General features: G+C 42.2%; 6 protein-coding genes across 13 annotated transcripts; 3 read left to right on the top strand and 3 right to left on the bottom strand.

The window, feature by feature from the left end:
• Nucleotides 1-1977: 1977 nt before the first annotated feature.
• On the top strand, nucleotides 1978-7956 carry LOC125012213 (creatine kinase U-type, mitochondrial-like). Its single transcript, XM_047592014.1, has 10 exons — nucleotides 1978-2133; nucleotides 3893-4062; nucleotides 4274-4472; nucleotides 4569-4664; nucleotides 4746-4967; nucleotides 5089-5174; nucleotides 6018-6141; nucleotides 6243-6377; nucleotides 6475-6600; nucleotides 7662-7956. The coding sequence occupies exons 2-10, from the start codon at nucleotides 3923-3925 to the stop codon at nucleotides 7776-7778; spliced, it is 1245 nt and encodes a 414-aa protein (XP_047447970.1). The 5' UTR covers nucleotides 1978-2133; nucleotides 3893-3922; the 3' UTR covers nucleotides 7779-7956.
• A 2903-nt stretch (nucleotides 7957-10859) lies between these two features.
• LOC125012513 (CD59 glycoprotein-like) lies at nucleotides 10860-11891 on the top strand. Its single transcript, XM_047592498.1, has 3 exons — nucleotides 10860-10975; nucleotides 11081-11182; nucleotides 11355-11891. The coding sequence occupies exons 1-3, from the start codon at nucleotides 10927-10929 to the stop codon at nucleotides 11522-11524; spliced, it is 321 nt and encodes a 106-aa protein (XP_047448454.1). The 5' UTR covers nucleotides 10860-10926; the 3' UTR covers nucleotides 11525-11891.
• A 3342-nt stretch (nucleotides 11892-15233) lies between these two features.
• On the bottom strand, nucleotides 15234-22036 carry LOC125012288 (corticotropin-releasing factor-binding protein-like). The gene is made up of 7 exons (XM_047592152.1): nucleotides 21766-22036; nucleotides 21546-21633; nucleotides 20895-21052; nucleotides 19787-19997; nucleotides 18516-18670; nucleotides 16488-16608; nucleotides 15234-15866 (listed from the first exon to the last, which is right to left on the bottom strand). The coding sequence occupies exons 1-7, from the start codon at nucleotides 21844-21846 to the stop codon at nucleotides 15712-15714; spliced, it is 969 nt and encodes a 322-aa protein (XP_047448108.1). The 5' UTR covers nucleotides 21847-22036; the 3' UTR covers nucleotides 15234-15711.
• A 12414-nt stretch (nucleotides 22037-34450) lies between these two features.
• LOC125011800 (homeobox protein orthopedia B-like) lies at nucleotides 34451-87006 on the bottom strand. 4 transcript variants are annotated; one of them, XM_047591146.1, is made up of 4 exons: nucleotides 86878-87006; nucleotides 67170-67307; nucleotides 38297-38694; nucleotides 34451-35839 (listed from the first exon to the last, which is right to left on the bottom strand). In XM_047591146.1, exons 3-4 carry the CDS (start codon nucleotides 38690-38692, stop codon nucleotides 35339-35341), a joined length of 897 nt encoding a protein of 298 aa, XP_047447102.1. In that variant the 5' UTR covers nucleotides 38693-38694; nucleotides 67170-67307; nucleotides 86878-87006; the 3' UTR covers nucleotides 34451-35338. The 4 variants fall into 4 exon arrangements, with proteins under 4 accessions (XP_047447102.1, XP_047447103.1, XP_047447100.1 ...); XM_047591147.1 differs by lacking the exon at nucleotides 67170-67307 and having other exon boundaries at nucleotides 86878-87002; XM_047591144.1 differs by lacking the exons at nucleotides 67170-67307; nucleotides 86878-87006 and adding an exon at nucleotides 38998-39317.
• Nucleotides 86946-97314, top strand: LOC125011799 (secretory carrier-associated membrane protein 1-like). Of its 4 annotated transcripts, XM_047591140.1 has the most exons (10): nucleotides 86951-87164; nucleotides 88276-88356; nucleotides 88567-88677; nucleotides 89843-89854; nucleotides 90985-91096; nucleotides 92325-92453; nucleotides 92642-92801; nucleotides 94026-94127; nucleotides 94223-94340; nucleotides 94701-97314. In XM_047591140.1, the coding sequence occupies exons 1-10, from the start codon at nucleotides 87108-87110 to the stop codon at nucleotides 94860-94862; spliced, it is 1044 nt and encodes a 347-aa protein (XP_047447096.1). In that variant the 5' UTR covers nucleotides 86951-87107; the 3' UTR covers nucleotides 94863-97314. The 4 variants fall into 4 exon arrangements, with proteins under 4 accessions (XP_047447098.1, XP_047447099.1, XP_047447096.1 ...); XM_047591142.1 differs by lacking the exon at nucleotides 88276-88356 and having other exon boundaries at nucleotides 86946-87164; XM_047591141.1 differs by lacking the exon at nucleotides 89843-89854 and having other exon boundaries at nucleotides 86954-87164.
• A 631-nt stretch (nucleotides 97315-97945) lies between these two features.
• On the bottom strand, nucleotides 97946-110020 carry LOC125011801 (LHFPL tetraspan subfamily member 2a protein-like). 2 transcript variants are annotated; one of them, XM_047591149.1, is made up of 3 exons: nucleotides 109878-110020; nucleotides 100998-101746; nucleotides 97946-99495 (listed from the first exon to the last, which is right to left on the bottom strand). In XM_047591149.1, exons 2-3 carry the CDS (start codon nucleotides 101407-101409, stop codon nucleotides 99239-99241), a joined length of 669 nt encoding a protein of 222 aa, XP_047447105.1. In that variant the 5' UTR covers nucleotides 101410-101746; nucleotides 109878-110020; the 3' UTR covers nucleotides 97946-99238. The 2 variants fall into 2 exon arrangements, with proteins under 2 accessions (XP_047447105.1, XP_047447106.1); XM_047591150.1 differs by lacking the exon at nucleotides 109878-110020 and adding an exon at nucleotides 109041-109829.
• Nucleotides 110021-111010: the final 990 nt, after the last annotated feature.

A 111010-nucleotide genomic window follows, 5' to 3' on the forward strand; every position in this document is an offset into this window, starting at 1 on the left:
ATCTGGAGACACTCACACAGAGAGCGTCTTGCATCGTTTGGACTTTTCTGAAGTAGGCTCTCATTAGAAACCTTTTAAAGTCCTAGGCGGACAACATGTGTTTACAAAGTGTAAAAAGACAGGAGAGTTTCTACTTTTTACATAATAAACACATTCATTCCAAAGCTATTTTAGATAGCAGTAAGCTGTAATAATGTACCGTGGGCCTTTAGAATATTTATCTTATGCTTTAGTTTGTCACTGCTGCGCCACTCAGCAGTGACAAGCTAAAGCATGGGATAAATATTCTTGTTTCTTCAAAATTCACGTGCACTTGAATGTGACTTCATCTCTCTCCAGCTAAGATAAACAGATACAGTCAGTACCGTATTTACAGTAGAAAACAGTGAAGTGGTGAAGTAGTGTATGAACTGTTCATGCCCTTTTATAAAACCAGCCCTAAGATCAAATATACTTCAGCAGCAGCAGCTATTCAGTCTGAACAATAGAACTATATCAGTCATTTTTATTTTACACCTGACAATGAAGTAACACATAATGTGCATGGAATATGATAAAGTCAGAGCGATATAAAGTTTTCCACACACTCACCATCTTTCATAATGGCCAGTCTGCCACCATGTGGCCATGAATGGCGCTGCGTCTCTTTCCAGCAGTGTCTGTCCCTTGTCTGATAAACTGTCTAATTCTTACAAGTAAGATGAAGGGTGAATCACTGATGACATTCTCTTCTTTAATCTCAGATGGTTCAACAATGAAATGAGCATCATAATAAATGCTGTAGTTTCAGGGATAGGTATTCAGGTGTGATAGCTTCTATACACGGCGCTTAAAGAATAATGCATAATATTAGTTTAAATCCAAGATTTCAACGCATAAAGAGAGAAAGACTGATTCAACAAATAATGCACTTCGTTTCAGATATGTAGCCCACCAATATAAATATAAAAAGTGAGATTTTAGTAAGGATTGGGGACATTGTTGAACATTGTATCTGTAACTACAGTGAGTCTTTTCCCTGTCTGATCTGACATGTGTTGGAAAGCGGAATTTGAGTGAGACAGGCCAGAGTGGGTGAAAAAAAAAGATGGCATGGTGTGAATCTCAAGACAAGTTGAGCGAGTTTTTGGAAGATGATGAAGTCATCATTCGAAGTGCTGTCAAAGACGTGTGCCGAGTAGCTACTGTAGGATTTGCAGTCAGCTTTAGTGCCGTTGCACTGACTGGAGGGTGGCAGTAGTGGGGCTGCGAGCATTTGCCTCTCAGTGGGGATTTTATAGCAGCTCAACCGACACAACTCCTGTTTCTGGGCGACAGATGGATGACAGCTAAAGTTTATGATAACACTGGGAATGTTGACTTTGCGGATAAACACGGACACACTGCGGCTAAGGGAATATTAGGAAAGTGTATCTCTAATGTAGAGACAGAGTGCATGACTATGATTAACAACATAGGTGTAGCCTGGGCTCTCCATAAGTTTTATTGAACCTCCTTGGGAAACATTTGCTTTTTTTGCTGCACTCATTATGTCTGTAATAAAACTGGACTTTGTATTGAGTGATATATAGCTATAATCAAACCTTCAGAGACGTTGACTCTATCTGAGATAAGATAACCGTGACCCACATTTGGATCACTGTAAATGGACCCTACAACACGTACAGCATGACTATTTTACAATTAAGTAACAGGAGGATAGTGTCACATGTCTTACAGTAGGTGGCTTTTTTTTTTTTTTTTTTTTTGAGTTAAAATACATAACAGGGAATTTGTCTAAATAATCCCTTATGGTTAAAAACTCCACTGACACTATTTAATTTAAATTGTCAAAGCAAGTAGTTGAAATAAAAAATAAATAATAAACAGGATGGAAGCTTACAGTGAGTCTGAATACGGCATGAAAAGCATCCATGTGTGTGAAGGTGTAGGCAGACACGATGACTGACAGAAGGAAGAGGATTTTCTGTGTGTTGCCCAGTGAGCGGCTAATCCTGAGCCCGTGGCCCCGTCTCTCCCTGATCCAATCCCCGTTCTTCAGTCTGCTCTCAATTTGCAGATCGAGCATCTCTGTGCTGAGCTGCAGGAAACGCTCCGGCCCTTCCGTCACATCCAGTCTTCAGCTATTCTGAGGTGAGTGATGACTTCTAACTTCTGCAACACCCCAACTCATATGTGCTTCTTCCTTGCTCCTGTGTGAACACTTGTCCCGTGGAGAAGTGAATTAAAGGTCTGGTTAAAGGAAAACTTGTTTGCAATTCGATTTATTTATTTATTTTTTGTCAGAGTTACAGAGGCGATAAGTATTGAAACATTTTAAATACACTGTCACAGAAATAATGCTTTTTCTTTATATTCTGCACATAGACATGTATGACACTGTATTGTATTGTATAGCCTACACAGCAGTCACTTGCATTAGGTCCTCTTAAGCAGGGACCAGTAATCTGTCAATAAGTATTCATCTTAAATTTATTCTTTACCAAACCTCCGGCAACGTCAAAAATCTACCACCATCAAATCTCTCCCCACACACACACATCACTCTACAATCTCCCCACATTTCATGAAGGGTCAGAAGATACAGATTCCTTCCATCTCTACTTTCCTTTCTTCATTTAGTCATTAAATCTCTGATGAGAATCCCTCTAATCCTACCTTTTCCACACTATTTAAAGTATTCTCCTTCCTCTGACCTGACCTCACTTCATCTCTCCTCTTACTCCTTCCTCTGTTTACACATCTTTCTGATGGTTTTCAGTGAGAAAACAACAACAACAGCAACGCTTCTTTCCCTCTCTCATCCTTCCTACTATTATCATTTCCTCACCACACGCCCACACATTATATCAGATTTCTTCGGGCTTGTCTTGCGTAAGCTCAGCTGAAAACCTCAGGTCGTCAGAAAGGATCATGTGTTTGTCCAGAGCTGATGCCAATTCCAAGCAGGAACTTAAACTTCACGTCACAAGCTGCTACTATCTGGTCTTTGTGTGTGGGTGAAAGAGAAAGTGGGAGGTGGCTCTGGTTATTTATGTAAGACAGAAACAGAATTTGTAATAATTTTGATCTAAATTATACATATATATATATGTGATTGTTTCTATTTACCTCGGCTGTGCTATTAGTTTTAGATATAATTTGTCCTTATCTTTTGTGTTCATTGATTGGCAGGGTTTTGACAGAGCACCCGTCTCAGCATCCAACCACATATCATGTGATCACCTGAGCTGATGACTCTCTCAGGGTGGCCAATCAGAAAGCTTAGGTCTGCTTCGTCAATAATCTCATCCCTCAGACAGCCAGCGTATCTGTTACTTAAGTCCTTGATAGTTTAATGCAATTAGACGTTTTGTCTGAGTGTGTGAATGTGTGTGTCGGTGCATTTTAATTCATATGTAAACTTGCTGAACTGCAAGACTGCAAGAGGGGAGAATATCCAGTTTTAGAGTGGACCTGGGCAAAATGTGATTTAGTTGCTGTGTGTTCTCCTCTGAGTATGCTGGTCAGAGAGCGCTGCATAAATAAATACAAAACAGAAATTATATTTCATATGCAACAGCGTTATTTAAATACTTAAGTTACAACCTAAACCTAAATAATCAACGTAAAGGCCTGATTAATCCTGAAAACGCGTTTTGCTGTACCACAAACACTCTTCTCCGCTACAGATTGTTTTCTGCCTGCTCTCATCTGCGCTCTGCACTGTCCGGTTCAATAATCTTATTCCCAATTATCAGCTTCCTCCGAATGCCATCTGTGACCTTTAGACAGGACGCTGGTGAAGTTCAAACACGGTTAAACCAGTAGATCAGTATGCTCCGATGTGAGTGTGAACCACACGTTACAAATTCTTGGAAAGTAATTTTTTTTCTCTCTGACCTTTTACCAGATAAAAAAAGGAAAAAGAGCACGCATTACCATGGCAAACTCTTTCACCCGCATGATTTCTGGCCGTAACACGGCAGCGATTTTGGCCATTGGCGCTGGGAGTCTGGCATCTGGATTCCTCCTCAGTGACAGCACTGCCGCTGCTGAGAGGAGGAGGCTCTATCCACCCAGGTACATGTCTACGAATCTGTATGTGTGCACTTGTGGGAAATCTAAAGAAGAAAGACGTGTATTTGTGGATTTTCTTTCACTGGAAATGTCACCAGGAGATAGTACAATATGTATCTATATACTGTAGATGTTTAGTAAAATTCATTTTATATGTATATGTACTTTGACTTAATTGCCAAACATTAAGTTACCTATTGATAACTTTCTACAGCGCAGACTTCCCCGACCTGAGGAAGCACAACAACTGCATGGCAGCGGCCCTGACCCCAACCATTTATGCACGCCTGAGAGACAAGACAACACCCAGCAACTGGACCCTGGACCAGTGCATCCAGACCGGGGTGGACAACCCTGGACACCCCTTCATCAAGACTGTGGGCATGGTAGCTGGAGATGAGGAGAGCTACGAGGTTGGAGTTACCGTCTTAAGCATTGGTAGTTATATTGTTCGTGTTTTCACGTCTAAAAAATGTGGCAAATGAGAGCTTGATTTTTTCCCCCATCAGGTGTTTGCTGAGATCTTCGACCCTGTTATAAAGGATAGACACAACGGCTATGACCCTCGCACAATGAAGCACCCCACTGACCTGGATGCTTCCAAGGTTACAAACACAAATCTGTTCACCCCTTTGTTCTCGTTTCACCACACTGTTTTGGTAACCTGACGCTTCCCACTACCTCAGGTGACCTCAGGATTTTTTGATGAACGCTACGTGTTGTCATCTCGCGTCCGCACCGGTCGCAGCATCCGTGGGCTGAGCCTCCCTCCCGCGTGCTCTCGCTCTGAGCGCCGGGAAGTGGAGCGCGTGGTTGTGACGGCTCTGTCCGGCCTGAAGGGAGACCTGGCTGGTCGCTACTACAGCCTGGGGGAGATGACTGAGAGAGAGCAGCAGCAGCTCATTGACGTTAGTGGCTACACAACACATGCATGCACTCGAGGACAACGCTGGCTTTTTCTTCTCCAACTCACTTTTCGCATCTAACGCCCCCTCCCTCAATTCCTCTGTCCCTTTGCTGGCTAATCAGGAGCACTTCCTGTTTGATAAACCTGTGTCACCTCTGCTCACATCATCTGGGATGGCCAGAGACTGGCCTGATGCTCGCGGGATCTGGTAAGACAGGGTACTTAGTGTAGAAGAAAACCTGCTTTTTTGTAGTTTTAGAAAGCTTGTAAAGCATGTAGTTAGTGTATAAATAGCTTAGAATCCAAGTTTCGTAAGATATATATAACTTTGAGATTTGAATAGAAACAGTATTTATTTTTTCACTGGAACAGGGGTCTTTAACGTTTTTCAGGCTAAGGAAACCCAAACTGATGGAGAGTGGTCTTCTATTATACTGGGCCTAGTGCAAATTATAACTATATATTATAATTAGCATTCTGCATTTAATATTAAGTTATTTAAATAATAAACAGGTTCTATTTTTTATTTTTTGTGACAAAACAATCCATTTTAGCCTCAGTAGTTGGCTGACAGGAGCGAGCTGCACTGTTAGCTTCTCTTCTGCTAATATCTCAGCATGCTTCTGGGATTTTACCTGGGGACTGAATAGGCTCTCGGGAACCTGACAGAGTCAGTGTGTAGTATGTGGCCTGATTGGCTCAGCAGTGCTTAGATTGACAGGTGTAGTGCGGCACTGTGTGTGAAATGGTGCGCTGTTGAGGCAGTGTGTTGACTTGAAAGATAATGTCTTCTGCCTCCTTTTATCACTTTACTAAAATGTGTTGGATTTGTGTTAATGTGTATGTGCAGAAATTTAAATTTGTGGGTGAAAATTAAAAAAAATATATATAAAAATGTGTAATCAACCAAAGATTTTGCAGTCTTTGCTCATGCCTCTATTCATCCATTACCTCTACAACTCCAACTTCAGGTTCATTTCTAAAAGTAAAAGTAGAGTTTTTTCCTATATTATTCTTAAAACCCTGTACCCATCCATTTGATCTGACTCAGGCACAACAACCAGAAGAACTTCTTGATCTGGATCAATGAGGAGGACCACACAAGGATCATATCCATGGAGAAAGGAGGAAACATGAAGAGGGTGTTCGAAAGGTTCTGCCGAGGTCTTAAACAGGTATGCCTGTGGAAAATGAAGCGACAAGGCCTCACCTTCTAAAATTAAAGTTTATATCTCAAAAAGCTCCAAACATTTAAAATATAAACTTGAACTTCTAGGTGGAGCAGCTCATTCTGGAGAGAGGATGGGAGTTCATGTGGAACGAGCGTCTGGGCTACATCCTCACCTGCCCCTCTAATCTCGGCACCGGGCTCAGGGCTGGTGTGCATGTTCGTCTGCCCCTACTCAGCAGGGTAACGCAGGAATCATACTGGCAGTTCAGTTCAATTCAATTTCACACACTTGCAGCAAAAATGATTTGAGATTTGCGTGGTGGTGTTTATGATCTAGGACCCTCGCTTCAAAAAGATCCTGGACAACCTGAGGCTACAGAAGAGAGGCACAGGAGGAGTTGACACGGCTGCTACTGGAGACACCTTTGACATCTCTAACCTTGACCGTCTGGGCAAGTCAGAGGTAAGTACCTAGGGAATTAAGACAGCAGCTAAACCAAGCAAAAGTCAGAAATGAACCACAGGCCAGGAGAGTCACAGAGTCAGACGAGGGAAGCAAACATCCACAACACAACAGGTGTGGGCTCTGAATAATCACCCCCCTGCTGTTCTTTAATCTGTAATCCAGACAGGCAGGGATGTGCCAGTCGAGGTCAGAAGACTGCCTTTCAAGCAGAACTTCTTTACAGGATGTGTACCAACAGGTGTCAATCACATAGATGTGTAAGGTCCAGACCTTATCAGGGGGATACTTCCAAACTCACTAGTTCAGAACAGATTTGTCCAACGGTTTAAGTTCATCTGCCTTTTACTAGAAGAAACCCTTAAATGCATTTACATTTACATATCTATCAAAGCCAGCCAAGTGCTTGCAGTTGTTGGAGGGTTTCATAACATACGCACCAGTTTGTTCTAGTAGATGACCGACAACACAGAGCATCAAAGTGACAGTCATTTAAAAGTACGAGCCCAGGAGGACATCTATAAATAAATAATAATTTTACTGGTGTTCCACTTGTCAAACATACTTATCTTTACATTTAGAGTAAGAAAAACACTGTGATTGACTCTTAAATGTAAGTTAATAATTAAGAAAAGGTTCACGAAAAAAGATTCAAGATTCAAAGAGTTTATTGTCACATGCACAGTATGCACAGTATAAACCTTTAAAGTAGAATATAAAAAGATACAAATAATACAAGACATAGAATGACTAGCACAAATACCCATGTCCAAATGAGAGTGTAACAAAACAGTGAAGTGAGACGTAAAAAGAAAGGGAAAACAGTGCAGGAACATGACATGAAGTAGTCCATGATTACAGACTCCAGAGGAAGTGAACATGCTGAATTTTTGTTCATTTCACTTATTTCAACTCATTCAGCACGTGAGAACAAGTAATCACTGGAATCAGCTGGAGTACGACCTGTATAATCCTCAGTCAGGTCATAGAACCGAATCAGAACCCCCGCGACAACATTGCATGTGCCGATACCTCGACTAATGTTATGTGGTGCTCCACAGGTTGAGCTGGTACAACTAGTGATCGACGGCGTGAACTACCTAATTGAATGCGAGAAGAGGCTGGAGAAGGGGCAGGACATCAAGATCCCTTCCCCGATTGCTCAGTTCAGGAAGTGAATCTCACCTCTGCTCCAGCCCTAACCCTGGAATAGAGCAGGTGCTCCAACCGCTGGTCGCTAACTGTTGGTCTTATCAGATATAAGTGGCACGTGTAGCTGCGTGCTAAGTGATGTGCACAATACATTTATGACATGTACATGAATTCTTAACACAATAAACTCTCCTGATAAACAGAGTTGTATTGTTTGCAGGCGTTGTGGTGGTTTTTACAGCCTCTTAGAACAGGGGTTTTCAGCGTTTATCAGGCCAAGGACCTCCAGGCTGTTGGAGAGATTAAGTGGGGCCCCCTACCTACTATATGTGTTCTATATTAAAGCCTAGACCTAGTGCTATTTATAAATATACATTATTATCATCAGTTTGCATGCAATATTAAGCAATTCAAATAATACACAGATTCAAACATTCTTTTTTTTTTTCATTTGTATCTGCAACAGTAGGGTGGTTATGCAACTGCCGTAAACATAAATAAACCTAACTGGAAGACACAGTTGACAGATAAAGAAAATAATTGACAGATTCAAGTTTTGATTTTACCCGGGGACTGAATAGGCTCTCGGCCAATTGCGGGAATCTGACCGAGTCAGCATGTCATATTCCGCCTCGTGATTGGCTCGGCAGCGCCAGGGGCGTGTCCTACTATGTACAGGAGGCTTTTAGATTGACAGGTCTCGACTAGTGTGGCGCTCTGTGTGCGCTGTCGAGACAGCCCAAGTATTGCATGCGATTGAGCGAAGTGCTGACTGAAACATAACATCTTCTTTCTCCATTTATCCCTTTACTAAAATATGCTGGATTCACGTTAATGTGTATTTAAAGAAACTTAAATTTGTGGGGGAAATTCAAATATATATATATATATATATATATATATATATATATATAGTGGGTGGTAAAATCTTTGATTGATTAGACAACAGGGGGTACTGCAGTACCCCCTGTTGAAGACCTATGTTGTAGACTAGGGATGTCCGATATTGACTTTTTGCCGATATCCGATAATGTCCAAATTCTTAATTTCTGATTCCGATATCAACCAATATGGTATACCGATATATGCAGGTGTTTTTTTTTTTTTTTCAGACTAATTTTACGTAGCAAGCAACCTGTTAGCCACACTAGCTACACTCTGCTGTTGTTTTGGCTCCGGGTGCGGTTTGATAAGGTCATCAATCGCGGCAGCAGCAGCACAACCCGGGCATTATGTTATCTGTTTCCATTATTGGTGTTAAACTCGATAAGGATATGAACAGACATTACAAAAATAGGCTAATATTGGCCGATATATCGGACATCCCTATCTTAGACCATTTCAACTTGTGGGCTGGAAAAAAAAATAGTGTGTTTGAGACTTGTAAGACACATACCTTTTCAGATTGTTTCATTTAAACAGCAAGAAGTATAATAGAAATCAAATCATCCTAGTAAGGAAAGCCCTAAAAGTGAGTCTCCTGTCAGCTCCAGATAAACATTGTTCCTTCGGAGGGTTACCTGGAGGATATGAACCATTAAACTAAAAGTATAAGCTGCCATAACTAGCTCCATCTTACTGCTTACAGTGCCAGCAATCCTGTATTTGAGTATTTTATTTATTTTATTCTTATTAAATTATTAGGTTTTGATGCACCAATTACCCATGTAATTGAGTGTTTTAACTTTCTTATATCTGTTTCACTTTTACTGAAGTTGGACTCTACCTGTTGATCATATGATATTTACTTTGCCCACTTAAAGATAAAGGCAAAACATTAAGCTCAAAATGCTTAGCTCATGAAGCCATAATGCCACAACGCAAAAAAAACGAGCTATAAGTAGGTCACACAGAAAAGAAGCCACTCAAGTTGACTGCTCTACCCCTCCCACTGGCCCACTAGTTCCTCTTCTACCTTGAATGACAGTGTTACTGGGTCATGGCATTCTGCCACCTTTACACGGAGCTATGTTAGACAATAATGCCACGACCTTTGCTTCTTTATAATTAACTGCTGAACCTCTGCCAGCACAAAGAAGTCCGATCTGACTGCAGCATCAGGCTCCACATCCTTCTGATGATCAGGTTTTCTTCTTAGTTTAATAAATATAAATAAGACACGACAATATAATCAGGAAGTAAAAGAATATAAATGAGTCTAAATGATGGATTACCTGTGGTGGTTAACCTGACATTCAGATCTCACCTGCTTCCCACACAAGGCCTTTAATCCGGAGGTAAAAGGCCAAGCTCATTACTGACAGACATAGCGACCAGACAGGACAAACACAGGTAGAAACATTCCCTCTTATTTACATGCCTAGAGGAATGAGGGAGTCTACTTCGTAAGTAAAGGCATAGTGCCATGAGAAATTAGTGTTTTAATTATTTGGGTGAGTGGTTCTTTCAAATCCTGCTGCTCGGAGAGTATTTCTGAGTCACTCTTCCTTTTCTGGCAGCAGATTAATGACGTAGATCTATTAATGCTATTAGAGATCCACACTAAAGAGCTGCTCAGAAGCTGTGTGTGTGTCTATGACTGAATGCCGGCAAACAATTACTGCTGCAATTATAACGATTTGAACGAGGCTAGGATTTAATTGATAGATGCCAAAATTGGATTTTCTCAGCAGGAATAGACAGATGAGTGGCGTTCAACAGGGTTTTCAGCCTACCCAAGTGTACCGTGAGCATCCATGTGATGTTTCTAGGTGGCCCATGAGAAGCACATGCTAGATAGGCTGTTGGACAGCAATGAGCACTAATATTTAACACCGAGCGGTTAAATATTAACATTTCCCGGTGACGATTCATTCCCAGCACCGCTTACTAAGGAGTCAAGTGTTTTGAGTAAGTTTCTTTCACGAAGGTGGGACAAATATGTATATACAGATATGTTTCAAATGTGCAAACACTTACTAATGCTGAAAATTCCTTTGCAACAAGAGATTAATGATGAATCGAAATCAATGCAATCAAAGATGCAATGCAATGCAATAAAAGATGACTGACAGACACTCCCCAAACACAATAAAATGCTGGAACGAAGCCAGTGTGGTGATTATTCCTGAGGTTATAAAAACTCACAAAGCCCTGAGTGAGTTTTAATTTGTTATCACAAGTCTTACGAGTTGTTGATCTTCCACTCTCTCCTATTTGATCAAAAGGCTCAAAATGAGGCTGCTTGTATCTCTGGCTGTCATCTGTATAACGCTGTCAACAGGTAAGATCTGCAATGATGGGCAATCAGCACAGAAATGAAGGATAGAATTGATTTAATTAGTATTGTGTGACTTTCTGATTGTCATGCATCTTTCTTTGCCTGTAGCGAGCGGGTTAAAGTGTTACACCTGCTGGGGAGCAAACCCCGGCACCTGTAACGAAGTATGGCAATGTCATCACCATTTTGACCGCTGTTCCACGACCATAGGTAGGCTTCATACCTCCACTGCCAGTGGCTTATACATCATGTATTATGTATTGCATCAGTGCCTTTCAAAGTCTTTAATCTGAGCAGTAGTTCTGTGAATTATTAATTAATTATTAATTATTCCATATTTTAATATATTCAGTTAAACTTTTGCTGTATTTCTTTGGTGCAGTTTCTGACAATCAGATCAACAAACAATGCATGAGAAGCGATATGTGCCATATAGTTCGTTCGACGGGCATCAAATGCTGCGACACAGACCTGTGTAATGGAACAACACGCAACGGAGTCAGCGTTCTTCTTCTCCTAGCACCGTTGGCCATCATCATGCGCTTCATCTGAAGCTTCAGGTCCTAATTTGTAGATTTCACGAAATAATATCAGATGTGGTTCTTTACATTTCCAAACATACACCCAAAGTGAAGGAAGCGTAGTGGTAATCTACGAGCTGGAAAGAAAAAAATGTGGTCGTCTTTCGGTGAGAATTTGCTCTTTGTACTGAATCTGTCTCTGAATTTCCAATAACTTTTATGTTTTGTACGTGTCCATATTCAAAAGTGACTGTATAGTTTGAAATATTTGTGCTGTATAAATGTCATGTACCAGATATGAAATGTATATTTTTTAAAAAATAACATATTACACTTTGTGAAACTATGGATGATGATTAGTCATTGTTTGCTCACGTATAAACAAGACCTTTGTCACACCTGTTGTCATTCAGACTGGATTTTTTTTTTTTGTTTCATATAAAGATAAAAAAAATGTCAACATACCGAGAGAGTATAACTACTTTGATCATACTAAAACTACAGACAATTAATTAATATCTGGTGTTATATTTTAGAAGAAATTAACTTGGAAAAAAATACAGCACAGCCATTGGCAGAATGTGTGTACTTATAGAAACCAAGCAGAAGAGGGCAGTATAGGAGAAACCACAAAATTGGTGAGATTATAGGTCAGAAAAATAATATGTATATGAGTGCATCACATATCACAAGTGTATTATTACATCACCTAGCTTCTTTTAACCGCATTTAACTTAATTGTGCACATAAACATGTCACTAAGAAGAATCTGTTTCAGCAGTGTTTCGATATGTCTGCGTCAGGGAAATAGAGGGTGTGATTATAACATAATTCTATATTAAACTTAAATAAATAAATAAAAATAAATAAATAAGAAATTGGGACATTTTTGGGACTGTGCAGGTCAGAAAGAGTCCAGACAAGACGATCATCTGTTCTGATCTCTAGTCAGAGTGAGCTATTACTGTGATTGTGTATAAAAATGCCTTTGTCCAGTCGCCCTTGCGGTAATGTGTTTTGCAAATTAAAAGGCGAAACACAACAACTGGAACTTGACCCAGCAGTCGCTCCAGTTACTCCTCCCATAGCCGTGTGTAAAGAGGAAGGGCAACATGAAAACATATTCTCCTGACCTATTTTCCTAACTAAAATTTTAATCACCACAAATGTTACGACACATCACCATATATTTTATGTGTCTGCGTGCCAATGCAATAAAGAGTCGCAGTAGATTGTGAGTTAATCATTTTACTACTAGAGATTTTGCTTTATAAGTTCTCAACTAATTACGCAATATCAAACGTATGGCTTTTTATTACTGGCAGCTACATAATATTCTTTGTGGACTCTGGTCAGATGCTCAGCACAACGAGAAAGACTCACAACTGACTCACAAGTCAAGTAAATCCTATTAGGCAGTGGATGAACAATGCACTTTGTGTAATGCTGTTGACATGTTTTCTCCAGGGTCAGGTGGTGGTGTGAACTTGGTTTAAAGTTCTTTAAAGAGGCGCAGAGAGCTACAAGGCTGTCAGCGTTGATTAATCTGTGTGAATGTCCAGCTACCGATGTCGGTACGTTATTGTGAGGTCAGCTCATCTCATGCTCTCTCCACCACATAAAACATATACATTTTCACATCAGCGACAGTTAATCTGACACCGGTCAAGCTGAATGATTCTGCTTTCTCTATGTCACCTCAATGTTTCTTTATGTCTAAGTAGTTGCGCAACATGGTGTTCTGTGAATAACAGCTTTCCCGGAAGAGAACGGGAGGGGAGGAGGACGTTGAATAGCAGTAACAGATCTTCTTCATGTAATCACTAACCAGTCCAATGTGAGTAAAATCTTAGATAAACAGAATTTCCTAATCCTGTTACTTCATGTTATTAATAACGCATGCATGTGTCACCCTGTGCAGGGTCGCGCATCATCCATAAGGACTTGTGAGCCCTTTTGGCTCGGTGTGTGACAAAGTCATTTCCAGTTCCACCATCACAGGCCACTATAAATACAAAAAATCACACTCCGTTCCTTTCAGTAGCATCCAGAGTGTGTTACATTCTCTAATGAAGACTGAAAGTTGCAACACATCGAGCGAAAAAAAAAAAAAAGAAAAGAAAAAAAGACATCCGCTGGTTAATTGAATCATCATGGCTGAGCAGGTTTGAGATTAATTCCACGTAAGGAGAAGATCAAAAGCGAGCCAGTCAGAAGGATGTCAAGGGGAATAAGAGCACTGAGGCTTGTGGGATAATCCCTTTAAGAGCTGCACAGTAATTCAGACTGAGGATCCTCGGCTGTACTGTATGGGGAGAGATCAGGGTTAAACTGTCAGTGATGGCGAGGGGTCACACACAAATGTGTAATCCACATTGGCTCTATTATTCTGTGCACTCCGCGTTAAGCTGTTTACATTATGATTCTGATAAACCACTATGAAGTGTCTCAGAGTTCGTCTCTGGAACAGATTGGATTACCAGTAGATAAGAGAAACATAAACGTCATTGCTTAATACTGATTGCCAAGAACATCTTTTCATACAGTGGAATACATGTTCACATTGTATGTATACGTACACACACACACATACGTGTCACTGCAGAGTATATCAATGGAATCCTGCAAGGATCTGATCTAAAATTAGACTTTTTGCTTGTGGATTCTTGATGCAAGGCGTGTACGTGCCTGCGCAAAGAACATTCTGTGTTAACAGGGTCGAAGCAATTCATTTTAGCGTCTCCTACAGAGGCAATTTATGCAGTTGGAAGGTTGTCTGCTCAATGTCCTCTGATCATGGTGACCACAGTCTACAGATGAAGGGCAATAAAAAAAAGGCCCATGACTGAGTGTGAGTGCACATTAACATGTAATTTTTAAAGTTTGTGTTTGTGACTTGCGTTGGCATCCTAGCATTTACCAGCTAGCATGAATCACCGTTTAGTATTAAGGTTGCTGCTGATTTGGATTAAAGCTTCAAATGAAAAAAACAAACAAACAAATTATCTGAGGAGGGCAGGAACGTCTGGACCAATTTTCATGGCAACATAATATTTCCGCTGACCCAAGATATTAAGAGAAAACTGGATAATTAATCTGGGACCACTGATTGCATTTGAGTCCTGTCTGGACAAATGTGGGATGGAATTAGTGACATGAAGGCAGAGAAAACTAATGAAGTTGCTACTGTCCTGCTCATTTTCCAGAACAAATTAATCATGTCCTGAATGTTACATAAACCTTTGAGCTTAGCTTAGTACATAATATAGTCAATTGTTTGCAGCCATCAGGAGAAGAAGAAGCGATTGCCTTTACTGAATTATTACTGATTATTATCTCACATCAGACAATGCTGCCTTACACTATGTAAAGAGATACGTGCATTTGTCTAACTCTTTAAAAATCCGTTAAGTCTGCTGTTGCAGGCTTGACTTTCTAAATCCTGACAACAGAACCGAGGGGAGGCTCAGGAGAGTAGTTCAGATCACCCGACATGCTGAAAGGTTAATGTCTCGGCAAAAGATTACCGCATTCCACAGCTGTCAAACTGCAGCGCCACATCAGGACACAACGCTTGTTAAGCGTTCGACTAGACTCAAGAACACCGCGTATTCAGCGCTAGAGAAAAAAACGCAACAATGGGTAAGACAATAGCAAAACAAAACAAACACCAGGTGCAGTCCTCTTAACAAAGTCCAAGAAGGTTAATGAGGTGACTCACAAAAGACAAACATTGAAAATGTGCTTCATCATGCAATTCATATTTATTCTTAAACTGTCAAGGCGATATAAACAGAAGAGGCTGCAGGGCTGCGAAGCTGTAACTAATACAAAGCAAGAACAGAGGAAGAGTTTAAAATGAACGAATCTGCCAACAAATGCGATTTATCACAGACTGCCATGGCATGGCTGAAAAGAAGACAGTATCAGGTCGACCATCACCCAGAAATCTGCATTAGTAGAACAATTATTTAAATAAATATGCTCAAAGAAAGATTAACGTAACGAGGTCTCAAAATAAAATATTTGGCAAATAATACAAAATACTTACTGACAGTATTAGTTAAATGAGACATTTTCATTTTAAAGTGGTATTTTTACAGAGAGATGGATGACTGTGTGATTGTGTGTGTGTGTGTGTGTGTGTGTGTGTGTGTGTGTGTGTGTGTCACAGTAGAGTGTGCATATGTATGTACGGATGGATGGATGCGAGAGGTCTCATTCCACAGTGCAGAAGTTGTCCAGACTGTTCTCTCGGGTCTTGGGAAGCTCATTTTGTTCCAGTAATCGGTACTGGAAGGAAACACGGTTGACGTAGTTCCCGCTGGACACCAGCCTCACTACCGAGTTATCACAACCAATCTTCATCTGGGCTGAAAGACCACAAGGAGGCCAAAGAGAAAAACAGACACATTACACTGGAGCATTCTTGTTCTCCAGCCAACACCTTTTAGCCTGGTTATGTATATGCCGGACTAATAGTTGTTATTCATCTAATTTAATGCTTTTTGTTCTGTACATTTGTTCGCACAACACTAATTCCTTACATAATATAGAGTACTAAAGTACATAATAGTAATAGTACATAAAAATTCAAAATAAGAGACCTGCTTAGTCAATACAGTTTTATGGGGTTAGAAAAAAGGTGTTGAATCAGTATTTGCTGTGATCTGTAATGTCAAAATACAAATATTTGATTTGAATTGCAAATATTTAGCGATTCAACATGTGTGGTGGTAGTATTTTGAAGGATTCACCTACAGGATAATTATCTATCATAATACTAATGCAGTCTGAGGTGTTTCTCCTCATGAGAAGACCCTCCTGCCCCAACACTGTGGTGGTGACATCAATGATTTAGAGTTTGGGGTCCTAACAAGATGCTGACTTATAATTCTGAGCACAATAACATAGTAAATCAGAGGGTTTAAGCTCAGTGTAAAGTAGTGGATTTCAGATTTCCACAGATTCACACTGGATCGGTGCAGACTCACCGAGCCCACTGAGGGAGAAACAGAGGTCGGCCACGGGAAACATCTTAGAGGTGTCCACCCCATTCCCTCCCAGCAGCTCCACGTAGTCTCCTGAACCTGAACAGCCGGACCAAACCTGTCTCTGTAAAAAAAAAAAAAGAGGCAGATGTAAACCAATGGTCCAACAGGTCCCAGTTTGAGTTTGCCGTAACATGCACGATGATGTCAGTCAGACAGAGTTAATATATGCCGTCCAACTGTCATTACATTACGTGCTTGCAATGCTGGCTACGTATGCAACATCCGAGACATAGTGAGTTGCTTACACCGAGGCTGACAGTTTAGCAATCTCACGGTCGGGTTTATAATGTAGGAAATTATATAAATAATAAAAGGAGAAAGCCATCGGGAAATCAACCATTTCAAGGTAGTAGAAAGAAGTGTAAAACTTTCAAACATGCAAATTGCTTCACTTGACTTTGGAACACTCAATATTTTCTTTATAATTTGAGTAGAAATAAGAGGTTGTTTTATTTGGCTTACTCTGTAATCACAATCTATCATGTTGTCAGCAGTCTGGCGGCCGATGTCTGATGAGCTGCCAGCATTACTCTGGACCCATCAAGTTTTCTCTTTCATGAACATTAGTTGCACTTCTGCCCTTTTAATAGTTTTATTTATTCTTTCTTTAAACACTTGCTGTATTTTCCTAGCCCCTCGTTTATATGATTTAGAAAGCTCTATTTTCTTTGTAGTTATTCATACGTGAGTCCAACACATTAAGCAACATAATCACTCTTTTGGGGGTGGTTTAAGTTGAATTTTCACCTCATTTCAGTTCGTTTTTGGGTCCACGAAGGCCCTCGAGGGAAATGTTGCACTCTTCAGCTGCTAAATGCTCCACCGTGCTCAAAGGCTTATTGATCCCTGTCTGCTGTAGACATTAGAAACTCAAATCCACGAGCACTCAATCTTTGTTTTTTTTCCTATAGAAGCTGACTGAAGCCCTTACATAGTACGTTATTAAAGTTATTATCCACCCACACAAATCTTTTCATTTCCCTTAAGTTGCCCTTCAGCCACAAAGGTCTGGTTAGATTTTGTTGCACCTGAGCAGAAGTGATGGCAGCTGAATCCCTCAGAGCAGCAGTGCAGTTGGGCAGCCCATTTGCCAAACACAACAGTGATTTTGGACGACCCCTCTGAAACCCTGTATTATTTTCAATGACAACATTTTCAGAAAATTCACTGCCAGTTTTCTCCAGCCAACAGTACGATGTTACTGGAATATGGTGAATATATAAGGTTAATCCAGGGCAAATAAAACTAACTTGTTGAAGGAATATACTGACATTTGGCAAAATACGAGAGTCCAGTGGAGCAGGAGATGAAGCAGAGCAGCTGGGTCGGGTTGAAAAAATATAGATTCTAATCTTTGCACTAAAGCATTCTAACAAACACGACAATATAACATCATAGTTAGAGTTGCTCCGTATTGGCTCCTGGTGGGTGAACTTTGGTCCATTTGTGCAGATCTAGCCTCTTTCCTCGTTTTCAAGTTTTTGCACTGAAACAACGGCATTTCCTGGCTGTAGCTTCATATTTATCACACAGACAGGAGAACGGTATGGATTTTTCTGGGGTAAACCGTATGAACAAAGGTTCTTTTGATTATGGAAAGGTGGAGAAATCTAACAGGAAAATGCATAAAGCCACGTTTTCATGGAAACATATAAATTTGAACATCTAATACTCATAACTTTGTCTGAGTTCTAATTTAAATTTAAGGGCCCCTAATAAACCAGACATGATCCAGGTGATTCTGTGTTTTCATTTATTTTAGATTTATTTTTTTTTGACATTAACAATTAGACCAAGTTTCATATGATTTGCATTGCGTGGACAAACATTAGGAAATCTCCTTACTGGCTTACGAGAACATCACTGTCTCTCAACTACATTTAAAGACGGATTCAAAACATAATTTTATCTCTGTCTATTTCTAGAAGAGCTTCTGCGTGTCTGTCTGTCTGCGTTCATGTGTCTTACCTGTGGACTGAGCTCATTGGTCTTGGCCTGCCCCAGGCTGAGTTCCGTCAGTTGGATCTCCACGGGGTAGATGACGGAGAAGCTGCAGTTCTTGTGCTGATGTGGCATCACCATGGTGAAGCTGCCCTCTGGACTCTGAGACATGATGTTGCAGGCTGCGCGCAGAATCACACAAGACACGCGCACACGCGTGCGGAGAAGGTTTCGAATTAGCAGCTCGCCATCACCTGAGAAACTCATTATTGACACCTCGCGTCGCAAATTGGACATAATCAAGGGTGACGGCAGGGGAAGGGACAGAATCAGGGCTAAGCATGGAAATCCAATTCCAGTTCTGATGACAAAGATCAGAAAAATAATGAAATTTGAATTGATATCAGTGCGGGAGGCAAGATAGGCGCCAAGAGGAGTCGGAATACTTTACTCCTGCGGGCGTGTTGTTCACTTAGAAACATTTATGTGGTAAAGAAAAGTCATGCTGGTCAAAGATTTTATCCATTATGTAGTATTTGAAAGAAAGATTAATTACTTTTAACATTATTGTATTGATTAAAAGGTGCTCTTTAACTTTTAGCAATGCTGTATTGTAAGCTTTTTGCAAAATAAGGTGAAATATTTGGTTGAGAAAGGTTTGCACATGTTAAAACACGTTAAATGTTCATGATTATTAGATCTTTACATGCAAAGATATATGGAGATGTTTTTTTTTTTACCCATTTGACACAGCAGAAGCTTTGATAAGAATAAAAGTCAGTGGTTGCAGACAACTGTTGTTAATGGTCAATATATCCATAAAACTTCTCACTCTCACATCTGGGATTCACGCCGCTTACCTATAGATAATCCATCCAAACTCTCCTTCCTTGTGTCAGGGGGGGCTTCCTTTGTCTGTCTTTGTGCTAGTGCCAGACAGTGATTGTTATGTTGCTTGACACAGTGTTAACACTGTGTTTGTCAAGCAGCTGGAAAACAGGTGCATCCCTCTCATTCAATCTCTTCACGTCGCCCTCGGCCTTGATTAATGCTCGACCGAGCACAAACATCCAGGAAGAACACACATGCATGCACACAAGCGAGGACCACAGCCCCCATTCTAAAGCACATATAAGAGTAAACAAGACAAATCTGATTTAGATGTCAGGCCTTGGTCCTTATTTACTTTGTTGTTTACAATTTACAGTTACTTTTTTATTTTTATTTTTTATGGATGTTTTTCTATTTCGCTTTCAGACTTTCATAAATTGACTTTAAGGACGTGGAGCAGGACTCACGGAAAGGATTGTGCAGTTTTTTTACGACGAGTGTGAAGCCGCTGTCAGGGTTGTGAATGCGAAAGAAGATCATGGCGACATTCTGAGAGGAGCGGCTGGAGGATCCCGGGGCTGCGGAGGAGCAGTAGTCCGTGTAGCGCTGGTGCGGCGGGAGAGGATGGTCCTGACTGCTGGGGAACTTCTCTCCCTTCAAAACCCAGCCGTCAAATATCTAACACGTGATGTGGAGAGAATATGAAACATCAGTCGTTACAAACTCCAACTAAAAATGCAGCTTCTTCATTTCTTTCAAACTGACAAAAAAAAGGGCAATTGCTAAAAATAAGCATCACTTTAAAGTTGTGACTTTTCCTCTTTACGTAAAGTTGGATGTGAAGAGATGATGATAAATAAACTGGAGGAATATATGGTTGTTGGCTTGAAATAAATAGAAAGAGAACATCTGGTGTATTGTTTAAAGAAGGACTTGATCGATGCGCCGCTCTTGCATAAATCCTGATTTAGTTGAAGCAACATGTTTCACTTCAGCTGTTTAATCTATGGCTATTAGCCGAATGTGTGTTACATCACCATGTTCACTGTTGCGTTGTGACTCATATTTAATTACCAGCATAATCCAACATGAATTTTCTTCTATAAATAGGATGTAAATCTCCTTTAAACAGACATTGACAGTGGGTGCTGTTGTGTTGATCGTATTTGTCCTGTTTAAAGGGATGCGTGCAAGTCAAACACAGCTGCCTTTCGGTTCTAGTCCACACCTCGACTCATCCTTCACATCCAGTCAGTGTCACAAGATCCGTCCCTGCTCTTTCCCTCTTTCTGCTCTTTCTGTCATGCCTTTTTATCACTTTGGCCCACATGAACTGAAACTGCCATGTAACTGGCAGGCTTGGCTTCAGAACTTAAGCCGTCTCTTCCCACACTTGCTCTGGGAGATGTGACCAATGCAAAGAGAGGATCCAGTGTGGCCTAAACCGTCTTTGGCATCATTTTAATCAAGCCGGAGTAAAAGAATTCAGAGTTTAAAACAGCCCCGAACGTCCTGTCCTCAGTTTGCTGAGGGGCTGAGGATGCGTGGGGGTTGTTTTTTGGTGACTGGGCCAACCTTTATGAAGTCTCCAGCGCTGCAGTCGATACTGACGTCAGACAGCTCCAGACTGATGACTTCACTGGGCTCAGCGATGATGAAAGCAGCGCAGGCCAGCTGTGGCCGAGACGCCGTGAAGGTGAAGTAGCCGTCAGTGGCCAGCATGTCCAAGCACCCTGCAAACCACACGCACTGTGTCATGTTTCCATCACTTCAGACGTCATTACATTGTCTTACATCTATTTCCTCTAGACACAGGTAGCATAACATTTCCTGTCAAATTCTAACCATATAACCTTCAAGCCTTGTATTTCATTATGAAGCAGTTTTTATCAATAAAAGTGAGGGAAGCACACAAATGCACTCATTATTTGTTTGACTTTGAAAGGATTCAGAAAATAAAACTGATTTTAGTTTAATCTCAAAGATGCTAATGAACTTAAGTGTGATGTAATAAGATTTATTCAAATGTAAAAAGCAAGAGGTGTGTGCAGATAAAGCTGTTTGCATGGATTCACTATCTGTTCTACTTACAATTCATGGCCACTTTTTTATTGCAATGAACAAGCCTCAACTGTGGTTAATTACAGTAGCATCATTAATAATAACGTGAACGATATTCCGTAGACAGTGTTAATGAATTAAGTCATTGCTGAAATCAGTTCTTACTGAGAGGTCGACGGAAAATAAAATCTTCTGATTCTCTTTTCTGGGCCAAAGTGAGCAGAGAATACAATCCATCTGACGCCTCGTTGTCCTGGATGAAACGTGACAGAAACATACGTCAAATTTTAGCTGAGCTCGCCAAAAAAAAAAAAAAAACTTTACAGACTGAGCTAATCAATAATTCCACTTTGTCTCAGTTTAACTAGAGTAAGTTAATCCGTACCTCAATGTAGCGACTGAGCCCCATCCTTGACGAGAGGGAGATCAGAAAGAGGAACAGCTGTGTGCGCAGAGCCACCGACATGCTGAAGTGCGTCTCTGGAGAAGTGTTTCCTGAAGCGAAGGGGGGAATAACGGCGCAGTCTGCGAGGTGGCAGCTTTTATAGCAGCACAGACAGACAGGCCCACATAGAGAGTCACTGAAAAAACACTGATCCGACTCCTAATGACTTTCATCATGTGTGAATATCATATTACGCCTGACAGGGTAGAATAACTCCGCAAGACTTCGAATAGATTCAATTAAAAGTGTCCTACTGTGAACATGACACATGCTAAGTGGTGATTACTTATAATGGACAATGATCATGACATTGGACAGTGACCAAAAACAAACATTTAAACCTCTCAGCTGTGTCAGACAGACAGACAGACAGACAGACAGACAGACAGATAGATAGATAGATAGATAGATAGATAGATAGATAGATAGATAGATAGATAGATAGATAGATAGATAGATAGATAGATAGATAGATAGATAGATAGATATTAGAGTTGAAATTAAACAACTAAGATGCACGTGAAGAGCAGACTTCACATTCTTCCTTCATAGGCAATGACTGCCTGAAGTCTGGGACCCATGGACATCACCAAACACTGGGTTTCCTCCTTTGTGATGGTTTGCCAGACCGTTACTGCAGCTGTCTCCAGTTGTTGCTAGTTTGTGGGTATTTCTGCCCTAAGTTCTGTCTTAAGCAAGTACAATGCATGCTCGAATCGGGTTGAGATCTTGTGGACTGACTCAGATATTGCAGAATATTCCACTTCTTAGTCTTAATAAACTCCTGGGTTGCTTTTACTGTACGTTTTGGGTCATTGCCCATTGGCACTGTGAAGCACTGTCTTATAAACTTTGCTGCATTTGGCTGAATCTCAGCAGAAAATATATCCTATACACTTGAGAATTCATCCACTGTCTTCTGTCACATCATCAGTAAAACACTAGTGACCCAGTGCCATTGGAAGCCGTGCATGCCCATGCCATTACACTGCGTCCTCCAAGTTTTACAGGTGATGTGTAGTGCTTCGGATCATCAATAGTTTCAAGCCTTCTGCATACTTCTCTCTTCTCATCATTCTGTGTCTTTGCCCAAATAATGCCGTCGTAGAACTGGGTTGGTGTCTTTTGGTGTTTTCTGACAAAGTCTAACTTTCTAAATTCTATTTTTGAGGCTGATTGATGGTTTGCTCCTTGTGGTGAACCCTCCGTTTGTAGACAGATACCGATGCACCTAATTCCTAGATAGTGTTCTTCACTTGGGTGGATGCTGTGAAAGGGTCTTTCTTCACCATGCAAAGGATCTTTCCATAATCCACCACTGTTGTCTTCCTTGAATGTCCAGGCCTTTTCGAGTTCCCGAGTTCACCATTGCGCTCTTTTTTTTTTTCTCAGAATGTACCAAACTGATGATTTGGGCACTCCTAGCATTTCTGCTGATGGTCTTTTATACTGAGAAGCATTATCACTGAGATCTCATTTGACCAGATGTTGTGGGTTCACAGCATCAGCTTCTAAATGCAAATGCCACATCGACAATCAACTCCAGACCTTTTACCTCCTTAAATGATGAAGAATTAATGAGGGAATAGTCCATGCAGCCCATGTCATAGCTTTTGGGTCCAATTACTTTTGGTCCTTTGAAAAAGAGGCAGCTACATATTAAAGAGCTTTAATTCCCAAACCGTTTCTCCAAATTGGATATAAATACCCTCAAATTATAGCTGGGATTCTGCACTTTAAAGCCATATTGTATATCTGTTTCTTTTATGAGGGATTAAATGCTAAAACAAAGTCAACGCTTCAGGCTCCACCAGGCATCCAAATCAAAAACTTGTTTGGAGCTGGAGGCCAGTGGGAGGTCAGGAATTGGGGAGAGGCTGGTTGCTGCAAGTTTGCATCTTAAATCAGAGAAAATACTGACTTGGAAAAAACTCTCTGGTATCATACCTCTTCTGAGAAAGACAAAATGGAGTTGCCAAAATGCATCTGATTTCACTCTAGGGTCAGTGACTTGCAGTCTTTACATACAGCAGATCTGATTCACTGTGCTGGTCACTGACATGGGCAGGACAGAGTATACTAAATCTAAATTATGAATAAAAGATGTGATTTTATGACGCATTTTGCAACACAAGTCTGAAATAAACGAATCGGTGTCTGAAATCTGTATGTTCTGTAAAACCCCCAGATAATCATGACTGTGACTGTTTTCAGTCATCCAGGTCATTGTATACTCTGGATGAATCATGGCTGGCACTGAACCAAAACCTATTCATCACAATGACATCTTTTATTGTCGATGCTCAAATACTAACGTTGGGTTAAATGCTGTCTTTCTTATTCTGTTCCACCGCACTACAGTTTAGTTTTAATGTGGCTGTAGAGTACAGCAAACTTTGCCTTTGTGCAACAGGGTCGGTTAACACCCAGCTATACTCAACATTTTTCTGCTTGTTTCTGCTGACCAACCACGTAGCCAGAGAACAACAATAACAGTATTCAAAGTAATGATCTTCCAGCAAAACGAGAACAAAATGTGGAGTGACTCATGCAACATATTGTGCAACATGAGAGACCAGTGTAGGTGCAGGAAAAGGGGAAGCAAGAGTCAGTCAGAGCGGGAGAGAGGCTCTGCAGTGTAATTTGGTTTGCGGTGACGTAGCAAAGTCATTTAGATGAGACTAATCCTGGGTGTCCGTGCTGCCATTGCAAAAGGTCAAACCCAGTTGTAGCTGAGTGTAAGAGATGATGATCATCCTGTCAGCGCTCATACACACATCTGATGGAACGGCCCCGTCTTTCTCTCATTCATCCGAAATGAAGACGAGAGGCCGCGTTCGCAATTATGTTGAGTTAATGGTAGCCGACACTTCCTTGTGGTGACGAAGGTCCGTGAGGCCACACGCGGGACTACAAACAAAACGACAGAAAACAAAACAGTAATGAAAGTAATGAATAACATTTAGTCCAACAGCAGCTCGGCCCCTTGTCTTACAATGCTGATGACCTATTCAAGGTGTATTACTTTCATTTAAAAGCCAGTAGTCAGTGACAATAATTAGTTGCCTTTTTGCTGCGAAGATGTCTGTACCTATTAGCAAGGGCCTTCCTGCTAAAGAGTGTTTTTCTAATGTGAATGACAGCAGAGGAAAAGGAAAATGTTAGCGAAATGCTACACGATGTGTGTGTATGTGTGTGTTTCATGCTGCTAAGTGCCTGTCCCTTGGCGATTTCACGCAAACGCTGCGATGAGGTGCTGTGATACATACTGTAATTGTTTGAATCCAATTTATTTAATGAATCGATAGATTTTAATGAACCCCGCAGTCTCGTTCATACTGCTCCAAATGATGAACGCATATATGAGTTCGCTCAGTGCCGGTCTATTTGCAGAGTTCATCCTCTAATCTAATCTAATATAATCATATCTAACCTCTCTTCCTCTATTAACATCCCCCTTTAACTTGAAAATCCTGAATGAATGTATGAACATCCTCCGCCGCCCAGAGATGAACTTTCCATGCAAATACGTCACATTGCACAAATCAAAACGAAATAAAAAGGCAACAGTGGCCAGAGACAATCAACAGTCACATGAAAAAAACATGAAACCAAGACACAAATATTAAATTAGGTGTTAAAATCTGTAGATTCAGTTTGATGGGCAAAGTTAGAAAATGTCCCTGGTGCAACGTGAAATTAAAAATTGAAATTGATTTCAGAAAGCATGAATATTCTAATAACACTAATTCGAATGGAAGTGCCAGTTGCCTCCGCCTCGACTAGACAAAAGACTATAACACCATCTAGTGGCACATGTCGGTACATGTTTGCTAATTTTGTGTTTCAGGTCTGGAGTTCATTGCGGTGCATAATATGGACACAAATTAGAGTTTTCTATGCAGCTGCAAGTGAGAATCACAAAACATACCTACAGTGTTTGCAACAGATTCTGCTAATCGTGATTTAGTTAAAGTTCAAAGCAGTTAAGTAAGTTTTAAGGAGTGTGATTTGGGTTTGGATGATTGCCTCAGCTGGCTAGATGTGACAGTCGTCCCTGCATGTGGTCAAAGTTAAATGGCAATGATTGTTGACTCCAGACATTAGTGCCTTAACCCTGCCTTATAGCCCAGCATGCTACCTCCCTCTGCACACCTGCTCCCTGGCGAAGATAGCACATATAGCTAAGTATTTTGCTTAGCAGTTCTCGGTGCGCCGGCTCACTTGGACACACAAGCACACACACACTCTTCGGTTTGCGGATCTGTCTGTCAACGCAGCGGCCCAGCCCCAGCTCTCCTTGCTGCCTGACTGACCCATTCATCTCCTGTGGGGGCTGTAATGAGTTGACCCTCCCCGTTTGGACCGACCTGACAGAGAGAGATTACTTTAAAGTCTGCATGGATTTTCTTGCTTGTCCCCTCCTCCCCATTCCTCTCCTCTGAAAATGGTTAATTCAAAGCGCATTAATGAGGAGCGATGGATAACACACTCTTCTTTTAATTACCTTCCAGTGGAGTTCTTCGGGGGAGGTCTGTTGACTCCCACATGGTGCTGGCCTGTTTGTTTGGGTCGCTTTTCCCAGTTTTTGCAGTTGGTATAAATTATAGCAAAGTCCTTGTGGGTCAGGGATACTGTACAGTAGGAGAAAAATGACAGGATTCAAAGTAAACCTTTAAAAAAATTTCTCTTGGTTTCAAGTATCTCATTGTACAGTACTGACCTATTATTATTCACAGACAGATTCTGTTAATTATTAATCATACAATAATATAGGTCGAAAGTTCTGTAACCATGCCAATGCATCCTGTACAAACCAGAAAGAGACAAAGGAACATGCCGAGAAAAATAAATAAATAAATAAATAAAATCTGCTGGGTTTTGCCTGGCGACGCAACAAACACATGATTGATGGTGCATGCAGATGATGAGAATAATTCCACATAATAGTATAATTACACAGCGCAATGTGGAATAATTGTTCCAGAGCAGATAGGGACCTCTTTTCCCAAGGCAGACTGGCACAACCAGAGGACAACGCTTGATTAGATGACGAGGGAATAAGATCATTGTCTATAAAAAATAACTTCCTGTCTTGGTTTGGTTGACGAGGAAACAGCTGGTGTGAAGTCAAGAAACTGTTACATTGCATTTATATTGTATTTGCCTATGCCTACTTTTGTGACTTTATCATGATTCCTGTCCTCGAAGTTCACCCCTTCCTGATTCACAACTGTTTGCACAGTCACATTCCAGAGCGAAATGGTTTGTATGTGAGAAGAAACCTGTCGGTTTATCATTTTGACTGCTCCATGTCTTTACTGAACATGCTTTTTTTGGCCTGCAGGCCATGCTGTTCTTGGTTCAAAGCCTCAGGAGGCCTCTATGTGTCAGACAGTGACTTTTCAGCTCATATCTTGTAAATTGTTTGACCACCTCCGACTAGTATAAAAAAGAGCACCGCACAAAGTGCCCTTTCCCCATTTTGTATGATGCCTTTTATAAATGTGTGTCAGTGTCTGCCCCAAGCTACTATTGGCTATCATGGACTACCATTGCGTCCAGGTTTTCATGATATCATAGACTTTTGATTTTTGTGCAGCAGAACCCAGGAAGCCAGAAGAGCCGTTGGTATAAGGAAGCATGGGGATACACCCAAACCTAAAAAAAAAAAAAAAATGTTATTGCCATTTAATAGGCAGAGGCAAAGACAAACAAATAAAGAGAATATCTAAAGTTAAAGTTCCCCTGGTTGAAGTTGCTGTGTGAAATGTGTCTGCTCAGGGAAGGTGGGTGGGCCTTTGACACTCTGTAAATGTGTTCCTTCATCATTCAGCCTCCACTGTGGTCTAGCCGGTCTTATCCAGCTTAATAAACATTGATTAGTCCACATAATCAATGCACTCAATGACAATGATTCAGTGCGCTGCATAAATGTATTGACTGCAATCAGGTATAAACAGCAGCCCTCTTTTTCATGCATTTTCTGCTTTTTTATTAGCTGTGTTTTGATGGGACAATAATTGCGTGAGTCTCCGTGGACTTAACAGACATATTTCATTAAGTGATGCCGAGATGAGATCAAAACTATTGACCATCTGTCCAGGTTTTATAAATAAAATAAATAAATAATTTTATGAATTAATAAAAAAAAAAAAAAAAATCATATCATGTTGAAGTACCCATATTTCACCACAAGGTGGCAATGTTTATCTGATGCTGGCGTCAAACCACTGACAACTCCGTGCAGCTGAAGTCTCACATCAAATTATATTTTCTTTGTCTTATGAGGTGTGAACTAAACAAACAAACATTTTTTTTTTTTTTTGACATTTCTATGATTTCAATTTAATTACGATGAGGAGGAAATTAAGAAGAATAACAGTTGGGTATTTTAACCACAGAACTGTCCTGTAATACAAAACAGGTTGAGTCAGCTGCACTGGGGCTTCACATGTGAAAACAAATCTAGCTTAAAGGAGAGTTTTTGGGGAATACCATAAAACTCATGTCTGCTCCTATAATTTCAAAGAACACTGCCTAAATTTGAACATGGTCATGTGAGATATTGTATCGCCTTTCATTAAACAGTTTAATACAAGTAAAAAGTGCAGTAGGAAAACCCCAGCGTGAGGTATGTAACTTTGCTACCCCAGGCCTCCGTGGCCATGCATGACCAGGTCATGTAATGAATGTTGATAAAGTAGAAAAGCCGGTTTAATCAGGACGGATCACTGTGCAGAGGTGGAGAATGTCAGAGAGAGCAGGCACAGCTGCTTAGTGAGAAATCCAATATTGACTGTCGGGATAAATGTCCTGCATATTCTCTCATCTGTCCCAGGGGCCGTGGTATTATGCCTCTCACGTTAGCACCCCTAATTGGATTAAAAATGGCTTGTTATTGGGAGAAAAATGACTGAGAAAACTATCATGATTATTGCCTCTCAACAATGCTGGCCCCCAGAGCTGAAGACGTGAAGTAATTGTCATGGCTCAGTAAAATGTCAAAATCAGGCAATGCAGTCTGTTCCCAAACAAAAAGTCGGTTTGATTGATCGCGTTTCAAAACCAAACAAATTTTGACAATGCAGCCACATTCGGCGTCTCATTCATTGCCCTGCTCTGGCACCATAAAGCCAGAAATGTCAAATCAAAACCCAGCACACAGTTATGCCCACATATAATTGGAACAGTGACACATTTTTCATGATTTGGACTCTCCGTGCGACCGTATTAGAGTTGAAATTAAACAACTGAGATGCAGTTGAAGAGCAAAATGTTTAGGGATTACAGCTATTTTATACAAAGTCATCTCATTTCAGGGGCTCAAACGTAATGGGACAAATTAACGTTATCATAAACAATATGCTAATTTTTAATATGCTGTTGAGAATCCTTAATGAACCCGTGGACATTACCAAACACTGGGCATAAGAGCTTTCAGCATGTTTCTCTCTTCCCATCATTCTGGTTCAGGTTGATCTTAGTTTCGTTTGTCCAAAGAATATTTTTCCAGAACTGGGGCGGTGTCTTTTTGATGTTTTTTTTGACAAAGTCTAATCTGTCCTTTCTATTTTTTATTTTTATTTTTATTTTTATTTAAGGCTGATTAATGATTTGCACCTTGTACCATTGAACCCTCTGTATTTACTCTCATGAAATCTTCTCTATTTGCCAGACTTAGATGCTGATACACCTACGTCCTGGAGAGTGTTCTTCACCTGGGTGGATGTTGTGAAGGGATCCTACGATCACCAAACACTGTCGTCTGTTGTCCAGACCTTTTTGAGTTTCCAAGGTCGCCAGTGAGATTTTTACCTAACTGTTGATTTGGCCACTGGACTTTAAGCCCGTATTGAGTATACAACTGTATCTTGAACATTTTGGTAAACAGTTAAAATAACTTGCCCCGATGAAGGCCAATATAACCTCAACATTTATGCCCATGTGCTTTAACCATTTGTTTTTTTTTTGCCATGCCTAAATAAAGGCTTTTTATCCTTTTTTCAACCACAGAGTGCTTTTCTTTTTTTGATCCCTCACTTCACCCGTCGTAAATAAAACACCTGTGTGAAGAACTATTCTGAAGTCTCCTGAGTGCCCTGACCCCTTCATTTGTGTCTTATCATTCACACTTATTTATTTGTTGCGGTATAATATGCTAAAGTGCATGTGCGTGTGTGTGCACTTGAAGGTAGAAGTGTAGTGTACGCATGCACACATAGCCGTGAATGCATGCATGAACAGAAATGAAACAGACAAATCCATCAGACGTCCGCTGGGTTTTGGTTTGTGTACCACCAGGAGCGCCCATTAACAGAAAATAAATGCTTGACGTCATAAAGCTGACAGAGTCTCATTCATACTGACACTCCGGCTAAATTACACATAAAAGCACTGATAACATCATCATTAAATATTGATTTTTAAGGCCGGTTGCAACAAACACATCCACACTTATCATGTAGCATGAGGGAATTTGGATGTAGCAGATTGAGGTGAGCGGGCTAAAAAAAAAAGAAAAAGCGGTGGCTTCTTGTGAGAAAAAAAAAGATGGACAGACCAGAATCGGAAGAAGAAAAGGAGAGAGGAAGAAAGGGGGAGAGAGGTAAAAGGGGGTGAGGGAGTGGAAAGAGATTTAAGGCTGAGGCTCAGAGCAGATGTTAGTGTTGATGATGATGGATGTAGGTTGTTGAGATGCAGAGTTGTTATCATGAGAGGCACTCGCAGCCTCCTCACAGCACACTTTCCCCCAGATGTCACAGTGTGTGTGTGTGTGTGTTTGTGTGTAACACAGCAATAGAGAGAGAGAGACGCTGAAATGAGTAATTCACAAATTAGACACTAAATCTACTTTATCTGCGCTGGCTTTTATGAAACTGTAGATTTGGTCGACGTTTAATGAAGTAAATTTCCTCCGTGGTCAAACTTCCATCGACTGCACGTTATCACAACAATGAAGAGAAGCAATGAGATACAACAAAAGAGAGTTTAGAGACTGATTGGCACAGATGAGGCTAATGAACAACTATCTTTTATGCTCTTAGGTGCAGACGCGGTGAGAAGCGACTTCTTCGAAAGGCCTAAATTGGGTTAATTTGAAGGTTTTTCACCTTTATCTCAAATGGGAGAGAGGCGACATTCTCCCCTGTGGAACCATGCGTCACCGGGCTACCACATACATCCCAGCTATAATCAAAATTCACCAAAAAAAACACACACACACACACACGTTTATATATACATATACATATATAGGTGGCAGGTGGTCTGAATGTGTGTGTGAATGGGACATGTTGAGTGGTGGTAACCCGCTCTACACTCTCACTAACCAGATAAAAGGTGCAGGACAGAAACATGCCGGTAATTGATTGCTAATTAGTTCTTTTGTTGTCGTCCATTGTGTCCTGACAGAGCTTCGCCGGGGGCTGTCTATTCACACACATGCTCGGCGGCCTCGCCGCAAGGAAATAAGCATAGTCAGCCCATAATGAGACAGACTGATGTCACCCCACCACATGATAGCAGCTGCTTTTACACACCCTTTGTGATTAAACTCTTGGGTGCAAATACAGTAGCGTTGAGGGTGTAGATGGTGGAGTTTTGTCATCCAGATTGTGTGTAACACATGTTTTCAGGCGTCAAGAAAAGCATTCATGCAAGTGTTGCAGGTGATATTTCCTCCCAAAATTGTCCGGCTGCAGCGTCCCCCCCCAACTCAGCTGCATTCTGGTGCTTTACAGTATGTGTTGCAGCCGACTATGTGCCATTTCTACTAAGTTGCTGTACCCACATCTCTCTCCCTCTCTCATCAGTGCATGAGAAATTACCTAATGAGGAATGGGTCGCACATTTCCACAAACTCATTAACCCGCGAGCGAGTGAGACTAATTGCAGCGTTTGGGTAATGTGATTTCACATCTGTTACTGCAGCCCAGGACACAGTAGTCAGCACAGGGCCGGATCTGGTGGGCTGAACCCCTCGCATAGAGCTAGATCCGCCAGAACAGCATGCTCTCGGGCGGACACCACCGCAGCTCCAGCCTGGATGGGTGGAGCAGCAGTCAGCTTGGCTGTGGTTTTAGTGTTTGATCAACTGTCATGCAGTATCTTGTAATTGCATGCCTCTGCAGGGTGGGTGGGCCCCCTGCATTCACTCTAAATAATGATTGACTCCTGCATGGATGAGTAATGTGGAGGTAAATGCACAAGGAAAATAATGGAAACAGTCAATAAATTAGAGAAATCATTCCGTTTCGCAGATGATATCATTTTTAAATGTAATGTCAGATTGAAAGGGCTGGTCAAGTCTTCCACAAATAAACAACGTGTAACATCTATTTATATTCTGATTTGCTGATTTGTACAGTGTATGTAAACAGTTGATTTACAACAATTCCCCCCCCCCTAGATATTCACCATAAATTAATTCACCCAAGAAAAAATTATAGTCACAGTTTTCTTCCACTCTGTAAAATTATACAATGGCCTGATCATTATATCAGCCTGTAAAGCCTGTGTTATGTGGCATATATCTAAACAGAAATAATGTCAAATTTGCTGTATATTGGATTTTGGAAAACTTCAGGCTATCTCGTGCAAATTAATTGTTAGTAACAGTAAACTATAACACAAACACATGGGTTGACTCTCTCTTACTCTTGCACACACTTACACAGAAAGAAAGAAATTAATTTTTCTGGGTCTTGACTTGGGTTGGTATTTTCAATAATTCAGTAAATTACTGCAAACAAATGTATGTTAATAGAAAAGGTGGGAACCAACTGTTTAATATGGGGAAAGTAATATACTTTTGTTAATTATGATTAATCTTTTGTTTAACCTCCCAGCATTGTTACAGAAACTCCAATTATAAGTTTACAGGCAGTGGGACTGCTTATGGTAATGCCATATCTCATCAATTACCATCCCGTGACCATAAATTGGCCTCAGCGCTGCCAACGAGATGAGGTTAACACGCTGATTAATTTGAGCTGCTGTGATTTCAGGCTCAAGTTGACACTTATACTCTTTGACACAGGCGGCGGGGTCCGCTCACTTTCATAACGGCAAAATCCGGGGGCTGCTTTCCGAGCGTGCGCCTCAAACCCCGCGCGAGGATAATTTGAAATTAAAGCAACGCAAACAAGGTGAGAGGTTTTCTTATTACAGAGAGGACTGGCAAGTAATGATGAATTTTAAATAAATGTCAAATGATGTAAAAGCTCAACTACTTAATGGTGTTTATCTGTATTTTGTTTTTGTTATGACATGCATGTGATGTCGTAAACACTATGCAGGTTGGGCCTGATAATAAATCAAATGTAGTGAAAACATGTCAGTTTACGCGATTTGCGATGATAATTGGTTTATATTTATAATCGTCTCAGAGGAAGGTGACTCTTCAAGGCTTTAAAAAATGTATCACTGATATTTATAATAATGCTGCTGCGGCTTAAGTCACCAGCAGAGATGCTGTGCAGCTAAAGTTAAACACCTATTTTCAGCTGTGTGTAAACCTTTTTATGCATTCTGTCCCAAATCAACATTTTATCAATTAATATTATTGCTTGTTTGTTTTTTTTTTGTTTGTTTTTTTGCTCATGACCCTGCATGTGAGGAATCTCTCCATAAAGACACTACTGCACCGTGGCTCTGTCTGTGCTGCACAGTGGGAACCTCTTGCAAACAGCCCCAGATTTTATTGTCATATTTGAATTTTCTTAAGACGCGCGAAGCCTTCACGACATACTGCTTTACCTTACGGAGGCAGTCCTATTTATTAGGTAAAAGATGCCATAGATGTACAAAACTGTAACTGAGAATCATCCACAAGTTGGGAAACTAGGTTCAAAATATTAGATTTTTAAATTAGAAAATGAGTGAAAGCAACGTTGTCCAATTTATGCAGTTAATTAAGCCCGAGTTAAGCTATTTGAAGAATACAGTATGTCCACACATTGTTGTTTGGCAACAACAAAATACAAACTGACTAGTTGGGTTCCTAATACCTGCACATGAGACTTTGAACTGAAAACAGACTGATAGTTGATTACAACCCCATTTTGACTATTCGAGTACTGAACCGTCACAGACTTATTTTTTGTGAAGCAGTGTCAGCCAGCCATCACCCACATATATATATATAAAAATAAACCGGATGAGGCTATCCACGCCATACAGTCCATCCAGTCTGCTCAGTGGGATGACCGTCATGGTTAAAGGCAATGACCGTCACATCACAGCACTGACATCTTTACCGCTGCTGTCTGCCACCGTGAGCCCAGCCGCCCTTCACAAAGCCTTTGACCCTGTCACCTCACAAACACTGTCAAAACAGTTCTGTAGGTCACCGAGAAAACACTACAAACAACACAAGTTTTCTTGCTTTGAATATATGCACGGAAGAGCGGGAGAGAGGAAATGTATTGGCCAAATCCCACAGTTATTTTCGGATAATCCAAATATCTCAAGCGAAATTTCTCCACAACAGAGAGAGAGAGAGAGTGAGAAAAAAAAAAGCCACGACGACGCTAAAAACGGTGGTAATCCTCCATCGCGTTTACAATTTGCGCAAAAAATAATAATTACATATATGCTTTAATGGAGACATAAATCATTCTTGTTTTGACATTCTTGAAAATTACTTTTATTTGTTGGTTTCATTTTAAATTGGTACAAACCCGTCAATGTGGTGCATTTCAATCAAACATTTAAGAAATGTGTCAAGTAATAGCACATACAATAAGTTAAAACATGTCACAAAAAAGACCAGCGGGTACATAGCAAGAATGTTTCATCTACACAAAACATCCTAAAACAGAATAGGCCTACTGAAAGATAAGATCTTTTTTTTTTTCTTTTCCTATTTAGATTTATACTCCCGTCTCATGCAGACGGGATCACCTAACGAAAAGCACCGGTTCAGTCTGAGTGGGAACAATTCTCTCCTGTAGTTATTAAATCCACATGCACAGTGCATGCCCGAGATCCAGTCCAATGTGCTCACCGTCAGTTTGGTGCGTGTGTCGTAGGCTGTTACCAACATGTATACCCAGTCTTATACAAATAACCGTTTGACATAACACAACGTCACCTGAACACAATAATGTGTGCCTAGAGACACACTCAATGAAAACGTAAATACGACGATTGTTTGGCTCTCAGTAATTAGGTCCTATAGTCTAGAGATCATTACAATATTATTTCTCATCAATAGTTGATAAAATCCTTTTGAATTAATAAGATAAATAACCCCAAACCCAAGTTTTCCTCTTCCATGTGTCCATCTTTGTTGTCCTTTTATTTATTTGTTTGTTTTTTTGTCATATGAAGTCACATTCATCTCTCACATTTCAGGCCTGATTAGCTCACTCGTTCTCTGGTTTTGATCTAAATAGCGGTAATAAAAACAGAAAAAGCGCCGCAGGGCGGTGCTGGGAGAGGGGGTTTGGAGCAGAGGGTTGTGGAGGGGTGTTTTTTTTTGTTGTTGTTTTTTTTTTTTGAAGAGTCACTAGGTGAAACTCATGGACACTGTGTGCTCCAGCGCTTTGCGCCTCAGTGACGCGATGCTTGTCCCTCTCCACATGTCACTGTCCGGGGAGCTACACAGCTGCGGGGAGCCCGATACGTTCGTGGGGCCGGAGAGAGAGGCCGACATTCCGGGGAAAGGCGACTGGTAGAGGTGGGACTGCAGACCGGAGCCGTTGGAGGACAGGCCGTTGGACAGACCCATGGAGTTTGGCGGGCCTGGACCCAGGCTGCACTGTGACAGGGACTGCGGCATACCCGGTTGCCGTCCCAGGGCCGGCGGCAGCTGCAGCTGGGACACCCCCGGCATCCCCGTGGCCCAGCGAGAGTCGTTGGCGTGGAAGGAGCACAGGCTGTTCTCCATGGCGGCCGCGGCAGAGAACTGCGGAAGGCCCGGTGTCGGGAGCAGCGTCCCCGGGGAGCGGAAAACATTGGTGGTCTTCTTCCTTTTCTTCCACTTAGCGCGTCTGTTCTGGAACCAAACCTGGAAACACAGAGCCAGGAGCAGGAACCATGAGAAGGACTGAGGAACAAACTGTATGGCTGTAATATACAATAATGAGGCCAGCAAGGTGCATGTTACCTACAGTGAAAACGCATCTGACCATACCACAAACAGACTGTTATTATGCACAATAATATTTCTAGAATCCAACACTCCAACAGAATGCAACACTAATGCAAAAAAGATATAGACCCTAGTGTATGTGTATGCATTGATTGTATGTTTTAGAAGCAGTAGAAGAAACAGTGACCTTGAGCAAAATATTTCTTTTTTTTTTTTTTTTTTTTACCACCAGGGTGGTCTGGACTGGGCCTATAGTCTACCATGTGCTTACTGTTAGGTAGGGCCGAACTAAATTAACAGCAAGTAATTGTAGACCTTCCTCAAATGGTCAGTGTGAATACCTTCACATCACTAACCAGACAGACCAAACTTAAAATGGCTGCTCTCCGACAAATGTGTAATTTATAAATACGAACACCTCTGAGTGATATACAGTCTTTGTAACGTTAAAAGAAGCTGTTATGAGAAGCTGCTAAGAAATGTGTTTGGAAATGTGGACCACTCGGCTGCTATTAGCAAATGGTCCCAAATTTATATGGATGCAGGTATTTTTTTTTCTCATTTTAAGAAATGCCACTGTAAATAAAACCCAACATATCGAAAGAGTGTGAAAACCAATGCGTCACAGAGTTGGGATTTTATCGGCGTTCCGCAGCAGTGGGTCGAACAATTTATCTTTCTAACGTCTTATTTGCAAGCAGATAAACAGAAATTGCCCTAAACATCGCGTGGCCTCGGATACAAAATAAAACATACCATGCAAGGGCTCGCGAGAGAACCGCAAACACACCCACACACACACACAGCGAGCCGTCTAAAAACGCGCGCGCCACACCGTTGGGCTTTTCTAAAGATGCCATCATCTTCGGCTGTGATTAATGCGCGCGCGGAGCCGTGAGTCCATGCCTCCGTATTAAAAGTGAAATCTCGCTCTCATTCCGCTCAGCCAGCCGTGAAACGTCGCCCAAACCCATTACACTCGGGGGGAAAGAAAATGCAATTTCTCATTCCATTAAAAAAAGTACAATATATTCTTGAGTCCTATTAAGACGTCGCTGATGGAGCATTTTAGAGGAGAGGCTGTGAAGGCACGCGCGCGGGCCAACACGCACGCCGAGAGGGCTGCACCTGTCCGGCCCTGCACCTGCCCTAATGTTTACCAACAGCGAGCCATGCACCGAGCGGGTAGAACCCTGCTCTGGGAATGGAGTACAGAATTGATTATTAAGGTGACTAATGATTACACTGCTTTTATTGCTTTCAGTGGGATAATTTGCATGAATTTCACATCACTGGTTAATAACCCGTTCACTGTTATAAATAAGACTGAAATTGGTTGATAATGCGCTTGGTTTATTGTCGCCTGACTGCTTGATCAAATATAAGAACAATATGTGTTATTGTGTCTAGTGTTCAGTATAGCCTAAAAGAGATTGTAGCTACCCTAATCTATTACATTATAATATTCCTCCCTAAATAATTTTGTACGAAAGTGGAGAAGACGTAATATTTCGACTAAATTATTATTATTATGGTAAAGATATATGTATAACAAAAAACTGTGATCTCATAATTTAATTATTCCCAGCAAAAGTCTAAACAACACTTTTGTGTGTTTAAAATTGTTAAATTAGTATTTTAGATTTTACGAGTTGCTTGTTATCCCTGGAGCACAAATGTTCAGCACCTTGGACAGAGCCCTTCGTGCACTAAATGGGCTCTGGTTTCAGACAGCAAATATCAGTCAGGTTAAGCTAGAATAAATTATGGTATATTTGAATCATGTAATTTAGACGAATAGCTCTGAGTCTGTATATTTTCTAATACTTTTATTTTAATATTAGATCACAACGGATATAACCGTCTTTTTACGCACAGTAGTTTTCATATTATAGGCACTCTTGAGCATATCGAGGTAAGGTACTGCACGGTTTATTAACAAGAAAAAAAAAAAGGAAAATGTGATCTTGTCACTTAGATAAAATTACAATGAATACAATAGTTAACTTTAATTAAGAGTCAAACCACTCTTTAGCCTATCAGTCCAACAACTAACACCCCAAACTTTCCACATAATCGCAATACAATTTCACGGACGCGAGAAGACCAATAACAAATTATCAAAAAAGGATCACGGACAAATGTGACCAGATGAAGTGACAAACATATCTCCTACCGACACAGACCGTGGGCACTGGTTTTGATCATTTCTGTCCTGATGTGATGTGCTCACTGCCCTCATGGCAGATTTAAAAAACGATTTCTGGACGTTTACAAACACTACACGATCAAATCTGGATCAAACGCCACACCCTGTCGTATCATGCCAAATTCTGCACCCTGTAAAATCGTCCACATAAGGCAAGTGTTTACCTGAACTCTGGACTCGGTGAGGCCGATCCTCAACGCCAGTTCCTCCCTCATGAAGATATCAGGATAGTGGGTTTTGGCGAAGCTGCGCTCCAGCTCGTTGAGCTGTGCCGGCGTAAAGCGCGTCCTGTGCCGCTTCTGTTTCTGCTGGCTGGTGGTCTGACTCGAGTTCTGTTGCGGCTGCTGCTGCTGCTGCTTCTCCTGCTCTTTCCCGTTCACCGGCATGACGGCAGAGTTGGATCCCACAGTAGCGATGTCTTCGCCCGGCAGGAGAGTGGTTCCCTCCACAGAGTCTGAACCAGGGGCCATGTCTCCCGGATGCCCCTGGTCTGGCACTCCTCCACCCAGCCGGCACTTGAGAGCTTCTCGATGTCCGAGTAACTCTGCAGCATCCTTCATCCCTGAGAGGATGAGGAGGAGAGGCGATTTGAGTAAAAACAAGGCTTGTAACGCTGCATCCGTGAATGAAAGTTACACGAAATAGCTTTCCATCCTTATAATAAAAGAGGCAGATTAATAATAACACACTACAAACAAACTCAACACACACGGATATTTTATGGAGGTAATTTTGCTGTCACACTAGCTGGTAAATTATTGTAAAGAATAGCTTCGAACAACGATAAACCACTTAACTGTTAACACAATTAACAACACAGTCTATCTATCACTTCACAAGGTTGAACAAGAAGTTGAAATCTTACACTGGAGTTTAGGGCCGGAGTTTAGTGAGGATAACTCACCGAGCCGAGCATCCAGGAGGTCGGCGTGAGAGAGCATGGCGTACCGCTCCAGGGCGAAAACGGTTCCAAAAAAACCCTACAACTTTGGGTCAATTTAAAAAGTATATATCGTCTAAATGAACGAAAATTCGGTTTGTGGTTAAAAAAGGAGGTCCCTTGCATTATAATGTCCTTTAGAGCGACGGGGAGGCGCTTATTAGTTGAAGGAACCCGTGAGCTTCCTCAAATAAGAGCCAATCAGAGTGGGAGCTTGGAAATGTCAGCGACGTGACTCCCCCCTCTTTTTTTTCCCTCCACATACACACGCACGCACGCCAAGTGTACGCGCGCACCGACCCAAACGCGCATGAAACACTACAATTCAATCCTCTGCCTTTCCGTCCTCTGATTTATTAGCTTTTCATGCTCAAATTATTCCACGTTAAACATCTTAATGCGTTTGTTTAATCTCATATAGCCCGTGCCATGACAGGACTCCTGTTTGTAGATGGATATACATGCAAAACGCTGGAGGTGAGCACATGCAAAGGTTTGTTTTATTTTCCTCAATGAGCTCACAGCTATTTGAACCAGAACACATTTTGCCGTTTAATAATCACACAAATAAAACTCACAATTTTAAATTCTCTGAAGGCTGTTATTTTGATTGTTTACACTCGATAAATTAGAATTCATTTTATAATTTTTTTTTTTTTTTTTAAAAAACGAGCTTATTACTTCTTATTTATTTGTGGAGAAGAAGAAATGTGGTTTTACTATTGAAATGAATAGCAGATTGAGTTTCTGTGCGCAGATCAGTGTTGGACTTTGGTCATAAAATAAATAAATAAATAAATAAATAAAGAAGAAGATGAGAAGGAGAAACCTTATTTTTGCCCCTCGGAGCCCCACTTTCCCCCGTCCTTGAATCACAAATATAACGGATATAGCTCCCATTCCCCCATGGCAGGTGATTTGTGGAGACAAATCGAGGAAATAAATAAATAAACGAGTACAGATGGATTTAAACTCCGTTAGTGATCGGCCGCTTTAACTCCCATCGACTTTTCATCAACGCGGGTGCAATTAAATGTATTTAGGCCTGTTTGGCTCAAACAAAATCAGACATGGTGGACCCTAAACGATTGTGCCCCTTTAGCAGTTGTCCATAAGTAGGTCTATTATACAATTAACAGGACAGCCATTGATCTGCGCTCCACTCTTACTTCTCCAGACAGTGCTGGTTAGAGAGGGCTTTTGGCAGATGTCAGGGTGAGTCTGGTGAATAGACCACCGCCTGGGACTAAATAGGTTTCTTTGCAGCCGCACAAAGGAGGCGTCCGAGCGAGGACTCCTCTCTCTCTCCCTCCTGCACCACATGGAGGCAAGCTCATCTTTTATGCTCCTCAACAGCAATCTGCCGGGACGCAGGGAAGTAGCCTATATGTGGCACAGCGTGAAAACTTAAGGAAATGAACTGGTGCGTGGTCCATTGAGACGAGGAAAGCTGTGGCCAGCTCCCGAAGGTTCAGGAGAAGCAATCAGCAGCAGCAGAGGCTCGATTCGTTTGATTCAGACGTGTAGACTTGGAGAGAAGAGAGGGACTCTGTGTGCTGGGAGTTGGAAGGCCAGCCCCGCGTTGGTGAAGGGCCTGAGCCAGGAGAGATGGTCTGTATGCTTTGGAAGATGTCCGATTTCCAATTAAAGTTCAAGACAACTGATGCGGAGAAATTACCTCCGATTCCTTTTTGTGGCAGCTTTAGGACGAAGTGGGCATTTATATTAGTAAGGAATAATATAACAATTCAATTTTAATTTGGAATTATTTTTATACTTAATAAATCGCTGTAAAAAAATCAATTAATTTCATTGTCTAAAAATAATGCAACAATAACTATATATAGTTTATTATTATGTTTATTGAGCTTTTCTTATGTAATGAAGAATAAATATACAAGATATGTAATTATTATATAGATATTGCCTAAACAATAATAATTATTATTATATATTGGATTGTTATTTTAAGTATGCTTCTAAATGTCAAAGGCTAATACAGTTCTTAGTAGGCTATGAACAACAACAAAAAAAATTGTGTATTAACAAAAAAAAAAAAAAAAAAAAAAAATGTGCTAGCTTCTTATCTGCAGCCCCGTGTGATAAATATGGACATTGTGGTTTGTTGTAGTGAAAAGAGTCCGGGTGACAGATATCCCCTCAGCTGTCCGACCCTCAGACTGTAACTTATTGCCGTAATAAGAGGAACCCACTTGAAATGGGTCTATGTCTCACTCAGCCTCCCTAACTGGACCACATCAATCTTCCCCAGTAAAAACACACTCACATACAATCCTCCCGGGTTAATGCGGCGCATCTGAGTGCGGAACGGCTGTTTACACGCGAGGAGACACTTTTAATGGAAGCGCACCAAAAACAAATGCAATTTTGTAGAGCAATTTCAAAGATCAAGAATTCCGTGTCCACCCTCTCCGCGGTTTTTTAGCAATCAAACTGCGTTAAATCCATTGCTCATATTGGGCCTCTGCAGAACGGGTTAGAATAATAGGAGTAACAAAAAGATACGGGGAGAAGAGCCTTTACAGCCAAATTGCAACATGGGCTGGTAGGTGAACTGGTTGTTTCTTATGTTCAGGCCTATTGCATCGCCTCGGAGGCATCTGCATTCACCCGGTTATAGAAATCTAAAAGGAAAATCGATTTTCCATCTGCAGAAGCAGTTCTGTAACGAATCACATTGTAGTTTTGTGCAGGTGATTTGACAGTCAAAGTAATAAGAAACAGACCAATAAGTGCCTTGCATCCGAGCCCGAGAGAGGCGAGAGCGGAGAGCCACAGACAGGCAAACCCATTAGAGGCTTTCCTCTTCGACCACCCAGCCTGGCTGCACCACACCGTGCATCTCATGCCCCAATTAGGCCCGCTGGCCTCCGCTTGGTGTCCGTTACTGCTTGATGCGGTGCACAGAGTGGTAATCACGGCATCAAATAAAATAATCAGCAAAGAAGAGCGATTTCCTTAATGAGGAAGGAGAGGTGTGTGTCACGGAGAAGGTGGTGTGCTGGCACCAAGTGCGTGTGTGCGTGTGTGTGTGTGTGTGTGTGTGTGTGTGTGTGTGTGTGGAAGGTTATTAAAATAGCAATGAAACCCACAATAAGGTGTTATTAACATACTGGTGTTCAAAGTCTCAGCAGCTTTAAAAATGACTCATTACTTCTGCTGTCGATAGCTGACCCCATGCTCAGGTGTTTTAGGATGCTCTGATCAGTTGTAGCTAAGAGAAACAACCTGAATGAACAAGTTAAAAATATGTGGTTCACCAGCATGGAGGCGGTCAAAATTAAACACAAATGTGGAATATTTCAATATGTTTATCAGTTCAATAAACACGGAGAAAAGAACATTCATGAATAAATAGTTCCCATACGTGTCATACTGGGAGGACTTTGAGGTAAGAAACTGAATCCAATATAAAAGGGTTTGCTTGCACATGAGCATCAGGACCATTAGGTTCATCACCATTAACCGATCAAAACCCATTGGTAAAAAGTATAAGTAAATTAGTTAAGTATTTTTTTCACATACATACATACATACATACATACAGATTATTGATAATGACTATTCTGTTCAAATTGTGCAAGAGATGTGACTTAAAGCAGCATCACTCACCTTTAAGGAAAGTCAACGACCACATGTTTCTTAGAATCATGGTACAAAATACAAATGTGCAATCAGAAAACCTAATGCAGATGAATATAGTGCCATACATAATCCACTCAAAGGAGCTTGAGCTGTGCCAATATATAAATGCCAACCCCCCAGTTTTTGGCAAGTTCCCAAGTTTAATTTGATTTCAAGATTAACATTTCTGGAAAACACTGAATTTAAAAAAACTAATCCCAGAATGAATTGTGATAAATTTGAAACCAAAGCCATTTTCCTCCCTCTCTGAGAACTGGACAATTTTGGGACTACAGGGTTTAAGGCCAACAGCAAAACAAATCTTCCTTTAAATCTGTTTTGACAGCTCACTACCTGAAGTGTATCTGCTGAGGTTTTGCAGCACCTTTCTGATAAAAAGCCGGATTCCTCTTTATCATGAGCCCTGTATGTTTTCATCATATCTTGCTGATGGGGTAAGACACCACCGCTTGAATGTGCTCCTGGTGCTGCTTAATTTAATTTCTACGCTTAAATAATGTAAATAATTAATTAATCTCACCTTAATCACTCTTAAAACAGAAACAAAACTAACACGATTAGAGTATTTAGCAAAGCCTGTAGCATTTACAGTCTGACCCCAGCCGTTTAGGCTTCTTCTGTCGTCTACAGATCTAATCCTTCCTCCTCCCTGACACCTTGACTTTCCCTCCCAGTTCTGCTCCAGCTATTAGAATATGTTCATTCTTAAGTCCGGTCATTAGTTAGGTCTATTACTGTGGCTCCATCATTAGGAAGCTGTAATGCATCATTGAAGGTAATGAGTGCCTCGCATTACAGGTGCCAGCGAGCCTTAGACACACAAAATGAGAACCTTTTTATACACTGCAGCCTGCAAACAAGTTTGATCCATTTAAAGCACAAAGCTGTCAGTGTAAAGTGATGTTTTATGAAAGATTTTTTTATTTACATGTCACCACTGAGAATGACGGGAATTAAGTGAAATCTCACATTAATAATTGTAGGATCACTCGTGATGCATGTGAGCTTGCACACACATACCTCCTACACACGCTCCTAAAATACAGAATAAAGGGGAGGACTTGGGTCAGTAGTGTCTCTGACTAGCTTGAAATTAGAAACATGTGCTGGTAATTATGAAACTGCAGCAAAGCCACATCACGCAATTTAATGCCTCGGCAAATTAAAGAATAAATGGGATCAGTCTCTTTGACCTTGCTCAGTCTGACTTGCCGAACTTGATCTACCTGATACTTCAAGTGTGTGGTTCACTCACTCATTTACTGGCACACACACACACACACACACACACACACACACACATTCACAGGAAAGCCATGTATGATGTAGAGCTAAATAAAGGGTGTTGAACACATGGGCTCTATTCAATGTGAAAACAATGCAGTAAAACCTAGGGGATAAAAACACCAAAGCGCACACACACATAATGTTGTATTTCTCTGTTGTTTCCATCCATGACACCTCCAGCTTCCTTGTGTTTTTAGTGCGTTACTCACCCGGCTCGTCTCTCACTTCACAAATCTTTCCCATCCATCCATTCTCTTTATCGTCCTATCCTCCCTCTCTCTCTCTCCCTCTCTCTTCTCCCTCCTCTCCATCCACTCCGGCACATTTCTGCCGCTTCCCTGCTAAACACGGCGCTCTACCCCTCCCAAGATTAATTGATCATCAATTTAGCTCTAATTTGGACCAAGTCAGCTGGTAAATGGGGCAGTTTTCCCTGATTGTTAGTGAAATGTGTGCAAGTACATTGATAAATTTTGATTATTTATCAATTACAACCAAATGAACTAAATCTATTGAATAAATTCTAGCCTGATTGCTATAATAGAGTTTGAAAATATGGCTATTGATAATGATTCCGGCTAATAGTCTTTTCCGGCCGCGGTTGCCGGCTTGTCGGAATGACAACACAAAACTCATTTTTCACAGAATCAGCTGAGTGAGTGCGAGGCCGATCTTTCATTAATCAGTCACATTACGGAGCTGATACGCCGTAATACGCGACGCTTTCCTCAGAAAGACTCAAACACTTTGTCATATTTTATGTCAATTACCAGTCATTTCGTTGTGTTCCATCAAGACATCTTGTAATGGTTAACATATGCTAAGGTAAAGCTCCCCCGTCCCGCCCTACCGGGAGCTCTGCCGGAGGATGCCGCGTCTGTGTTTGGCGCAGACAGCAGCTGATGATGAAATGGGCCCTGCTCTTAATTTCTTATTTTCCGGAGCCGAGACGCTTATGGGAAGGGTGGAGCACGGGCTTTTTAAATGGACCTGCCACCGTGTTTTCCCAAAGTTAATGGAAAAGCAGCTTGCTGGAAAATAGGAGAGGGGAAAAATGGAATTAGGTTCAGAGGCTTTCACACACAATAACAAGGGATAACTATGAGCTACGGGCCTATTTTCACACAGACATACAAATTAGTGTTGTCATTTCCTCACAGCCTGACACGATTAACCAAAAATCCTGTATTAGTTTTATATATTTAAATCCATCTCATAAGATGAGTGATGCCTCTGCATGGTCAGAAATCGTGTTAAAAAACAAACCAAAAATGGCAAAAATGTCATTAAATGCAACCCGTGTAGAAACAGCGGCATGAAATGTTGCTGCGTGGTGCTCAGTGAACAGAACTGATTTGATCTTAAACGTGTCTTACATTTGCCCTCTCCGGCCTGGTCGTTGCGAGGGAGGAAGGAGCTGGAATAACTGCGATATCAGCCTTCCTTTTTAATCAATGATATGAGCCCCCTCTGCACCAATCATGGCTGCTGGAAGCAACTTAATGATCAGCATTTAGACTGGGCAGGTAAACCGCCGCGCTATGGAGCCAACACAGGGGCCAACTGCAGGTGAATTAACCCGGTCCAGATCTAATATGCTGGTGTCAGCTCTGGTTAGTGCATGGCTATCTGCAGCCTGTATTGGCAGTGGCATAGCATCCAACATTGTCTCCCTCATATGCCAGCAGGTAGCTATCTATAATCGATGGCCACTTTTAATTGGACTGGCTGTCTGTTAGTGGTTGTGCAGAGGGGAGCACTACTGTATTTACCACATGCTTATGGTGGATAAATAGGTTGGGGATGTCCGAGGTGTTCTCTATAAAAAGCCAATCAATGTTCCTGCTTCTGAATGACAAACATATGAGTACTTTACACAGTGACGCGCAATAGTTTATAATTCCGGTCATTATAACTGCAAACGAAAGAGACTGAAATACTAATTATGCATCAATCAAAAAGTAACGTGAAAGTTTTAATGCGCCAATACTCTGACCGTGATTTGTCTTTAGCCACACACAACACATTTAGTCAATGATGGATTACTACACACCCTGTGCCCTTATATCAACCCTAAAAACGACGGAGACAATTAAATAGTTTACGGTTTTACTCGTTTTCACCCTGTGCTGCAAAAATAAGGAGGCAACCATTATGCAAATGCCATTAAAGCCTAATTGAAGTGAGTGGGTCCGTTAGATCCAAACGCATCTTATTTTACTCCTCTTAAAAATATAGGTAGATTGGTGTTTAGACAGAAATATCTCGTCTAATGTGGTGAATAAATGAAATCAGCGACTATTAGCCTCATTTCTAGCGAGGCAAGGAGGTCAGAGGAGAAATGTGAATTAATTCCCTGTAAGCCGGAACGACTTACTGATGCTGGGTTGAAAGGCTTTTCATTGCGTATCCGCACACTGTTCATTATTCCCACGATGAACTCCGCAGAGGTGCGCTACACTGCCTTGACTAATAGGCCTAAGTGACTTTTCCCTATTTTGCCTCTTGATTTGAACCTGTGAGGTGCATGGGAATAAGTGGGACCCAGATCTGTGGCTACATTTGGCCAACATGTTGCAGTCGAAGCACCATCTCCATCTGATATACATTTCCTAAACGGTCCTTTCTCATTTCTCCCCAAAGATTGCCGTTTTCTGTCTCCAATCCCAAACATCTACTGTGCTCCATTTTCTTTCTTTTTCTCATTATGTTACTATTTTTAAAGCAGCGGGTTGCCAGCGCTGTGAAGAGGCTGGGAGCAGGAGACGGAGGGCCACCGGTGAACATGCTGCTTTTGGCGCAGCCTCTAATTGATATTGAGCGAGCTGCTGGTGAGGAGTGCGCAGGGCCACTGCTGGCTAATCTATGCTTTAATCAGCGTGTGTAATGAGAGTGGCGGCACGCTCGGAGAGAAAGAGACTTACAAGCGACGTCTGTCAGGGTCTGGGGGAAAATATTGGGTCTAATTGTCGTGATTAAAGAAAACTAGAAGACGTAGAGCTCTCGTTTTTTAAAAAACGAGGAGAAGGTGGGATGGACTTTGCTTTTGGGCCGAGACAACAGCTGCTGTCCAAGGTGCTGAACTTGGATACGTCTAACAGAAACGCACCCCCTTAGAACTGCACATGTGGACCCCAAATCTTCAAATCTTCTCCATTTGTTCCTGACACTTTTTACACCAGAACCCGATCACAATGCTGGTGAGGTAAGGCAATTAGTGAACGAGGCTGTTATTGTAACGGAACAATCCGTTCCAAGGGGAGAGGGAAGAGGAGAAGCAGGAGGAAGGCAGGCAGGCAGGCAAGCCGTAGACTGAATAGCAAGCGGAACATTAGTAGAGGTGTGTGTAGGAACACTGTCAGGCAATTAACAGGGCATTAGAGATGACGCACAGACACGCACGCATGCAGCACACACCCTCTTACATACACACCCTCTTACATACACACACACACACGTAACTGTGCACGCAGGTCTCCTCTTCACCTGACACAGCCTTGATCATCTCTTCTATACCTACATGTGCACACGGGGAGCTCCAGTTGTTGCATGCAGGGAATGAAAAATACAAACCCGGATGGTTTTTATCCTTCACATGCAAAATTATCACAGATTTAAGAACATGCAAAATAACCCTTAAAAATACACCAGCTGTGCAAACATGTGTAAATGGCTCAAAAAAATACACCTAACACCCAACGCTAATATGATGGTTTCGGTAATAAGTGAAAATTTGTAATGAGTGCATCCTTATTGGCAGGTTCACAGCATGCCATCGCGCAGGTGTTTCTGGTCACTGTGTGGCTCGCGTAGGCGAAGGGGAGGGGAACAAAAACCGCGCGAGGCAGCGTGCGCCATTTTACACCGAGAGCCTCAGCAAAGCTGTCTGACAGTCTGCCTGTGGCTGAGATTAGCCTCATCTATCCGGTGTCAGTGACGGTCGTGTCCAGAAAATCACAGCGTAAACGGGTCTGACTGAGGTGTGAGTGAGTGAGAGAGTAAGAGAAGGAGGGAGGGGAAGAGAGAGAGAGAGAGAGCGAGCGAAAGAAGGAGAGGTCAACTGATTACTCATATAAACAGACTGAAATAGACTGTGGTGCTGTGGGAATGTGCAGGGAGGAGAGAGATGGAGGGATGAATTGGGTTTCCAGTGTGACACAGGCACCTCACCTCAGTCTTCCCCTTGCAGGGTCCACTTCCTGTCCCTGGTGCTAACGCTTTGTCCTTTCATCAATCACACCTGCATGGCTTATAGCTTATAGCTATGGCCTGCACAGTATATATGAACAATGCACACACACACACACACACACACACACACACACACACACACACACACACGTATGCACAATCTGGCTTTCTGACTGCATAAATAAAGCAGCTGATGTTCGATAAAAACCCTTTTAATTCAAACATTTTTATCATACCCAGCTGAAGAAGGATTTCCTCCAACAAAATGAGATATCCACCAGCCCACAAAAAAAAAATGACAACTTCTCCAACAAAATGATTGATGGCACAAAGTGGGAAATAAATAATGGCACCTTTTAAAGGTTAGGAGGCACCTGGTATCATTGACTGACAAAAAGATTACATTTACACAGAGTGGCTCCTGTAAATGTAGGAAATGAGAGACTGATGAACATTAGTGGTATTATAAAAAATCCTTTTTTTTTTTTTTTTTTTTAAATTGAAGTGATTTCCAAAATAAGTGACTACTTGGAAATTTAAAATTAAAAATGTGAACAATGTACAAACAGATCTGGGCTAGGCTATATCACAAAAATAAATAAATGACTAAAATAAATAAAAACTAAAATAAAAAAATATATATACACGGTTCCAAATGATACTAATCACACTGTGATTCACAGTGACCAATAAATATGTTTAATTGGACATAAAAGCTTTATAACAGTCATAACCTATTTTTATTTATATTTTAATAATTTGACAAAATAATATGAATATATCGAATTCCTTATTAAAAAAAATACAAAGACAAATACAAAACGCACACACATACAGGAGCGTTTCCTTTCTGTACCTGTGCTTCCCGTTTATAAAATGTCCGGCGGGACGGAGAAATGGAGATATCAGGCGCGATCGCATTTATGAGGCTTTCTGACAAATAGGCGCAGTTACGCTCCGCCGGCGCACTGCCTGTTTACATAGACCAGCTCCATTTGAGCTCCGGGCGTTTATGGACCGTGTACGTGCGCGTGTATTGACGTGCGCGCGCACGCGCGTGTGTTTGCCCCGTCCACAGCAGCTGGCCTGTTGACCTTGGAGAGGGTCACCTGTGAGGATTTGACACCACCACGAGAGAAAGAAGATAAACCAGATCTTTGCGGATGTCGAAAATTCCAGCGAAACCCCCAACCAGTGAAACTGCTCAAGTTTCTGAAGGTGACTGCTTGATTTTTCATCCCCTCATGTATTTGGAAATGCCAACGTCCTGTGTGAACTCTGCCACTCCACGCTCCCCATGCGCTCTAACTGCCTATTACAGCTCACACTGGAACGACCCGGAGTTATTTCCTATACAAATAAAGTGCCTTTGAAAGAGATTAGAGAAATATGTATGAATTTAAATTTAATTTATTTGATCATTCCACATTACAAAGCGGCGTAGTGCTCAAATGTGATAACAAGTTTTCAGTTCCTTTCATTATGTAAGAGAAATTAGACCTCAATAGGGTTTCACTGGGGCGCGGTGTTTCCTCGGATGAAATGTAATTTGTGGGGAGAATTTGTTGTATCTGTCACAAATATTCCCAATTAGCTGCGTAATTATTTGAGGGTTTCTGCAATTATGGCTTAAACCGGTAAATTTGAAGCAGTGGCTGTCCCTAATTGGTCTAGATTTGATATTTTGCATATTTGCATAATGAGGAAATTGGGAGGAAATTGTGTTCATCCATTTGTGAAAAATTCTATGAATTTTATGAATCTGAAAGCCATCCCCTTGCGGTCGGTGACTTTGCCTCGGCTCCCGGAGGAAGCACGGCGGGGAGGAGGGGAGGGCACGCGCGGCATGGTCACGTCTCATCCGTGTGCGCTCCGAACGCACTCGGGGTGAACGTGGGAGCTTTACAGCCCCGTGTGCAGGAAATGCTGCGGCAATCCATGCATTGTAAATAAAATAGTAGAAAAAACATTATAAAAATTATTTTGATTGATAGTCAGCCCAAACCCATAAAAGCACAATATCCCCGCAGTGAGATGTGTAAGAATATACATTAATGATGAAACCATATAATGGAATTTGCTTTATGCTTTTGCTCCCTGATTTATTACGCATTGACAGAGAGGCCACAGTTATCTTTTTCATTTTCCATCAGTTAACAAACAATATGGCTGTATGGGTTTTATTAAGAAGCCTTTGATTTTGTCATTAGGTTTATATTAGATAATTCATCCAGATTGGTCTGTGAGACTTAATTATGCATTATCACAGCGTGCTGATTGATATTGAGAAAGCTAAGTGTTCTATGTAATTGGTAATAAAGAAGGCAATTTTAGAAATTTGTTCAATCAGTAATGATTATGAGCCTGTGAGCAGGTAATGATGTTAACCCTAGTTGCCTCTTACACAGTCCACCTCTAGCATATCAAATATTAAATATAATAAGGACTACAAAGAGAGGAAATACCCTTTTCACACCCATTAACATTATTACAAACATGACTAGCGTCCCAAGTTAATCCAAAATGTAGAAAACAAAGAGTTAAAAAGACCGAACTTGGGTTCAGTAGGACACTTCACCTCTTGTGGTTCGTCTTACATACGATATTACATGAAGGATCCACCTAGCTGGTAATAGTGCTGGTGGAGTGTGAGTGTGTGTGTGTGTGTCCTCGTGTTAGAGCTTCAGTCCACTGAGAGCCGTATATCAGAAAGCAGTAAAGAGGGACGCTAAGAGCACTGATGAATGTGCGAGAGATAGATGTGTTAAGTGACCTTGGTACATTACACTCTCCTTCAGAGCCGCAGCAAAGAAGATTGTGCCTTATATGTGCGCGTGTGTGTGCCCGTTTCTAAGAGCCATCTACATGCACTTTTCTAGATATTACAGCACTTTAATGGGAATTTTCCAACAGGATTTGCGCTTGTCGTCCTCTTTTGCTGTACCTTTTGTTTGTATTTAATTCTTTTGATGAAGCGTCTACAAATTATACTAATTAACAATTAAACTATCTTTTTTTTAAAATTATTTATTATTTGGGCTGTAAAATGTCAAATCTTTAAAAAGAAAGGAGATAAATGTTTTTTAAGAACCCAAAGTATTTGTAGTAGTTTTACTGAGACGAAGCAAGTGTTCAAAAGCCAATTAACCTGAGCAGGAAACATTAACTTACTGTGGAGAATGTTTGCTTTATAAATTACAGAAACATATCAGCAAAATCATTATGTTCAAAAGAAGTCATACTTATTTTTGGTGATTTTAAAAGTTATTTTTATTCCATTTTCATTGCTGTAAAAAAAAAAAAAAAATCCTTGTAAAAAATTCCACTTCCTAAAGTGGCGACATGTTGACATTGCTAGCCAACAGTTTCTATCTAAACTATCATCAGAATAATAATCACAAAAAAAAAAATATTTACAGATTAAGACCCTGAATTGCAACAACTGCTTTACAAGCAAGCCTAAAACAAACATGATCACAATGATTTATAGAAGGGATGTCACTGAAAATATCCTCCTTTAATATTCACAGGCAGCTCATAAAAGTGGCTGCATAATAATTTCACCATTTCATGGGATATTAGACCATAATGACCACAGTCCACCCCTCTACAGGCTATACACACATACAGATATACACCTCAACCCCTGGGCAGACCGGTGTTGCGGCTAATTTATAGGTGAAAATGAAAGGCAAGTTTAATGTAATGGCTTCTTAGAGCTGCGGTATTAATCGCCCCATCAGTCCATGGGTTCAAAAAGAGGAAGATTTTGAAACAAGGAAGAATGTGGATTAAAAGAGGGAGACGGTCAAGTGAGACAGGGAGGGAGACTAAATACATCAACTCAGGGATTGGAGGGCTCACAGCACACATTCTGTGTTTTTTTTTTTTTTTCCCCTTCTCCCAGGGAAAAAACAACAGCAGCCATGAATGTGTTCCCAATGAATCTACAACTACAAGCCTGAACAAATAGAATCACACACACACACACAAACACAGAGGCAACAACAGCAGCAGCAGCTGAAACTGGCGTATTCTACTCTTTGAGTTAATGGGAATAAAATACCTCAGTGGATGAGTGCAGATGTGTTTGATACAAATAGTCATTTTCCTATTTGCTGCCTCATTGGGCATGATGAATGATGGAAGTCAGGGAGGCGGTGTGATAAATGGCAGCACCTTGGCTCTACTGCATGGCCTATTGATTCTCCTTCTTTATTACCCCTCCAACCCAGCTGGCTGCTCTGCCCCATACACACACACACACACACACACACACACACACACACACACACACACACACAAAAGAACATGAGCACGCAAGACACACACGCACACACACCACGCAAACGTGCACGCATGGTTCCAGAGAAACAAATAAACATGTGCATGCAGCCATGTGCTCAGAGGCTACACACCCACGCACACAAAGCATATACATCACACGCACGTTTGTAGATACAGAGTTAAAGGAGGTGATGAGAGGCAGCAAGTCACAGGAGTTTGGAGGGATTCTGAAGAAGAGCCGCGTTTTCATAGTAGAAGCCATGAGATGCTTAGATGGAAATTCACATCCACACACACAAAAAAATAAATAAATAAATAAAAAATCCCAAAAAGAGGAAGTCGCAACGCACAGATGACTCAATTAAAAGTGTTTTGTGAAGGTGATTCAATCTTCCTGACAATGTTTGGTTCGTTTAGAAATTCAGAGCTGTCAGAGACTGAGGAGCTTGATGAGGGATAGGCCCGTGCACGCAACACCATCAGTCACAGAGAAAACGGGCAGGATAAATCAGTGATATGACCATCTACTGAGCTCTTTATCAAACGGTAATGAGGGCGATATCCTCCTCTGCACAATAACATCCAGGCGAATTAGAAATAGACAAACAGACAAGTCGAGGCTGGAAACACCACGAGCACACCGAGCGGTGTCTGAGCAGCAGTGACAGGTGAGGGGACTACTTCCTGTCGCACCGGAGGAGGAGACACGGGTCAGAGGGAGTGAGGTTAGAAGTAGTTGAGGAGATATAAGACTCGTCAAAGACAAATCAAGGAAACGTCTCTATAATACTGACATGAAAAAAAAAAAAAGTGGCTCTTTTTCTGCCTTCATTTCTCCAAGCGAGCACGAAGGAACAGAGAGATCAAACCCCGCTGACCTCCCAGACTTCAATTTACCTGCTGCATCTCCTTGACCTTGAAGCACACAAATAATAAGTCAGGGTCCTGAGAGGGTGATGAATGGTTTGTGTGCATGTGTGCACGTGCACGTGTATGTGTCTGTGTGTGTGTGTGTGTGTGCGCGCACGCACTTTATGCTAAAAAAAAATAATAACCAAACAGATGGAGTCGTACTGAGCTAGACAAACAGTGGCAAAGCACACACTAGCACTAAGTACACTCCTGCTGCTCGTCTCTGCTGTGCAGCGTTTAAGATTTTTAAAAAAGGCGGATTGTTTCACTGGTGAACCAGTTTTTATTCCTCGGGGCAACATTTACATTAGGTTGCATTTTTTTTTTTTTGCATGGGTTATACTGACTATCTTTCTCCACAATTTTCTTATAAAGGCCCATAAAAGAACCAAATAATAGTTTTTGGATGTTTCATAGAGTCAAAAGATATTAATAAAAGCAAATCAATGAGGGTTTTTATTCTACACTTCTGACAATGACTCAGGTAAAAACATTCCCAGAAAATTAATAAAGGGTGTTTTGCATGTAGCAGAAACCCACAAGTCATTAAAATGGATAATTCACATAGATGCACAAAACAAAACTATTCCATTAGAAGAAAACGTGCATTACCTACATTACAGAAGTCAGAAGTACTACAGAAGTCTGCCTCAGCGCTTGCTCGGAGGGGCTTCAGAGTATGTGAAGTTACTTGAGACAATCTAAATTGTTATTGATGCCACATAAACAAAATTGAACTTAATTTATTAGAAAAGTATACTGTATTGATTAAATCTATTATAGTGCATAGTTATTTAACTATTTTTTGTGTGCAATTTTAAAAAAGTGAAATATATTCATTTCATATCACGTTTTTTTAACATCACATTCATGTTCATAGGATTGTATGGAAGTTTGAATACACCTTCTGGTGTAAAGAAGCAAAGGTCATAGGGTGATTTTAGTCTTTAATCTTCATAAACCCTTGTCTGGTATTCATACATGAATACTATTTTACTTATTTTAAAGAGCTAAAATAGTACGCCGTCAAAGAAGCTGCAAAATATTTTACGCTTAAATGGCTTATAATAAATCTACAAACTAGAAAAACCTTTGTTACAGTGCACCTTTGCTGCAACTTATAAAATATCTATAAAGAGAGTCTTATTAGAAACACCTCATACCAGCAAAACTAAAATTCATACTGGTAAAGAAGCATGTGACACGTCGATAAATACTTTATAACGATCTAAATCATAACTGTATTCATTAATGCAATCATAAGCCCTCCTGTGGTGCCATATAAGTAGATGCTGGTACATAAACAATCTGTATTAACCTCAATAAAATCATTAAAATGTCTTTTTATCTGCTACAACAGTTTGTTATAAACAAATAAGCCCCTATGAAATGTTCAAATAAAATATTTATTCTATTTCAACGTATCTCAAATGGTTTTAAAGGCCATCACAGTTTCATATCGGTGCGTGTTAACGGCCACGAGCACGTGCGCGCGTGTGCATGTGCTGGCGCGAGGGCTTCCACCTCACGCTCTCTGCTTTAAAAGTCCATTTGGACTCTTGCCTACAATCACCTTCTTTTCGTCGCTGTGGTAACGGCGCCAGGCCTAATTAGTATGCATTATCAATTAACAAACTTAATAGCCGGCAGATTGATTAGATCCTCAGTTATAGGGGCAGAACTCAGGCGAAACATGGAATGAAAAATAATCATACACACCGGCTTGTGCACTCACTCTCTCTTAGTTTCACACACACATACACACACGCGCACTGAGCAGCGGCAGCAGCAGCTCGCTAACCTTCTCCTCCTCCTCACTTGTGTAATTACTGTATGCATATGGCGGTGAGTGGATTGGGAATGAGGCAGTGTGAGATTTTAAATAAACCTTCAGCTTATAATGAGTCAGGCCGCCATGGCTAGTTTAGCTCTGATTGTGCTCCACTCTAATGAATGACAAACCTTCTCCACTGCAAACACACACACACACAAACACAAACACCGGGGCTGTTTAACTGCGTATCAATACAATAAAGACATGTGCAGCGCGTAGAGAGACGCGGGCTGCACCTTCCACACATTTACCATGAGCGCAGTGTATACCAACATGCAGACACACATACGTATACCACCACACACACACGCTAAAAATGTAACCATGCGTTTAGGTTTACCCTCCTATCGGCGTAATGGAGGTTAATGAACGATTAGGTCTAATAATTTTAGAGTGGAGCTCTAGCTTATCCACATGATGCATCAAATACTTAACGGCGTGTCAGCGGGGAGAAACAAACACAGTGTCAGTGCTGTGTGAAAATGTCTACAACTACCACAAAATGTGAGCTGCTTGGCCGGCTGTGTGGAAGGCCTGGTGTGCAAGTAAGATATTCTGACCAGGAAATAGAAAAACAGGAACTAGATAAGGAAATTTTACAAGTCCAAGCCACTCCGTCTGTTTTCTGTTCAATGAAAATAAATGCATGATGTTAATATTCTTGGAAATGCTCCCAATAACACATTTTTGCTTTTGAATTTACACTTTAAAAGTCATTTCCAGAAAATGAGCAGCAACAGTGACATAGGTTACCTTCCTATGTCTTGGCTACTAAGTGCAGGGTGAGAGCACATGGACCCAGCATAGAACCAGTGACCTAGCACATCAGCGAAAGGCCAATCCAGGGACATTAAAATGCAAACGTGTGCATATTTCATAGTGTTAAATTTTATGAAGCATTTAAAGCACCATCCCTCCAGTAGTAAATCCTAATGGTCTTATTTCCGATTCATAATATTCACACTCGCCACCTCTAAGCAGTGACATTAAAAATATTTGCATCTCCAACTTAAAAGTAGAAATTAAAGTGAGCCTGGGAGTGAAGACACATGTTTATACCTAATCACACACACACGCACACACACGCAGTGTGACTTTAGTGCAGATGTGAGCGTGGTCTCCTCTGCTGCATTGTGGCCCAGTTTGCAGCCATCTCCCTCTGATGTATAACTCGTTGTCCAAGCCTTAATGTTGATTTATTATCCGTCCATAAATTAGAAAAATATGTTTGAGAATTCCGTGGTGCAGCCAGGCTCTGCGGACCGTCTGGGGATTGGCTGACGTGTCAGAGGCGCATATTGGCTCGCCGGGCAGCCTTTTGTTTCCCTGCACCAGCAGGCATTTAATGAGCGCTGATGGCTTAAGGTAAATGTGTTAGGACAGACAGCAACAACAGCCACAAAAACAGTCTGCTACATGGGAGAAATGTAGACCTACTCAGCAGCAGAAACCTGCTCCTTTTCTTCCGCGCGTGTTAAACAACGAGATGATTACAAACCAATTCTCCAATTCTCTCTTTGGAAAGTGTTAAATGCGCGTTCTTAACCACTTGATGATAATAAACTTTGCGAACAGCACCTTGGAGAAAGCTGGGAGTTTTGCAAAGCTTCTGCCTTCCATTCAGCAGTTCAATGAAATGCCTCTCCAGAGCCAACTCATCATATTAGCTCCAGTTTCAGCAGAATGCAAGCTCTATTTTTCTCTTATCCTGCTATTATCGAATAAGGCTGATTATTACTGGTGATGATTCTCCAGCCGGTCCTGGCTGACTTGTGTACCGACATACATACTAATTTCTAATAAAGCCGCAGACATCTCTGGGGGCAACATGTTGCAGAACAAAGCAGCCCGCGCCACGCTCCCATCAGAAATGTTTTTGTGCAGTTCCTATTAATCACAGAAGTAATCACGGGTCAAGGTTTAATTTTGTGACACAAAAAGCTGCCATGATGTGCGCTGGAGCTTCATTCCCCATTTATCCAGAACAGCTTCTAGCTCCAGGAGACACAGCGACCAGTGCATAATCAACACACTGAGACAGAAACATCATTGTCATCTTGTCTCGAGCTGACACTGTCACTTCACTGTCATGGCTGTTAGGTCTGCTCTGCTGATGTCCTGCTCCACTGTTTATGTTACAGATGTTGCGGTAATCAGAGCAGCAGCGTGTGAAGGACTCAGCCTGCAACCCCCGACCATCATCGTGCCGGCAAAGGTCATTGTGGAAATGTGGGATGATGGTGATGGCTGGGATAGAATGAGACATGGTTCCACTGAGATAACCCATTTTTCTCACATCGATACCGTCGCCAGCGGTGGCTTTCTTAACTCTTTAGCTTCTCACATTTTTTCCAGCCTTAAAACACACAGGCAAAACAAAAAGCTTTATGATAACTACATAAAGTGACTCGTTTCCATTTCGAAAACTTTTATTAGTCAAGTATCTCGCCTTGGTGGCTCGGTGCATCGTCAGCAATTAAGTAAATTCAGCTGAACAATAATAAGGACAGTAAAGCAGCCAAGTGTGCTCGCTGTTTGTTCATAATCATTATCATATTCTAATCATCTTGTTAAAAATTTTGAGCCAATTACAGCGCTTGTCACAACATTAGCTGGCCAGTTTACCCCCGGAATGGCTTCACGCCTTTTGAGCGCCTTCTCTCATCTAGAAAACAATGAATCTCTTTCGCGGAAATCCATATCCGTCAAGGCACAATTGCCGTTTTGATGCCAGCATTGGGCCGAGGAAACAACTGGTGTAGATTTGAGGGGGAAAATGATGCCTGTGAGGCGCACTTACTGTCGGACAGCAGGGTTAGCGATGTCTCAGTCTGAGCATTCATCCTGGGCCATAATGGGGTGCTGAGTTGCTGGTGGCGGCCATTGTTTAATGATCTCCTTGGGCTCTGGGAGTAAACTACTGCAGTAATCAGAAGGGTAAACTCAGCTATATTTCAATTTGGAGAGCCGCTCTTCCGTTCAGAGAGGCCGCTCTGAGACAATAAATAACAGGGACTATTTAGCCTATCCCACAGGCTGCCTCTCTGACACCTACCCAAACACACACACACGCACACCCGTATATATACAAGTCAGCCTATAACAATTCATGTCCCTTCCATAAATCAGCCCCACTAAAAGCTGGTGATTAGCGACATCATTTAGCCCCTAAAACCCAAACAGCGACAACTGTTTCCTTCCCTGTTTTAGGGAGAAGATGGAGAGATGCACAGATGGTAAATTGGTTGGAGGGGAATGAACTGGAGCTGGATGAGTGGACTTGGGGATGTAGAATAAATCCAATGCTGGTTTCGGTTCTTATTGTGGCCACTGACAGTTTTGACCTTGCAGATTATGACACTGTCACGGGGGAGACGATCGCGTCCTTTACACAGCTTTTTTTCTTCATTATAAAGTCAAAACCTTTTCACTTTTTTCTTTTTATTAAAGGTGCGTGTGTGTGTAAATACACGGCCTCATAAAAGGTCAGCTCATTCAGTTTCAACCTAATTCACAACAGTTTGTAGTTTAATTTGTGTCCAGCAAAATACATTTGTGTGCATGTTTTAAAGTTCTAAATAAAATAGCTTTCACTTCCTCGTTTTCAGACAACAGATGACCAGTAAATTGTTATATATAATAGAAATAATGCAAAGTGTGCTGTTGTGATGACACCTCTGAACATATTTCATTACCTATTTCCTCCTTTCGTCGAGGCACTAATTGACAATAAGTTACACCCAGTGCATCCACTAAAAACAGCTGACCTGAACGGTATCACTGTGCCTTTAAATCTATGTTTTAACATGATAACAGGACAATTGCATTGCAGCGTTCCTTTACTTATTTCCTTATCAACAGCACAGTAGGACCATGTAATGATTTTTTTTTAAAAGAATCTCCACTTCAATTTTTCCTAAATTATGAAGGCCAACGCTGCAGCGCGAAACGCTCCTGGTGTTTGTTTGCTCTGGACAAACGTCACATTGAGAAGTCGAAGACTAAAGTCCATAGTGGCGGCATAGATTCAAAACACAATTTAAAAATGAATAAAATAATTGATTGGAGCCACACTGTGTTTTAGGAATACGGTACATCATGTTTATGAGTGAAGATTACAACGCAAGATGTAGTTTTTAATGTAGAGGCGCTCTGACCTGGTTGCACCGAATAAAAACGTATTCCATCGTTAACAATTCTCCTTCCTGCCAACATTGAATGGCCTTACGATAAACTTTATTTGCTTTGTCGTCATCGTTTAATTAACTGAACTTCCATGAAGAAAAGTAGAAATCGCAAAAAACATGAGAAAACAAATGAAAGTTGTTCTCAAACTGCAGCTGGCATTAATCGTCACCTTTTATTTATTACAGAAATTAAATTCTCATTGATCCTCGTTCACAAACAATTGGACAGAAGAAGAGCCAATAATGTCCTCCATCTTTTTTTTTCTTCTTTTTTTTTTTTTTAAACCAAATTATTTACAAGCGCCAATAAAATCAAACACATTAAGCCACCTAACCTAACAATTTTCTCATCTACCATCCTGCACCACCGTTGTACTGGTCTCAGCGGAGAAGGATCAGACGTGTGTCTGATGATGGCTTCCTAAAGAGCTTCAATTAATGGCCTGTCACTTATCATTAGAACTGCTGAAAGGCGGGACGCCGGGGAGCACGATGCAAACAAAGGCACGTTTTAGAACGTCAATTTCTAAAAGCACCCATCGACTCTCTATTCTAGCAGCCAGCCTCTGAGGCCCTCGTCCCCGCTGGCCCCCCGAGCCCTGCTGTCTCTCCTGGGGGATTAGAGGGATCTGCAGAAATTAGCCGTTTGGATGACAAGCAGAGGCCAAAGGACGAGCGGGTGTTAATGTCCCCTTTTACGGGAACAAAAGCAGTGGGGATTTTAAATAACACGTCTCCATTGCCGCCTGCGGCCACTCCAGTCACAGTGTGTGTGGTGGGTTACACAGTGGAGTTAATTGATTGAAGTCATGTTAGCAAAGTAAACCGATGTGTCTGATAGCCTACAGTGTCCGGCATCTGTGGCTCAGAAATCTATTGCATTTGTAAAGGGAAGACGTGGGAGCTTGAGAGCAAAATGTGGAATTAAGCTGCGGTCTAACCAAACAGCGTTAAACTGAATTTAAATAAAGTGCGTCAGTTTATAAAGAAACACCGTGCACTGCCTGTATTGTTTCAGTAAATAACATTTCCTGAACCCTCTCTCAAAAACAGTGAATTAGATTTAAAAAAAAAAAAAAAATGTTTCTATTAGGAGCTAAAGGTAAAACATGTCAACATTCAACTCAAAGTCATACGAGTCTTAATGGCGCCCACCTATCCTTGGTCTGGGACCAGGAAGGTTGTTTACTCTTCATTACAGTTTCAGACAGAGGCAGGGAGATCCTCAAAGAGAACATCCACAACAACATCCTCTTGACTGGGGCTCTGCAGTGCTGCTTTTGTCCATTACGCTTGGCCTCCTCATTGACAGCCAATAAATCATTCATTTAGAGGCAAAGCAGGGAGAGAATCAAACAGCCATTTCAGAGCCTGAGGCCTTTCACTGTAGTGGCTGCTGCAGGCCACAGATCTAATGTAGAGTGGCTAGGCTGCAGGCGGGTGGAAGGGCTCTTAAGAGACAGGGGCGCATTGTTTGGAGAGACGGGAAACGCTGCTCTCATTAGACCTGGAGCTGAAAACCAACCTGAAAGGCCTGCTTCAATTTACCTGCCCTGTGCTTGGAATAAATCACTGTGTATGTGTTTGTGTGTGTGGCATGTGCACATTAAAAAAAAAACAAAAAAAAAAAAAAACAGCTAACACACACACTGATAAGAAGACGCGTACAAAGGCCTTTATACATGTGATTCAGAGCGCACCTCTTCAGCTTCAGAGTTGTTTTAGTGCAGCTCTTGTTAAAGGTAAAGCCTTTTACCGCTCTGCTTCCAATGGCCCTTTTATTGAAAGGTGCCTTGTTATTCAAATATGAATCACAATTAAGCTAGCCCTGACTCTTCTTTCCCCCCTCTCTCTTTTCTCCTATAGACTTGAGTTTTTCTTTGCACAAAGCGACTCACCACTGAAAAAAGACGTTTGCACACGAGGTGGGTGCCACGGCGAGAGCGGTTCAAACATGTCTATGGGATATTGCCAGAATAAATTCAGGATAATTGTGAATTCATATTCCGGCTTTGGCACAGTGACATGCTGAATTTCACAAGAGCCAAATCTCCCTCAGCGCAGCCAAGGTAAAGAAAATCAAATGCTTTCCACCAGGTAGTCGGCCACAGCGGGTTACACTGTGTGACCAATCCCCAAAACACACGCCGAGACAAAAACAAAGAAGAAAAAGTGAATAAATAGTCTTTGATATAAAGACAAAAGAAACAATAAGACACATGTAAAAGGAAGAAGAATGGTGGCTGGTAGGTGAGAGAAAGGATGGAGGAATTAAAGGGCGGAGAGGAGATAAGCTGGAAAGACGGGAGCGGAGGGCAGCAAGCCCCCGTAGAAATGCAGTGGCGGGGACGTCAGGCTATTTAAATACTGATGAGGGCCTGTGTCTCTCCTCGTCTCTGCTAATGACATGCTCGTCAAAGGCAGACAAAAGAACCTGCAGCCTGCTCCGCCGTGCCTGTCACAACACACATGCGGTCAACACATCAGGGTACATCTGTGTTTACGTGTGTGTCGGGTTGGGGTGTGATGTGGTGCGGTGGGGTTCTCACATTCCCCGTTTTGTCAGTGTAAGGCACCTCTGAGAAGTGATGAATCTGCTCTTCCTCGTCAGCGGCTGCCGGCACCGCATCCTCACACGCTCGCAACTCGCACAAACAAGGCGGAGACGTCGCTGCTCGGGTCTCTTTAGCGCTCCTTTCGTTACTCTTTCCTCATTTCTCCCTTTCCTTCTACCTCATTCCCTCTTCCATCCGTTCGCGGGGCCTGCGGCGTCGCCACCAGCATTGAAAATTATGTTGTCACACCAGAGCAGATGGATTACGCACACATACACAGAGTCACACACACAACTCATAAATGAGGTGAAATGGAATCAGACTCTTATTGAATGCCTGCTTGAAACACCGTGTGGTGTCCATAAGCACTACACTCGGTTTCAGCCCGTATCGATCTCTGCTTGTTATTTGTTTTGAAGCGAATGCTACGTACATGTTTGGATTAACAAGAAAAGTCTTTGTCTCTCCGACTGCTGACAGGAAACAGCAGTTGATAGACCAACATCATGAAGGGAACGGCCCGCTATAAAACAGGCAATAACCCGGGCGCCTCGCAAAACACGCAAGTCTGCTTGATGCACGAACGCAGGCGCACGTCGGACAATAAAGCGTTCATGCAACAGACGCTCAAATCGACAGGGGGAAATATATTTGTTTGGAATTCGGCGTGACCACATTTTCAATTGTTATTGCAGCTCGAAACAAAACTTTTACTCTAAATTGGCTTTAAAAAGACATCATAAACCTGTCGCGCCATCTTTCATCGCCTCTCCTCATCTTCCTCTTTCGTCTCCTCTTTGTGACTTTAGCTCTAAAGCAGAGGAGAGTGTCAGCGAGTGCTCTGTTTGATTCAGTGCTATCTAACCTTGCTTTATGAAAGCATTAAATTGATGGTTCCAGGCCGGCCCAGAGAAAATGCACATAAAACTGAAACTAACTGAGAGATAATAGTCCTCGTAAACTGGTCTAAGAGCTCCATAACTCACAACGTCCTCAACTTGTTCCGTCTTACACAGCACGAGCTGTCACACGCAAAATACCGACGGCTCAGCGGCGCGAGCTGCGATGCAAATGCAAACAACCCCTCAGACAGAAATGAAAAAAAAAAAAAAAAACACGGGATTAAAACGCGCTACCTCTCTGAAGTTTATTGATTGGTCCTTAAGTACTCAATTGAAAAACCTGGCAAATAAATCTTGTGAGGTGTTAGTAATTGTCCGTTTGCGGCAGCGGTAAAACAAAAAAACAAGCCACAACATTACAACCACCGACAGTAAACGCGAATAACATCAACCATCTTGTCGACAATTTAATGTTCTGCTGGGAAACATTTTGGACCTGGCACTCATGTGGATGTTAGCCCACCTCATAGCAATGACACTGTCAGCGGCTGCAGGATGCAGCCTGACACAAGCTCACGCACAAAAATGGTTTAGAAACAACTCAAAAAAACATGAAGAACAGCACAAGGTGTTGACCTGGCCTCCGAATTCACAAGATCCTAAACTGATCAAGTATCAGAGGCCCCTCCCCTCATCCCATAACACTCAAAGCTCCCAACGCACAACCTTCTGTTCCCAGACACCACAGGACACCCTTAGAAGGCCCATGTTCATTCTCTGAGGAGTCACAACTGTTTTGGAGGCTCAAGGGAGACCTACACAACATTAAGAACGTATACACCACTGTCAGTTTGAGAAAAGTCTAAACATATTTGTGTTTCTCTCAAATCTTTAAATCCTTGCTCAGTTTCCTTCCTCAACTTCAAAAATAGATGCTGCAGCCACCAACAGGTTAGCAAAGGGTAAAGAGAGAGAACACTTGGCCTGATTCTGTCTAAAGTTAACTACATCCACCTATCGACGCCCCTAATCACAAGATCCAGCACATGGGACATTTTGATACTATGTGAACTAACAGAAAAGATGCAGTGTGCCAGTTCGTGATCTTTGGAATTGTTTTTTATTATTTTGAACAGAAACCAGAATGTACATTTTCCCAAAATATATATCTTTTTAACTTTATCCAGATCATTAACATGCACCAAATTAGTGTGGTCCAAAAAAACGTACAGATTGGGCCTTTAATTGAATAACATTTATATAACATTATGTTTGAACAGCTCTCATTTATGGGCTATAGATCGTTTATGTTATATTTTACCCATAATATATTATATAAATAGGTTAATCACCATAATGTGGAATGAGCGAAGTCATAAAACACGTTTTTCCACATTATTCATTAATAAATATTAATAACCTGACGATTTGTGCAAATGTGTGTATAGCAGTGGTAGCAGCTGCTGGCAGCTAGATGAGTGATGAGCCATGTAAGAGACATAAGGGCGGCCTTAACTGTGTGCGTGAGAGAGAGAAAATAGAAACATCACCAACACTTAATGTTTTCAGAGTCTACTCAGCACCTTTAAACAAACTTTGTTTCAAGATCTCAAGTCTGCGTCTTATCCATTTCCTCCAGGATTCATTCTATCTTTGGTAGATGACACAATCGACAAAGTGTGAGAGGAGGGAGGATTTTAAAAGTTAACTCAAAATTCCTACAAAATGCGATATTATAGTATGCGCTATTGCATATGTAGATGCACGTACGGTGCATGGAATCTACGTGCCCGTTGGACTGTGTTTGCAGGTTGCACCGGGTGGTAATGGATGGCCAGTGGGTGCCCGCTGACGTGTTATTCTTTTATAAAACATTGCCTCCGCGTACCAGAGCGCAAGGGAGAGTGTGTCACGCTCGTGATGAATGACCAGAGGGTAACATCTTCACTCCTGACCCCTAACACAGGCGTGCATGCTCACACATGGTCACACTCGCACAAATACACACAGACCTGCACAAAAATCAAGCATGCACTCATGCACGCTGAAGTTAGTAAACAGATTTTTATTTTTTTATTTTTTTTGTCCCCCCCACACACACACACACACACACACATTGTGAAAGCGCCATAAACACGTGATGCAGTGAATTCACTGAGCAGATGGTGATCCAGATGCAGGATAGTGACCTCCTGTTTGTGCTTTCCTATTGAGTGCGTGGTGAATGCAGAAAAAGACGCCTCATTTCTGTATTCTTTTCACTGCTTTTACCTGCATATTTTTTTTTTTTATTTGACGACAGATCAATCACTACTCGCTCTACTTTATTACACAGCTCGACTAACAAGACAGCAGTCATCAAAGGTATCCTCAGCTATGTCCCCGAACAAAGCATGAAAAGGCCGACATCAAAAACAGCTCCTATTAACACGGGCTGAGTCAAAACCGCTGCACAACGCAGAGGAGCTGGAGAGGTGAGTAATAAGCGCTGCTGACCTTCTCCTTTTAAGTGTACACCGGCGACACTTGAACGCAGCACATGTGAAATATAACAAGCAGCTGGAAATGCTTATACATTGGAGGACTATGCCCAACGTGGCGAGAGCTGAAGAGCGAGAGGAAGAGAAAAGAAAAAGAGGGACAGAGGAAGAGATGGGAAGAGAAGGAGACATGATAGGGAGGAAAACGAGACAGAGGGGATGAGGGGGGGGAGACGATGAGACAAGGAGACAGAGACAGAGTGGGTGAAGGTGGCGGATGAAGCAGCAGAGGTTTGGTGGGGCGGGTGGGGAAGGGGGACAGGCAGCCAGTCTATTATCAGGGGTCTATAGAGAAGCATTTAGGGACAAATAGGACACCACCCTCTTGTCACCCCAAACCATTCAGCCCCTGTCAGCCCAGCCCATTCAGCCAAACCCCAGGGGAAAGTGGCAGAGGGAGGACAGAGGGGGGGGGGGAAGCAGGGACGGGGCGGCGGTGGGGCTGAAGATGGAATACCCCAGTACCACCCCTCCATGATGCTTCAAATGCTGTATCTTAGCAACGGCACTCAGGGTGTGACCTGTAGTCATATGGCTCCATTCAGTTTCACACTTCTTGAACACACACACACACACACACATCCGCACATACATACAGGGGCCCCCGCGGCGCTTATCAGGAGCCGAACCGGGCTCCCATGTACAACAATTAGCGCAGATCATGCCTCCCACCCGCTCCCTCCAACCTGGCCACACCGGCAACCCCGCCGGGAACGAACTTAATTACCATCAACAGACAGAGGGGAGTTCATCGCTACACAATCAAGATGATCCACAGTGAACTCGTGACATACACACAGAGGGTGTGTCATCCTTTAAAAAAAAAAAAAAAAACAAAACAAAAAAAAAAACTTTCTATTTCAGCACTCTGTCAATCACGCGCTGATTAAAGCAGCACATTGATGGCATTCTTCTCTCCCCAATTTTCATATGGAATTAGTATTTAATGAATTGTGTGCAGATTAATTACACCGTAATGATATTTAATTGTTACCAACTAATTGTTGTGGCACTCTTTGCTTTGCAGTTGCTGAGAACTTTGTTTCTTTTCTTTTTTTTTTTCCAGTTCAGAAAGGAACAGTTGGCCCGAGAACACTTCATTAGGCACCATTTAAACTTGAAACATTTCAGTAAAACAGCCTTTTAATCAAAATCCCATTTTCTTCGTTTCTTTGAGGGAAAAAAAAAATAATGTGCTATGTTTCAGTCAAGATAAGTGGTACTAAAGCTGGAAGGCATGTTGTTTGCGGGGCGAAATTCTTTAAATCCTAGGACACGTGGCCGTCAACTTTATAACGAAAGACAAACGGACACACAAGTGGGGTATCCGTTTAGTAGCCCCCCCCCTCCCCTTTTTATCCTTTTTAGAGATAAACATCTTTATCAGCCTTGTTCTGGTTAACACATTTATATTCGCCATCTATTATTTATCCAAGCATTATCACTATTGCCTAAAGGTAGTGCTGCACAATGTTTACCACGACCTTGGGGCGCGCGCGCGCACACACACACACGCACACGCACGCACGCACGCGCACACACACACACACACACACAGTTACAGCACATTCAATTTGCCGTGGAATTGGTGACTGATAATAAACACACGTGCAATAACTGTCCCAAAGTCACTTTGTTCCATCCCCACCCCGAGGAACCTTGCAAGCCAAGAGGCCTATTGAATAAGACCGGCTCCTGCGTCTTTATGACTACTCATTAAAACGCACTTTTATCATTTGTTATAATATAGCACACTCCTCTCCAAATGACATCATTAAACATAATTCAATCTTTACCTCTTCTTCGTGTGTGCTGGTTTTGCTGATTTATCCCCACTTTTATTTCATTTTCTCTCTCGGCCCGCGGCAGCAGCAAACTGCTGCACTGCCCCTCTGTGGCCGGTCGGGGAGCTGCAGGTTCACCCGCACAGATAACTGCAACACAAGGCAAACATCACTAACCCTCAGCTCAAATTGATTGACAATATTACAGGAATACAAATAGACTGCATCAGGTTTGCACAAAGGTTGCCAAGGACAAACATTAGGCACACACACACAGTAACACAACAAGAAAGTGCTCTCTCTATGGATATACAAATATACACACATAAAAAACATTCACACACACACAAACAGCAATTTAGTAAATGTCATCAGGTCTGCAGAAAGAGAGGGAAATAGGCCTGCCTCCCATCTTTGTATTGAGAACACAGGTGAGATTGATGAGTAGCGTCTGTTTATGATATCGGTTATTCAAGATGAAAGATGAGGGTTTGTGGAGGGGTTCCTCCCATTCACTGTCATTGATTTACACACACAAACACACACGCGAGAACATGCCCACGGTGGGTGTCCTTGCTTTGTCGATAGTCAAGGTTATATCATATGCAGCAAAATATTTGACTAATACGCTGAGATGAAACGCAGCAAATAATAATAATAATAATAATAAAAAAAAGAAAATTACTTTTGGTCATGATGACAGAACAAAGACTGATTTCTTCAGGGACACATTCTCACTTCACAAGCAAGTAAGTTGCGAGTGAACATCCATCAGTTAAAAAAAAAAGAAAGAAAGAAAGAAATGAAAAAAGAATATAAAACCGTGGTTTAAAAGCAATAAAAGACGGCAGGGAATTTTGTGAAGAACAGTCAGGGCAGAAAGCGAAGCACTCAAGCTGGAGCCAATTCTGTTCTGGTGAATTAAAACCTAAACCTCCTTCACATTAACATCCACAGAGAGCCAAGTGCTGCGGTAAGTGAATGTGTTGCCTGTGTTTGTGTCAAAAGCCTGTTTTTCTTCCTCGGCCAATTAGAGCGACCACGGCACAAAGGCAGCTAATTTTGTCAAGCTCCTGTAAATGGAATGATGGATGCTGACGTGGGGGGCGGAGGGGTGGGCAATGTGAGTGAATGTACGCTCCGTGGTTACCCAACAAGCCCCTCTTATTAAAGCCCCTTTCAGGAGAACACATGCAGGCAGACGCCGCGCGGGGAGATGCACAAACATTCCCTATTCATGATGAATTAAAAACCCACAACACACTACTTTTCACAAGAGAGCATTCATTATGTAGCCCTAATGTAATGGCATAAAGCACGGGAGCAACAGCCTATCAAGTGCAGCGATTTGGCTTTTTTCACTCGCGCTGTTTCGTTGCTATAGGGTAATTTGTAGCACTCAGCAGGGCAGGGTAAAGTGAATCAAGATTAATTTACATGCAGGCGAACACTTAGGCAAGGCAGAGCGGTAAGCAAACGCGCCGTCTCTGCGGCTGAGCGCAAAGAAGGTAGCAAGGCAGGAGGTGGGGAAGAGTTGGAAGATAATTAAGGAGCATCAAATGTGATTGCTGAAGGCAGTTAAAAGGCCACAACGTGCCGACTCGGGCTGCTCTCAGAATGCAGCCTTCGCGTTTTAGTCGGGCCGCATTGATGGAAGCATGGATTCTAATGGGAACAACAGCGTTACAGCCAACCAGCCACTTCAGATTCAGTCTGCGTTAATTGTAGTTTAGAGTCTCTCCTCTAAGCGTATTATTCCAATACATTAGTTTGTCTTCATTTAGCAGGAAGAGTGTCACTGCACCAAGCAAGACGGTGTGCTGCTATGCTCCTTTTGAAGAGCCGAGGAAGCCCCGCACGAACCACAACGCGACGTTATTCAATTTAAATAACGGACTGCAACGTGTTACGGTGACAAAGACAAAGCAAAGAGTCCCTGAAGACCCGAGGCCGAAGTGACAGGACTAACTTGGACAAACTGCCGCAAACATTCAGAAACAAATGCAACTACAAGTGCACCAAGGAGCGGGGGAATGAAAATGCTAAATGAGCTGTTTGAGGTGGACACACATCTCAGAGAAGCAATGGACGCCTCGAATCCTTGCCCCGCTGAACAGACTTCACATATCAGAGAGAGAGATCACTGGGATGGGATAAAAAGAGAAGAGCTGGTAGACTTTCTCCCCTCTGTCGCTCAGTGGTAATGGACTCTGGTCCAAGCCTGTGGCAGGGGGAATCTGATCAAGCATGCCATTCTGGAAACACGGGCGCCCACTTCAGATACACACACAGAATCATTCTGTCAAATCTGAATAAACACAAACACACATCGGTTGGATTGTGGGGTGCAGCTCAGGGATTTGGGGAGAGCGTCTGGCATATTTGGCCATCTCAGATCTCCTGTCAGGGCCTGAATGCGGGGTGACAGCAAGAGAGAGCCCGCAGCGTCTGGAGACCTGTCTCCATCTATGCATCTCTCACATAAACAAATTCTCCCATCGCTGTATTCAGACTAGCCTCTCTGCTCTATTACACACAACACACAGCTGCCACAAGCACTCAGACACCCAATCAACAACCACGGTGAGAAGGAGAGAGAGGAAGAGAAAGGGAAGAGGAGAAGAAAGAGAAAACGCACAGGGGGAGAAGGGCAGAGGAGGGAGATGGAGGAGAGGGGGAAAAAAGCGAGAAGGGGCAGCGTCGGGGGACATGCCGAGATGTGAATGTTGAGAGGAGGCCAGCGCTCCGGAACTGTGCTCAGCGTTCTGTCTGGCCGAGCAGGAACCTCCTAAAAACAGGACGACGGCCAGCGGGGATGAAAGAGGAATGGGCTCTAGTGGGAATAAACACACGAAATATCAGGACCACCTGCTCTTTCCATGAAGTAGGCTGAGCGGGAGAACGCAGAGGCTGAGGGAGAAGGTTAAGAGAGTTATGTGGATGCTTGGCGTAATCATGTAGTATCAACTAGCATCACAGCTAGTTACGTGTTTAATATACATATTTCATACTAGGGTTCTTTCAAGGACTTAGAATCTGAACTGTTAGGTATCAAATCTTGCTCCATTGACACCAGGTTGCACAGATTATACAGAATATTGTGTCAAAATGACTTTATCTTTATTTTAATTTTAAATAAATGAATCTTATCTAATTTAATCTTTCTAATTCGTCTAATTTTGATCATTTTCTTGTTTAGCAGTTTGTTTATATGATGACGCTCATTCATTATTACACAGGATAAGACGTTACAATCTCTGGTGCCAAGATTTGAGGTAAAACACACATTTAGAAGCCCAGACCAAATGAAAAATGACCAGCAGGCTAGCAGTCCGCTACCAGCTAGCAACCAACAAGCACACACCAGCTACCTAGCCTAGCCAATGGCAGTAGGCAGTGTGCAGCACATCATTGGGGTTTTCAAGTGGGCACCTGCCTTCACTGATGTTTTGATAAGTTAGGCCCAAGAAGACTTCACCACCGAAATAGTTAAAATCTACCAATCTGAATGTCACGTCTTTCAAAATGGCAATTAATCTGTTGTTTCAAGCATTCTCTTCTTTCTCTCTTCCCTATGGTCTTTTAAATAACCCAGGAGCAGTTACAGGTGATAGGAAACAATAGCTAACAAACACCAGGTGTAAAGAGATCAGTCAGCTTTATTCTACTTCTACTTCTTTGCACTCATGTTTTAAATGCCGGTGGATCTTGTTTGCTTAAGCAGATTTTAGTTTTTTAATAGAAAACAGATTATTTTTTGGTACTTGTTGAAAAAAATGGGGACAAACAAGAAATGTGATGTAACCGTGCAGCAGAATTACAATAGAGCAATAAATATCCAGAAACGCTGGGATTCAAATTGGGGAAACACTGCTAAAGTCAGTGCTGTGCGGCCTTATCACCTGGCACCAGGTTCATTTACTGTATACCAATATATGAGACTAAAGAGGACGGAAAAGCATAAGGATCTGTAATGGTCACGAGTGCACAGGAGCACAGAACCTGAAAAATGCAGCTCAGTAGCAAAGTTAAAATGGGCAAAGCAGTGAATGTGATAGGTGGACCAGAACACACCCAGAAACCGTTCTCTTCAGTCAGATTGATCTGCCACATTACAAAACATCCCACCTCCTCCCTCTGCATCCTTGCTTCCTGCTACCCACCCTCCTCTGATCAGAGAATTGATCCGTGGACCAGTCGATTGGCTGCTACTCTGTGATCTGGGCCGGGCCAATTACTTCAGTGAGTAATAGTGATTAGTTTGTGTCCAGATCAATCCACGCTGATACAGGCAGAGAGGCAGTGGACGGTCCGGGGGGGAACCACTGAGTCTCTGCATCAACTGCACATTTGTGAAACAACAATAACAACGGAGTAGATGCAAGGTCCTGTGCCTGGTATCTTGGATGTAATGGTCTCATTATATCAATTCTTCAGAGCTCATACTGTATCTTTGAATGCACAGGTAAATTTAAGACCAATGGAACATTGGACAATTAACAAAAAGTTTATATAAATATTTTTTAAGATTATAGACCAAGTACACATGCCCCCACATCCATTACACATAGTTAGTGCCTAAATCTCAGCCTACGGCATTGGTTTGACATTGTACAGGCCATTAAAGGAAAACCGGTCCTAATGTCAAAGGCAAATCTATTTATGTTGATAGTATTCATGGGCAATCTTTCCATAACATTGATCAACACAGTTTGTCTAATAGGAAAATAATAAACAATTACTCCTGCAGACGAGAAGGGTAATTGATTTTCTTCTGTAAATTACTACCACCATCAGCCCTGCATACACAGAAAGGTGATCATCTGCATAAAATCAATGGGATATGATCCTAACGGTGTGATAATCATGGACTGTGGTCAAGGAGCCTCCCGTGGCCTCAGACACCGGAGGAAACGTTGAGGGTGAAACGAAGAAGAAGCAACTTCAAAAAAGATGCAACGACAGCTGTTGCCTACATGAATCTAGTTTATGCTTTTGCAGAAACCTTAAAGATTTTGACATAGTAAGAAGATAAACAAAGACTTGAGCTCTACAATCTGTGCTGCATACATTTATGACTCTTCTTCACTGCTTTGGATCAGTCTGGATTATTTGACATGTTTCTCTGCAGCCACATTCCAGCCAAATAAAGAGTGTAAAAAAGTATGCATTTACTTAAGAACTGCATGAACCCCTGAATTACTTGAGAGGGAAAATAAAAAGACAGCATTAAATCTCTCTCATTAATTTCTGGCAGGTGCTCACACCACCCCTGGTGTTCCCAGGCAGACACTGACTGATGGTGATTGGTAAGCCCACCACCGGAAAGCTATATGTATGATTGCTGTATGCAGGCCTCTAAATCAATATTGCTGGTGTATTCGTATGTCAACAGGCTGGTGTCTGGCTGAACTATGAATGAACAGGGTGGATATGATATGAACTGGGGCATTCTCCAGTCTCGTAACCCAGCCTTGTGAAACAGCTTGCATGTCTGAAACCATAGACATAGACCACGGACAGGAAGTGTGCGGGTCGGACACTGGAGCTCAACCTGTGACAAGTCACAGAGCTTTTAGTGTGCTTACTTCACTGTACCTGCATATCTCTATGAATCAGCTCCAGTCTTTCTTGTTCATTTAGTAGCAGGACACAGTCATACTGTATAATGAATCTATTTCAGTCACTGACGGCACTAAAACCCATTTCATTTGGAGTTCACAGAAGACACAATTTTGTTAGACCTTAAAACCAAATACAGACCTTTTCCATAATGAAGACGTTGGGCTTTTAAAGCTGAGAGAGAATGAGGAGCTGGAGATGAACAGCAAGGAAGAGGCTTTCAGTATATTAGCTTCTCAAATCAAATCACCACGAAGGGAAGGCAGAGCCAGCATTTAACACCGTAAGGAGCTCTGGACATAGAAGAACAAAGTGAATGCTCTGTTTGAATCCGTCCTCCCTGCATAGATTTTAATGGCCTATGGTAACGAGAAGTGTGTTAGCACTTGATAACTACATTAGCCTGAGAGTATGTTTTAAAGTACAGACCGGGGTATAGCCCATTCACCATTTCCTCTTTTAACACTGATGTAAATTACACAAAATGAAACCAAAACCTGTGGCACCACTCGGCCTATAGCCTGTTATCAAATTATACTGATTTATTAAAACTGGTTAATTTGAAAGACTAAGCGGACTTAAAGAGACAGACAGTGGCCACTAATGCAGTCACCACACAATGAAGTCGTGTCTGTGAGTTTGGGTTTAGTAGTAGTAGCGGACGTACAGCAGAATTATGGTCGCTGAAGAAGTAGCTTCGTCCAAATTGATGTCCTGCTTCCGTCATGACCGGCTGGAAGGCTGAGATCACTCAATACTAATCAACAGGCTGGACACGAGCTGGTCTTTATCACTTTGTCCCCTTTATATGACTCCCAACCTTGGCTGTGCGACCAGTTGCCTGATTTCTCATTTTGTTGCACTGCGACTGACAGTGAGCGGCTCTGATTGAGGGGATCCATTAGGGATCAGCCTGAGGAAAGCCTGTTTGATGGATGAGACCAGCAGTCACCTTCAGAGCTTGCTAACAACACCTGTATCCTCGCTGTCACACACACACACACACACATACACATACACACACACACACACACACACACACACACACACACACCATGCACACATCTGCTGACATATAACAATTCACGCATATCGTACTGTGCGGAGTGTGAGCGACAGAGAGACATTTAAAAAGATGAAAATCTTTCCTGGCTTATCAGTAGTGACTGCTCAAATCAACCTTTAGCCAAAGCCAATAGCTGATGAAATCTCTTTCATTTTAGAGATTCCCAGAGAAAATGAAGTATTTTGTTACTTACATCAAAAAGAAAAAAAATAATATTCAAGGATGATTGTTATTTGAAAGAATCTAATCACCGCAAAAAGATGACGATTTTATAGAAAATACCATATAACAAATAAATATATCTTCATAAGTTATAGTATGAATAAATTCCTTAAATCAAATTACTTGCGGAATAGACAGATGCGCTAAACTGTTATTTTAATTTTTCTGAAATAAATGTTTAATTTAACCAGCAGTGACTGACCTAACGTGGTGTATGTAGCTCATTCAGGCTCTAGATCATGAGAACAATTTCTTTATTTTCCATTTTAAGACTATTTTTTTATTTTTTATTATAGTTAAACAGTATGATTAACAAGAACGGGATGTTCTGATTGCTTTTGCATTGGAGGGAGAAATCACTACAGCCTGTGACGACAGCAGGTAATGGGTGTGACTAAGTGTTCTTAATTTTTAACATTTTAGCTAACAGGCCACTAGAGCGGAGAACAAGACTAAAGAGGACAAGTAGAGACAACATAACTGTAACAAAACAGCCCTTCAAATGAATGAAGTTATGATTTTAAAGCAATCTTTTAGTCCACTTTAAATGTTTGTTTTTTTCCCCCCCTACAATCAGCAACAAACTGTTTATATATATGTGCACTCAAGCGTCCGTGCACACGCGCTGTTTGTGTGCGAGTCTACGTACACGTGTTGATGTGAACGGCCTTCTACATCTAACAGGCTAATTGCTCTCAGCAGTATTATCTCATTAGGGCCCATCAGCATTTGACATTTAAATACAGAACTGCTAAAAGCCTCTCTGCTTATTTAACATTAGCATTACCAACGACGCAGGCCTTGGTCTTGTTAGCCCCCTTTTTCTTTTGACTCGCATTTTTTTTTCGAAAGCCTCGGGGTAATTTTTTTTTTTTTTCCTTTCTTAAATCACCAACTGATGCATTTAATAAGAATAATGCTGCTAATAGCTACAGTGAGAGCATGGAAAAAGGTGGGAGCGCAGATGAGGAGCGAACGCTGTGACGAGTGAGGGTGAGGTGAAACGGAGGACTGAAGAGAGAGGAGGCTGAGACGGAGGGAGGGAGGGAGGTCAGCAGAGCAGCGTTAGGGAGGGAAGGTAGAGCCTGATGGGCACCAAATGAACAAATTATGACGGGCTCCATTTTGCAGAATGGGGGTCACCCCCTCCTCCCCTCTCCCCTCCATCCCACCCCTCTTCTCTCCTCCGCTCCTCCTCTCTTCTCTTCTCTCTCCTGACAGTTCAATTTCCCCCTCTCGCCTCCCTGCTCCTGCCTGCTAATTGTGAGTGAAGCCTTATCATTGGGCCCCCCATCCACCAGCGGTCCGAGGTATCGCAGTGTCTGAGAGAGGAGACTGGAATGTCAAAATGTTATCAGAGACAGCAAACAGCCAGAGAGACGGAGGTCACACACAATAAGACCGGACGTTCATCTGAATGCGCAGGCGTGCCACCTCGCGTGGGACACGCGGACAAAAAAAGACGGGAAAAAATGCTGCGGTGGAACAATAAGCCGAAGAAAATACATCACTCCGAGTTAAAATTGTATATTTCACGCGAGAAAGAAACGATCGCCACGTGCGTTTTGCAGTGCTTAGCTTGTTGTCAGCGATCTGAAAGATTTGTTGCAGCGAAAGATAAACCGAGTTCCAGGTGTCAATCAAAGCCCATCATTACAAAACTCCCGTTACACCAGGGGAAATACATCTTTGATCCAATTGATTCTTCTCTAAAAGCATATTGGATTTCGAGACGAAGAACTCAAACTCAGCCGTTCACAGACGGAGCGAATTCTCTGAGCTGGATTGATTTGTGTGCTTTATAAAAAAAAGAAATACCTGCATGGCGGGCCCACTGATCTGTCATTGGGTAAAACACAATCACATACGCACAGTCCTCTACTCAAATCTTGGCTGAGAACACTTGACGCTTGTGTGCAAAGTGGAGCCGAGGCATGTTATTTACAGACTGGAGGAGGCTGGGTTTAAATGACACCTGAGCATAAAGCTCATCTCACACCAGTGCTCAGCTCTCCGTCTCTGCTTTGTCATTTCAAATTGAAGCATTGCCAAGAGCATTTGCTCATGGTCTTCTTCTTTTAGTCGCACCGTTCCGTTTGCTCATATGAGACAGACACAGACAGACAAACAAGCTGAGAGACACATGAGGCAATCTTTGCTCTGAGGGGAGCAGCTGGCTTTTTGGACAGGCTCGGGTTTAAAGTGCTTTAACGGTCAGCCGATAGGGCTGATCTGAGGTCAGAATAATCTGAATGCAGGAGGAACTATCAGGGGCCGACACGGGACAAAATCGCTGACCCCAGACGTCCCCCATCACAGAGAGCTAGATGGAGGGTAAGAACGGGATAGAGTGGAGAAGATTCAGATCAAGAGGGGGAAAGAGAGAGAGAGAGAGTGTTCATCTGTATCCCAACGCTAGTAATGAGGGTTAATTCGTTGGTTAAGGATCAACAAGGTGCAAGAATATGATAGGCAAGCCGTTGGCTTCTCAAATATAGGTTTAAAACAACCCCATTATGTGTGATGTAATTTCAGCTCCAGAGCCCCGCCTAGTGGGAAAGTAATTATGCCGTGACTTCAACCACTCCTCTTAAAGTGAAACATTAAACCTGCGGCTAATCTCGAGTTAATCTCCCTCTTCATGTGACCACACAACATCTCACACAGTACAGACAGGTCGGCACTAGAGCCATTTAACTCTGAGCGTCCATTAATCAATGATAAAATGATCATTTTACTATACCGCAATCTCCTTTATAATTGCACTGTTGCTTGTACTCTGCACCAATCAGGCATAACATTATGACCACCTTCCTCATATTGTGTAGGTCTCCCTTGTGCCTCCAAACAATTCTGACTCATCAGAGAATGGACGTGGTTCTGAGGGCATCCTGTGGTGTCTGGTAACAGGATGTTGTTTGTGGGGGGGGCCTTTGGGTGCTGTGGGTAGAGGGGAGTGGCCTCTGTGGACCAAGCTTGTTCCAGTGCATCCCACGGGTATTCAGCACCTCGTGCTGTTCTTCACGTTTATTTGAATCGTTCCTAAATCATTTTTGTGTGTTTGTTTCGGGCCGCATCCTGCCGGGGACGGCTACTGTCATCAAGGAGGGTCATTGCTATGGGGTGGGGGTGCCTGGTCTGATCTAGGTGGGTGGTACGTGTCTAAGTAACATCCACACGAATGCCAGGTCTAAAGGTTTCCCAGCAGAATATGGAATTATCGCAAGATGGTCGATGTTATTCACCTCTCCTGACGTCACCAAATCACTAAAAAGAATCTGGTGAAGCTTAATACAAGGGCACAAGCTAAACTGAAGAAATATCTATTAAAAACAAACAAATGTAGGTCATGATGGGGCGCTGGGGACCTGACACTAATCATATTATCCACAAAGTCCACACTGTCAGATGAATCAGACCTATGCAAAGAGGTAAAACTAGAGAAAAATGTAAAGCATTTATATCTTAGTAGTCTTGCTCCTTACAAAGTGACAGAATTAGGAAATTAATCCCTGCATTCAGTTAATAACTAGGTTTGATATCTGTGTGTGAGGAAATGAGATGAACCTGACCTCCAAGACAAGTCCAGACTAATGACGACCTGAGCTAAGCTAATATTTCATCATCACCTACCCAGTGTGTGAATGATCTTGATGCTATTAGCGGACTAATGGCTAAATACTACGGCGGCGCTAAAGAGGAGCCAGCCACAGACACACTTGGCATCCGCTGGCTCATTTAACGTGCACATAAACGAGTGTGCGAAATGAAGACATGAGAAGGATGTGCACACCGTTGACCCCTGCATATATGCCTGCACATATGTGCAGACACACACAAGCACACGGAAGCGCGGACATGGTGACCCCTACACAGTTGATGAGACAGGAGCTGATGTGCGAGTCAGACGGCGCCACATTTGTAAAAAGCGATAGTCAATTACAGCAGCGCGGGCTGGAGGATAATAGCCTGCCTGTCAGGCTCTGTGTGCAGTGTATGCGAGTGCATGTTATGTGAGCGCCTGTGCCTGAGCACGTAGTACCCAAGAGTGAATATTGGGTTCCTATTCTCATCTATTTGGCCTATATCTCCATTCCTTAGATATTAATTTCAGAGCAGTGCTGCAGCACAGGGCCCAGGTCGTTAGCATGATTCATCTGGGGTTCATCCAAAGACGGCAGGAAAAAGACAGAAGAGCAAGCCTCGTCTACAAAACTGGGAGGCATATTTCTGTAAGATTTCACAATTCACATTGCGCCGTGGAATAACGGGGAGGGTTTTTATCCATAACACTCACACAGCTACAATACTGGATGAAGAGCAACATAAAGATGTATGTGTAAGGGGCTTGTTCCAGAGCACCAGAAAGAAGAGCGAGAACGTCTGATCGTTTTCAACGACCACCTACACCGCGCGAAATACTTCAGAGCACCCCGCCAACGCAAAATCACGAACGGCCGCATGTGCCATGGACTTGTACCACTGAGGCACTGGGAATGAAAGCCCAGCTGGGACGGAGGGAAACGCGCAACAACGGGGACACTGGTTTGAAAACTCAAACATCAGTGCTTGTCCTGTACTTTCCACAGACACATGATCTCCTCAAGGACTTGGCCCTGTCAGCCGCAGTGGCCAGCCACCTGAAACAGAGGAATGATAGACTATCAAGAGGAAGGGAAACTGTTCAGCGGGGATTGTGTGGATTTAGTGGTCTAGTGCTGACACATGGCTTTGAGCATGGTAGAAAAGCACTTTAACTCTTGAGTGCTTTTATCGCATGTACACACCCCATAAAACATGGCTCTGTGTCGTAGCACGGCTCACACGTACAGCGGGACACACATAATGTATACACAGCACTAGATCAGACACAGGGGGGTTGTCAGACTGAACCAAATATTTTCTTTTTTTTTTTTTCTCCCAGTAAAAGTGTGCCCTGAAGTGCTCTACCGCTGCAGGAGGAGATTGAATCGAAAATGTTGATTGTAACAGTGTTGGAAATGGGCAACATAGCTCTGCAACTGCAGCTGAAATGTTGTAGCATTACGGCCATATGTAAATTATATATGGGCATCAAATCCTCTGTATATAAATGTATTGTCCCTCAAGCCGCTGTCTTCATGAAGTCAAATAACAGAGAGAGGAAAAATGTCCACAGAAGTGAAATTACAAAAAAAAAGAAACGTAATGACACTCCTTTTTACAGTATAACTGGACTGAATTTAAAGTAGTTCTCTATAAAAATTCATTAGATCAAAATAAATTATTTTTCAAGGGCTACCAGAGTACAAGCGCATGAATTTTAAGTCTCTTCTGAGGCCGTTTGTTCTTGTTGTTTGCATTTACTTTTACTGTCACGCAGCAAAACTATCACCGAGTGACAGTATGGTGAATTATGAAAGTCAACCCTCGCTTTGTGTATTTTTATGCACATATTTTGGACGCACTTATAGAAATCCCAGACTGGGAGTGTAATGGTGAAAACAAACAATGAAGTTAGAGCCTATCCTATGCGATATTCCCCTCTCTCCTATTCATCTCCGTAATAGAGATGCAAGCTCCATAATGCTCGCTGGGAGCCAAGCATGAGATTGAGGATTTCTCACACACCATGCATTATTCATAGTCCGGAGCAACAGAGTGTGTAAGATGAGAATTACACAGCATGAAGAGAACAGGGGAGAGGGGACTGAGGGGAGAAGAAGGGGAGAGGGGAGGGAGGGGAAGGGAGCAAAGGTGAGAGGCAGTGTGGAAGAGAAAGAGATAAAGGAGAGGAAGAAAAGAGCGAGACGGTGGACACTGTCAGATCTTCATTTCCTATCCCTCTCGGGTTAACCCCGGGATTGTTTCTGGAGTTTGTGAACAGTGCGGTGGAGGAAATGAATATGGAGCCGGGAGCCCGGATACCTCGGCCAGATTGGCTCACAATTTGCATTTGTTAAATGTGCGTCTTGTGAGTCGGTTTGTATTCTGAGCACAGACTCAATAGTGAGCAGGAAATTTCAGGGTTCTGTTACAATTCGTGTCCGGCCTCCGTTCCTCATAATGAGAAACAGTGGGAAGTGAGGCAGGGTTGGAATTGATTTGTTTAACAATGGAAATGAAACAAAGTAGGAGGCATGGACCAAAACAGGAGGCATGCCATCTTAAACGAAAGCTCGAGTCCAAGAAATTGCAAGATTGTGGCTGATGCAATTTGACAAATGACTTGTGCAGAATGATATAGGACATTTTTCGTCAGAATAATTGGCAGATGGATAAAAAAATAAATAAAAAAATGATTCCATGTCCATTATGGTGCAAAATTATTCATGAAAGTGGCAAATAAACTCTTGGTGCAATTCATTTACATCTCAAAATAAGTCGTGCAATTTTGCAATGTAAAACTAATTCATCATCAACCACTTTCTGACCATAATTGTTAAATCAAAGCAGGATATATAATATAAAACAGTGGCAATAAAACTGTAGTTATTCCTCTGATGACCCCATTGCTTGTTCTGAAAGCCTTTCAGCAGGAGACTAATGTTATTAGTTTGGCAAGTTAATGGAATATTACATTATATATTTCTTTTCCTTTCAACTTAAATACGTATGTGAGAATGTGCGTGTCTCCGACTCCCCGTGTGTGTCTCTCTCTACGTGTTCGTGTCTCCACAGATGCAGCCTTAATGACAAGAATGTGATGGTTACTGGCTTTTTAGCTTCCCAGTGATGAAAAGCCAGTATTAATTTAGGCTACAGATTTCATTTGTTCCGAACAGGAAAAACAATATAAATCACTTTTAGAGTGATTAGAGAGAGGGTTAGATTAATCCAGGCCTGATTAGGGCATTATGCTGGCTTGTTATGGACACACAGGGTGACTGACGGTAATTACTGTCTGTAATAGGAGAGCACACGCTCAGTCAAGGCAGGAGCCACAAGCAGTGTGTGTGAAATTATGTGTGTGCCGCTACGCACGGTATGCGTGAGCGTTGTTTGGCTGAAACTGCGATTGAAAATGTTTGATTTTCAGCAATTACACATTGAAATATGTAGACTGCACGCGATCGGGGTACAAACTGAGATCAGACGTGGAGGGGGTGGGGTGGGGGGGCTTATAGCAAGCAGCACGCAGAGGGAGAGGTGAAAGAGTCATGGCTTTGTTTATGATTATTGATAACCTCAGACAAACATATTCGCGCAGATAATAAAAACAGATGGCAGGCAGGTGAGGCAGATATTACCGCGTGGAACATTGGCGAGGTGCTACATCAGCGAATCGAACCTCAGCGCGGCCACCAGACACACAAGTCCAATCCATAAACACAACGTAGACCAAATGGGAGCGGGATGTCTGCATCTATGATTAATTTCAATGAATTTCACTTCATTTGCATTTCAAAAAAAAAAAAGTGCAAGTTAGATGTAACTTTTACTCTTTCAGAGCTGCAATAATATAGTGGCTGCCTGGAAAACATTAGAGAGCGTAGAGCGGATTCAGCAAAGACTCTATTGGTCAATATTATATTCTTATGGGGAATTTCCTGCAGTCGTGAAGCTAAATATCTTTTACAGTTTTAAGGCAGACATAAGGCACCAATGGGCTGTGTCCCATTAAAGGCATGGTAAGTAACTATGCATATTTAGCAGGACACTGCACATCTCTGTTTAACCCAGAGCCCTGTACGCCTTTTTCTTTCTCTCCGTCTTCCCCCTCTTCTTTCCTTATGGCAGCAATTGTTCCTTTTCATCACATCACTGGTTGAAAGCGAACGTTAACACGGTGTTGGCTCAGCAAGAGCTCCACAGGATTTGATAGGCTAAGAACCCCCCCCCACACCCCACACCCCCACCTTGGCCTCTTTGGGCTGTAAAACAAAAGTCTAGAAGCTTATTTTATGAGTGCACGCTTCTGCTCTTTGCATGTTTATGTCAAATATTTGGAACAAATGGCATCCATTGGCTGGAACAACACAGATAAATCTAGTCAATTCACAGGCGAGGAGAGCAGCACAGGCCACTGAGAAAGTGGCCCACTTGATGGCTGACAAGAGGAGTGCCTGCATTATTCAATTAATACTTGAAAGGGTACATTTTATGCAGCATTTACTAAAGCATCCACAAGTCAACGTAGGCAGAGCGCACACAAATACACAAACACACATACTCCCACACAAACACAAGGACTTGTGTTTGCATCCTGGGAAAAGACTGGACTCCCCTTCCATTTTGCCAAATCAAATATACAGTGAGAGCAAGCTAAAAGGCACTTTCAATCAGCCGCTCTGGGTCTGTCTGTCAATCTGGGAACAACAACAATCTAGCCTACTTGGAGTGGTCTAGTCAACATCCATTCCCCAATAAATTCAATCAGTGATGCTTTGTGTGCTAGTGTGTGTGTGTGTGCGCGTGTCTGTGTGTGAAGCGCGTGTGCATCTAAGTGCAAGTGTTTATAAGAGAGGCAGCGCGAAAGACGGAGACCGGTTCTGACAGGGTTGTTTTAGAACAACAAAAGATCATTTTAAAGTGACACCTGCACGTATAGAGGAAGTTGAATATTCAAGGAAAGAGATATAGACACATCCAAGTTGGAAAATGCAGGGGGGGGGGGGGGACCCCAGAAGTGAATAAATTTTACTTTGAGTGCAATTCTATTCCTCATTCGAAGTGACAATAGGAATCTGTGGTTCACCAAATAATCTTAGAGAGCCAAGTAGCGGAGTTAACAGGCCTGAGCTAATGACATTGACGTGGAGGGCTGCACGCTGGAGTGATTGTCTGACTGCCTGAGACCCAAAAGCAGCACTAGCAGGCTCATCATGGACCCGCACTCTCATTATTTGGCCACAAATGGAAATGCAAATCGCCCGCTTTGCCGCGGACGCCTCAAATTTATTAAACTAAAAGGTTTAATTTCCATTTTTCTCTGCATCAGCTTTATTTATAAATGTCGTGCCCTATGAAGACCCTGTTATTTTCTGCCTCTCCTGCAGGCTCTTAACAAATCTGCTCATTAATATGGAAATGGAGAATCAATCGCTTTTCCGGCGACACAGGGCCGTTTCCCCTGCGGTGTGTAATGTGTTCTGACTGGTCATCAGCACAAACAAACTCACACGAATACGCACACACCATATATAAAGCTATATACTGCCACATATCTGTATACTGTATAGCTCCATCCGTATTCTTGTGGGAGAAGAAAACATCCTGCGCTGTATTTTACTATCCGGTCATAACATTGCACCGAATTTTGCTGCCCATTCACACACTAGACTAGCGCCTGAATGGCACCAGATGTTGCAGCATTAATAACCCATAATATCAAGTCCTGCTTATCCAACCTTTCAGAGCTCTAAAATAACACTCATAGACCTTAATGAGATCTAATTATGCACAAGGTTCTTATTCAGGGCAATATGATAATTGCATCAGCGGCTTTTTACACTTGGTTGTCATGTTGGCCGGTAAATTGCTTCTGTTTCCCTCTCCGTCTGCCTGCCTCTCCCTGTCTCTTTTTCTGTCTCACTACAGTCAACAATGGGGAGTGAACTATCACACCTATCCACTCCGGTCCGCGACCTAATGAACATTTCTAAATGGCCATGACCAGCTGGTTAAGAGACTAATGTAGCAGCTATTAGCCAAAGAGGTTGTTTCCACACGAGTGTCGTCTCTGGAAAGCGGCGTCGGAGGGGCAGGAGAGAGTGGACAAGGACAGACGGATAGATCCCCGTTTCCACACCAGCTCTCCGCATGCACACACACATATACAGTACATGCACACGTTGCACAGCCTTGCAGGGCATGTTTATCTTTCACATTCTGCAGCAAACAAACCATGTGACGTATTTTCAACCCACAGTGCATTAGAGCTTATTAGGGCCTCAAGGTGTGTGTTGAGTGTATGTGTGTGCCTTATTAGCAAAATTCAGTTTCACTCAAGGTCTCGGCACTGCGGTTGCAGACCACTGGCCATTGATTATTCATAGAGTCTGTGATTGGGTCCATTAATACAAGATTAGGGAAGGAACCGATGCTCATTTCGTATGTGTGTGTGTGTGTGTTTTTGTGGACTGAAGCTGAATTGCAATGATTTCTCAGTTTGTGTTTATAGAGTCTATCACTGCAAAACAGGCTTATATAGAAAGCAGAGGAAGCACATTAGCAGGGCATGAAGGTGTTTAGTTACTTATTAACAAAAGCACCATTAGCTTGATTTAAAGGTATGATGCGCACGGCGACTATAAAACCAATGGCAACGCGGTGCCTTTGTGTAAAAAGCAGCAGCCAAATTCGAACAATAAAAGGGAATTTTTTAACCTCCACCATTTACCACATACTGTAAGATTTCACCCTAATAGCATTTGTTCTTCAATTGAAACTTAATCTGGGTAAATGGTGCTTAAATGTTTAAATCACATTTACAGGCTGTCAACTGATCTGATGTTCTTCACATGGTCACCCTTCGTTTGAATGAAAATAAATTGACGGCAAATGAGAAAGGATTCTGCAAAATGTGTGCAAGGGACCCACTGCATTGTAGCTCCCCCAAGTGGCCACTTTTGATTCAACACGATCTTTAAATGGAAGATAAAAAATAAATAAATAAAACAACACACAGGCACCAAAGGATCTCCCAAGGGTTCTGATGCTTCTTACAGGGACAAGTGATATAAAATGATTTCCTGTAAATCGTTTGGGATTGCTCTAAATAAAGAGGTCACGGTTACAAAAAAAAATGTGCAACTGGCGGCTTGGCTTTTCCCCTGAAGTTCTCTCACACAGGCATCAAGTGAGCAGCAGTCGCTTCCATACATCATCATCCTCATCATCATTAGCATCATTAGCATAATCATCATAATCATCAAGTAGAGGAGATTGCTCCAGTATTTGACCTACAGGAGCTCAAACAGTGCGCATGCATAGTTTACTGAAAGATGGCAGGGATGGGAAAAAAATATTTCATCATAAAATTATTTCTTCCTCGTTTTATTTTAGTCAACCTCACCAGATGTGAGGTTTATCTTGTAGCCCCAGCTGTGCTGTAACATTATAATTTATAGGAATAGTCTTTATATATATATATATATAAGTATATTTTTTATGATGAATTAAAGATTTGAGAAAGATCATTTTTTATTTTTCGGGAAATAAACAGGGAGAACTTGCGCCGACGTCTCTGTTACAAAGCATAGCATACAGAAAAATAATTAAAAAATCCAATGGTGGAAAACTGGGATCTTAATTGCCAAAACTCAACATAAAAAATACTCTATTATAAGAAAATCAAACATGTTGTAGCTGGTCAGAGTACTTGAAAATGCAAAAATGAAAATGTAATTTTTGTGAGCTTATCATATATTTTGTACTTAAACTCTATAAAATTAGCTGTAAAATAAGATTTGAAGAACAAACACAACAATGTGCTAGCGTAACTATAATGCAGACATGGCTTACCTAAAAAATGTGTTCTGGCACTGTACCAGAGTAAATGTACCACATACTAATCTTAATTCAAGACACTGAAATCAATGCCAGATCATTAAATGGGCAAAGCAACGAACTACCAAGAAGTCTAAAATTCCCAGTAGTTCATCAGGGCATCAGTTGGTTTTCAGCAAATTCAATAAGAACTAAAACAGATGCTGTGTTGCTACTTAATATTCAAGTCTTGTGCTCTTGAGAGATGCTGTGTTCTGCACATATGGTATTAAAGGTGTTCATCCATAAATAAAGACCTTTTTAATTACACTGCCACAAACCAACCGACACACACAGAAAATGTGGCTTTGCAGCGGTGTGGACTGGAAAGTAAAAGAAAAAAAGTAGAAAGAGAAGGGACGGGGTAAACACCGGGGGTTGGGTGGCCCAATATTATAACGTGTGTGAAATCAGTGCATATATCTAAGAGTTTCTCATCCCCTTACACCAGGGGTGTCAAACTCATTTTAGTTCAGGGGCCACACACAATCCAATTTGATTTTAACGGGGCTGGACCAGTAACACAATAAATATGACTAAATAAACAAATCCAAATGTTTCTCTTTGTTTTAGTGCAAAGAAGAACATGATGAAGGTGTTTACATTTAATGAACTGCACTATTACAAAACATGTAATGACATTTACAAGGAAAAATAAGTGCAATGACTGTATAGTTCTAGGCCTTAACGCTGTGTTATGTCCACATCCATTTACGTGATTCTCCTTTGTACTCATGTCAATCAATGTGCAATGTCCCTCTTTTAATAAAATAAAAATGTTTCTTTCTTTTTGAACAAAAACATATAAATGGGAAACAATAGAGAACCTAGAATGAGACCTTTGTTGTCAAAGTTCAAGTTCTGTCAAGTTCTAACCTGAAGACCACTCTGTCTGGTCCAAAGAGAATTCTCTGGAAGTCAGAGCGACTATTCTTATTTTCATTTATGTTTGAGTTTTTTTTTTTTTTTTTTTTTTTTTTAATTGTGATTTGCTCAGATTTTCAGTTGACTTGTTGATTTACACAGGTTTGTCTTTAATTGCTCTGACTAAAAAGAAGATATCTGGCAGCAAAAATCATATAGAGAGGCATAAAATATATTTTTCTTAATTACATTCACAAATGTTCATTATAAAAGCCAGCATTTTTATATACACAAGGAAATATCTAAAAGTATTGATATCGGTATCGGGATATTAGGATATTAGATAATAGCCTTGATATTACTTGGTATCCGATCGAAAGGAAAAATAGTGGTATCACACATCCCTGGTACCTGTGTGTATGATGTTGCTGATGATGCTGTACCTGTGTGTGTGTGATGTTGCTGATGATGCTGTACCTGTCTGTACGTCATGCTCTCCGCGGTGCTGAAACGGCAGTGACGTAGGGGGCGCTGTTCATCGCTCTGCTGCCATCTTTGTGCTAACTTGCTAAAGCAAACAAGGGGGGTCTCCATCAGCAGGAGGCGGAGAGGAGAGGAGCAGTGAAAACCACAAGGACCGAGCCCGTACCCTGTAGCATCGGCGAGCTGTAACACACAGGAGGCGGTTATTAGAAAAAAGCTGCACAATGTCCGATTTTGACAGCAACCCGTTCGCAGACCCGGATTTCAGCAATCCGTTCCAGGTACACACTCGGCCAGACCAGCGAGGCCAGTCTCACTTTAGCATCCCTGCTAACGGTCTCAGCTAGACTAGACTGCTAGGTAGCCGAAGGAGCTAATCGTCACTGACATTATTTTATCAAGTGCCTTCTATTACGTGTGTTCACTTAGCAAATGAACCAAGGGGAGAAGTAGCATGTTTGTTTGTAAAAGAGCGATTATGCTACCAAAGAACAAAGACACGTGATGTTGACGGTAGCTAGCTAGCTAGCATTAGCTCTGTTTACTAGCCCCTGCCAGTTTGGTGAAACCCCCCTTAGCTCTACCACCTTTGTAGACTGGCAGGTAGCTACACTGTGTGCCCACATAGAGGTTATTTAACACTTTCTCCTCGAGGCAGACGTCGATGCGGTTACAAATGTCCTGCCGGGAGTTGCATATTGTCACAGCAGTGCAACATTCAGCTCCCTTTGCGTCAATTTAATCCACTTAACGCTAAAACTCCCCGCAGATAACAAACGGGCTAGTATCACTGAAACGCGGGTTCCCTCCTTATTATAACATGGCGTGTCACAGAAAACCATTTCATCTGCGACAGTGTCTGTGTGCGTTTTTCATTGTAGGCAAAATGTAGGGAGCAATCGTGCACATTAGAATTTATGCTAACCTGTAGTGGGCCCTATCTCCTAGAAATAAAAGAAAAAAAAACCACGGCCTGCCAAAGTCCTGCTGGTTTTCATCTCAACAGGTGAACTCAGCACGTGATTTAACAGCTGAGCACCTCCCCTTCATTTGAGGGTGTGTCCCTCAGTGGGTGGAGTCGAGTGTGGACATTTGCATTTCTTTATAGACTGTCCTGTAATGCAAGCGTCGTGACACAAATAGCCTTTTCCAGTTCCTTCTTCTTACCTTATTTCATTCAGTGTTGTAGATCCCCACGCGATCAATTAACGTATCTCCAAATTAATGTGTTCCATATTAAGGTGTTGCATGTGCATATTTTTATCAGCATGAACACATTAATTATAACCTTGGATTTAATAGATTTGTTGAATTTGAAAAGTATAATATAAGATTTTGTGGCTGTAGTTTTAATCCCCGATAAATTCCTGTGTGGACCTCTCTTCCCTGTAGGATCCCTCGGTGACCCAGGTGACACGGTCTGCCCCTCCTGGTGGTCTGGAGGAATATAACCCCTTCACAGACGCCAGAACGGTCAGCTATTGATGAACTGTGTGTGCATGCGTTTGCGTAGTTCGTGAGTCAGCGTTCTCATTTTATCCACTTACCCTCTTTCCCTCCTCCTCTACCTCTCAGTCACGGAGGATTTCACTGAACAAAATACGGCTGTGTCCTAATTATCATTTTGGTTCAGTGTCTGTCTTTCGTTGTATATTAACGCCGAGGCTTTGTGCTGGTTTACAGGCGGCCCCTGGAAATGCCCCCAAGTCTGCCCCTGCCCCTTCCCAGAACACACAACCTGCCATCATGAAGCCCACAGAAGAGCCGCCGGCGTACTCACAGCTACAGGCACAGGTGATACACACAGAAATGTGTTTGTTTCCTTCATCTTTTACCCATCTATACAACCTCATATGTTCAAATCTTTAATATTTTGACAGTCACACACGTAGCGACCAAACTGCAAGGCTTTAAATTTAATGCTAAATGTTTATTTGACAGCTACTTGTTGTTTCAGGGTGAGTTCTTGTGCAATACAGTTTAGTTGTTCCCCAGAGTTGTCGAAGTGGCTGAATTGTCTGTTGATATGAGTATTAAAAGGCCATGCAAGTGAAGAGTATGAGCACAATGAGGAATATCAGGAAGATATTAAAGGTGGCTAAAATCAACAGGTGGATTTATTAAAAATTATAAATAAATAAATAAACACACAAGAACAGTATACTGTAAATGGAAAGTGACCCGGTAGAACAAACAGCACAACATGATTGAGCATATGTTCCATGTACATGCCCAGATGCATGTGCATATTAATTCATCTGCTTGCGTCTCATTCCTTCCTGTCTCGTCCTGTCCTCCCGTCTCTTCTGTCCCACTTTCCTCTTTTCTGTCTCTCCACCATGCTGGCCTCAAGCACACTTGTTCCTCCCATATGAGCTGAGATCTGCTCAAGTTTTTTCTTCTGTAAAGACACTTGAGTTATTCGTATTGGTGCTGTCTAACTAAAATTGAGTTGAAACTTTGAAATGACATAACAAGTCAGAATGTAGACATGTTTCTTTGCTTTTTTATTTTTTTGTCAGCTACCAAGAAAAGACTTCATAACCATAACCCCAGAGCCAAAAACAAGAAATGAGCTTACAGTTGAACCAGTTCCAAATGAAAATATACTTCTTTCAAAATGATAAACAGAGGAAAGAGTGAAGAAAAATGCCACTGGGGAGAGCTCATGACCCAAACAATCTTATCTGTCTGACGTGGTGGTGATTCTGTTTTGTCTTGGGCCTCTATGGCTCTTAAGGAAACCTGCTCACTGACAGTGATTCTTTTGGTATTTGTTACAAATGTAAAAAAAAAACAGAAGCCTTCTCTGCTTCAGTCTAATCTGTCCAAACTCATATCACCACAGTAACTTGGTCTGAACTGTAGCATTTTAACACTATAGAGACTCTGTCTTTGCTTCTGGTTCACCTTTTCTCTTGTTCTTCTTATACTCGTCTGTTTTGTGACGGCCCAACAGCGGCGCAATGAGGTACTGTCTCTGCAAATTCATGTTTGACGTCACTTGGTGCGTTCCATTTGTACTCAGAAGTCGGGAATCGTCAGAGTTCAAACTTTTGAATATTTTTTCTGCCTCGTGTGGTTTTGTAGATTTCATTACTGTAAATAATTCTTGTAAAAAAAAACTCATGAATTGGTTCAAGTTATCTGATCCATTTACAATTTGTGTAGCTTAAGTGTCCTAAATTTGGTTTAGAGACTCCAGCTGTTGTTTGGTATGCATTTTAAATTTCTCTACAGTATTTGAGATTAGTAGGACCTAAGAAATTATACCATTAAAACTTTGAAGAGGAAGTTTTTGAAAAAAAAAAAAAAAAAAAACATGTCCTCATATGTGGACACTGGGATTTTTTTTTTATTATTTATATTATCAAGAAGTTTAACACCTGAACATGGCTGTGCATAGACAGAATTGCTAACAATGAAGTCCCAACGTCCTCAAACGAGTACTTGCTAATTAGTGACGTTGTAGCTCGTTGCTATTGATAAAATTTGTTAAATTTGCATGTCATATCAAACTAAAGCGTCCACTTATGAGGACAGTGGGTTTAAATGAAGTAGAATAAGCTGCAATAAAACCTAAAATTTAACGTCCCCATATGAGGATTATGACTCAGAGGTTAACATTATAGCAATAATATCAGTTAATATCAAGAGTTTTTTAAAAACTTTAATTTTACTCTGTACTCAAAAAATGTAAATATTGATCACACCAAGTTATATTCACACAAGGCAAACACTCACACGGCCATCTAGTCCGACTAGTCTATTCCGACTTCTCTTACTGGAAGGCCGATAACTCAGGTGTGATGTCGTTCCCAGTGCCGAATCCCGCCCTCCGAGGTAAATGGAACGCACCAACTGTCTTGAATTGTGTTGTCTTCCTTTGTTGCCCTATTTCCACCTGTAGCTTTCACATTAGAGCTAGTTAAACACTAACTGCAGAGAGTGAACTAGAGTAGCCAGTTGCTTTCTAATCCTAATCCCTTCTTCCCAACCTTAACTTACTCGAGTGGGAAAAAAAATGGCTTCATCGTTTGTCTGATTTGGTGCAGTGAAGTGAGGTAGTGGATGTGAAAAGCATTTCTGCGTCTGCCTCAGGACCAAGCGCGCGCTCAGGCCGAGTTGTTGAGAAGGCAGGAGGAGCTGGAGAAGAAAGCGGCAGAGCTCGATCGCCGGGAGAGAGAGCTACAGTCCCACGGAGCCGCGGGAGGTCAGTCAGTCCGTCCGTCAGTCGCCCACGTTTTTCACTCGACACGTCTGAACAGTCATTTCCCATCAAAGCTAGACGCACGACGGGGCTGATTATAAAAGTGGATGCGTTACCGCGGCAACAGCATCATTTCACTCAATGTTTACATCGTGGAAGATAATTAGAGACTCTGGAAATATCATACATACACGAAACAATAGCTTCTTTCAGATTTAAGTTCACTTTTATCCAGTCCAAAACTATTGAAGATGCTTCCTTCTGGGAAACATAAAAAATCAGGTCCCCTAAAAAAAAACATGGCTACCGTCAGCGGCATTTTACACAAATATAAAACTTGAGCCATGTTGCTTTGAATATTTCTTGATTTTTTACAAGAAAGTAATTCTTTAGATTCTTTTTTCTGACCTCTCCCCAATGCTTAATATACTGTATGATTGAATTACTTATAAAAGACATGGTAGTTTTGTCTTTATTGGTGCTGCATTATGGGTCTGTGGTATCACCAAATTTAAATAGAAATCAATAATAATCAATAATTTAATTGAATATTAACCCGAGGGAATTCTGCTTATATTAAAAGTTTGTCTTCTTTGTTCATTTAGATTGGATAAAAGATATTATTCGTCTTCATCTCATCATCTCTTTAGTTGGCGCTGAGATGAGTTGTGTGGCTGTGTCAGAACGAACACAGCAAATTGGCATCCTCAGGGGGTTTTAAAATCTGTAACACAGGGTATTAATATTTTTAGTAGACAATTTAATGTACCTCAGACTTTGCTCAGACCATTGCACTATGAGTTTACTAACAAGACCTTACGTCAATATGTGCAAAGAAGTCTATTTTGACCAGGTTAAGGGGAGGGAATGATTTTAATTATACTGTTTTCTATTTTATTTTACTAGATAATACTTATTTTTTATTTAATTTTTTACTTATGGTTCTTAAGAGTGTTTCTATTATGTGCAATTAAGCTACTACGACCAGGTATTTTCCCTCGTGGGTCATTAAAGTCTGTCTAAAGTCTAAGGGATGGGATAAAGGGGTCGAGGGGATGGGAGGTGAAGGAAAATGAGAACGATGGGGGTCCTCTGGTGTTCAGATAGAGGAACCAAGGAGAAGAAAGTGGGTGTTGAAAACTGAGCCTATATACCTTCGTATGTTGGTACTCTTCATAGTACTTTAGCTTTGGTTTAAAGCATTCACACGAGGTTTCCTTTGTCTTCACAGGGCGTAAGAACAACTGGCCTCCACTGCCAGAGAAGTTCCCCGTTGGCCCATGTTTCTACCACGACATTGCAGTGGACATTCCCGTAGAGTTCCAGAAAACCGTCAAGATTATGTACAACATTTGGATGTGTAAGTGCATCATGTCGACCTCACATCTGACACCCCACAAACACACATATCGCATGGGAAGTGAAGCCACCTGCTCTGAGGCATCTTATACAAAAATCCCAAACAATATTCTTTGACTACCTATTTAGCTGAGAATGAATTTATTGCGGGGCACTTACGTTTTTCACTCTGTTGGTTTTGTCTGTCAGTTCACGCAGGCACGCTCTTTGTGAACATGTTTGGCTGTCTGGCCTGGTTCTGTGTGGATGCAACACGTGGTGTAGATTTTGGCCTGGCCATGCTATGGTTTCTGCTGTTTACCCCTTGTTCTTTCGTCTGCTGGTACAGACCGCTTTACGGGGCTTTCAGGTAAGCAGAAACAATGACAAACACACCAGCAGTAGAAAGAGTAGGAAACACTCCTCTGTTCTCCTTTGGTACTTGGTACCATAACGGCTCCGGTGCTGTTGCGAATGGTTGTAACCAGACCGAAAAGCAACGCAGATTTCAGGTGAATTTGTGATTAACGCCCCCTTAGCTGTGACGTCAGGTCAGTCTTTCACCTGCATGGATGGAAGTGAACCTTCAGAATGTGAAATGGCCAAAAGTTTGGCTGTACCTCAAAATATGCTGATTCGGCAACAAGTGCTCCAAGACAATATTGTGCAGGGGAGGAAACGCCTGGAATTTGATTAAACATCTGATAACATACAGCATTTCTTTAAAACCCGAGACATCTACTGTCATCCCCGCCACTATATTCTTTTATATTGGAAATATATTGATTTATTTCTTGGTCTTAGTTGTATTTGTATTAGTTAGTTGTATCCATGTTATTTAAATGAATAGCTTTTTTGAGCACCGGCACCAGATAAAACCTTAACGAACAACCAAGACAAACGTAAAGACAGACATTCACAATCTGAACCGATGTTTATGGAAGTTGGATTAATGACATATGTATTGAAGGTTTATTTTTACTCTACTCATGTATTTGTATATTTGTAGTGAGGTCAGCTTTTTAATCTTTTGAAAATGTACAATTTTTTTTACAATTTTGCCAATGATTGTAATACTTATATGTGCGCCAGTCTCTCAACTCAAGTATTTAATAGCGACTAAACGCATGACGTCCATAGTTAACGTGCAAATTAATTACACTTCTTTATAATTATACCTGGAAGTAATATTTTTAAGTTTGTATTAATCTTACCAACATCTCAGCTGCTCACAAAGCTGCTCAGTTCACATCAACAGTAACTTTCTTCTGTTGAGAGAAGCATCAGGCAGGGATTTGAAATTAAACTTGATGTTCAAAAGACACATTTCATTATTAATTTCTGCTTTTTTTTTCCTGCTCGCTTTCCTCTACTGCTTCTTTTGGGATTATTTGGCAGTTTTAACACCACAGGGTGTATTACTTCTCTCTGTGGTTAGGATTGTGCTTGCTTTCCACAGCGTTACCTTAACTGTGTGGTAGGCCGAGGTCACATGTGTTATTCGCCTGTAATCAAATTCCTTGTGTGTGTGTGTGTGTGTGTGTGTGTGCTGAATGAAGCTGATTCTGATTCTTGTTCCTTGTCCTCACTACAGGAGCGACAGTTCCTTCCGCTTCTTTGTCTTCTTCTTTATCTACATCTGTCAGTTTGGAGTCCACGTCCTTCAAACCATTGGCATCACTGGTTGGGGAACGTGGTGAGTATTTTTATACTTTCCCCGGCGCTGTCCCTCTGTGAGCGTATTCTGAAACTCACCCCCCCCCCATGTTTGTCGCCGTTTTGCTTTTCCAGCGGTTGGATCGCAGCTCTAACTGGTCTGAACACGAGTATCCCAGTGGGCATCATCATGTTGCTGATCGCAGCTCTGTTCACAGCGCTGTCTGTGGGCTCGCTCATTATGTTCAAAAAGGTAACACAGCATTTATTAAAATATGTACATAACCTAAGCATATAAAGCATATAAAATAGTACAAAAACAGTCTTATATGACACCATTTTCTTACGCCATTATCTGAAGTCCAGCTTTTAACTGACAATTCTTTAAATTTTATTTTGGAAATACTGTATATTTTGTAGTATTTATACTGTGAATCTTATAAACCATAAGCCTACAGGCATGTAAGGTGTTAGGAGTGAGCAAGTAACGGTGTGTTATGAATCATTCAGTGCTGCGACCGGACAGGAAGACTCCCTGAAATAATCATCCGGTGCCGTGTCGCAGATTTAAATCCCTTAATCTGATGGTTTTATTCTCTCCCACTCCACCCAGGTGCACGCGCTGTACCGTACCACCGGTGCTAGCTTTGAGAAGGCCCAGCAGGAGTTCGCCACCGGGGTCATGTCTAACAAGACCGTCCAGACCGCGGCCGCCAACGCCGCAGCCAACGCTGCAACCAATGCCGCTCGCGGGGCCTTCAAACCTCATCCATAAACGGAGAGACACACACGCCCACATATACAAGCGTACAAACACACACACACACACAGACACACTAACGAGATGGAGGCGCACAACTCTGCCGCTGTTGGTCCCCAAATGAAATTGATCATGTGAATGTTGCAACGCTAAGTTTTCTCTGCACACTTTGCTTAAAAGGAGTCAAGCAAAACGACAAGTCAACCGACCAGAGTTGTGCATCTTCACCCGACGTCATATATCAGTAAAAACTCAACTACATCCACCCTGTCTGCTTTTCAGTCAGGAGACTGTCTGCTCACATCCCTCCGAACATCCACTAAGTGACTCGAGGCGTGTGTGTGTGTTACACACACTCCTTCGCTTTTACTCGTTCTTCTGTCCCCTTCAGGTGATCCTAGGTCAGGCGGAGGTCGCAGTTTTTAGCATACCTTATTCTTTCGTCCTGGCGATGACCTCCAATCAGCTTCCTGTCTGATAAATACAGCGTAGAGTCATGAGAAGTGATAATCTGATAATCTGTGGTTTGCACATAGTCCTGTTTCCTCGGCCACATACTGGAAGAACAGCGTTAGACTCGAATGGCCGGGCCTCAGTGTGAATGTTCGCTTCGTTTCAAGAAAATTGTGGCTCTCTTTATTTTTATAATCCAGTGCTTAGTCATTGAGCTCCGAGAGGTAAATTGTGTTAATGTGAGTGTTTCTGTTGTGAGACAAAGACCATTCTGATTATGGTAAAACTAAGTTCACACATATACGATAAATGTGTTCTGCCCCCAAGTGAGAGCCTTCAGTTGAACGATTGTCCATGTGCAAATCTCTTGATTTGACGGCACGATAGCGAAGAGTGTGTTTAGCACACTCGGGGCGGCTGTTCATTTTGGCAAAGTCTTTCTCTCCACTGTCTTTTTCTCCAGGCTACAGAGCGGGTTTTCAGTGAATCTGCTTACATGGTTCCCCATTAGAGAAGTTCCATTCAAGATGACGGTTCATCTCTTTCTCTCGAGGCCCGTTGCATTTTCCTTTACATGCGTGTGACATTAACACACAGTGAGTGTTGGTTGTTTCCCGTAGCTCTCCACACTAAAAAAACTAACGCTGCTAAGAACCTGAGAGCCGCTCGGCCGTGGCCTCCCGCGCTCTTGTTTCCTGTTGAAAAGGACCACGCATAGGGACAACCGACCTGCCTTTTCTCACAGAGGGTGACTTTGGACAGTGATAAAGCTACGGTCTTTCTTGAGATTAAACTGCACACATGAAATAGTAAAAACACTGATACCGTGTATATGTACGCCACATAGGCTAACAGCGTGTTTCCATTGTTTTTTTTGTCGGTCGGTAGTGGATTGCTGGCACCAGACGTTTTATAGCCAAAATGAACATGAATATAACAGAGGACTGGATGCACATTCAGTGATTTCACTAGGCGACATTAATTTATATACAATGATAACAGTGTTACTCAGCACTACGTTGTACAGACTGCTGTCACTGAAGTGAAACGTGGATGTTTTTTTGTTTGTTTATTTGTTTTATGTTTTTGTGCGTTTGCACCTCTTGTAATAGTGGTGGTGACTGAAGATGTGCATGACTGATGACGGGTACTGCTGTTACTACAAATGTATAGACCGAAAAAAACACGATAGTGGACGAAATACTCCTGCGAGCGTTCATCGTTCAAGTTCATTGCACATTTCTCGTCTGGACTTAGTGCAAAGAGACAAACATGTTTTTATTTATGGTGTAATTTAAGTCGTTTGCCATTATCAGTTTTTGTTTGGTTTGGTTTTACATCTTTTTTTGTTGTTGTTTTGTGATTTTTGTAATGACATGGTCATAGCATTAGCTTGATTTTAACAAGAAGTCTTCTGGGACTTTGCGTATTGACCCTGTAAGAGGAGCGCTTGTTGTATGAGGATGTGTGTTTGATCGGTATGAAAGAAAATACTCTCCCGCAAGTGTTATTCTATGTGAAAAAGCTGTCTACCTGAAAAGCTGTGAGAAACCTACCAAATGTCCATAGAGATCTGTTCTCAAATCTTGGTCTGTGATGTGTTCCCTTCACATGTTTTACTTTAAGGTATTCACACGTATTTTTTATTTGCTGCACATGAATCCCATGTACCTATGGTTTTAAAGAGCCATTTGAAGCCGTGCCACAGCGAAGGGGTGGGTGGGTGGGTGGGTGGGGGGGGCGTATTTGGTTAGCTGGTCTGCAGTACAGAAAATGGTGTTTTATCGACATGTGAACGTGTTAATTTTCACTCAATCAGAGAAGAAACTCCTCCAAAAAAAAGGGACACTTGTACATTTTGTAAAGTTGAAAAATTTGATCCCCATAATCAATCACATGTAAAAAGAAGAAGAAAAAAACAGTAATGCACTCTTGTCTGGCCTTTGTCGCATGTGAAATAGTTTGAGTTTTGTATATTTATGGTATTAACATGAAATAAAATTTGAAAGAAATATTTGCGGACACTTTGTAGTTACTCCACCTTAACTGCTTATTTTTGTATGAATTTTAGTTTGCTGGAAATTACGCTCTTATACGTACGACCCACTGTAGGATGAAAGAGATCTGAAGAACCCCCTGGAAACATGGGAAGCACATTAAAATTGAATTTATTTGTATTATCTAACCTTTGAGCAATAAATACTTTCAAATTTGCACCACAGGAGCAAAGCTGGATTGGACAACTACAGGTGAAGTGCATGTTAGAAGGAGCATTTACTTAAAATGTGCTCTAGCTTATTGCCATTCATGCATGCGTAGTTAAATAAATAATGTTAAATGCAGGAAATGGCCCATGCTGGAGTTGAACCAGCATCACTGCGTCGTGGACTAAAGCCTCAGTTTGCAGAGCTTCCACTCGACCAAAGTAAGCCTTAAGGGTGCTACATGCTTTTATTTGAACGGTGTGGTGATGTTTTCAGAAATAAAAAAAAATAAAAAAAGTATTAAGTAAAAAAAACTGTACAAGTAAAAAAATAAGTCTTTCCTCAAATTAGTGTTGTGTGTCGTCCACCTTCCGCCTTTAGGTGTCAGTGTTTCCTCACAAAGTTTGGACACGGTGCAAGTAACTCATTTCACACATGAAATCACATTTACTAAACAACGCCTGCTTTATTTAAGTACACATTCTCTCCTCACACACATCAAGGTGTCATTACTCTTTTGTTAATGTAACAAAAACAGCAGACAAAGCCAAAACATTTAATTTAAGCACGGACACAGACTAGATGACGCTTTTGGATGCAAATCCATATCACGCTTTCACTTTTGGCCTCGCTCTCACAGCAAACAAACACTATAGTGGAATTATTATTGCACATCTCACCTACAACGAATAAAAAAAAGCACGGCATCGCTTAAACATTTACAGTGACGTACGGAGCATGGAGGAAAGAAAATAAGAAACAGAAAACATGTATAAAATATGCAGCAGTGAGAAAGACAATGAACTGAGGCGCGTGTGCAAATTATCAGGCGTTATTTGGGAACGGAAGCTACTACGATGAGCTTCTTTAATATTCTGCAACTTTATTTTTTCTTTTCTTTTTTCTTAAACCACATCTTGTCCAAATGGTTCTCTGCACGTCACAGGGTATTTTGCGTTGACGCAACCTGCTTTATCTCACTGTGAGCAAACATCTCCTCACCAGCGAAACATCTGGCAGGTCTCAGTGTTTTTTCTGCGCACACTTGGGCCCACAAACAATCAGCCTAACAAGAGGAGCTCCCTTTGAAGTGAAGTGAGCAATCCCTTTGGATCCGAGGCCCATCTGAAGTGCTGCTGAATCCGAGCGCGCGGACGTTTAAGGAAAGCCAGGGGTTAATGTCTGTGACGCACATTCCAACACGCTCAGAGCATATGTGAGCCGTTGTTGTGTGTGTGTTTTAGCAGACGCACTGTTCTGGCGCTCTGTGGTTTGTTGAGATTTGCAGGTGAACCGTGTGAATGAACACTATACTGACGAAAAATCTAAACACCGTCTTACTGGAAGTCTTTAACCTGACCATAACAACGCTAATGACATTTCCACTACAGCTTCTCAAACTAGTCGTCTGCTATACAAGTAAAGTGGTTTGTTTAAGGCAACATTGAGTAGAAAAATAAATCTTGTTTAAAAAAAAAAAAGTGACGTTCAATTGTCTACTTCTGTACAAGAGGATGTTAGCTGATTTAACCTGAAGTTGTCAAAGTAAAAAATGTGTATCATCATTTGTCTTGGTATCAACAGGTATTTTCCAGCTTGTATGTTTTCAGCACTGGCTGATTTTATCAGGGCCATCATGAGGAAAACCCCTCAGAGAAATCCTCAGGTGTCCACGTGAGAGAAAGTAGGTCAAGGGGAATGAGGTCTTGGAGTTTCCCGAAGATGTCTGGCGGCTCAGAGCAGGCAGATCAGGCTCTTCCCCTCCTCAATCTCCTCCTGAACTTTATCGCTGGAGGTGGCGATCTCCGCCTGCGCAGACAAAACGGCACACATGAAGGTCGCCAGCGTTCCCCCTATCGCCGCGTAGAACGCCCAGCCCAGCGAACACTGCGCCGGTCTGAAGGGCGAGGCCTCGACGCCGCAGTATTTGATCACCTTCTCTGAACCCCAGCCGGCGGGGTACAGCATGAGGCCCACCATCAGCAGCAGGCCTGAGGAGAGAGCAGACAGTGAGATCAGGGGTTTAGTCACGTAAACACAGAGGCTGCAATAAATCACAGGGCAGGTGGGGAAATGGTGACTCAACTCAGCAAAAGATAACATCTACTGTATGTTTTCAGCCGACGTGCATTTGATTTGTGATGAAAGACTCAACTTGACCTCCACCCTGCTTACAATAATGTCACATAATGATAGACTACCTGCTCAACACACACCTGCTGCAGACCATTGTTAAAAGAAATATGAGAAAAGCTGTGCACAGTAATATGTTGCATTGCATAGTCTTTGTTTCAAAGACTGTATGTCACTTATCTCAAATTATCAGGATTAGCTCCAGGAACAAGTAGCAGCTTCTAGCTTCCCTAGCATGTGGACATTTCAGAATGGGAACACAGAACAAGTGAAACAAGAAAAGGGTCTGCTATGATTTCAGTTTTTTTTTTTTTTTGACATCTAGTCTGATTTTGTAAGAATTAAAATAATCACTGCAAAAGTAAAAACTAATCTGAGTTCTCAACCATTTTCCAAATTTCTATATTCTGAGATTAAAGTCAGTCAGCAAGCGCACGTCTCCATGGTTACGGCCACCGAGTGGCAAAAAGTGTCAGTTGAACATGGAGATTAGCAGCATTAGTTTGAATCACAGGCTTTAGTAGCGTCTAAATTGTAAAATTAATTACAAAAATGTAAAGAGCTGTTGTGGCAAATGCCTGTACCAACAGATCTGAAAAACAGATGTATTTTTACAGATATCTCCAACTGCCAAAAAAAAGAGAAGTAAATTGATCGCTGCATAACGAAGAAACAACTGGAATCCAGGCACTGAAAACTGGTGTTGTGGTTCATTTTGTGTCAGGTAATATTAATTTATGCTGTGTTTTTGTTGAAGTCATACCTTAAGTCACTACTTTAGTTACGTTCCTGAGGGCTGTCAGATAAGTTTGTGGATATTGCTGTTTTGGTGTAGTTACGGTCGACAGCAACTATTTCAGTTCCAACAATAAAACAATAAACATAATATTTGCATCACTCCTCTTAACGTAAGCATCTTTTATTTCCTCAATTCCCCGATCCTGCTGTATTTACGGCTTCATTTCTCCATGTTTTTGCCACTCACGGTGGCGTGGACCCTCGCTGCAGTGACGTCAATGCCCAAACCCAAGATTTTTTTGTAAACCTCTTCCATAACATCACTATATGTTACAGAATATAAAGAACAATATTAAGTCCTGCAAATTCTGAAATTACCTCTTGTCAGTGTGCTGTATCGTATTAATATGTTCTATTGAACTTTGAAGTGCTCTCTTAACCTAGTTTTGAATTCCAGTCGAACCTTCGTCACATACTGGATTATTACACTCCTTCATTTAATGTTCACCTCTAAATAAAGTAACGATCTAAAATACAACACATAATGGCCACGAGAGCTCAATTTGTCTGGAAGTTCATCTTTTTCTTGTGTCATACAGACATATTATCCACAGTGTCTCACCTCCAATGCCCTGCAGCAGTCCGCAGACGTTGAATATGCTCTTCTTCAAGATGCTCTGAAAACACAGGCTGAAGATGGAGATGCAGGCCACACACCCAAGCACTAATGTCCCCGCTGCCAGAAACAACATGGCACCCTGCCAGAAGCCGCTGGCAACCTCTCCGAACGTCTCGGCATAGGGCCCGCATCTCACGTCTGCATCCCGGGACCCGACGCGGAGGCAGCGGCTGTAGAGGCCGAGAGACGGCCGGTACTCCCTGGAGTCCATTCTCACCTCGCTCTCAATGGAGTCCGACCGGGGGTATCCCAGCAACCAGTCAGAGCTCATGAACGCGATGAGCTCGGCAAAGGCCACGACGATACTGAGCAGGGTCCAGAGCATGGAGCGGCACGTTACAATGACATGGCACATGGTGTCAGCTCTGTGACATAAAAAGCAGTGATAAAGATGATAAAAAAAAATTAAAAAATAAAACAGCTCTTAAAAGCTCTGCGTGAGGGAGCGCTCAGAGTTCAGAGTTCAAATTCTTTCCCTTTCTAAAGAGAAATGTCTGATAGGTTCCTCGCTCGGATCCAGATGGCCGGCTGATCTTATCCTCTCAGAGCAGATGTCGTCCCTCCTCTCAACACTGTTTCTCTTTTGCTTTCCCTTCTTCCTCTTTGAGGCAAGATCCAACTCCGGTCGTTCCAAACAGCTACAGCACACAGAAGCAGCTTCCCTTGGACATGGTATCGCCTGAGTAGCAAACCTACGGGAATAGAGACACATCAGAGTCAGACCGAGACACAATCAAGTCTGTTTATACATGAAATACAAGAGGGAAAAGAGGCATGGAGTAAGAGCGATGAATCACGTGCTCCCTTGTGTCCGCTGGATGACCCACAGGATGCCCAGTGTGTACTTCTGTCACCATCATCGGCATAAAATCTTCCCACAGAGCGCTACTTTAAATTCACTATTAGCCAGCTGTCTGTGAGTGTACCATGAGCAACACTTCCAGATGTCTGCTGGAGCAGTGAATCACATAAACTCGTCGAGAGACGACGCAGTTCATCCTGTCATCGCTTCATTCAAACGATTAACAGAGCCCCTGAGCGCTAGATGTTATCTGCGCGCCAACAGGAGCCCTGTGCGTGCGTTTGAAAACGAGCAGCAGTTAACGCACGTGAGCACACGCAGCTCCGCTACAGCGTTCCCACATCTGACGGTAACACACAGCGCAACATGGCAGGGGCTCACTGCTGTGGCGAGAACCCATCAGCCCGATCACTCAGTTCCCCGTTTGATTTACTGCCTGAATACGTTGGCTTTATCGAAGCATTTTATTAACAGTCCCTTTGTTCTCCATTCAACAGCAATCAGAACCTGATTACAAATTACTTGTAACTTATAACAGATGATGTTCAGTGCCGCGTGTGTCTGCGTGCACGCAGCATTGAAGTGTGTGTATATGTCGATGTCAAACGGGTGGGGATACTGTTGCTGAGTTATGATTTAGCTGCTGTGACCACGGTCTCGTGGGAGCTGGGAGGTTTCTCAGAGGCCCTCTGATGTCATGGTCCAACATCATGATACACGCAGGAAAATATGCGGGCTCTGCTTTAAACACAGCCCGGTCGTCTTCGCCTGCTTGGTGGATCTCGCCAGTGGAGTCGGGAGAAGCGCCTGTATTTCCAAGTCTCAGAGGCTGAGAGCGTCGATTAAACCCTTTCAAACCTAGTGTTTGAAATCAAGTGGACTCAAACAGTTTCCACACTCAAGTCATCAGACTCCCTCACAGCTCACACGCTGCCTCACCTCTCCACCGTCACTCCCACTGATTGCAACTGCAGCACGACGTCCAGAGAACATTTTAACGTGTCATTTATATTTTAATAAGTTTTCGTATTGCTGCATGTGCTGCTGTGGAACAGTAGGCTAACCGATTTAGCGCTTATGGGTCAACATTTCTGACTGATACGCTGAGGCAAAGCATGTCTGCCGGGTCCTGTGTGGGCGTACGTCCTGGAGGAGAGGAGCGAGGTTAAAGCTCATTCTCAGGAGGGTAAAATGACTTGCTGTGAAAAGGGCTGCTTCTGTCCTGGTTAATAGAGTCGTGTTTAATACAACCATTCATTCATTTTTAACTGAAACATGTGACAGAGATTCCATCAAGTCATGATGGAAACATATCAACTTGTGGAAATGGGCGTCCAATATCCAACCTTTAAGCTGTTCATCCTTTGATTTAACAGACTTCTTGCACCTTCTTTCTGTTTTGTTCCTTGCGGGTTTTTATTTCTTTTATTTATATGGTGTTGTGAGAAAGTGAGAAAGAAATCTTGAAGTTTCTACCGGAAAATTTCAGCCTCCGTCCGAGCACAATGAAAGTGAACACAGCAACGTCTTTATTGACATAGTAGCTAATCCACTAATCCACCGGCTTCAATGCACCTGCTTTATTTCTTCTGCTTAGTCTATTTTCCTTTTCAAGATCTAGGTGGCTCTGGTATAAAAAGTTCACTGTGTCTGATTTTTCCTCCCGCTTCAACAGAGAAACATTTAAAAGAAAAAAAACCTAGATGTGAGAAGTGATTTTAAGTCACAGACACAGACTATTTCATCCTCTACAGCAACATCTCCTCAATCTGCCGACGGCAAGGTTAGCGGATCACCCAGAGCAGTCAGCCTTTTGTACGGAGGGATCGGCATCAAAGGATGCCATCTCAAAATCTGGAAGCATAAACCCATTTATTTTGCAGCCGAGTGGAGGTAATAAAAACAAATCAGGCTTTAATTTAATGGAACCATAACATTCACATGAAGTGCAGGGGAGGATTGTTTAACTGATAAAAGTGGACGGCCCAAACGTGTTATTGCTTTAATTCCTAGTGAATGTGTCATTTGCTCAGTGATGAAAAGTTCGGCTCAAAAACACTCATTATGGGCTATAATTCACTCTGACGGCCCGAGGGGAATGAGTGTGGTGTTAGGTTCTACATAACCACCCCACCAGTCTTGATTTAGGATGGTAAATCATTCCACCACATGTGCTGGGGAATGAACACTGACGCTGTATATTGTCTGATATGATCTGAGTCATACCAAGGCAAGACATTTCCCAGGCCACAAAATAAGAGTATTATCTCATGCAGCTGGAGGAAAAAAAAATAAAAGACGGACTGATTCATGCAGTGCAGAACAGATCAGTTGAACTAGGTCACAATAACAAAGTCACAGGCATGACAACATCTGAGAGGCAGGTAAGATATTTGAAGCACTTATGATGTGGGTTTGACTCACTTCAACAGGATTCAGTCTTGTCTTTGTGTGAGGGAAGCTTGCACACAGGTTTGCTTTGATTTGAGTATAGCAGCAATGCCTATCTATAAAAGTCCCGTTCATCTCATTCCATCCTCTCGGTTTGGGCTCCGAGGGCACTTAAAATCCTCTTTATTCTGATTCTACTACAATTTCATCCTAATTAGAGATTACACCAAACCTCAGCCAAAACACACTGTCTACATATAATTACCCGGCTTGAAGATAAACAGAGGGAGCGCTTTTTTAAATTACAACCGCTCTGGGTGAAGTCACTGCGACGGGGACGGCGACGTCACGTTTTATTATCGGTCGGAGGGGAAGCGGCAGAAGTAAACAGGAAGCAAACAGGAAGGACCTGTGTCTGCGCGGAGGCCTCTGAAGCGGCATCACACATCGTGAGCGCGATTTCCCAAACCATCTTTCCTCCAGTCTAAACTACCACACAGGTTTCTGCAGAAAGTGTAAAAGGAATGTCCGAAGACACGCGTTTCGTATTTGTGACTCCGCTTCCATGGAGTCGAGGACAGGTCAGGGAGCGCCCTGTTCTATAAAGGTCCTTGAGTTTATTCCAGGCCTCTCCACACATCACGGCTCTCCTTATTGTTATCACAGCTTCCATTCTGCAGTAGTTACAATGGTTTCACACGGCAGCAATCACTCACCACACACTCCGTGTTTTAGGCTCTATTTATAGCAACCTCACAAGTACATGCAGGTTTTTGCTTTAACTGGTGGACATCCTGAATAAATTGCACGCGCAAAGCATGCATACATGTCTGGATGTTTTTGTTTATTTATTTATTTTTATTTTTCCAGCCAGCAAGGCTCCAGTTTTAGGTGCCCTTTGGAGTTTCAGTGTGAAGCAGATTATAGTCTGTGCATCCAGCCCGGGCACGGTGCTGTCTGTTAAGACTACAATGCCCACAAATTAGCAGCTCTGGCTCTTTAAACTACAGAGGTGGAACCTAAACATACCTTGCAGGGGCAGTCGGCAGGCACCTTGTGTGATCTCTCTAAGCTCTTACAGGAAATCTCTTCACTCGTAACTCATCATGCCTTTCTCTTGTCTCGCTAAAGACTGCGGTCAGGGGGAATCTAACAGTTCAAGTTGCGAGCATGAGCGTCAGTATTTTTTGACAATAAAACTAATATCTTACAAAAAAAAAAACGTGCTCAACAATCGACTGCACGTGTTTGCGGTCATATGGACATGCCACACACCGTGTGACAATGAGCGTGTGTGCGCTGGAGTGTTGTTTAGCAGGCAGAAAGGTCAGTGCATCCTGAACATGACGAATACTTTCCGCTTGTTTGCTGGCCATTGAACAGATTTCTGGGAAAGTGCTTGAGCAGCACTTCCTTGGCAAGGTCAAGATTCTCTGTGTGTTTATACGAGTGCCGAGGGAGGAGTATTTTACACTTCACTGGACATAAGACACTCAGAATTATGACTTATTCATAACACGCTGATCAAGGCGCCATGAGTTAGAGGTCTCTGCCTCCCAGTTGCTTATGATAGATATGCATCTTCAGAGCGTCAGATCTTTGTTACTGCAGCACACCACGCGCCTGCCTCCGAGTCTTATGCTCCTTTCATAAATCCTCCGCAACGCTGAGTTCGGCCGATGCTATGGTAGATATGCGAGAAGATGAAAGGTGAAGACCTGGACCTGCTTTATCCCACACTGCGCTTCTGCCCACGACAGAAACCAAACCTGCCACACAGGATTAGATGCATGTAGCGAGCCCCGCAAGCCAACTCACACACAGTTTTCCAGTCCTTCACTCAGCGAGCCAAAACGAACAGTCGCCTTTGCTGCTATGAGACAGACTCTCTCTTTAATGGAATTTATACAATTTTTTGATATTTTTTTTTTTTTAAAACAACACAGAGAGCAGGCCAACAGCCAGCCATGTGGACAACGTTTTGGCTGAGCAGCCTGTACGCCCAATAAAATTTCTCCTAATGAGCTGAAACGTTTGAAACAGTTTGTGTCTAACCCCCGAGACAAAGCAGCGGACGCAAGGCATATGTGGGTCAGTCAGTTGACCGTTAGTTAGAGGCGGCCACTGAGGAGTAAATCTGGAGTAATTGGTCTGAGATATCAGCAACAGCGCTGGTAGCATGCCAGGGCGCTGAGGTAATGAGCACCGGTCACTGCTGTAGGCTGGTGTAAAAGAAGATTACAGGGTAGGCACATTAGACAATCATGGACGTGAATAAAAATAGTGAGAGGTGATGTAAATACGTTTGCTTATCTCAGCCCGTATACAAAAGCATGTTTGAGATGGTACATCATTGATTGGGACACAGACGACTCCCTCAGCCAACGTTCCTGGACTAGAAACCTCAAACCCAAACCCAATCTGTTCCCTAAGCTGCTGCGCCTGCTCTGGTCTGGCCTGGCCATGCATCTGGACGAGCCAGGAGGAAAGCCCTCAAACCAAAACCACATAAAAGGCTGAGCCGGCATCCTCACGGGCCGCCACACAGCTACTCAAACAAAATGTGGGCAGCGGGCAGATCACGTAGCGAATTCAAGAATGAGGAAATTTTGAAACTCCCAAACGAGATAGTAAAGTTGTGTGATAGCAGTCAGGGGTGGGCAGGACCAAACATATCCCTCTTTCGTAGAAGAATGCAAGCAGCTGAGCTACGAGCCAGAATGAAGCAACTTCAATATAGAACACGCACCACAGACTCATGGGGAAAACACTACACCCTAAAGTGTGCCAATCCCAATCTATTACTCGTTTAAAAGAAAGGCTTCATTGTGACAGTCTGCTCTGGCACAGCAGAGTCCGTGACGTCAGAACAACTGACAAGCCACAACATCAGTCATGGTAAAAGACGCTCGTGCCCTGCAGTGCTGACTCGTAAACTTTTCATCATTTTTATCCACTGAATAAATCAGCTTCTTTTTCCGCTCCAGGGATCTAAAAAAAAAAAAAAAAGCAGATTTGGGAAAGCTGCTACAATCAGAGGCGAGAGACAACAAAGCCTTTAAATCAAATAAAGACGAGAGAGCTTGTGTGAGTGCAAACAATCCTAATGAGTGTCACGCTATAGCCCCAGGAAGGCAAACATCCACCTGCAAATACAAGGGAGTCATAGCGAAAGGCTGAGTCACACAACACGTCCACGGCACGGCAGGAGAACAAGCCCAGAGATGAGCTTCTTTGGCTTTCGTGAAACTTTCCCAGTCATCCCAGATATTATGAAACAAGAGCGTCTCTCTTCGCGAACTCTCTAACCATAACCATGTGCTGCGTTTGTTGCCCTCCACAGACGGCGAATGAAAGAGCTGCATGGGGGAGGACATGTTTCCCATGAATCGGCATTTACCACAACTTGTGTCCAACGTAGCTGCAGCCTGTGAGTGATGGCCGTCATCAAACGCATGTTTGATGAGCGCCAGAGTTATTTTACAGACCGAGATTAAACACCATAAAACATTTCAAAAAAAAAAAAAAAACTTATTAAAGCCTGGGAATAACTCATTATTCCCAGGCTACACATGATGAGTAAAGAAATGTTTTAATTGTTATATACAACCAGCGGGCCGCCCGAGGCTCCAAAAATGTAAACAACAAGTCAACAGCGAGAGGTCCTCCAGCAGCACGCCAAAACAATGAAGGCTGCTTACTGACGCACAAACTCAAAAACAAATACACACTCATAAACCGTGAAAGGTGCTCGCCTGTGTTCACTCATCCGGAGTATAACTGCATTAAATTGCATGACTTCCCCAGAGGAAAGAACCGGCCAGGCTCATTTGTGTGTGTGCCAAAAAAAGCGACTGAATAAAATCAGCCCTCTTCTTCTTCTGGTGCTCAACAAAGGCAACACAAAGGCATGAGACCCCCCCCCCGCCCTTCTACTCCTTGGCTCTCAAAGACATGCCACTGTCGGCCCAGAATGCACTCCTTCATTCTCAAAGACAGGTCGCCGTGGCCCCTAACCTCTTCAGTGTGTGCAGGACCCCCGGCCCCTCACTCCCCGCGCTGCTGACTCTGTAGCGGCCCCCGCGGTTTCTGACGCACAAAGCCCCTCGGTGACCCTCACATTTCACTGACACAAAGACAGGCATGACAGGGCCTCGCTCTGCTCCTTCTTCACTCCTGCTCTCCAGCGTGTTTCTGAAAAGATGATGGACGTACACACAAAGGTCTCCCTGCCCTTGTCCTTTCCTTGTTCTTTTTAAGGAGCTCCGCACTCTCTTATTCAGCCATTCAACAAATCCTTGTTCGTGTATGATTCTGCAATTGCTTAAACTGTATGGATTTAGATTTTGACCTCTTTTTAAAAAACTGCTAATGAGCAGGTAGCAATTGTTGTTCCTTGGCCCATTGAAACTCTAAGAAGGCAGAAAACACTAATGAGTGGAGGGCAAAGAAAAACATGAACTTTACTGAATTCAACAAGGCGTGTCAAGGATTTTGTGTCAAGAGTCGAATTCATTAGCCCATGAAAACAGTTCCATCAAATATTTAAGGATCCACCTGCACACGACAAGGAATCCATGAAGGACAGGTTACAATTTGCAAGTTGTTGCTTGCACAACTTGTCCTCAAACAAACAAATTTAGAACCTACGAAACCTAAGAAAGCTACATTGTAAAGAACTGACTGTGAGTAACTGGTGTTCGTGAGCAGGAGCTGCCAGTCATACTACAGACATGAATCCACAGATCAGCTTGAGCACAAGACGTTTCTGTTCACGATGAAGCAGAACTTACTCAGTCACCTCTGGCGAAAAACCTCCTTTCGCAATTCTGCATCACGTTGCCCCATCTGATGACACGTTTGCACTTGTCAAAACCCATTCTAGGAGAAGGAGGCAGTTTCAGAGTAACTGCGTTACAAAACGATGGCATTAGAAAAGTTGATGTGAAACTGCTTTTCTTTTAGTTGAGGTGCACCACCGGGCGGTGAGTGACGATCCGCGCCTCTCATCGTTTAACTTAAGTTTGTCCTTGAACTCTGCTTGAATAAACACTGCAGATGTTCCTGGTTTTGTTTAGTTTATGATGTAGTACCACTTCCCCTCAGCACAGAGCTCCATGGGTGGCTCTCACATAGAGGGGACCTCCTCCCTGCACTTCAAGGAGAGGAGTTTGAGGTGGAGAGCGAAGGGGAGAGTGTTTGGGACGTGTGAAAGTAAAAACCACAAAAAATATATATTTGTAGAAGCTATTTTTTCCTCCCTGACAGGCACCATGCAGTGATGTCCAACTGCTACCACATGTTTTAAATGAAGACAGTGAAGCAGAGACAGCTGCAGCTGCTCACATCTCATATTTGATTTGAATAAATACTCAACCATGGAAACATCTTCAAAAGAAAAAAAAAATCTAACATCTTCAAGTGGTATTTCACCAATGAATGAAGAATCGGCGAAGCATGCACACACAGCAGCTCCCTATTAAGCAATAAAAAAAAAGCTCGATTCAAGATTTCGCTGTAACGCGTTCGTCTACTGCTCTAAATCAGTCCAAGAACAACATTTTCATTAATGACACTCTCAGCAGCTGACAGCCAAAGCAGTTTCCTCGTTGTCGGTGTCTTTTACTTACGCGAAGTCAGAGCGCGGAGACTTTGCAGGCGCAGAGAAGCGGTCCTTTCCAGGCGCTCATTCAACTCAGTCTCCTTTTCTTCAGGACGCGATTGTCTCCCCTTCTCCCTCACACAAAGCCATCCCACCGCCTTCTGACGTCGCCCTTTCTCCTCGAGTGCTCCCCTCTCTCCTCTCTCCTCCCTCCTCCCCCCGCCTTCTCCCTTCCCCCTCCCCCTTTCGTCAGAGAAAGGAGACGAAAAGTTGCAGAGATGATGAGAAAGATGATGAAGAGTTCTCTTCCCGTACTCTCTTTTCGGTTTTCTTTTGAGTCTTTTCTCGACTTGTGCATAAAAACATTTTCAGTTTCTTTCAGTTTTCTCGCAACCTGCATACTGCAAGTAGTAACACAGATATTGAAATATAAGTTGCAATATGTGGGGTATACACAATCTATAGATAATTGTATTAGGACGACTCCTCTCCAAATGGTTATTATATTTATTTATTTTGTACGAAACTGTTCTCCTACCAGTACATAAATAAAATTAAAAAATTTTTGTATATATATTATTTTTTATTATTATTATTTAAATTAACTCTTTATTGTCTGATACCTCAGACTATAAATGTGCACAGGTGCACTTGCATACTGAATTATCAGGGAAACATGTAAAGATACCTGCATGCAGACTTGCAAGTGAATCACATTGATCATCTCGTGACAATACAACATTCTGCCGGGAAACTTTTGGACCTGGCATTAGTGTTGAGTGTTACTTAGACATGTACCACCCACCTAGAACAGACCAGACACCCCCACCCCATAGCAGCAGCCATCCTCAGCAGGATGCAGCCTGACACAGACACACACACACAAAGAAAAAATAGTTTGAGACTAACTAAAAAAAAGAAAAGCATGGAAAACAGCACAAGGTGTTGATCAGGCATCCAAATTCACTAGATCCCAAACTGGTCAAGTATCTGTGGGATTCACTGGAACAAGCCCTTCCCCCTGAGCCCCCCCAGTTTCCAGACAGCACAGGAAGGCCCAGAAGGCCCATGTCCGTTCTCTGATGAGTCACAACAGTTTTGGAGAAACCTACACAATATTAGGTCATAACATTATGCCAGATCGGTGCATGATTTGTGAGG

The sequence above is a fragment of the Mugil cephalus genome, chromosome 8 (genome assembly GCF_022458985.1).
Source record: "Mugil cephalus isolate CIBA_MC_2020 chromosome 8, CIBA_Mcephalus_1.1, whole genome shotgun sequence".
NCBI lineage: Eukaryota > Metazoa > Chordata > Actinopteri > Mugiliformes > Mugilidae > Mugil > Mugil cephalus.

Excerpts from the sequence above, each read along its gene's own strand:
- LOC125011800 (XM_047591144.1), bottom strand. The coding sequence starts at position 39,073 with ATGCTCTCTCACGCCGACCTCCTGGATGCTCGGCTCGGTGAGTTATCC. Across the intron at positions 38,695-38,997 it reads CTCCGGCCCTAAACTCCAGT|GGATGAAGGATGCTGCAGAG; the intron begins GTAAGATTTCAA and ends TCATCCTCTCAG. Across the intron at positions 35,840-38,296 it reads TCACCGAGTCCAGAGTTCAG|GTTTGGTTCCAGAACAGACG; the intron begins GTAAACACTTGC and ends CTGTGTTTCCAG.
- LOC125011799 (XM_047591140.1), top strand. The coding sequence starts at position 87,108 with ATGTCCGATTTTGACAGCAACCCGTTCGCAGACCCGGATTTCAGCAAT. Across the intron at positions 92,454-92,641 it reads TATGTACAACATTTGGATGT|TTCACGCAGGCACGCTCTTT; the intron begins GTAAGTGCATCA and ends TTTGTCTGTCAG. Across the intron at positions 94,341-94,700 it reads CGCTCATTATGTTCAAAAAG|GTGCACGCGCTGTACCGTAC; the intron begins GTAACACAGCAT and ends CACTCCACCCAG.
- LOC125012288 (XM_047592152.1), bottom strand. The coding sequence starts at position 21,846 with ATGTCGGTGGCTCTGCGCACACAGCTGTTCCTCTTTCTGATCTCCCTC. Across the intron at positions 16,609-18,515 it reads CCAATGAGCTCAGTCCACAG|AGACAGGTTTGGTCCGGCTG; the intron begins GTAAGACACATG and ends TTTTTTTTACAG. Across the intron at positions 15,867-16,487 it reads TTTCTCCCTCAGTGGGCTCG|CCCAGATGAAGATTGGTTGT; the intron begins GTGAGTCTGCAC and ends GTGGTCTTTCAG.
- LOC125012213 (XM_047592014.1), top strand. The coding sequence starts at position 3,923 with ATGGCAAACTCTTTCACCCGCATGATTTCTGGCCGTAACACGGCAGCG. Across the intron at positions 4,473-4,568 it reads GAGATGAGGAGAGCTACGAG|GTGTTTGCTGAGATCTTCGA; the intron begins GTTGGAGTTACC and ends TTCCCCCATCAG. Across the intron at positions 6,601-7,661 it reads ACCGTCTGGGCAAGTCAGAG|GTTGAGCTGGTACAACTAGT; the intron begins GTAAGTACCTAG and ends GGTGCTCCACAG.
- LOC125012513 (XM_047592498.1), top strand. The coding sequence starts at position 10,927 with ATGAGGCTGCTTGTATCTCTGGCTGTCATCTGTATAACGCTGTCAACA. Across the intron at positions 10,976-11,080 it reads CTGTATAACGCTGTCAACAG|CGAGCGGGTTAAAGTGTTAC; the intron begins GTAAGATCTGCA and ends CTTTGCCTGTAG. Across the intron at positions 11,183-11,354 it reads CCGCTGTTCCACGACCATAG|TTTCTGACAATCAGATCAAC; the intron begins GTAGGCTTCATA and ends TCTTTGGTGCAG.
- LOC125011801 (XM_047591149.1), bottom strand. The coding sequence starts at position 101,409 with ATGTGCCATGTCATTGTAACGTGCCGCTCCATGCTCTGGACCCTGCTC. Across the intron at positions 99,496-100,997 it reads ACTGCTGCAGGGCATTGGAG|GCCTGCTGCTGATGGTGGGC; the intron begins GTGAGACACTGT and ends CTCTCTCCTCAG.